General features: G+C 37.6%; 4 protein-coding genes across 5 annotated transcripts; 1 reads left to right on the top strand and 3 right to left on the bottom strand.

Moving 5' to 3' along the window:
• Positions 1 to 9,636: 9,636 nt before the first annotated feature.
• On the bottom strand, positions 9,637 to 14,757 carry LOC134539862 (glucose dehydrogenase [FAD, quinone]-like). Its single transcript, XM_063382198.1, has 2 exons — positions 14,496 to 14,757; positions 9,637 to 12,082 (listed from the first exon to the last, which is right to left on the bottom strand). Exons 1-2 carry the CDS (start codon positions 14,701 to 14,703, stop codon positions 10,134 to 10,136), a joined length of 2,157 nt encoding a protein of 718 aa, XP_063238268.1. The 5' UTR covers positions 14,704 to 14,757; the 3' UTR covers positions 9,637 to 10,133.
• A 32,690-nt stretch (positions 14,758 to 47,447) lies between these two features.
• Positions 47,448 to 55,507, bottom strand: LOC134540102 (glucose dehydrogenase [FAD, quinone]-like). Its single transcript, XM_063382583.1, has 2 exons — positions 55,423 to 55,507; positions 47,448 to 50,365 (listed from the first exon to the last, which is right to left on the bottom strand). Exon 2 carries the CDS (start codon positions 50,352 to 50,354, stop codon positions 48,387 to 48,389), a length of 1,968 nt encoding a protein of 655 aa, XP_063238653.1. The 5' UTR covers positions 50,355 to 50,365; positions 55,423 to 55,507; the 3' UTR covers positions 47,448 to 48,386.
• A 6,558-nt stretch (positions 55,508 to 62,065) lies between these two features.
• On the top strand, positions 62,066 to 65,740 carry LOC134539840 (selenoprotein M-like). Its single transcript, XM_063382141.1, has 4 exons — positions 62,066 to 62,086; positions 62,344 to 62,414; positions 64,454 to 64,523; positions 65,425 to 65,740. The coding sequence occupies exons 1-4, from the start codon at positions 62,081 to 62,083 to the stop codon at positions 65,551 to 65,553; spliced, it is 276 nt and encodes a 91-aa protein (XP_063238211.1). The 5' UTR covers positions 62,066 to 62,080; the 3' UTR covers positions 65,554 to 65,740.
• Positions 65,741 to 77,406: 11,666 nt separating this feature from the next.
• LOC134540307 (SAP30-binding protein) lies at positions 77,407 to 85,436 on the bottom strand. Of its 2 annotated transcripts, XR_010076438.1 has the most exons (3): positions 84,544 to 85,423; positions 83,745 to 83,877; positions 77,407 to 80,447 (listed from the first exon to the last, which is right to left on the bottom strand). XR_010076438.1 is itself a non-coding variant. In XM_063382967.1 (2 exons), the coding sequence occupies exon 1, from the start codon at positions 85,308 to 85,310 to the stop codon at positions 84,570 to 84,572; it is 741 nt and encodes a 246-aa protein (XP_063239037.1). In that variant the 5' UTR covers positions 85,311 to 85,436; the 3' UTR covers positions 77,407 to 83,877; positions 84,544 to 84,569. The 2 variants fall into 2 exon arrangements, 1 of the variants encoding a protein (XP_063239037.1); XM_063382967.1 differs by having other exon boundaries at positions 77,407 to 83,877; positions 84,544 to 85,436.
• Positions 85,437 to 108,051: the final 22,615 nt, after the last annotated feature.

Raw genomic sequence — 108,051 nt, 5'->3', positions numbered from 1 at the left:
ATACGCACCGGGCGTTTCACCGCTGTAAATACCAATTAACATAGGCGAAATCTAGCAAAAAATTGACACACCTTAACATGCAAATAAATATACAAAAAATTTAGCAAATTACAAATTATGGGTTTACAAGCCCTTCTCAGTTAAGTCATTTTCTAACGGTCGACACCTTTTTTCTTCTAGGTCTGGCAGGGATTGGGTGAAACACGCTGAACGTAAAATCCCAGTTTCAGTTTTATTAGTCCGTTAATTTAAATCCCAAAAATCCACAAATTATAGTTTCGCACCAGGGGTCAAAGGGGTCAACGGGGCAGTGGCACGGCTGGCACTTACTTGCTTTTTGACGTCGTGATGTCCGGTCACCAAATACACTCGTTTGCTCACGAGTGTTTTTAATGGCAAACCCTTGCCATTATACGTTACCGTAGCTGCAGGTAATTGTACGGATATGACGAATCCTTCGCCATACCGTCTTGGAATTTATTTCGGCGCACATAATTCATCCTTGGAAAATCCTCGCGATATTCACACACGCTTCACCAACCACTCGCATTCATCGTACCAAAGCGTTCTAAATTATATAAATGAACCCCGTTTATATTCAAAAAGGAACACTCGTATACAGTTACTTCGATGTGGAACCATCACCATGGCCAACCCGCGTTTTACTTCACGTGCGCGCCCGCCTGGGCCTACCAGGCGACTCCGCTCGCCCGTCACACCTGACGTCACACAATCAGCTGTTCTGCTCGCGCGCCGTCTAGCGCAGCGATTACCAACATATTCGGTAGTGTCCTCGAACTTTCCAGACCAATTTAATAACTTAAAATCTTAAACTTAAAAATAATAAGATTAAACAAGAATTAAACATTTCTTTTTTAAAACAACATATAACAAACTTAAATCCAAATTAACTCGTATTACCAGGGCATCCGAAAGATTAATAAAATACGTTAACCATTTCTGCCAACATAAACATTATCAAAGGTAGCATCTGTAGTACACATGCTACAGTACTGATCGTTGTTTGTTTTAGTGCATCGTGAAGTACCGTTACGCAATCACGCTTTACTCGTATGTTTGTTTCGCGAGAGTTTCTGATAGGGAACGAAAGTCATTTTGATTGTGTTTCGATCTTTTAAATACTGTTGAATCTTCTAAAACTAAACATTTAGAACTTTACCCAATCTTTGAACTAGTTTTTGAAAATGAAAAGAGTCAAAGAAAGCGGTGCGGAATTCCGCAAAAAAAAAAAAAAAAAAAAAAAAAAAAAAGATAAGAAAGAAGCAGATGCGAAGAAGTCTCAAGGTGCATTACTGAAATATTTTAGTTCCAGTTCTGGTTCGAAAGCCACGTTAACGTCTTCGGTGGCATCCTGCAGCAGCGGAAGTGATCCCAGTGTAAGTAGGTATATGATTCCTCCATCTAGAATCATGCATGGCCTAGAATTACTCCAGTTATTTATTATTATTATTATTATTATTATTTATTTATTGTTTACAAAAGTTACAATATTTCTTACATTAGTCACACAAAACCTATTCACCTAGGTTTGTCTGCGAGTACGGAGTCACACTCGTTCATTAAATCTTATTTTATAATACACTTAAAATTGCTCTAATAGCTGTTTGAACTTTGATTATTGTTTAAAAAGTATGGAGAATATTAACATAAATTACATTGAGTTAAGGTACATCTTTATAAGTTTACGACTGAATTTTGTGCTGCTACTTGAATTTAAAACTTCAATAGGGGATGTTTTGTAAATCTAGTAGTAGTCTAGGAATATTTTTTTTGTTATTCCTACGAAATCATTTTAGAATATTAATTTATAAAATCCTTGTAATCAATTTTGTATTTGTTTACCAGGAGATAATCCTATTTACGATATTATTTTTCTTCTTATTCTTAAATGCTTGCTTGTCCTTAAACTTATTATTACGAACGTTAGCAAGGCCACGTCACGCGCAGGTGCAGAGCTAGCTGGGCTGGCAACTGCCGTAACATGAGATGTGCCGTGCGCACCTAGGTCGCCACTTTATCTCCCTCCGCTCCTCCCCCCCTCCCCCCCGCCGGATGGCACTGTTAGTTTGACATCCGAAACCTGCCAGCTGCGGAGTTACGTGAGCCGCCGACACGTGTTTTCGAGACATTTCTGCCGTCGGGACGGCTCGGAATGACGTGACTGGCCCCGGCCGCTCTCGTGAGTTCTGGAATTGCGCCAGGGCCTATATATATGCTCGAGGACGTCAGGGCGGGGAGTCAGTGGGATTCAGAGAGTTCAGGTGGCAGCCTTCCCGCGGCGGAGCTTCCGGGGCGATAGTGCCGCGGGTGCGGCAGAGTGGTGAAGTCCTTGGACGAAGGTTCCAGGGCAGGGAGTGAGTGAGTTCAGTGGAGTCGGGAGTTTTTCCGCGGCGAAGTTTCTGGGCGATAGTGCCGCGGGCGCGGCGGAGTCCCGAGCGAATTTGCGAGCGAGGCGTCGAGTGGATCCTCGGCGAAGGCAAGTGCGTCGGCGGCGGCGGAGTGCGGCGACGGAGTCCCGCGGCGGAGATCCACGAGGGGTGCTGCGGCGAGAGTTGCGCCAGAGGTGCGTCCCAGCGAGGTGTGTGGAACGAGTGACTGGGGAATAGACACTTCTTTAAGCGTAATTGATTATTTGCCAATTTAGAAGATTATTTGTGACATAAGCAGTGGCAATAAATAAAACTGTGTAGTGTAATAAAATCTTTAATTGGGCTATACTTTACGAACCCGCGGTAAATCAAAACAATATTAATAGCGAGGTCAATGCAGACGACAAAACAAAACGCCACAGTAGAGCTACAATATGAAAGGAATTAGCCAATACCTGCAGTAAGGAACCATCCTACCAATTTTCTAGAAAATATCGGTGCGAGTCGCTTTTAGTGTAATGGTTTAAAATAAAAACAATAATAAAAATTGACTACAACTAAAAATTTTAATTCAAAACAGACACTAAATGGAAGCTTACTATTAATTTCAATTAATATTCGATGAAAATTCTGTTTAACATTGGCCTGTTATATGATAAATGAGTTACCGAAGGCATAATATCAAAATTAATGTTTTTTGGTGAACGTACAATCTGTATTGCCCACTGTTGTATGTTCTCTATACACAAACACACGAATCCCCGCGCTATCACGACTGAGTCATGAGCTACACTGAACAGAATTTTTTCCGAACTTAAATTACAACTAAGTGTATTTGGGAGGTCTAGGTAAGGAAGACTTAAGTACGTCTCACGGCCGAAGCCTATATAGTTAGGATAATGTTGAAGAAAGATGATATAGACATTTTCGTCTGTTCTGTTACCCATAAGTTTCGCTGTGATTTTTAAGACACTTCACGTCAAAAAGATATGACAATGGCCAGCCGGGATTTGAAACAGTGTTCTCTGGGATACTAATCTAGTGTCTTACGACTCGATCCATAAACTTCGATAATGTATCTTTTTTCATGTTCAGATTGCCTTGTAGTGATGTCTCTTGCTACATGCGTGAGTGTACGATGACTGCATAACATTACAAATACATAGTTTCAGAATATAGTAATCCATGTAGGCTATCATAACATGTCTTGAAAAATTATTGACATCTAGTATTATAAGTACAACTATAATAAATTTCAGTCACGAAAATTTTAATTTACGTCTTTTGAGTATATCGTGTAGTAGTGTGTGTAACTACATGTGATTTTGTTTACACATTTACCATGGGTGTAGACAGTATTTGTGGAAGGGGAGTGCAAGCTAGTCAATCATTCAGAAACTCTTTTAAAAAAATAATGCTTGAAAAAACATTTTTAGGCTATTTGACGATTCCTTAAGTGCTTTTGAAACTCCTGCCATTGTAATTTTCGTAAAATAAAATTTTTCTGTCTAAACAAATCTGGCCACCCTAACCCCCCCCCCCCCCTCTTTTTATTACGTTATTGACACTTACCTATTGTTACAGAAACAGGTTCCCTTTGTAAATGGAACAGAAATATTCATATAAACTTAGATATTTGTTAATTTGTACATTTACATGACAATAACTGTGTCACTACAAAATTGTGTTACCATTTATGTTTTTTGTTGACCCATAACCTACCTCCAATATTTTAAAGTTATTTGTAAACCTTTGTTTGAATAGCTTTCCAGTATTAACTGCGCATATTAAGCACGGTGAAACAAAAGAAAGCGAAATTGTTTAATATTTGTACGACTATCTTTTCCATGGTTAAAAAAAAAAAAAATGCCGAATGTAGGCTTACACATCGATTGAAGTATACAATTATTAGCCAATTTTTGTAAGAAATATTCAGATATACCTCAATAAACCGTATTTCAGATGTGCAAAAATAACCAAAGCTATAATATCTTTCTTTTAGTATTGCAAACTATTCCTTGTCAACTGAAAAATCAATTCTGTGAGCGGTCCAAAGTATTTTTCGTCTTTATTTACTGTTCTTGTTGCTAATGTCTCATCGTTGTTATAAACTTTGTCCATCTGTGCTGAAATAATTTTTGACGTGACAACGTCTAATAAATCGATGAACGCCTGGTGCACGCACGAAAAAGTGTCCCGTAATGCACATTGTTCCACTACGGATGTCCCACTACGGATGTGTCCTGTTATGCTCATTGTACGCATGCGTGGCATCTATCTTCCACTCGATTGGAACAACCATCTATTTGACTTTTCAATAATATTTTCGTCGTTTGAATTATTAATATTATGTAATTTAACGATCGTCCACAGATTTTCAGCACAATCGGTACTGTTATTTAAAAGTAATGTTGAATATTCAAATACGTTTTAAAACTTCCACAACACAAAATAATTTTTTTATATATATGAAATCTGAAACAAGCAGTTCCAATATGGCCTCGTGGCCGTGCGGTTAGCATCGCTGACTATCAATTCAACGGTTGACGGATCGAATCTCGGCTGCTACAGTATTTATTTTGTACTTGTAAAAATAAATACGGTGCGCGCGACACTTCAAAATTAATAAATATATTTGAATTAATGAATGCAAATAAAAGTAAATTTATTAATTAAATTGTAGATTTCATTTCACTCCTTTTTTGTATCCATACAAAATAGTGATAATTCAATAAAAATGATTCAATTTTATTCATAAAAGTATGCAGAGGTAGATTTTATCATACAAACGATAGAAAAATTAAAAATATTCTTCCTCAAAGAATATAATATTATTAATGCCTAAATGGTTTGGTTGCAAAAACCTATTACGGCTCAGTCTCAGGCCGAATATGATATTTCATTTTCTTCTGGATCAACCATTTCAATAATGTTTTGTTATGACGTTGTCACGTTAAACTATCGTCCGTAAACCGACTTTACAGACAACCAATTTTTTACCAATTCTTTCTACGTAATTTTCTGTCTATGACATACATACTAATAAGCTATGGTGTATGTCCTAAATTATATATTTATCCAATCTCCCCAATTGCAAGAAACATTAAAAAAAATAAAGTTTTGATTTGGTATTTGATACCCGTACGTTTGCAAAAAAAAATGTATTTAAAATAAAATTATATATTATTTCGTAATAATCTCAAAATATCAAGTGTATTATGTATAGAGAATTTAATTTCATAACGGAATTATTATATATACTTAAGTAGTTGAACTGAAGGAAAGGTTCGAACATAATAATTTAAAACAACAAAATTATAAGAAAAGTGAAATCTCTTGTAGGATTTTTTTTTCAAATTATTATTTTTGAACGAAAATAAACATACACAGATATGAAATGAACTTTTGATACTGTAACAGTTAAAACATAATACATGTTTTATACTAATACAAGTAGAATTATTACACATCCAAAATAAAAACACTTATTCCAATTTATGTTACAATTAAAATTACAAATAATTAAAACGCGTAGTCACTGCAATGTGCACAAATATTAAATAAAAACTTTCTGTTTTTTTTGTACTCAAAGAAGTTCGTGTTTAATAATCCCGATGATTTAATTAATTTTCCGAGGGTTTCATTGTATAAAATAAAAAAAATATATGCTCCTGCTTAACCCTAAGGTAAGCTATTACCAAGAATTCTGTACTCAGGAGTACTGTTAAGTTCCAATAAAATATAGTTGTATTAAAATAATGAGAAGATTTTGAAAAATAGTAAGCAAATCTCACAAAACTAGTGTCATCTAAATTCTTAGTCTTAAAAACTGATCGATTTAAGGTTAGTACTATCATTATCTAAAATTCTGGCAATGTCATTATGAAATGTATTTTTTAATTTGACATCTCCAACACTGTCATTGATTTAGTACTTAATTTAAGATTTTGAAAATGCCTATTTGCAAACAGTTGTTCGAATAGCTTTCCAGTATTAGCTGCGCATATTAAGCACGGTAAAACAAACAAAAAAAACCAAAAGTAATATAACAAGGTTAACATATCTGTGGTTTTAAAACCAACAAATAAAATGTTACACAATAACTTCATGCTTGTAAGCACACACATATTTTAACGAAACACACTCTTTTAATATTTAACATTTATATTTCAAAATAACTTTACATCAACAGTGAAAGCTATTTACATATTATTTTACTAGTCTATAGATAGTTCTATATAATTATTGTACTGCGGTACTGTAAGTTTGTTTACAAAAAAACAACTTAAAAATTGCCAGTCAAGTTATAAAAATTATATTTCACTGTTATGAAATTACATAATTCATGCTGAACGAACAACGTAAGAACACATAAATTTGTTCGTTACCGAGGTTACTGCACGTACTGCACGTGTTAATGACACACGAAACTACAGTAACCTCGTGGAATAAAATCATGTCAGTGTTAAGAAGACTGCAAGTATCCGCTCTACCACTCTGGTTCTGGGGTAGAGCGCCTGCCTTGTGACTTGTAGGAACCGGGTTCGCGCACCGGCTCCTCCAAGGCGGTTTGCACAGACAAAATGGTGGCATTTTCTCTGGTAGGAATGCAATCCCTTGTAACAAGTCAGGCTACCAAAGAAACTGTGGGTGGAACAGATAAAAACCTTCCAGGTGACTTCCAAATGGGGAGCCCGTTTCTTTTCTTGGGCTCCCCATGCGGTGGCCATTCCGGGGGTTTCTCCGGGGGAACGGAGTTTTAAAAATATATTTTTTTTTTTTTTTTTAGTTTTTAGTAAATGTAGCATTAAAATTCCACCATGTTATAAATAATGCTCAAACAAACATTTAAAACATTTTCTACAAAAATATTTGAATTAAGAGTGTATCAGTCAGTGAGTTGTATACCGATGTTGTGTGTTCAACCATTTATCGGTATATATTTTCTTGAAGTATTATTGAAAGTTAAATTTTAGTCACAAACTATTGACCAACTAATTTGACGGAAAAAAAAATTAAGAGGCACATGAATTTTATTCCTAAAAATATTATTTCTGAAAAACAACGTAGTTTACAATCAGGAAGATCGTCTTTAACAAACACAGTATTATGTGTATGTTTTTATGTATATATGTATAAATCAAGGTTTAATTATCTTACTAATAGACGCTTTGCAGTCAAATTTGCAAATGCAATTTTATGTTATTGGATGTTCCGCAAAGTAGTACTCTTTAATAGTTTATAAATTATAATCCAACTGTTATCAGAATTGATCAAGAAAAGAAGCTGATAAAAAAAAAAAAAGGAAAAATGTTTGTGAACATTTTTCAGCACTTTTATTACCTTCGAGGTAGCCTATAGTGAATGCCAAGTTTTTATTTTTCACCAACATGTAGATAATACTGTTAGTTGCACTTGAAGATCTTAGGTCTAATTAAATTTATAACTTTCTCTGCATCAATATGTTTTAATATATGAGTTTTTTGTGTTCTGAAACCCTAAAAATGAAAACATTACATAAGGAAACCCTTGAATATTTGCGTTGGATTTGCACTCATTAAATAATGATCTACAATTACTTCAAGTATTAAAGTATTCCAGTGTGCAAAAAAGTAAATTCTATATAGCTTTTGAAAATCCTGTATGTAAAAAAAAAGTTTCGAAAAAGTACCTCTCCAAGAAAACGATATTAAAAACAATTAACATCAAAGAAGAAGATAAATTACAATTGATGAGTTACAGAATGTTAAAGCCAGGATATTATAAGATTAAGTTTTTCTGATGGTAACTTCTGGTGGGACATGTATATTGACATTCGACAGTCCGGAAAATTCGCTAGTCCGGCATGGTCACGGCGCCGAACGAGCTGGAGTAAAGAACATTCACTAGTAGGCATGACAGAATCCCCCTGCCTAGCGTACGTTTTGCGGTCCGTATGTAATAGCCTCAAATTTATCTCTGGATGTAATAAACGTTGTACATTGTCATTTTTTTTTTGTAAATGGAACAGAAATATTCATGAAAAATTATAGATATCTATAATTTGGTACATTTGCATGAAAACAACTGCCTCATTACTCACACAATGTTCAGTAGGCTAATACTGGGTTCAGATTCTTACCTGGGAATTTTTGCTTTGTGTTGTCCCAGTACCTCGAGTAGTTAAAAGTTACTTGCAAACTGTTCCCTGAATAGATCTCCAGTATTAACTGCGCTCACAATAGGCACGATGAAACAAAATAAAGTCAAATTATTGAATATTCGAATAACTTTTCCCATGGTTTAAAAAAAGTTATGCTTGAATGAAACATCAATTAATATATAAAATCATGCGCCATTTTTCGCAAGAAATACTCAATATTATCTCGATATATGCAAAAATAACCATAGCCATGTGTTGTGCAAAGTTACAACATATTTCTTGGGGTATTACAAACTATTTCTTGGCAACTGTGTCCGAACGAATCTTTTGTGAAAGTACAGAACTTTTTTTTTTTTTTCTGTGTATGCTGACCAATGAGAACATGACATATTATTTTTCACAATCTTAAATTTGTTTGAATATGAGCGTTTTCCGCTGTTGTTGGAACACTATCAGTTGCAATACCTTACTGAAATAATTTCAAACGTCGGATCCACGAAAATTATTTTAATTTGAAAATGGATGATTTATTATTTTAAAAATTTTCACTCGTTAAAACGTTGTTATTATTGTTATATTATTTATTCTGAATATTCATTTAAATTATTTTAAACCAAGAAATATAATTCTTGTCTTAAGTGCAGTTTTCAGTCCTGCTGCCCCCACCTAAAGCACAGTACGTAAAATACAACTTATGTAAATATTTGAAGAAATTAAATATGCTCATTAAGACTTGTCTCAATACATCTCCAAACAAATATGAAAAGTTTTGCCACTGTAACGTTTAAATTAAATAACATGAGAGATAAAACCTTAATGCTGTATTATTTACTTTGGAATTCTGATGTTTTCTTAATACAACCATGACATTATACTGGAATCATAATATCTAGTAAAAAAACTGTTATTGTTTCTTTCTAAGGGTTTAATTTTTAGTGTTTATTTTTTCAGAAAATTAATTCACTATTTATATATGTACGTATGTTTACAGCTTCCTAGTATAATTTAAAAAAATATGCTTGCAAGCACATATAAACATGTTTTAAATACGAAGTGATAGCAAATCCATTTTAAATAGTTGAAATATATTAATAATAAAACGAATTTTTATAAAACACTTTATAAGTTTATTTCAAGTACATAATTCATACCATTCAATTTAAATAACATTATTTCTAAACTCTAACAGATTTAAATTCTAACTCTGCATAAATATCACTAGCATGTAAACCAACTTTCTGAACAACTATCTTGTTTCAGGATTATTACATAAAATGCATGACGAATTGGTACAATGAGCCTCATGGTAGGCAATAAAGTATAATGTTTCTAAGCTAAGACACTGTCGCGATTAAATACATCTAGACAAAAAATTCTATGACTTAGTAAAAACACATAAGGATAAAATATTTGTTGCATTATGCATTAAATTTTTTCATTGCACATGAAAGAAACTATAATACTACTAGTCACACATTTTTACAGTTTTTTAGCATTGCTAAAATCATAAATATTTTCCATAATTTACAATACTACAAGTAAAATGTGGCACTTCTTTGGCATGGTTGTCATACTGACTCTTGTGACTAGTTGACTGAATTTCAAATCGGGATGCCATGGTCTTCCTTGATCAAATCGGCTCCTTTCTCTCCAATCATCAGCGCTGGAGCAAAAGTGTTGCCTGTTATGACCTGCGGCATGATTGCAGAATCTATGACTCGGAGACCTTTTACGCCGTACACCTTGAGTCTGGAATCAACCACGGCCTTTCTGTCGGTTGGGGGGCCCATCTTGCACGTGCCAGCCGGGTGGTAGGTGGATGATGCCACGTGTCTCACTGCACACTCCCAGTACTTGTCCGAGTTGAAACCATGGACCCTGCACGCCGGTATCGTGAAATTACTCACCCGCGCCTGGAAACCGTGCCTCATGGCGTACGTCTCCGCCATTTTTATGGCAGCCCTGACTCCCTGCAAGAACACTTTGATGTCGTCGTCGTGGGTCAAGTATTTCGGATCGATGATCGGATCTTCGAACGGGTTCGGACTCCTCAGCTTGATGAAGCCCACGCTCTTGGGCCTCTGCAGGAACGGCAGAGGGATGTAGATCTCGGCCTCCGAGTTGGGCAGCCTCAGGATGGCGTCGTACACGTCCTTCGTGTATCCTTGGACGTCTCTCTCGCTCTCCGTGCCGGCTGTGTCGTTGAAGGCGTAGCGCCCGTGCTGCAGCTGTATGTCGGGGTAGTCCAGGTCCGGTATCTGATCGGCGTTCGGGGGGTACTCGCCCTTGTTCGCCAGCGTGCTGCTCAAGAACACCTGGAACTGGAGGATGTCGAGGCTGGAGTAAGGCCCTCGCCCGTGCATGAAGAAGTTGTACGTGTCGTCGAGCACCTGCTTGGGGTCGATGCCCCGCGGGTTCGACGTGTTGAACATGATGGTCGGGCCCAAGAACTCCAGATGATCCTGGAGGTTCTCGCCGACCGCCAAGTCCTTCACCACCGGGATTCCGAACTCCTTAAGGTGCTTAGCGGGCCCCACTCCCGACAACAGGAGGATGTGCGGCGATTTGATCGCCCCGGCCGCCAGGATAACTTCCTTCCTCGCTCTCACTTGACGATATTCTCCGTTTTTCCTGAACTGGACTCCGGTGGCAGTCTTGGTGGCGCCGTCGATCAGGATCTTGGTGACGTAGGCGTTCTTGGTGACGTGCAGGTTCCTCCTGTCCTTGGCCGGGGCGAGGAAGGACTTGGCGGTGTTGCAGCGCCTGCCGTCCCGCACCGTGCCGTGCTGCAGGGCGAACCCGCTCTGTCGCGGCCCGTTGATGTCCCTCTCCAGGTACCCCAGCTCCCTCGCGGCGTCGGCGAGTCCCTTGACGACCGGCGGTACGTCGGAAGACCTCTCCAGCGTCTGCAGTCCCCCCTTCTTGTGGAAGCGCTTGTAGTGGCCCGTCGGGCTCTCGTCCTCCGCGTCTTCCAGCTCCACGTCGCGGATGTCCTCCGACTTGATGAAGTACCTGAGCAGGTCCTTGTAGCCCCAGCCCTTGTTGCCGAGCGCCTCCCAGTGGTCGTAGTCGTAGCGGTTCCCGCGCACGTACATGAAGGAGTTGATGACGCTGGTGCCTCCCAGCACCTTGCCCCGGGGCCACAGGCACTGGCGGTTCTTCATGCCCAGGCAGGCCTTCTCCTGGGGCTCCGTCTTGAACCCCCAGTCGATGGCCGTGTGGTGCGTGCGGTGGTACATGCTGGGGATCTCCGACGTGAAGGTGGGGTCGCCGCCGGCCTCCAGCACCAGCACCGTCCAGTTGCCCACCTCGGTGAGGCGGTTGGCGAGCACGGAGCCCGCGGTCCCGGCGCCCACCACCACGAAGTCGTACTCCTCTTCGGGCCGCGGCACGTCGGGCGGGTAGATGGTGGTGTCGGCGATCTGCCTCGACGACTCGAGCAGAGCGGCGATCAGGTTGGAGAGCAGCGCCTCGCCCGGGCCGTCGACCCCGGGCACGCTAGTGTTGCAGGTCCGCCCCGTCAGCGGCCGGCTGGGGCAGGCTCCGCTGTCTGCGAGACAACAAGCACACTGTCACACGCATCCCGAGACACAAGAGGACAGCTCCTGCAGTTAGGGGCGCAACAACAGGGGGGAGAGGGTATTTTGCCCCCCCCCCCCTCCTGAAACCTTCAAGTGGTAGCAAACGGGGGCAAAGGAAGTGCTGTGTAATCAATTTTTAGATAATAAAACTGCTTAAATAGCACCATTTTCCACCTTGAAATACAAATTTTCCCGGGGGAGGATCCCCGGACCCTTCCGCTTCAATAGGGGGGATCGATGATTCTTTATAAAAAGGTATATTGCCCCCCCCCCCTTTTGGAAATTTTGTTGTTGCGCCCCTGCCTGCAGTCATGCACAGATGATTAACAGAGGTAAACATCGGTATACTGTAAATGTTTTAAACATAAACAATTTTTGACGTGACAACGTTCTAATAAAATCGATGAACGCCGGCTGCACGCACGGAAAAAAGTGTCCCGTTACGCACATTGTTCCGTTACGCTGTGTCCCGTTACGCTCATTGTACGCTTGCGCCGCATCTATCTCTCTTCCACTCGACTGTTTATAAAGTGAAGTGAAAAGTTAATGCGGTTTTCATTGCTTATTACAACAACAATTTCGGCAATAAAGGTTGATCATTCTTGGATTTTAAAAATCTGATTACTAGTATAATTTCAATTATTTATTCTTTTATTATTAAAGTAAAAATGATTAAATTTTATTCAATAAAGTATGCAATCATTTCATCAATGTTTTGTTTGACGTTGTCTCGTTAAACTATCGTCCGTAAACCGACTTTACAGACAACCAATTTTTTTTATGGCTCTAGATTCTAGACATGACATGCCCTAGTTTTTGACACTTCGAGTCATGCCAGGGGTAGGCAGGATCGAACCTTAAGACCTTCGACCCGGCCACATGAGCTTGTGGCATTAGCGGTCGTAACAACTTACGGACAAACCCCTCGTTTTCTCCTCCCTCTCTCTCTCTCTCTCTCTCTGTCTCTCTCTCTCTCTCTCTCTTACCGGCGCTGGAGATTCGCGCTGAAGACAAGTCAGAGAACTTTACGTTTGTGACCTTATGTGAAAATATATAGTTAAAACTGTTAAACTTGAAATCTGTGCATTCCTACATTTCATGCCAGCCAGCGAATGTAAGGCTCTATAATTTATCAAAGAAATTTCCACAGATTCCCATGCGAATTTCACAGTTTTCTCAGTCAGCGAAAGCAGGTCAACGTGCCATGTAACTCGTGGCAATATTTGACCGCAGTGGATCAGTGTGATTGGTGGTCTAACCGTGGACACGTGCCTGAAAGAAACTCAGCCAATGCAGGAATGTTGGGAAAACCCAATTTTTTTTAAAAAAAATTGATTTATGAATGATATAACAAAAAAATTAAGTAATAAATCTCAAAGGCTACTCACAAACGATTAATTAGAAACGGTATACAGCACGATACCATGCTCTTAGTTCATGCATGGGTTGACATAAAATTTGGCCTTTAATAAGTAGATACCGGTAGAATTCGGATTCATTTCGTGATGGGCTAGAATTAAAAAAAATAATATATTTTTTTACATCTGTGCCTGTTTTGACTATTCGTTGTCAGTGAAGTACTCTTGGCCAGTGAGAAGGAAGTATCAAATCAGAGACGTCTCACAAGTCTGCAGCCAATGAACAACTGACATTTCTCCGAGTTATGCAGAGGTGTTTGGAGTCCAAATGCCTCTATGTTCACAAGCAATTAAAGACTTGTTTGTAATGACTAGAGCCACGGAAATTTTCGCGCATACATTTAGTCGCAAGCTAGAATGCAAACCTCCACACTGTCGCACTGTGTTCAATGATTGGACCACAGTTATCTGGACACGCCCCTCTTACGACCGTGAGCCAACGATGTCCAGCCAGAAGTGAAAGTAAGCGAATCAGGTAGTGCCAAATAACGAGGATAAAAAATGTTCTCGCTAAGAAAATCAACCAGTGGGGAAAGTAAACATGGGTCGAGCACACCTGTAACTTTGAATTCTATCCTGGGGCTAGATGAATCCGCGAAATTTCAGGGACTCTAGTAATGACTAGAGACCTGCAAAATTCGCGGATTCATTGACCTCTAGGATAGACTCCACAGCCCTTTAAATACTCGCGGAAATGACACCTGTTCATTGGCTACTGACGCGTGAGACGTCTCAACTAGGCTGTCCGTATTTTCGGCACTTTCTTGGTTTAGTGTTTCCCATTGGCTCACAGTTCCCCCGGATAAAATGTGGGCCAATCGCAGAAGCGGTACGAAGGTATAGTTTTTTTTTTGATGCTAGCCTATCGCGAAATAAATCCGCGAATTTTGCATGTCTCTAGTAATGACGAGCGAATAAAGGAAATATGTGGAAGCGAACAAGTGTGTCGGGGGATGGAACTCACATCGGCCTTGGTTCCTGCACGCCTCCCAGTCGCCGTCGGGCACGTCGCAGACGAAGTAGCTCCTCTGCGGGGCGACGGAGCGGCGCTGGGGGCGGTACCCCCACGGCCTGCGTCTCCCGGGCACCCCGTCCTCCGCCCTCGGGGCCCGGCCGGCCCCCGCCAGCTCCAGCACCAGCGAGGCCAGCAAGACCGCGAGCTGCAGCTTCATGTTGGATGGTCGTCTTCGTCCTGCGGCGACCCGTGGTTGGAGCTGCGACTCCCCGCGCGCCGGGATATATACTCACTCGCTCTCCTCCGGAGCCGCCGGGAGGGGGGGAAGGGGACAGAGCGCGGGGAACCACCTGTGTAGAGGACCGCAGCGACCAGAAGAAGCGCGGGGCAAGACACACAGAGAGAGAGAGAGAGAGAGAGAGAGAGAGAGAGACGGGGAGTAACCAACCAGCTGCTAGATTCTCTCTCTCGGCCTCCCAGGTCTTACGTTTTCCCCCTGCGGGACCGTCTTTTTCCTCGTTCCCCCCCACTTCTTCATCCCGGGGGAAAAAAAATCTCTCTCTCTCTCATCTATTCGCCATTCGCGCTTTTCGCGCGCTCGCCTCTCTAGTCTGCGACGACGCACGAGGATGGGTCACGCGAAGTAGTTTGAAAGATAGAGGAAGGAGGAAGGGGGGGGGGATAGAGAGACGTAAAAAGCAAAACAACTGTTCGCTCGCCCCGCTGGCTCGTAATCACCTACCAGTCTTCCGTGGAATCCCGCGACGTGGCACGAGGAAAAAAGATTTTTTTTTTTTTTTACGTTGGTGTGGGGGGAAGGAAAGGGATTTTTCTGTATTGTGATTCACAGCTATTTCCATATAAAACATATCAAAATACATAAAATTTTAAACAACGTACATTTTTATAATTGTCTTGGTAAAAAAAGATCAATGCTTTATATAGTATTACAAAGTACCTAGTCCACTGCCTCGGGAAAAGTTACTGTTCTTTAATTATTATTAAACGTCGGAGCTGAAATTCCTCCGCCAAGCTCGAAAAGCTGCAAAATTAACTCCATAATTTGCATATGCGTATTGAATTGGTTTTTTATGTTTGAAAACCTTTGTAGAAACTTTAAGAACTCTTGACGAATCATAAAGAGGCAGGGACAAACAACCGCCATTTTGGTTCGTGAAACACCCAAGGAGAGGGGCAGGGGCGGATTCAGTTATGACGTAGGGGAGGGGCTGCAGTGTTAATTGAAAAAAAAAATAACTATGCCATATTTTTTTCAGTTCATATGGATGGAAGCCATAACCACAACCCGAAACTGTTCCGAAGTTTACCGAAGTTAGGTTAGGTTAGGTTCTGTCAGTGTAATAAATAATAATTCTTTTTTTTTTTCCGGGAGGGTTAGTTATGTAAGGTAATCATCACTAAAATAGAAGGTCGAATAGGTTGGGTTAGAAGTAGCTTGGCTTCTGGATTATAGCCGTTTCCTTGGCAAAAAATTCACCGACGTTTCGGTCGACATTGCAGTCACCATCATCAAGGAGCAGTAGTAGGTAACTCTTGCTATGGACGAAGACGAAGAGTCCAGGGAAGACATCGCAGATGTACCTGTGAACACCTCCACTCTGACTGTGGAGGATATTGCTGCTATGGTTGGGGGGGGGGGGGGGGATATTAGGCACTTATTCCTCAAGCTTCCATGCAGCTTTTTAACACGAATACGCAAACATGTCACTGCTTAGAAGATACGTCAATAAAAATATTGTTTGAGAGTGAGGACTCTGAAAATTTTCTGGCCCTGAACGGTGTAGTATTAAGTAATTAAATTAAATCAACTCAATATATATATTTTTTAAATTATTATTACTATAGCCATCGCTTCCACAACGATGATACGATTATTTTGATATATGATAACATATCACAGACTATACATATAAACATCATAAATAATTATGTCTTTAAGAAAAAATGGTGGTCTTGAACAAAATGACTGTGGATTTTTTTTTAAATTGTTGTTCTATAAGGCTCATAACACTGTTGGGAAAAATAAACACACCCCTACATACATTGCATGTCTTTAAGAATAAATGGTGGTCACAACAACAAAATGACTGTGGATTTTGTGATTTATTTTAACAAAATTTGTGGATTTTGTGATCTATTTTAACTAAATTTGTGAATTGTTTGGTCTATAAGGCTCATAACAACACTGATGGGAAATATAAACTCGACCTTACATACACTAACATACTTTAGAAACCTACACCCGATGACGACATCCATCAGATGAAATCAAGAGGGCTGTCTCCACTAAACAAGATGGCTTCCTCCAGCAGACTATAATGCATGGGTAGGAGTGGGAAGCTCGATGGTGATAGCATTGTAACGAAAAGTGCAAGGCACAGGAGTGGGGAGCTCGATGACGAAGTAATCAAGTTTTTTAAATTAAAATTTTATAAATATATTTATAAATATTTTTTTATAATTTTTTCCCGATTTTCTAAGTTAATATTTGATGATTTTCAAGATGGTGGACGTGACATCATAATTCGGTGGAATGTTCTAGAAAACAAAATTGTGGAATTAAAGATGGCCGCCAGGGCCGAAGGTCAAAGTCAAATCCAAGATGGCTGCCGGAAGTGACGTCATACAAGATGGCCGCCGCGGATCCCCCCAGATCCCGACCTCTCACGCCCTGCCCCAGAACGAACTATAATTACCTACTTCCGTGAGATTAGCCGTAAGTTTTTTTTTTTTTCGAATGTCCCTGGGTACGTCCAGCTTTCTTCGTGGACTGAAGGTGACAATTTTTTTTAACAGTGTAGCCAGGCCACCGTGCTAGTTTCGTGTTTGTTTGAAACTGCTCATCCTCGTGTTGGTACTGTGTTGAGTCGCACGTCCTACCTGAACACCGCGGATTATAGCTCGCGCGCGTGCGGGGAACTCTGGGAGAACGGGCATCCCCCAGGTGGAGGAGCGACCACAAACCCACGCGACGTCACACACATTACACGGCGCGGGAGGGGGGAGAGGGGAGTAATAAGGGAGGGGGAAGAGGGGGGAAACACGTCAGACCGAAAGCGGCAGAACGCTGGGCGGTCAAACGGGAATCCCACGACCAAGGTCGCTGCCGCCACGGGGTCAGACTCGCTTCCCCGACGCGACACTCCGACCGGTTCCAACCACTGGACCGACGAGTAGAAGGATTATTTTTTTTTTTCCGGCACCACCAGACTGAATGCTAGAAACAGGAACAATTCGCTGTTTCAATGACCTTTAGACCTCCAGGACAGACCTCGAAGTCCTCTGCACACTCGGGCAACTGTCACCTGTTCATTGGCTGCAGACTCGCGATACCTACGTCTCAACTTGGTAGAATGTGATTTGGATACTACTCCAGTCGAGGGTTGTTTCTCATCGGCTTGGGAGCCTTTACCATAAACTGTGAACGAATACTTAAAAAAAAAAAAAAAAAAAAAGCACAGAATAAACTATTTCGACGTGACAGCGTCTAATAAATCGAAGAACGCCGGCTGCACGCACGAAAAAGTGTCCCGTTACGCACATTGTCGCGTTACGCGGTGTCCCGTTACGCTCATTGTACGCTTGCGCCGATTTCGTCAATGTTTTGTTATGACGTCGTCACGTTAAACTATCGTCCGTAAACCGACTTTACAGACAACCAATTTTTTTTTTCATTAAAACATGTTATCAAATTTAGGCTAGATTTCAGACCCACGTTATTGTGTTTAATGTATTGGAATTAGAATGTACTGCTTTCCGCTCCACATTGATGGGTCATCTGTAATTAAATATTTTAATTTATTTTGTGATGTTAATGGATGTGTGTGATCTAGTATCAGGTCAACGTGAAGTAGTATCATACGGGTTCATAAATTTACAACATTTAAATTCATCATAGTTTATTAAGTAATATTATAAGGAGATAAGACAAAAAAAAATGATAACTTTGATAACTCTAAAGTTTATACAAATTTTCCTAGCACGCGACGACCCATTGATACCTATATCTAATTCCAGTAATGTTCAGGGTTAAATTGAATTTCATGAGCCTCTAGCTAATAAATAAGTTATTCGTAAGAAAATAATCCGGCTTAGTTCAGGGGAGGGCAGTTGAAACTCCGTTCTTCTTGTACCACTGATCTCGTCCTCAGCTTTCCAGGATATACGAGCAGTCTTGCTGTGAAAGAAAGTCTAAACTACGATCCAGTAGCAATACTGATGATGACAGCTACTGTTGACGCCATTCCGGGTGTGCTGAAAAATCTTTAGATTGGGCAGGTCTCACCAGCGCAGACAGGAACTGCAGCATGAAGATGATCGGAAGTCTTGCAAGGACGGATATTCGCCCGACGCGGTAGTAAAATTAATTGCGAAATGCGACTCCCTATAGTCTGCATGACGAAGAATCAGACTTCCTTCGCTTAAGACTTGCAAAAATAACTAATTACGCGGTAGCCACGTATCTTCTTGTCCTCTGCGCGCAATTCCCGAACCCAGGAACTGTCACACGCACAGAGAACGTCCATTCGCTCCGCAGTTCAAAACTTAAGTCCCTCGTTGCTCCCGAAAATGCCGACCAGCGAGCATCTCAGCTAGGAAGAATAATTAAACAACCTCTTTTCTTACCTGGCGAGAATTCAATACTCGAAGACCATAGCTAACAGTATCTACATGATACGATGTCAGTAATAAACGGAACAATACATCTCAAATAAATGTTCAACAAAGAAGAATAACATCCCAAATATCAATGTCAACTGATGAACTATGGAATATCTCTGGGTCGTCGCACCATGTACAATTTAGCATTTACATACATTACATAAAAATGTATAGTTACTCTTACTTAGATCACAAAATACAAAGCTAAAATACAACAATAATTATAAACATGTAAACATGTCCAAATGTTTACAATGTCTATATTATTTCACTAATAAGAAGAGACCGGAAAAAAATATATGCAGATTTATCTCGCGACAGAAACGTAACTCTGAGCTGTTTTCGCTATTGGCTCTCTGTTTATACGAACTCCCGGCCAATGAGAAGGCTAACAGCGTAGCACCGAACTCAGAAGTTGGAGTACGGGGTAGATTTCTCAAATATCTGTACATTGTAAACCATATATCTTTGCCACAGAAAATTCTTAGCTTAAATGCGAGCCGCTGCTAACTTGTGGTACTGCTAGCAAAATATTTTTCTGATGTTTACACTAACACAAGCCTACGCTGTTACGAAATTACTGCAACGACTTACCTTCATGTCGGAGGCTAGATGATGTTGATGTGTCAAAAGCCGAATGATTGTGAGCTAAAACAAATCAATTTTCCTATTATACTTAACATATCAAAGACGCTCTTAAGCAATAACAATAGAATTGATATAATAATAAATTGATTTGATTTCAACAAAACAATTGTTGGACATAAATTTTATTTGCCAAAACGAAATAAGTTTTAGGTGTGTCAGGCATGGAGTTAGGCAAGATGTGACGTACTTAGTAAAAGTCACTTTTTTTTTTACCATATTGTCACGCCCAAAACATTACGGAAATGGTCTGATGATGGCTAATAATTGAGAATTAGAATATCCGTCTTTAAAATTTAGTTCACTTCCACAAATGCAGTCATTTAAATTTGTTTCCACAATGCGAACATTACACTCCCAATGCGTTTAAGTGGGGGGGGGGGGGGGGGGGGGGTGGTTGGACGGCTTCACTCGGTTACCATGCAATCATGCAGAAGTGGCCACCCTCTGGTAACAGGCATCGTCCATTTTGCTGAAGTCCGTCATGTGATCCGCGCGCGAGTCCATAGATGGTCGTTACCACAACGCCGAACGTACAATAACGCCGAATACCATAACACCGAATGCCAAATTGACCGCAATGCCGACAGCTAGAAAACCTGCTGTGTACCACAACGCCGAAAAATTTTGCTGCGCGGTGCGGGAGGGGGGGGGGGGGGGGCGGCACAGGAGCAAAATGAAAAAACAACTGAATGAATTTGTGTGCTTACCTTACCTAACCTAACCTTTGTGGCAGTCCTGCAATGACATTTTTTCGGCGTTAATGTATTTCGGCGTTGTGGTACACAGCATTTATTTTTCTAGCTGTCGGCGTTGCGGTCAATTTGGCATTCGGCGTTGTTGTACGTTCGGCGTTGCGGTATTTCGGCGTTGTGGTGCGTCCCCGTACACAGAGTGTGGCGGGCGCGTGCGTGACTCGTCTGCGCGCCGCCTCGTGGCGTGGGTCAGTGTTCGCCCGCTAGGCTGCTCTGACGTCACGCCAGGCGGTGACACACAAACACACAGCACTCACAGACCTCGAGTCAAACGCCTGACTCCCGGCGGTGGTCAAAGTCCTGGCCACTTTAAACATTTGCCGGGCTCTGATATTGGGAAAATAAACTATTGACGTGACAACGTATTTAATTCAACAAGGACCTCAGACTTCAACGATTTTTATTTTTATTTTTTATTTTTTTTAGCTAAACTATTCGTAGGTAGAATACAAAAAAATAAATAATAAAAATAACGATCAGTTTAGTGTTTACTAAGTTCTAATAAATTACCTCCACGATGTACAACGAATATTAATTCTATAGTTTAATGGCTGGTGCGTTAGTAACATAGGGGCCTGCGCGGGACCAGAGAATAATCAACGTTCGCGCATCATCAACATGTCGCCTGACGAGAGGAACAGATCTCAGCTGCCGAAACGTCTCGCAAATGTTTTGTCTTGGGAGGACCTGCTGTGTTCGTTCATCTGTGCCGTCGTTAGCTGTGTTGTCAGAATGCAGCTGTTTGATTTCATCGATGGGTTCGTCTGTGCGTGGCTTTATTGTCCGAAGTTGTCGTTGGTTTGTGATCTCTGTGTGGTCTTTACACTGCACGTTTCACATAGGCTGATTTAGGCTTTTTTTCTGTGTTTTTTTGACTTGACAACGTCTATTAAATCGATGAACGCCGGCTCGGCTGCACGCACGAAAAATTGTCCCGTTGCGCACATTGTTCCGTTACACTGTGTCCCGTTACACTCATTGTTCCGTTACGCTGTGTTCCGTTACGCTGTCGGCGAGTGCAGTAATAATAGGTTATGTTACAATTGACTAAAAAAATTATGGTGATTCATATAATTGATGATAGATATTTGATTACAGTTTATTTATATGAAAACTTGTTCATAATTATATTTAAACTTTATAGCTAAACGCCAGTTTTTAAAATTAATTGCAAGTCATCTACACGTGTACGTACTGATTCGTCGACTGTTTATAAAGTGAAGTGAAAAGTTAATGTGGTTTTCATTGCTTATTACAACAACAATTTCGGCAATAAAGGTTAATTATTCTTGCATTTTAAAAATCTGATTACTAGTATAATTTCAAGTATTTATTCTTTTATTATTAAAATAAAATTTATTCAATTTCATTCATAAAAGTATGCAATCATTTCATCAATGTTTTGTTATGACGTTGTCACGTTAAACTATCGTCCGTAAACCGACTTCACAGACAACCAATTTTTTTGTGTATTCATCTTTCCTTGTCCGTTCTTTGGTGCAAACTAGCAATGACATTATTTGTCCAAACCGATGGTTTAATTAATATTCTTCATTGGAAGAATCATTAAAAAAAAAACGTATGCTAGGTCTGTTACATTATTAAAATTCCCGCAAAAAATTTGATCTCTCTTTTTTTTTTCTCAGGAGGATAAGTTTTCGCAACCTTAGGTGATATTACTTAAAATGAAAGGTTGGTAAGGATAGGCAAGTCACAACAAAAATTACGTAAAATCGTTTAAAATCATTCTAATATTTGAGAACATTCGTTCTTCATTTTACCCTTTACGCCCGGGCCATAATTTTTTCACGCGTCCAGGTAATGGTTACCAAAATTAAAAGTACATATTTGGATTTGGAAATGACGTTCAAAATAATTTCTAATTCATGACAATGTAAAAATCTTGTAATTATTTTATTATTATTTTTTTTTTAAATTTTGAATGCGAAGTTGCACGAGCGAGTGGCGAACTTCTGATAAGTTAGGGACTGATTGGGGTTCAATGAATCTTAGGGTTTTCCTCAATCAGCGGTGTGCTACAGGCGAAGCGACGCTTGTGTTCATTTTCTAGAACCCGTTTTTCCGCGTCTCGCTGCAACGGAGGCTTGTTTACCTTGAACCGTATATGTGCGTGTATACACATACACACACATACATATATATATACACATATATACATATATCCATTCAAACAGAATGGGCCACAATTCGAACGACAAAAATTCGGATGCATGTTCATTCCGAAAAAAAATAAATTTTAAAGCATATACAGGGGTACGACTTACGATCTTGGTATACGAATTTTTAAGTTAGAGATGATAAACTTTTATTGTTGTAAATATTAGAGAAATTGTTTAAGCTGGAACGCTCAACGTCTGGATAATGTTTAATTGGACAAAGTTCTACAACCACCCCAAATACGGTCGCTGACGTAAAATTATTTCTTCGAAACAGTACGTCGGAAAAATGTATGGAAATAATAGTTTTACCCTTAATCATAAAAAAAATCATTTTACGACAGCGACAAATGTTGCGGTGGTTTTTAGACCTTTATTCATTTGAACTTTATTTAGACCCGGTACACTATCGAATCCATTCTTATTTTTGTTTAACTGTCTAAATAATGACTAAAACTATTGTTAAAATTAATTTTTGTTCACCCTTACCATTTACAGTAAGGGGTGGAAAAAAACATGGTTTGAAAGTTAAACAAATCATTATTATTTTAAAAATATATTTACTACCACATCCGTTATAATTTAATGTATAAATCCTAAAATTCATCTTAAACTTTGGCTGAAACAAGTTTGGATGAAACGAATTATTAACGTAAAAAAATTATTTGAAATTAAAAAAAAAAATCAAAACTTTCATAGTATCAAATTCGTTTGAATTTATTTTAAACCAACTTAATATTATCTTAAACCTTGGTGCAAAGAAAAAATTTATACGATCCCGTTATTAGTGTAATGGATGAAAATAGTGTTTGAAGGTCAACAAAGTTAAATTATTACCCTAATTGGTACATAATATAAAATTTGTTCTAAGCTATCCCATACTGTGTTGATAAAAAATATTCAATGCTGGATGCACTGAGTTAAAAATATTTGTAATATTTTTGCTGCATGGAAAATGAGCAAATATTTAATCGAACATTTTGTAATATTGGAGAACATAAATATGCTATGTACATTGAGTTCTTAAAATGTTCCAGAAGTTTATAGAAATTTCTAAAATATTTCCAGAATAAATAAGAACTTATAAATCTACCTACGCCTGTAGGCTGTGCCGATAGATATATTTTATTTTTCTACCATACGCCTACTCGGTGTATGGGCTAATCTTCTATGCAACCGTTTAAATCTTCAGCAAAACATCTTCTCGAAATATTGCAACGTTTATTCATGGTAAATTTAACTCTTAAATTTCTCAGGCGTCCTTTCCATCGTAAAATTGCCATTGGTAAGATATGATTCGTTTTTTTCCAACACGTAGTTTGTAGCTCCTGGGTTAGTTTCTAGGTCAAATATAATCTTCAACACTTTGTTCAACAATCGCGATTATTTTCTACAATCTTGTTCAGCTGTCACGGCGAATTTTATGAACCAGAGGACTGAAACGATACAGTCCCAGGAAACAACGGAAAACATTAGCTTTTAAGTGTTGATTATTTCCTGGACTTATTTTACCCCAGGCTATACGTAACTTGCCTATACACGATCAATATTTTTTAGGGTGCGCATTGTTCCATAACAAGGTCACATTACTTGTTAGTTTGCACGCGATTGGGTAAGAATTTCTTCTCCTTGTTTATAGCCAGCCCAGGGTCTTTAAGAGACGTGTCAAGATCGCTGCAATCAACCATCAATGTGAAGCAAGTGTGCGAATAGTGCTTCAAGTCTACTTTGCGTGTACAAAATGTATTACAGGATAGTTTCACTATTCCACAAAGTTTCATTTGGCACACCAACACGTTTGTTTCGTCCCCCGATGTTCACAATAATCACTATATATGAGTGGGTCGTTTCCACAACGCCGAAATACCACAATGCCAAACGTACAATAACGCCGAATACGATAACGCCGAATACGATAACGCCGAATGCCAAATTGACCGCAACGCCGACAGCTAGAAAACTGCTGTGTACCACAACGCCGAAATACAGTAACGCCGAAAAATGTTGCTGCGGGGAGGGGGCGGGGCACAGGAGCAAAAATGAAAAACAACTGAATGAATTTGTGTACCTAACCTAACCTAACCTTTGTGGCAGTCCTGCAATGACATTTTTCGGCGTTAATGTATTTCGGCGTTGTGGTACACAGCAGTTTTCTAGCTGTCGGCGTTGTAGTCAATTTGGCATTCGGCGTTATGGTTTTCGGCGTTATTATACGTTCGGCGTTGTGGTATTTCGGCTTTGTGGTGCGTCCCCTATATGTGTTAATGTCACCAGACGCGTGTCCACCATCTGGACGAAATCAACGAAAAAAGTGAGCTTTGCGCATGCGCGGGATTTGGGTAACAGATCGGCAACGGATAGGACACCAAAATCCGTCCTCTAAAAATATCGTGTGGTTAGGGCACAGGCGTAGCATATTCAACACCTAAACCATTATTTTTGTGTCTTGTAATACCGGCCTAACAATACTTGCGTAAAAGGATGATAAATCTTTTCCAGAAAATAAGTGACGACGGAAAACACACCAACTCACACACATACGCCCACAGCCATGACAACCTGAGGAAAATCCGGCATGAAGGGTTCTGTGGGAGAACTTATCGTGCGATAGTCTGTCTCATAGAAGACGGAGGGGACTTATTTTAGGACATGCACGGAGAGATATGCCCCTCTTCCCAAATCAATGCCCTAAATTTATATGAAATCCAATTAAACTTCCATGAGACAAAGCGGCTTTTAAAACTTCAATTTTTTAAAGGTTAATGATAATCCTTCTCAAGAATTCAAAAGGTTAGCATGCAGGTAAAAAAAAATATTTGGATACTAGTTGCCAAAGTAATTTTTTTTATAAATGAGCCCCTTAAATCACAAGTGGTGTAACTCACATTATCTTTGTTTGGAGATATTGAATGTTTTATTATAATTGTTGTACAATGGAGCATTCGCTGCAAAAACTTGTGCTACTACCTGTGCGGTTGATAGGTGAACTACAACTTACACCTTTTGTGCAGTTAACAGAACGATTTTTTTTTCTTAACACGAACCTATCGCTCAATAAAAAAAAAGTGGAGTTATACAATTTGTGTTTTAAGGCCCTCAAATATATAAACGTAACAGTGCAAAACTTACATACAATAGTTCCCAGTGCATTACAGTAAACTAGGTAACTGGTTATCTGAACAAGCATGTATTGTATAGTCTGTATCACGTAACGTGTCTCAAAAGTGACTCATTTCCCAACATTTCGTTTGCAAAGCATTCCCGTGATGCGTGTTCACGAAGACTGACAACATCATGAAGTTGTTTACAAACACTTTTGACCGAACGACAGTGGCAGAGGAATACGCAGACTATCTGTATTAGGACTGTGAAATTCGAGACAACTTCCGTGACACAGGCTTTATCCTCAAAAAAGATTATAGACATGGAGCTATATCATACAATTTGTTTGTCCCACAAGACCTTGCTAGAAAAAAAAAATACAAAATTCTACTCATGGAATTACAAAGGAATATTTTGGTTACTAGTTTACACATAATTTTCTGTTAACACTCACAATTTTTTTTTGCTTATGTGATTAACGCGCAACTTAATTTTAAAACAGACTAAATAAATAAATGATAAAGCACCATATAGCAGGCAATTTTAATTCGAGGAAAACAAAGTGGGCAATGGTTAGTAAGTGATGGTTTGGATATGAGTATAAATCATCAATCCGCAACTACGATATGCGAATTTAAGCATCACTAATGAGTATCGGCTAGTTTGAGAGAATTATGCCAAATTTCGAGTTAATCCGACGTTTTGAAGGGGGTCAAAATCATGTTAAAAGTTTCCATTACATACTAAAATACATACGTATGAAGCTAATAAAAATGTGTTAAAAAAAATTGGTTGTCTGTAAAATCGGTTTACGGACGATAGTTTAACGTGACAACGTCATAACAAAACATTGATGAAATGATTGCATACTTTTATGAATAAAATTGAATAAATTTTATTTTAATAATAAAAGAATAAATACTTGAAATTATACTAGTAATCAGATTTTTAAAATGCAAGAATAATTAACCTTTATTGCCGAAATTGTTGTTGTAATAAGCAATGAAAACCACATTAACTTTTCACTTCACTTTATAAACAGTCGACGAAACAGTACGTACACGTGTAGATAATTTGTAATTAATTTTAAAAACTGGCGTTTAGCTATAAACGTTTAAATATAACTATGAACAAGTTTTCATATAAATAAACTGTAATCAAATATCTATCATCAATTATATGAATCACCATAATTTTTTTAGTCAATTGTAACATAACCTATTATTACTGCACTCGCCGACAGCGTAACGGAACACAGCGTAACGGAACGATGAGCGTAACGGGACACAGCGTAACGGAACAATGAGCGTAACGGGACACCGCGTAACGGAACAATGAGCGTAACGGGAGACAGCGTAACGGAACAATATGCGTAACGGGACACTTTTTCGTGCGTGCAGCCGAGCCGGCGTTCATCGATTTATTAGATGTTGTCACGTCAAAAGAGAAACACTGCTAACCTTGAAGCAGGAGTCGTCTTCCGGATGGCCAGAGAACAAAGCTATTACAGGCGTTTGTCTGCTGGTGACGACAGCCGTGTTCACCGGCGAGCAAGGTCGAGGACAGGAATCAAACCGACGCGTGCGAACGGAAGAGATGTTGACGGAAATATTCCTGTCACTCAGAAATAAAACAGATACTCTAACAACTAGATAAATAACCAACAAGGAAATGAGCGTAAGAAACGTTTGGTGCCACCACTTGGAGAATGAATTATGAATAAGTACTTCACTACAAGACGAGTCTACAATACCTGTTAATGCACGTGACCTTATTATTTTTTTTCTTGTGGTAATGATAAACGCCTTTTATACAAAATTTACGAGAAAAAAAAGTACGGCTTTACTTCGCTTAAAATTCTGTATTTTACATCACGTTAAAAATAGTTATCAGGCATTATAAACATTAACAAATGAATGAGCAAAAATCGTGTAGGACAAGAAATTATAGCACCCTTTCCATTTATCATTATTTATTTAGTATTGAAGCTGCCTTAGAGTCATAGCGATAATTACCACCTAGGCGTATAATTACCTAGGTGGGGATAGGCATAGAATTAAAATTAGTATGCTATTTATAGTCTAACAGGAATTACTCTTACGAAATCGGTAAACAACAATAAAACAAAGAAAGATAAATAAAACCCAAAACAATTAAAAATAAAAATTTTAAGACTTAGTATTAGTCTAGTGGCTCCACTAACTCGTATAGGGTGAAAGGTTGGTGGTAAAACCAATTTAAGTTTAAACACAACACAAGAAAACTGTGCGGCCATAACAAAATCTAGTAGGCAGTTATATCATTTTCATCCTACATCCCTTAGGCAGGAGGCAAAAGTCCAGTGAATCAGGTACTGCATACGTATCAAATTGTAAAGAGTCTCTGGGCGTCTTTCAATAGAAACTCAGGGTCTCAAGCAAAGAAGAAAAAGAGTCCGATATCAGTTTTTATTTTTGTGTCTTATACGGGAACATACTTATATCAGTTACCAAAACGTTCCAACTGTTTCGCCACGTGTTCTTTTGCTGTCGTCGTTGTTTTGTTAAAAATACCTGTTTTGTATCATCGTTGTGTTTGTCTGTTTGCAGTGTTGTCCAAGGTTGTTGCATATCTGCATTTACTGTTTTTTGACGTGACAACGTCTAATAAATTGATGAACGCCGGCTGCACGCACAAAAAGTGCCCCGTAACGCACATTGTCCCGTTACGCTGTGCCCCGTTACGCTCATTGTACGCTTGCGCCGCATCTATCTCTCTTCCACTCGATTGGAACAACCATCGATTTGACTTTTTCGAGGCACATTAAACTTGAAACACTCCCATTCGTTTCCTACTTTTCCTATCATCGTCCTATCCTTAAAAGAATAACACAGATTGGAAGAAGTTAAATAGCAAACATGTATAAAAGTTATAGTTCAAATAATCTGTTCTTTAAAGTAATAAACATATTTGAATTAATGAGTGCAAATAAAAGTAAGTTTATCAATTAAATTGTAGATTTCATTTCACTCCTTCTTTGTATCCATACAAAATAGTGATAATTCAATAAAAATGATTCAATGTTATTCATAAAAGTATGCAATCATTTCATCAATGTTTTTTTATGACGTTGTCGTGTTAAACTATCGTCCGTAAACCGACTTTACAGACAAACAATTTTTTTGTTGAATCTGTCTCGTCGTTGCTAGTCCACTGTGTTAGTCTGTGCTGTAATTATTTCATGACTAAATTCATTTCACGGAATTCTCTGTGCTGTCTGATGTTTATAGTTTGACATCAGTTGATTTAAGCTTGTTCTCCGCGTGTTCAAATTTTCATTGAATTTTTTTCATTCTTGCGTATGTCCAAAGATTTGTTTTAAATCAATGAAGTATCCGTATCCTGAAGTTCCACTGACTAATTGAACCTTTTTGGGTGGACAAGCCAGTTTGTTTTTCCTTGTTCCTTATTTAGAAAAGCGTCAGTTATTTGCTTTTTCCGGGCAAAGGCGCAACTTTGCCTTATCGGCGGTACCAGGCGACGAACTCCCTGGAGTTTTGAGTTTTCCGTTTGCATTTCAAATATAAGTAAATGTTTGAGTGTTCCGGTGATTCCTAGATCTGTGGTGCGGTTGCGAGAGTTTCCTTAGAAGCAACACTAGTGTTGAAAGTGTTTCCTGTTGCCCAGCTTCGAAGCTTTAAAACTCATGGAGTTTTATTTGTCCATGGAGTAGGTGTCTGTTACAAAGTTGAAGTCACTCTTTTGGCAATTACTTACAAAAAAATCTCTGCGTAAAGACTAATGCTACGCTGTTTTTTTTTTTTGTAATTGGAACTGAAATGTTCATGTAAAATTACAGATATTTGTAAATGTGTACATTTACATGAAAACAACAAAACTTTATATGGCGGAGAAATGAAGATAAAGGTGTAATGCAATGCACGCTGAGCAATTTCCACTCTAATGAAAATAAAGTTTAAAAACAGAAACCCGGAAACAGAAGTAACAATGCAACCTCAGCGTATCCTTAAATGCTTTTCTTAAACAGACACCACGCTGATGTCTTGAACAGTTTTCAAACAGTATGGTTTCTTCTAAAGCTCTCCACACCGTAGTCCACATGCCATATTAATTTTTTTCTTCATTTATTTGTCGTTAATATCATTTAAGTGCTATTTCTGAGCTTTTGACAAGATACCTCGTTGGTATTTGTTGTTCTGTCACAAATGTTTTTTTCAACTGAAATTCACTGACTGTAATATAATGGGTTTTGAAATTCTCGCAAGTGGTGATAACTTACGAACAATTTGCGCGACTGTTTAAACCCATTAATATTACAATTTAATGAATAATTGTTGGAAAAAAAAATTTTGTGGCAGATAAACACATGCAAGGGAGGTTTATCGTGACAATCTCACAAATAGCGCTTAAATGATAGATGTTATCCATCCTTATGTTTGCAATATTTAATTCAGCACTTATTTCCTCTTCAAGATAGAAGCCCCCTTGGGGGTATACTTGAAGAATTAATTTCTGTAATTTATTTCTTTATACATATATACAATTCTAAAAAGATTTTCCGGGGTTATTGCTAGGTCTCCTTAATTCCTTTTTTTTTTTTTTTTTTTTTTTTAAATGATAGTGAAGAGAAGAAAATTAAACAAGCAATCAACATGACGTTTGAGCGAGAAAAAAAATCCCAGAGGCGACCACGACCAATGATGCCGCCGGCTCCCCTCCAAGGTCAAGGCAGGCTCGCGGCTCGGCGCAACTACCGGCTAGCCGGTGATTAAGGCGAGGACTCTCTCCGCCGTCATCAGCCAGCGAGGCAGAGACGCTTCCCTCGGTTCGCTCAAGCCTCTCTGGCGTCAGTTCACAGAAACAGTGGCTTGTTTCCTCGTCCAGAACCTCTGTGACTCTGAGAGGCCGCAATACGTGGAGAGGCACTCCATGCGAGACCTGGGAAGGCGCAAGGAAAAGCCACCTAAGGGGGAAAGGACGTTCAAGGGAATCCACCCTGGAAACTTAAAAAATCAAACTATTAGTAACAATATTTTAAAACCGAACTTGAACTTGAATTTTAATCACAGTTAAAAAAAAAAAAAAAAAATTGGCTCAAGAATTTTAAATATTATTTCCTGATAATTTATACTTGGGTTAGTTAAAAAAAAAAAAACGCTAACGAAGACTCCGTTTCAATCGCGTCATTACATGAGGCAATAAAAACTTTGAAAAGTTTTTCTAATATGAAATCATAAAATGCCTGTTGAAATCAAAAAGCAATTAAAATGTTATGCTAGTTACAATTGAATTGTCCCCCCCCCCCCAATTAATTACCATCGTAATAACGTGAATAACGCGCCGCTGTTCTGGATGCTTCGAGCGGCTGGTCGGTCCCGGGATGACGCGACACGTCACAACCACTCCAGTCGGTTCCAGAAGGGCGGCCACGGGTATGAAAGCGGCGACGCCGGCCTTCGAGAGAATTCCAACAGGCGAGTTAAGTGAAGTGCGAGTTCGGCGAGGAGCGACGGGACCGTGAGAGTGTGACCGAGTGGCGCGAGACTGTGTGTGTGTGTGTGTGTGTGTGTGTGGACAAGCTCCAAATGTTCGTAAAAAAAAATACTTAGTAGTTTCTTGATATACGTATTTCATATATGCACAAATAACCATAGCCATGTGTTGTACAATGTTACAATATCTAGTATTACAAACTATTTATTGGCAACTGATTTCCAAAGGAATCTTTTTTATAAGTACTAAAAAATTGTTCTTAATTCCAGCACATTGTGTAAATTGATTGTTAATGTGATAGCCTTTTAGTTAAAAATTTTATTTATACACCTAAGTAGGCTAACCTTATTGCAAGAAATCAAGTGTTGTAATTATTATATGAATTTTAAAGAAAATTATTTAGTGGTGCATCCAACTAACTTAAGGAATTTATTTTCAGTTAGGTTATTACTTTATAAATGTTGTCTAATCTATCAAGTAACTTGCAAGCTTATGTATAAAATAAATAAGTTTTTTTAAGCTTCAGATTTTATCTGTGCCGTTAGATGAAAGACCAGACACACGACCACGGAGGAGATTCTTTCGGCTCCAGGATAGACTCCAATGTTTATACATAAACCAGTCACCGAGGTCAGAGGTTCCAGACCTCGAGAGTGGGTGGCGCGTGATTCGACCAACGATACGTCCACGCGTTCCCTCCGAGCAACTGATGAGCTAATGTTTGAGTTCCAAGTCCAACTCTCTTGCCGGATTCCTCCGCTGTGGGTTCGCGCTCTCTCGCTGTGATTGGTTTGCCACACAACTAGCCGTGTGCCCGATGGGAAAGTGTTCCGTACTCATCTTTGATAAGCTACCGAAAACGCTGATTTTATTTTATTTAATTACATCTCTCTGTTGACCCCGATACATGTATGTAATACAATTGGGGTATAGAGAACGTCAATAATTGCACATATAAATTATAACAGAGATTACAAATTAATAAAAACAAATACGACATATTAACAAATCATAATCACGATACAAACATGATACAAAAAAGACAAAATACCACACCATATTGAATAACAACTACCTATATAAATTATAAATGATTTTTAAAAGAACTACATGAGTTAAAATATTCATTGATATTATAAAAAACAATTCTTGTGTAATAATTTCTTTACATTATCCTTAAATTTATTTTTATCTTGGCAGATTAATACTTTATTTTGGTTAGGTAAAGAGTTACAATTTTTTGCCAGAGGTACAACGCTAACTTAATGTTATCACATAAATATTACAATAACTCAAGTGCCAGCTTAAAAATAGGACTATATTATTAATAGTAGCTGTGTTGTTATAATTCGTGTATGAATTTTAAAGTAAATTATTCAGTGGTGCATCTATATAACTTAGGAGATGTATTTTAGATTTTAAGTTGTTACTTTTGAAAACGATGTCTCATTTATAAAGTAATTTTTAAGCTTACATAAATAGTATGTTGGCGCCAGAAATGTTTGTTATTTTCCAAATTTTTATAACATAAGTTATATTGGCTAGTTAAATTCCCATTTATAAGTTAGTCTTAATTTGTTTGTGAAACATATTGCAACGTCTTCTTAGTGCTAGTAGAAATATAACGCGTTTTTTAATTTACCTCTGTGGCTCAAATTCAAACAAATGCAATTTCTGGGGTTCAGCGAATGAATACTAGAGCAGGCAGGCATGCATGCATGCCTGCGTGTGAGTTTAACTGTAATTCATTATAACAATCGCGTTTTTGTGACCTCCCGGTTAATACACAGCGCGACAAACCAAAATAATCGACTGTATACTAAATGTTTATTTGCCATTACATTCGCACTACATGTACGACAACCATCGATGTATGTATTTCGAATTAAACTGTTTGAGAATAAAACTTGTTTTTTAATCCAAATTTAACTTTCAAGCCGAGAACGCATTAAAAATATTACACAAATGAATTTAATTTTTTTTAATTAACACATAATGTTCTGTCAATGCACCAGTTAAACCACCATTAAAAAATCATGTTAGATTTAAAAAATTTATAATTGCGGAAGTCTGTCACGCGAAATTTTGTCAAGCATCATTGAGTGGGGTAAAAAATATATATATTTTTTATATTCGCATCACGTCCAATCGCGTTGCGTCCTTTGCGCCGTAGTGATTCCGGCGCAATGCTCTGGTTTGTGTTTCCAGGCCAACGTACGACAATAATACAGTCAGTAAGATAGGAGCTCGAAGATTTCTGCTGAGGCACGCTAATATCTTACTTGCAAAAAAAGAAAAGAAGTCAAAATGGGAAAAAAAGGGGGGGGGGGGGGAATGGGGTAGGTCGCGTCGGCAAAACACACTCGGCAAGAAGTAGTTCAAGACGGGATAAGCACCTAAACCGTGCCAACGCAACGCCTGTTTTCCGCTTTGTAAACAACTAAGTAACGAGCTATTCAGCGCGTAGACTGAGAGCGAAGGAGACAAGAAGTCACTACTAGGTTTTCTCTCTTTCCATTTTTTGACGTGACAACGTCTAATAAATCGATGAACGCCGGCTGCACGCACGAAATAGTGTCCCGTTACACACATTGTCCCGTTACGTTGTGTCCCATTACGCTCATTGTACGCTTGCGCCGCATCTATCTCTCTTCCACTCGATTGGAACAACCATCGATTTGACTTTTTCGAGGCACATTAAACTTGAAACACTCCCATTCGTTTCCTACTTTTCCTATCATCGTCCTATCCTTAACAGAATAACACAGATTGGAAGAAGTTAAATAGCAAACATGTATAAAAGTTATAGTTAAAATAATCTCTTCGTTAAAGTAATAAACATATTTGAATTAATGAGTACAAATAAAAGTAAATTTATCAATTAAATTGTAGATTTCATTTCACTCCTTCTTTGTATCCATACAAAATAGTGATAATTCAATAAAAATGATTCAATTTTATTCATAAAAGTATGCAATAATTTCATCAATGTTTTGTTATGACGTTGTCACGTTAAACTATCGTCCGTAAACCGAATTTACAGACAACCAATTTTTTTTTCTTTGTTGAATCTGACGGGAAAAAAATATATTGGGAAAATGAATGAATAAATGAACAAATTGATGAATGGGCCTAGGGTGGACGCCCGGCCGGGCCCATGTGTTCCAAAAGCGCGGGGTCGCTAAGGGCGACAGTAGCCCGCGCAACACACGTCTCTTACGCCTCTACGCGCCAGGCACGGTACTGGCTTGCAGTCTCCTCGTCGGTGACTCGACTCTATGGGACTTTAAGCGGTGATCCTACGATCTATGGTGGAATATCAAAGATAAAGTCTCCCTGCGCGTCCCTACACCGCTTGCAATACTGTGTGTTGAATTTTTCATACATCAAAATGTCCGTGAAAACACCCGTTTTTAGCCGTTTGCACTGTCCAAAAAATACACGTTATACACGAAACCATGTAACGAAACTTGCATAAAAACATGCAATGGCTCTTAAAAGCTATTCATAATCAAGTCACTTGTAATAAAAATGGAAAAGGTTTGCAATCCCGTAGCTCTGCAAGCCATTTGGCGACCTAGCCACGCGGCCATCTTAACCAGGATGTTTTATGCCTACACTGCTATTTACCCCCCGTTAAATTTACGAAGAACGATGGAACAAATTATCCAGGGATCTTTGTAAATTTATGGTTATCTTCGAATATTTGCGGGTAGGTACTAATTTCACTTACTTTGAAAAAGAATTCATAAGAACTATCTAGGTATACAAGCAAAACATTCAAAAACTGGTTAAGACTACTGCAAAAACACAATTTGTTTCTTCGAGATTTGTGTGTTTACTCTATTTGTAACGGTAAAAACAGTTGGTATCGAAATACGGCGTTGTTTCTATAGGTAAGTAAATTTTTAAGTAATATACTGACTTGATTTATATTATAGTCTTTAAGATGTTTCGTACTTACAATATTTATCACTGTAATAGAGTTATGTTCATAGTATACCGCAGTATTTTCAGTGTTATTTTGAATTATTCTCTGAGCTCTGTTAAAAAAGAACGAATTTCGAACCGGACTGGTGTTGAATTTTGTTCGTGTGCAAATGAAAGAGTATCTGATAAAATAAAAACAGGGGAAGTCAAACACGCCTCAACAAATTACATCAAAACAGATAGCTTCACGAATGTTGCAGTAGACTGATTGACGAGAATGTTGGCACTTAATGACGAAACGAAACTCGTAGGTGCTCGCAGTTATGCCAATTTATATTTTTTTTTATCGAGAGAAAGCTGACCTCACCTGCCGCGAGGCTAAATCTCAGACTGTCCGGCTGCAGAGCAGGAAACTTTCTAGCATGGGAAATACAGAGGGAAAAATATGTAGGGCATTGCCTCACAAGATAATCTTAGGAGTTAGTTGTCAATAGAACATAAATATTCATGTAAAATTACAGATATTTGTAAATTTGTGCATTTATATAAAAAAAAAACTATATCACTGCAAAATAGAGTTCGCAGTTGTACTGGGTTCGATTTCGTACTCGGGAATATATTTATGCCTTGTGTTCTCCCAGTACCTCCAATAGTTAAAGCTATTTTTAAACTCTTTCCTGAATAGCTTTCCAGTGTTTACTGCGCATATTTGAATAAGCACGATAAAACGAAAAAAATGTACAATTATTGAATATTGAATTGTATTTTCCGTGGATTAAAGAATTATGCATAAATGAATCAAATAAAATATAAATTTATACGTCATTTTTTTAAAAATAAATATTTTTATTATCTCGAAAAAATGTATTATATATGCAAAACTAACCATAGTCATTTGTTGTACGGAGTTACAAAATTTTTCTTATAGTATTGCAACATATTTCCAAAAAAAAAAATCTTCTGTAAAAGCACATAATTTTTTTTTCTGCGTATGTAGAGTACCGTAATATTGGTTTTAACAATCAAACAATTTTATAACTTTTATGATTTTACAATATTGCCTTCGTAAGACAGAGATAACACATTAAGAGATTTAAAAAAAATCATAACATAGTGTCTGGTAACAGTATCTATTATTACAGTTTTAGTCACACCCAAATACGAATTCAATACTAAACTCCAAAGACTTCACAAAGTAGAATATCTGTATCAGGCAGTCGTTAATAACTTCAGACATTCCACTTAATTTTATAATATGCTTTAACGGAGCCAAATTTTGACAATTAAACCATATAGTAGTGTTATGTCCTAACAGCTGTTGAAACCAAGATCGTGTCTTTGCGTCCATATCCGTCCCACTTAAGTTTCTGCAGAATTTGGAAAATTTCTCTACACTAAAAAAATATGTGTTGTAAGGTATTTTTCTTAACTGATGCAAACATTATGGTCTTATTTAAATTTTTAAAATACGATTATTAATCTTATTACTAGAGACCTGTCAAATTTGCGATTTCAAATCCCTAAAGGATAGACTCCATGATCCTCTATGCACTCGTGCAAATTACATCTGCTGATTGGTTACCGACTCGTAACACCTGTTGACTGGAATTATCGTGATTCGCTAATTCTTCTGTTAAAGATTTTTCATTGGCAGAGAGTCCTTCAGATAAACTGTGGCCCAATCACTGAAGCAAAATAATGTCAAAAGTATTTGGACTCTATGATATCGCGAAATGAAACCGCGAATTTTACAGGTCTCTACTTATTACGTATTAAAAAGTAAACTAATATGGCTGCCACCGCTGCCAAAAACTCGGCTCGTATTGGTCGCACGGAGCAACGTAAACGGATGAGCTCGGCATTGTCGAACTACTCCGTACGGGTCCGTGTCCGCTTGCGTGACATCGTGTAATAGTTGCGAGACGAAGCTGCACTTGATGTTGGTACGTGGCGGGAGTACCCGGAGAAAACCCTTCCTGCTCTTGGCAACGTCAGCCACGTTTGCCATTTGCAGAAAAAAAATTCCTAGCATTATGCATTTGTGTTTTCGTGGGCCTAAATTTTAGCTGGATGGAAAATTCCATGTTTCTTATGCATGTTTTACCTAGGAACAAATTAATATAGTCTTAAGCTATGTTTAAGATAGTGGAGTTATGTAGTTATGTCTTCTTTCGCTGCCCTGGCTGGCCAATCCCCGGACAAAGCACATTATGCATGCTACCCTTTCTGCAAGGCTGAAACCCAGCATGATTAGGCGGAAAAGCTTTATTTAGGTCCCTCCCTAACCCGGACCCCTCCCACAAACACACTTAGTTTTATAGTTAGACTAGAGACATGCAGTCTAAAAACTCTCAGGTATCAATGCCAAAAAAAAAAATCGCAGATGCTTGCTGAGGTGGAATCACTGTTGGCAGGAACGCTTATGAAAAAGGAGTCAAGTTATTACAGCCGGATCGCACGTTCAAGTGAGGAAGACGCGAGCCAAAAAATTTACTAGGTTGTACAAATGGGAGAATTCACGACTGCGAGCGAGCCGATTTGCGAACAGTGATTCGGCCTCACAGGGGTCGTTACCACAACGCCGAACGTACAATAACGCCGAATACAATAACGCCGAATGCCAAATTGACCGCAACGCCGACAGCTAGAAAACTGCTGTGTACCACAACGCCGAAATACAGTAACGCCGAAAAATGTTGCTGCGGGGGAGGGGGTGGGGGAAGGCACAGGAGCAAAATGAAAAAAAAAAAACTGAATGAATTTGTGTGCTAACCTTACCTAACCTAACCTTTGTGGCAGTCCTGCAATGACATTTTTCGGGGTTAATGTATTTCGGCGTTGCGGTGATTCGGCGCTGTGGTACACAGCAGTTTTCTAGCTGTCGGCGTTGTAGTCTCAATGTGGCATTCGGCGTTATGGTTTTCGGCGTTATTGTACGTTCGGCGTTGTGGTGCGTCCCCGCCTCACAGCTCTGAAACTCGGAAAATATCCTCCAGTGCTTAACTGCGAGCCGGGATTGGTGGACCGCTGGCTAGCAGCCACCGGGCGGAACACCTGACATCAGTCGGCGCGTGGGAGGTCACGGCCTCCTTGACCCTGCTGCTGCCCGCGCCGGGCGACGCGGAGGTCGGGAGCAAGTTGGCAAGCCTTCTTTTCACAGACGAGAGAGCCAAACACCCGATCGTGCATCTTCTGTTTTTTTTTTTTGGTTCATTGTAACTCATGATAACTAATGGTCAATAAGGTTAGGTTAGCTACGTTATAAATACTTTAAAACATTTGTGGACGGTTGATTTGGTTAGGATAGCTACATTAAAGATACTGCGTGAAATCATGTAAACGGTTTTCATAGCCCTGGATAGCTACATATTAAAAAAGTTATTTGCTAAGCAACCATAAAATGATTTTACAGTATTTTTTAATGTAGCTATACTTACCTAATATAACCAACCATCCACAATGTTTTTAAAGTATTTATAATGTAGCTAACCTATCCTAATCGACCGCAAAATTTAATGCCACACCGGTTTATGCAATGAGATAGAACGGGGGGAAAAAAAAGCGAGCATTGACTTCGGGGAACTTCGGGTTTGGCTCTCTCGTCTGTGCAAAGAAGGCTTACCTTCCAGCTGACTGCTTGGAGGTCAAGGCCCCTTAAGGGGGTGCCTCCCATTTCACGTCAAGATTTCATATTTACAGTAATTACAGATACACTTGTAGACTTTTGACGTGATAACGTCTTATAAATCGATGAACGCCGGCTGCACGCACGAAAAAGCACGAATCACTGTCACGTTCCGCCTGAGCCGAGCGTGCAAGGAACCGGCCAACCACCGTGCGAGAAAATCTTCCATAATATCAAACAGGTTAAAAGGGATTTTTAAAAGCAGCCATTTAAAAAATTTGAATTTATTTGTCCAATTTCGTCATTTCAAATTAACCATTTATTGACATTGATTTCATTTCAGTTTATTTATATAACTAATTGTTCGTGATTATATTTAAACAAATTATTTAATTTAAATTTGCAAAAACTGTAAATAATATTTGAAAATTAAAAAGTATGCAATTTTTCATCAATGTTTTCTTATGACGTTATCACGTAAAATTATCGTCCGTAAACCGACTTTACAGACAACACCCCTTTTTTAAAATTGTTTAACGTTCACGAAATGAAAAATATATGCAGGGCATAATACTTTTTACATAATTAACTGCCAAAGTTACATTTTTTTTACGTTTTTTGGGTTGTACAAATAAGGGGAATTTAAATCATTGCAGAACTGAAACTTTTTAGGTTTAACTGCAATGCGACTGGCTACTTCAAGAAATGGTTTTAACTTCTTTCAGAATATATTAATTAATTTTACCTGGTATTTCAATATTCTCAAATTTGTAACGATTTTGACAGCCAAGAAACATGAAATGAGTTTTTGTGATAGAAATGCAAACCATATCATCACTGGAATATCTTTGTACGAGAGTAGTTGAACGTCAAAGTCCCGTTGGATTGGTCGTAATGGTCGAGACGACATGGCTCTTTTTTCGCTGGCCTCTACGTTCACCTGACAATAAGTCATGCGATTTTTTTTCCGATTGGGCTTTTATAAAAGATCGTGTATTATACATCCCGCCACTGCCAGAGTTGAGACAGAATTGAAGAGGTTATTGCTTCCATTACTCCGGACTTGTTAACAAAAAGTTAGGAAGGAATTGGACTTTAGGTTGGACATTTGTAAAGAAAAAAAATAGGTTAGTTTACCTTCGATTTGATGTTTTATTTTGTTGTTAATAGTCTAAATTAAACTGTTATACCAGAGCAATTTGAAACTGGTACATTATTTTATGGACAACCGTATTCTTTGCTGTGTATTCAAAGTTTTGCGTGAGCTGATTTAGGGGGTGTTCGTGTGTTCGTGACAAACAGAGCAAATTTGAAAACGGCGCATGTCCGAATATTAACTGCACTGGATTGAGATTCCACCCCAACTGCGAGAAGCTTTTGCACGTCGTTTTCACACGCTTTATATTAGCTTCACCTGTATGTTTGTTTGTTTGTATGTTTGTAACCGACTCCTTTGGGTGCGATTTTGACCCACTTTAAACGGCCAGATTTCGTTCAAACTTCGTAGATTTATCGAGGACCGATGACAAAACACTAATTTGATAAGATTATTCAATTTGCAAAATAAGATTTTTGTCAATTTATTTAATTTCACAATATTTAGTAGGCTTTGTTTATGTCGCGCCAAAGACAAACTGAAAAAAAAAAAAAAAATTGTTCTCTGTAAAGTCGGTTTACGGACGATAGTTTAACGTGACAACGTCATAACAAAACATTGATGAAATGATTGATCCAGAAGAAAAGGAAATATCATATTCGGCCTGAGACTGAGCCGTAATAGGTTTTTGCAACCAAACCATTTAGGCATTAAAAATATTATATTCTTTGAGGAAGAATTTTTTTTTAATTTTTCAATCTTTTGCATGATAAAATCTACCTCTGCATACTTTTATGAATAAAATTGAATCATTTTTATTGAATTATCACTATTTTGTATGGATACAAAGGAGTGAAATGAAATGTGCAATTGAATTAATAAATTTACTTTTATTTGTTTTATTTTTATTTATTTATTTATTTATTTATTTATTTTCATATCCTTTGACCCCATTTCTGGGGTATGATACATGTCAAGTACATATAGGAAAAATAAAATATATATATATATACATATAAAGTTTCACAAAAAAAAAAACAACAAAATATACAATTTCACAAAAAACAAAAGCACAAAATATATAATTTCACAAAAAACAAAAACACAAAAATATACAATTTCACAAAAATAATAATAATAATAATATACAATTACATTTTACTTATAAGTTAACATACATTGCAAGTGGGATTGAATTTACCCTATAAAATCTTTGCTATTATTTTTTATTTTTATAAAGTCTTCTACATCTTTGAAAGAATAAAAAAACTGTTTTTCAGCTATTTTTTTTAACTCTATTGCAAACAATTTTTTATTATTAATATTTTTAACATGCCGAGGTAGACTATTATATAAGCAGATTCCCACATAATTACAGTTTTTGGCATATTGGCTGGTGGAGTGAGATGGTATTCTGAGGTTGAGTGTAGTTCTTGTTTGATACGGGTGTATGTCACTATTTGTTTTGTGTAGATGTATGTTATCTTTCATTAAAATCATTAGCTGGATAAAATATTGACAGTAAAAAGGTATAATTTTGAGATCTTGAAATAGGTGTCTACAGGATGATAATGGTTTCGAAAAGGAAATTAGTCGAATTGCTTTTTTCTGAAGCTTAAATATTCTGTTTCCTTCTGCTGTGTGTCCCCAAAGTTCCATGCCGTAACTCATAATGGAATGAAAATTTGCAAAATATGCAGATCTTACATAGTCTTTAGACAATAACATTCGAATCACCCTAAGACCATAACAAGCACGGGTTAGTCTTTTAACAGTGTTGTGTATATGCGAGTGCCAGTTTAGGTGGGTGTCTATTTCAAAACCTAAAAATTGTGTTAATTCATTAATTCAAATATATTTATTACTTTTGAAATGTTGCGTGCGCCGTATTTATTTTTACAAGTACCAATAAAAATTTTTTCAGCTGCGTGGTTTTGAACCGAAAACCATTTGTTTAGGAGTAAGGTACGCTAACAACACGCCCACGAGGCCATACTAATTTAAATTTGTTTCAGATGTTATATATATTTATAAAGATTTTGTTCACGGTAGGGGTATAATATTAACACGATTTTATAACAAATACGCATCCCAAATACACCAAACTTATTTATAATGCGTTACAATGTTTTTTTAAAACATTGTGCAAAAGATCCCGGGTGTAATTTGAATTATTATGTGTAACTGTAAAACACCATTGTTGGTTCATAACGTATTTGAATTTTCAACATTACCTACTTTTAAATAACCGTACCGATTTTGCTGAAAATCGGTGGACGATCGTTAAATTACATAATATTAATCATTCAAACTACGAAAATATGATTGAAAAGTCAAATCGATGGTTATTCCAATCGAGTGGAAGAGAGATGCCACGCATGCGTACAATGAGCATGAAGAGAGATGCCACGCATGCGTACAATGAGCAAACAGAACACATCCGTAGTGGGACATCCGTAGTGGGACACTTTTCCGTGCGTGCAGCCGGCGTTCATCGATTTATTAGACGTTGGCACGTCATAAGAGATAACACATTGTAAAGAAAACCAATTCGCTCATGTGCGAACTCTTTTCTTTCAGTTTGTCTTTGGGCACGATACAAACAAAGCCTACTAAATAATATTGTGACATATTCAAGGGATGTGCACTCATTAGAGAGATGCTTGAATAACGTTTTGTTTGTGTGCACGGCCGTAAGAGCGCTAGTGAGCTCACTGCTCAATGTTTGTTTACGATTCGTTGCCAAGGCTCATTTGTAATGGCGGCAATTTTTCTTTCGTATTTTTGTTTAGGACTTTAGGTTATTTGCGTGCTACTTGCTTATTGCTTCGTAGGTGGGAACTGGAAAATGTCTGGCGTTTATTTATTCAATTATTTAGTGGCCATATTTTCATTGAGGTACATTGTTAAATTGGGTATAAAATTACGTATTAAGTAAAATACAATGCCGCCACGTGTACGAAAATGTTAGCTTGTGACATAGGTGGTTTTAGCATAAATAGCTACTTACGTCATTCTTCCACCAATGTTTATACGGTTAGTACTGTGCACGGCCACAAAAGCGCTGCAAATAGCGTTCTAGCTGTTATTCAGAGAGTGGCCTTTCTATTCCTCCCTCTCTTTTCTATGGATATATTTAATTAAATGAAAAGTGTGAGAGTGGGTTATGATTTTTTTTTTCCGTCTCGTTCGCGGTGCAGCTATTAAGACCCGCGGCCGACGCTGGAGGAAGAGATGGCGCGCGCGTCGCGTCCTGTTTGCATCGCTGGACGGAAACACGGGCGAACCGCAAGCGGCGAGCGAGGCGCGGTTAACGGCCCTCCCTTGGAGCGACGTCTCGGAGGAAGCCAGCGGAAGGAAGAGGAGACTGGACCTCCGGTATGGCGACCGTCACCGCACGCACCGCAAAAAAACTATCTCCACAAATCTAAAATTAAAAAAAATGGGGTGTGACAACTCGGACACGAAATTGAACGTCGAAATTCTTTAAAATTATGCCGAGCGTGATAAGTACGTATATGCGAAAATTATTGTGTTCTCAACTACATTTCTTGACGCGAGTCCTAGCTAGAATTCGATGCCGGAGCAGCTACGTTGAAAATCTAATCAATAAACTTCCAGAGCGAAATTTTAAACTATGTAATGAAACGGTTCCGATAAAAATTAAAAAAAAAAAAAAAAAATTGAAAAAAAATTGGTTGTCTGTAAAGTCGGTTTACGGACGATAGTTTAACGTGACAACGTCTTAACAAAACGTTGATGAAATGATTGCATACTTTTATGAAAAAAAATTGAATCATTTTTATTTTAATAATAAAAGAATAAATACTTGAAATTATACTAGTAATCAGATTTTTAAAATGCAATAGTAATTAACCTTTATTGCCGAAATTGTTGTTGTAATAAGCAATGAAAACCACATTAACTTTTCACTTCACTTTATAAACAGTCGAGTGTAAGAGAGATAGATGCGATTCAAGCGTACAATGAGCATAACGGGACACAGCGTAACGGAACAATGTGCGTAACGGGACACTTTTTCGTGCGTGCAGCCGGCGTTAATCGATTTATTAGACGTCACGTCAAAAAATACTAAACGCCGGCTTTGGACCCGAGTTTCGACAAGGAATTAAATTAAAATACTGCCCATCTTGTAAAAAAAAATTCATTTAACAGTTAATACTTCAAATTTTTCGTTTGTGTTTGTGAACTTTGGTTCGCACCGTCCGCCACAGATGGCAATTCCGTTCCATTCTCGAAATTAAGGCTGGATTCACAATTATTTAAAACAATGTAAGCGAGTGCATAGCAGGCCAAGCACACGACTGCACACGACATGTGCAAAATCGGTTCACACGCGATGAACCTGCAGCCAAATTTTGTCGATTTAATTCAGACTAACTCTTTAGACGTCACTTCGTAAATCACGGAACAGAGCATATAATAATGGCAAGCATGCGAATACGGACTCGTACGGATTAGCTCAGCAATGCCCGGCTATAACGATTACTTTACTCTGTGCGATCAGTAGAAGCCGAGTATTTTGCCGTGGAGGTATCCACTTTTGTCGTGACAACGTCTAATAAATCGATGAACGCCGGCTGCTCGCTTGGAAAAGTGTCCCGTTACGCTCATTGTACGCTTGCGCCGCATCTATCTCTCTTCCACTCGATTGGAACAACCATCGATTTGACTTTTTCGAGGCACATTAAACATGAAACACTCCCATTCGTTTCCTACTTTACCTATCATCGTCCTATTCTTAACAGAATAACACAGATTGGAAGAAGTTAAATAGCAAACATGTATAAAAGTTATAGTTAAAACAATCTGTTCGTTAAAGTAATAAACATATTTGAATTAATGAGTGCAAATGAAAGTAAATTTATAAATTAAATTGTAGATTTCATTTCACTCCTTTCTATCCATACAAAATAGTGATAATTCAATAAAAATGATTCAATTTTATTCATAAAAGTATGCAATTATTTCATCAATGTTTTGTTATGACGTCACGTTAAACTATCGTCCGTAAACCGACTTTACAGACAAACAACTTTTGTTTACTTTTTTAATACGTTAAAAAATATTTTAAGTACAAGAATATTTAGGATTATAGGCCTATCATTACTTTGTTGTTTATGTTTGTTACATTATACAAATAATGACTGTAATATGCTCTCGTATCTAATTATTTTGTCATTTAAATAATTTGTAACTTATAAATTAAACCACTTTGGTTCCCATTTGTTACGTTTCCGTGCAATGTGGAAGCGCCAGACGGATAGTGAAATCTTGCGGTTCCGTCATCCGTTTCCGCTTTTTGCTTTTTCCCGTCGCTGTGGAATGGGCCTTGAAGGCTCTTTCCCGTTATTGAATTTTCGCTTCCAACACTTTCCTACAAAGTTTGGTCTGATAACGTCAGAGGGTTGGGACGACACCGAAGAAAATCACTAGAGCAGCCATGTTTTATTCCAAGAATTTGGTTAATTTTTGGTTTCCATCGAATATTTTGTTTACAGAACTAGTTATGAAATATGTGTTTGGATGTTTGACGGAATCAGCCAATCGGAATCATGTCCAGAAAAAATCGGAAATGGCGTGCGTTTACGGGGGTGCGTGTCCGGACGTGTTTTGACTGGAGAATTATTTCCAACAATCTGAATTATTGTAAGGTCTATAATTTCAAAGTATTTTTTGCAGTAACTGCAAAACTTTTTGTTTTGTTTTGTTTACAGATACACGTTACAGATTCTAAGACAACAATGATCTCAGTCTGTGACAATTTGTAACTTCCCATCTCACCAAAGTGGACTGTCGATATGACCCGAAACCACCAAAAAAAAAGTCATCCAATCGCGTCACGAGTCTGGTAGGCGGAACACCAACGAGGAAGTACCTACAGTTCCCTTTCCCCCCCCCCCTCCCCCTTTTCCAACACACATCTGGTTGCGCAACGTTTTTTTAAAGTGAAAGAAGTCAGCTGTAGATTCTCAGAACAGTGCCGTCAGCCCCATGCAATAGCCTTAGCGCCTTTCTTCCAAGTTCGCTCTTCAACGTGAGACGGATTGTTCCCTCGAGACCACGGTGACCGCACACGTTCAAGGTTCAAGGTAGCTAGCGCTGCGGGCAGATAATCTCTAGCCGCTCCGCCCCCCTTGATTACCATTTAACCCGCCCCACCCCCACCCCCCACCCACCCACTACCCAAACCCCCCAAAAAAACTTCATACAAGTTTACAACTTCAAGCTAATTTGCCATCAGTTTTCAAAACAGCACGTAACGCAACTATAAATACTAAAGGTTTTCAAACCTCGTGGACCTTTATGTCTTTTTTTTTTTTCTTATTTAAATTTAATAAATTTTTTTCTGCAGGCTCATTACGGCAGTTATAAATTTAAACTGCAGGATATTCGACATGTATTTTTTTTTGAAAATCAAATTATTTCCGTTCGTTAAAAAAAATATCTAAAATTATTCCTCCCCTCTAAACCCGGCGCTCTGAAGAAATGCCACGTCGCCCTGTTTGCAAATCATGGCCAGCGGGTGAGGCGAGGCCACAAGACTTCGCGATACTTACGCCCCGAGAGTCGCCGTCACTAAGCGCGTCCAAAAATATATCAGAATTTATCATTCCCACCGACGAAAGGAAAGAATTTGAAAGCAAACAACGGGCAAAGTGGATGTATTCAACCTCCTCCCCCTCCCGCGCCACTTCCCGCTCGCCAGTCTGGAACGCACCCGAAGCTTAGTAGCAGGATACGTCTACATCTCGACATCTTTATATGGGAACTTCCGCAACCGCCGCGAATGTTTGAAATCATCGAACAATTTATTTTATATTTAAAACAAAAACGGAAAACCAAAACGTCCGGTGGTTCGCCACCGACTACCGCCGATAAGGCAAAGTTTCGCCTTTGTCAAAAAAAAAAAAAAAAAAAAAAAAAGACATTTCCGATGCTTTTCTAAAAATGTAACAAGGAACAAGGAAAACTAAGCCCATAATGGTTTTGTCTACAAAAAATTAATGTTTCAACTGAGATGCAGGAACCAAATATTTTATTAGAGAACTCCAACACTCTGAATTATAATTTAAAAAGAAAAATAAAAACTCTAAAGCAGATCAATTTGACTGCAAATACGGGAGTTTTGTAATTCGTGATCACGACCGCTGACCAATGATGATCCAAAATGTCTTCGTTGAGTATTTTACAGAGGCAGCAAAACTGATAAAAAACAAGGAAATACTGAAATGGGAAATAATAAAAATTAAAAATTGGCAAAAAAAAATTCCTTTATCTACTTGACCTCTTTTTTATATATATATTTTTTCTTTCGTATATAAAACTACAGTACGGTTTAAATTGAAGCAGGATAAATCTCTGAAAACAACATGCATCCAGACAAATCAAAATTTTGTATATTATAAGTAAGAATATGGAAGTTTAATATTATTTTCTTTTTGAGTAAAATATTACTACTTTTCCTAGCATAGAGCAATACTTTTGATTTAAACTAAGTACAAAATAAGGCTTAATGTGAAATAGGGGGGGGGGGGGGGGGGGAGAGAGAGAGAGAAAGCGGACGGAAAAATGTAATAAATTTAAATTTCATTATACTTAATTAAACTTGCAAAGTTCGAGTAGTACTGCATGATACGAAATTTAATCAGAAAATACTTCAACCTTACAAGTAAACATCACATCGTGGCTTTATTGGAAATTATGAAGTCAAGTCTTTGAAATCCGGTGTTTTGTAATAACCAAGGCGAAAATAATGGTTGTGTCCAGAAGTCAGGAAGAGGCAAAGCATATTTCTTATGGATGTTTCAGACACAAAATTTTTTTGGCAAGTACGATTTTGTCTCATCGTTGACAGATTTACAGACTATGTTAGTTAACAACTATTTTCAGTAACCCCACGATTTGTGAATTGAGGAGGTCGCTGCAATAAGGGCCTATGAGACCATGGGCCCTTTTTTTTTTGGGAGAATACAAAAAAAAATTAATTCTACATATCTTAATCTCTATGGTCACCAAATATTAGCCCAATTATTTTAATCTGTTGTGTTGGTATGAAAAGTTTTTATGCGATGATGTTATGACCCCTTTTTAAAAAAAAACCATTTTAAAAGTTGGAAGTTTCCAGATAAAATAGATTACCTAGTATTTTCATGCGTTTGTGTATCAATAGTGAAAGATTGGGAAAACATTTTTATTTAGCAAGTTACAGAATATTATTCAATGACTTGTGTACGCATGTGCTCATTGGAGTAACTGCGGTCCGACTTCAAGTGTGCCACCAAAGAAAACTTTGCACCTTGATATCTCAGGACGTTGTTTTTGGAGCATGGGCCCTTATTGTAGCAACCTCCTCAATTTGTCAAAGAGTAGTTACGTCTCTACTCCCCAGTCCTCCTTTATCATGTCCGCGGCCTTCTCCCCTATCATCATCGCAGGGGCGTTCGTGTTGCCTGTGACGATCCTGGGCATGATGGAGCAGTCCGCCACCCTGAGACCGCGGACGCCGTACACCTTGAGCCGGGGATCCACGACGGCCTCCTGGTCGGTTGGGGGCCCCATCTTGCAGGTGCCCGCCGGGTGGTAGGTGGTGGTTGCCACGTGGCGCACCGCGCACGCCCAGTACTCGTCCGAGCCGTGATCCCCCGGGCAGCCCGGGATCTTGGTCCTGCTCACCTGGGCCTCGAACCCTTCCCTCATGGCGCGGGTCTCCGCCAGCCTGGTGGCGATCCTGATGCCTTCCACCAGGGTCGCCACGTCGTGCGGGTGGGACAGGTACCTCGGGTCTATCAGCGGGTCGTCCAGGGGATCCGGGCTCCTCAGCCTGATGGACCCCCTGCTCCTGGGCCGCTGGAGGAACGGCAGCGCCACGTAGATCTCAGCCTCCGAGTTGGGCGCGCCCAGGACCGCGTCGTGGATCTCCCGCCTGAACCCCGACACGTCGCTCATGGTCCTCGTGCCGTCCGCATCCTCGAACGGGTAGCGGACGTGCTGGAACTGGATGTCGGGGTAGTCCGGATCCGTTCCGTCGGAGGATCCCGGAGTATGTCCGTCCTCGTTGGCGTACTTGGTGCTCACGAATCCTTGGAACTGGAGGATGTCCAGGCTCGACAGAGGCCCTCCGCCGTGGATGAAGAAATGGTAGGTGTCGTCCAGCACTTTGACGGGGTCGAGCCTCTGCGGGTTGGAGCGATTGAACATGACGGTCGGTCCCAAGAACTGCAGGTGATCCTGAAGGTTTTCGCCGACCCGCAGATCTTTCACGAGCGGTATGCCCATTTCCGCGAGGTGCTCCACCGGTCCGATTCCTGAAAGCATCAGGATCTGCGGTGATTTGATAGAGCCGGAACAGAGAATCACTTCTTTCCTGGCCCTCACCGTGAACGGTTCCTCATTCTTGTGGAAATCGACGCCGTACGCTATTCGGCTCTCCTCGTCTATGAGGATTTTGGTCACGTAGGAGTTTTTGGAGACGTGTAAGTTCTTCCGGTTCTTCGCCGGGGCGAGAAACGCCTTGGCGGCATTCCAGCGCCTGCCGCCCCGGGCAGTGTTGTGCTGCAGCGTGAATCCCGTCTGGGACTCGCCGTTCACGTCCCTGATCTTGTAGCCCAGCTCCTTGACCGCCTCCACCAGCCCGTCCACTATCGGGGTCCGGGTGGGAGACCTCTCCAAGGACTGCGGGCCGCCTTTGGCGTGGTACCTCCCGGAGTAGCGCGGCGGCGAGTCGCCCTCCTCTTCGGCCAGCTCCACGTCGCGGATGTCCTCAGACTTCTTGAAGTACCCGAGCAGGTCCTCGTACCCCCATCCGGGGTTGCCCATCGCCTCCCAGCGGTCGTAGTCGCGGCGGTTCCCGCGCACGTACAGCAGGGAGTTGATGACGCTGGAGCCGCCGAGGGCCTTGCCGCGGGGCCACCTGCAGCGGCGGCCCTCCATCCCGAGACAGGCCTTCTCCTGGGGCTCCGTCTGGAACCCCCAGTCCACCTCGGTGCCCTGAGTCCTGTGGAACAGGCTCGGGATCTCCGACGTGAAGGTGGGGTCGCCGCCGGCCTCCAGCAGCAGCACCCGCCAGTTGCCCACCTCGCTGAGGCGCGCTGCCACGACGGAGCCCGCTGTCCCGGCGCCCACCACCACGAAGTCGTACTCCTCGTCGGGCCGCGGCACGTCGCGCGGGTAGATTGTGGTGTCGGCCATCTTCCTCGCCGACTCGAGCAGCGCGGCCACCAGGCTGGCGAGGAGGACCGCTCCAGCGCCGGTGACCCCCGGGAGGGCGCTGGCGTTCCACACGTCCGCGCCCGGCGCCCCGCCGGGGCAGAACGAGTCCGCGTCCAGGTCCCCGAGCATCCGCGCGCCTCCTGGGGGGAGCAAGACCAACAACATCTGCGGCTCGGCGCGTTCTCGGTCGCTGCGGGATTAAAGGCCCGTCTACAATAGCAATGCCCTAAACTGTGTCCGAAGGAAACTCGTCGCTGATTGGTCCACGTGACCCTCTGACGTCATGCGTCAAGTGTGCGAAGGTCCGAACCTACCTGGTCCGAAGACATTCGTCAATTTGAACTTTTTGTCCCAACCTGTGTACTTCGGACACAGAAAAAGAACAGAACACTCACCATATTTGAATTTCCGGTTCCCGTTTCAAAACGTGGTGTTTGTTTTTGTTATTGAAGGAAATGGAAGGTGTAATTCAAGAAGAGCAAGATGACATTTAAATTAGTGCTGTTCGATTGCTGTGATATGAGTTAATTTTTTAGCATTTACATTTGCCACTTTGCCTTACTGAATAAATATATAAAATTGAACTCCCACAACTTTCAAAAGTTAAATCTCAAACTACAAAGCATCAAAACAATAAACAAAAAAAATTGTTTGGCTCATTTACTGCGCTCTGGTAGCAACTTTAGAAATCAATACATTCGGACATCGGACATCGCAATTGTGGACAGGGCAGTTTTCGGTGAGACAATGTGACGTCACTCACATTCGGATAAGGACACGGACCACGCACAGGTTCGGACTATTGTAGACGGGCCTTAAAATGCAACATGGTTACAGTTACGGACAAATTCGGAAAGGAAAATGCGTATCTAAGGGAAGACGTAGCGTAGGCGATTACAAATCAGGTAGTTACGAACGCGTGGATCGCTCTCACGTCCGTCGCACACAGCGCGGTAGCGCAGGCGTGACACTGCACAGTGGAACCCAGCGACGCGACGGGACGCAGTGTGATTTTCCGAACGTAATCGCGATGATAAAAAAATCAAGGAAGACAAGTATAAGCAGCCCCAGAAACAGATGGAGCGACGAGATGATGGTGGAAAAAAAAAAAAGAACTAAACAATGCATTCGACCTCCCAGAGGTGTCAAGATGAAGTCTCAGAGCCACGAATCTAATTTTATCCGCTATTTGTTTTTAAGCAATATTGAAGACATTTCAAGCCTACAACAGTTTTGGGGAATAAAACGGGAAATTGTTCCTCGAAACGGTAATTTTTCCATCCAAATACGAAAAATTTTGTGACTTTTAGGATGATTTGGGAAAAAATTTTGAGGGTCAAAGGCACCAAAACGGCGACCCCAAACTCGCGTTTGTTGTCCCAACCTCGCGCCTCACCCACCCAGTGTGGCATGCGCAAGAGGTAGATCGGGGTGTATGTATGGGAAAGAATTTGGAAACAAACAGCGGGCAAAATGGTTATGTAAACAACCCCCCCCCTCCCCCCGCGATGAAATTCCGCGCAGTTCTGCTCACCGCCATGGCCTAGACTCGGATTTGCCCCACTATGTTTGGCTCGATTTCCGGGTAAGGCATAGGTTTAAATTTGTATCTTCCAGACTGACCACACTTTTCCCGAAGTCAATGACACTAACAAAATGAACTGCCCAACTGCAATTTTTTTTTTAAATATGATAAAACAAATTCGCTATCCGCGTCTGTCTGTTTCTTAGCGTACTTCATCTAAACTACACAATGTATTTTGATGCGGTTTTCATAATTTAGAGATTATATTTCGGAAGGTTTATATGTAATAACACAATCAAATTACATTTAAAGATATTAGAGAAATTTTGATTTTTCTAATGAAGTCGTAAAATTACTCTTTTAGGGCGCTTACATGGCTTAAGGGAACTTACACATGACTGATACATCAACTTTATCTACTACACAATTATAGGTCTAAAATAAGTAGTAGTAGTATTGAGCGTTGAGTGATTTTCACATTGACAGCTTTTGCGTGTGACATTTTTTTTTTGTTTTTCATGAAAAAAAAAAGCTGTCAAATTGTTTACAAATAAATATTTTAGTTATGGGCAGTGCGTGTTAGTAATTAATATAATTAATATAACAAATTAATATATTTTTTAAACACGGACACTTACGAGAAACTGATACTTATAAGTACTTGCTTATTAAATCTAAATTAAGTCATTAGAATTTCCCATCCATGCGAATCCGGGGTGGGTCGATAAAAAAATCAATTCTGTGAGTTGTCCAAAGTATTTTTCGTCTTTATTTACTGTTCTTGTGCTATTGTCTCATCGTTGTTAGCCCACTATGTCCGTATGTGCTGAAATAATTTTTTTTACCAATTCTTTCTACGTAATTTTCTGTCAATGTTATGATGTTCCCTGAGTTTCGCTTGTTTTCTGTATGTTTGCACATTTATCTTTCTTGTCTGTTATTGAGATTTATTATGACATACCTACATTACAATCATCAATGGTGTATGACCTAAATTATAAATATAATCAATCTCCCCAATTGCAAGAACAATTAAAAAATAAGTATTTATTTGGTATTTGAAGCCCGTACGTTTGCAAAAAAAAAAAAGTATTTAAAATAAAATTATACATTATTTCGTAATAATCTCAAAATATCAAGTGTAGTATGTATGGAGAATTTAATTTCATAACGAAATTATTATATCTACTTAAGTTGTTTAACTGAAGGAAAGGTTAGAACATAATAATTTAAAACAACAAAATTATAAGAAAAGTGAAATCTCTTGTTATAGGATATTTTTTGTACAAAATATTTTTTAGGACGAAAATAAACATACACAACCATTAAATTAACTTTTGATACTGTAACAGTTAAAAAATAATACATGTTTTATACTACTACACGTAGAAATATTACACATCCAAAATAAAAACACCAAATTCCAATTTTTGTTACAATTAAAATTACAAATAATTAAATAGCGATGTCACTGCGATGTGCACAAATATTAAATAAAAACTTTCTGCAGTTGTGTACTCAAAGAAGTTCATGTTTAATTATTCCGATTATTTAATTAAGTTTCTGAGGGTTTCATTGTATGATATAAAACATTTATGCTCCTGCTTAACCTTGAGGTAAGCTATTACCAAGAATTCTGTACTCAGGAGTACCTACTGTAAGTTCCAATAAAATATAGTTGTATTCAAATAATGTGAATATTTCTAAATAAGTAAGCAAATCACAAAACTAGTGTCATCTAAATTCTTAGTATTCAGAAACTGATCGTTTTAAGGTCAGTACTATAATTACCTAAAATTTCGGCGATTTCAGTATGAAATGTATCTTTTAATTTGGCATCTCCAACACTGTCATTGATTAGTACTTAATTTAAGATTTTAAAAATGCCTATTTGCAAACAGCTGTTTGAATAGCTTTCCAGTATTAGCTGCGCATATTAAGCACGGTAAAACAAAACAAAACAAAAAAAAAGAAGCCAAAAGTAACAGGGTTAACTTGTCTGTGGCTTTAACCCAAATAAATAAAATGTTATACAGTAACTTCATGCTTGTAAGCATACACATATTTTAACTAAACTCACTCTTTAACATTTATTTCAACATCGACAGTGCAAGCTCTTTACATATTTTTATAACATAATGTTAGTGTTAAGAAGATTGCCGATCGTCGCTCTACCACTATGGTTCTGGGGTAGAGCGCCTGCCTTGTGACTTGTAGGACCCGGGTTCACGCCCCGGCTCCTCCAAGGCGGATTGCCCAGATAAAATGGTGGCATTTTCTCTGATAGGAATACAATCCCTTGCAAGAAGTCAGGCTACCAAAGAAACGGTGGGTGGAACAGAAAAAAAACCTTCCAGGTGGCTTCCAAATGGGGAGTCAGTTTCTTTTCTTGGGCTCCCCATGCGGGGCCATTCCGGGGGTTTCTCCGGGGGAACGGAGTTTTGCAAAAAAATATATATATATATTAGTTTTGTAGCGTTTTAGTTTTTAGTAACTGTAGCATTATCATTCCAAACAAACATTTAAAACATAAAAAATATTGCTTTTGTACTTAAAATATTTGTATTAAGTGTGTATCAGTCAGTGAGTATATATTTTCATTATTGACAGTTAGATTTTAGTTAGTTGATATTTATTGTTTTTGACGAGAAAAAAATTAAGAGCCACATGAATTTTATTCCTAAAAATATTATTTCTGAAAAACAACGTAGTTTTCAATCAGGAAGATCGTCTTTAACACACACAGTATTATGAGCATGTTTATATGTTTTAATTATCTTACAAATAGACGCTTTGCAGTCAATTTTGAGCTCCTGACCCTGGGCCCTGCGCCAGAAAATTCATTTGTATACTACTACTGAGATGTGGTAGAGACATGAAGCCAAGAAGAACAAGACGAAATATTGATCAATTTGCGACCGGCGAATTTATCTATATTTGCTAGGATGATTATCATTTACTTTTGCTTTACCGAATAACTTAACATTATTGAACTCTTGTAACATTCAACAAGTTAAACTAACGTTCAAAAATATCAAAACAAAATCAAGAAACAATTATTTTGACGCTCTATATTAACTGCGCTCTAGTGACTACTTTAAAAATCAGAATATTCGGACATCGGACATTGAAATCGTAGACAGGGAGGTTTTCTGTGCTACAATGTGACGTCATTCACGTTAAGGTAAGCACACAGACCTCACGCAGGTTCGGACTGTTTTGGGCGGGCGTTCATTCGCTTAATTTGATTGGCTCTGCGACATCATCTACACTGTTCGAAATCACAGTAAATTCACGGGTTTTTAAAACGAATAATTCAGCGAATAAGAATAAATGTTTTTCCGTCGTTCCAGATAACAGGATCTGCATAGAAACTATGTCGTATGTCTTTTTTTTTTGTAATACAGACAGGGTGAACATGCGTGTCGAAGGAAGGGGAATGTTTACGTTATACACTTAAGGTTTTTTTTAGTTTATGTTCAAAATAAGACCGTAAGTTTACGAAAACGTAGACCCGCAAATAATTTGTACCAGAGTTCCTCGTAGATTTAAGGTGAAAATTATTTTTTTTTTAAAAATAGTCGGAATATTCGTTCCTTGCCAAGTTGATCAATTGTTGCCAAGTTGCACGTAGGAATAATGGCTGTTTGAGCACAAAGATGTTCATGGTACCTCAGTAAGAAGCTGAAGTCTGTGCTCCTTCCGACGAAGCAGCCAAGCTGATCGTGCTGATACACGGAGCTATCCGAAGCACACTAAAAGCAAGCTGTTATCGCAGGGATCCTAGAAGGGTAAAAGGGGGAAGGATGGGGGGAAGGCAAACATAAGTGTGTACACGGACAATTGCCGGAAGTGACTGGCCCGAGAGGTCGACTTGGCCTGGTCATTGGCTCAACGTGTGGGTGAGGGAGGGCGGTGGCTATGAATGCGTTACTACGTGGATACTGCTGATGGCCTGCGCCATGTTTGCGGGGACAACCAAAACATTGCGTGGAATGAACACAGTATTTTTTTTTTTTTTTGTAAATGAAACAGAAATATTCATGTAAACATACAGATATTTGTAATTTGTACATTTACATTGAAACTTATGTATCACTACAAAATAATGTTCGCAGTAATACTGGGTTCGGGTTCTTACCTGGGAAGTTATGCTTTTTGCTGTCCCAGTACCTCGAGTAGTTAAAGTTATTTGTAAACCGTTCCCTGAATAGCCTTCCAGTATTAGTTGCGCACATCACTTGAATTAAACGGCAATCTCTTTGCTTTTGTAGTCTATAGATAGTCTATCTAGGAAAAAAAAAGTAATATACGTATATTCTTCGCAATTATTCGTAATTATCATAACTTGCGTGCGTTTTTAGACACATGATATTACACTAAGTGAGTGTCTGTTAAAAATATCTGTGGCAGAACAACAAATGCAAGGCGAAGGGACATACAAGATTGTAGTGGGCTGTGAACTTATTAGATATAGACCCCGGTTGCTGTTTGATTCGAGTCATGTCCGGGAGCTGGGATCGAACACACGACCCTTTCCACGCGAGCGCGACGCGTTGGCGACAGTGGCGGATCCAGGATGTTGGTTTGGGAGGGGCTTGACCCAGCTGAGGCTAGGCTTTATCAAGGCAAACACTAAAACAATAGTGGACCCAGATGCTTTTGGAGGGGTCTTGAGCCCCTTAGCCCCCCCCCCCCCCCCCTCAGGATCCGCTACTGGTTGGCGATCAATGGCCACCGGTGACCCACCGTTGCAGTTTTCATAATATTTCAGCAAGAACTGTATGTCTGCACTTAAGTAGTCGTGTCATGACTGTTATGAACACGAACTTCAGCAGAATTAAAAAAGAAACGTGCGCTGACTGTGCCGGTATTCAAGCGATCCGATTGTCATCTTGTAGGTCCCGACACCATTAAAGTTTTAAAATATTCGTGTGCAACAAAGAACTTCTAATCTTTGTATTAAGATGTACCTATATCATATATTGTGATGGTGTACCTATTATTTGTTGATATATATTTGTCATTGTAATGTCTGTTCCTGTCTTTTAGTGCATAGTTACTTTGTGTTTGTCTTGTGTGTTGCAGTCAATGTAGTTGTGGAGTGCCTTCTATAGTGTCAGCTAACGAGCTGTTGGTAGTGTCTACCTGTTAGAGTGCCTGCCTGCACTTAGTGCCTACTTCGTGGGATCGGTATTTGCGTGCCTGTAGGGCCTTGTACCATTCTGCATGTCGTGCCCAACCCAAAAGTTCCATAACTGTTGGTTAGCAAATTACAAATTTAAATAAATACAAAATACTGGCAGGTGCGTACGGACAATTTAATTTCTGAAAAATTGTGATTTAGGGGGGGGGGGGTAGGTTAGAGGAGGAAATAGTATGACTTCCCCTGCTGTTTTCTTTCAAATATTTTCCTTTGGGAAATATAATATCCTACCCCCACAATCACACTCCTTGTGTATGCCATTGAATACAAATAAACGTCGTTAAATTTTCCGTCTGAAAGTTCCTACACTTCTTTCAAGATAAGGTGTCACTTTTTCAGACATACTTCAAGGGAAATTAAAAATTGGTTTGTAGAAAATTAACGTGACAATCAAGATGACAGTGGGCCTGAAACACTTGATTTGTCGTAAAAGTGGGATTGTTATGTTTATTTAGAAGACGTTGAGAAGGCTGTCTATCTTGTACAGAGCTCCGGGCACAATCTTTACTTAAGTGTTTGAATTTGTCAAACAGTTCCCATCTTTATGTAAATAAGCTGTACTGGACTTAGACACAGAAGTGTAAAAATTAATTATCTTTAGAATAGAAATATTTACATTTAATGCTGTTTTTAATTTTGTGAAATGTTCAACATGAATCAAACGTGTCTAATTAGTAGGATATTTACAAAAAAAAATGTCACCGAAAAACATCCCACACACGTGCGTTTTCGACGTGATTACTGCATGCCAGTTCAGTGCCTAGCGCGTAGAAGCGGTGAAGCGTGTGACATATGAGCCATTGTCGCCCTTAAGGCCCTGTCACACAGAAAGAGACTTTAGTTTCCAACACCTTCCAATATGTTGTGTCAAATTAAGTTCGTAGGTTATGATATCAATTTAAACGTCACTAGTGCAGCCATGTATGTAAGCCTTTAATCTGGGTCTCTCTGCTGCATTTGGCTGCAACAAATTCTAACCCTGAAGATTCAAGCCTTCGATACGGCCATACCGACATGCTAAACAACAGCCACTGAAAACACCTGTATGTGATTTCCCTAGTCGCACAAGTAGTTATGCTCCGTGACCAATTGAGAGCTCATTTATACTCACTTGCCCCCATCTCTTCCGGTCCCTGCTTCCTTACCACCCCTGGCAAGTTAAGGTCTCCAGCTACCATCACACAACTCTCCTCTCCTAGCCTGACCAGCCTATTCCTGAGCTCTGGAATTATTTCTTACCCTTTTCCTAGTGGCATATCCACTGCCAGCAACCTTGACGTCGTCCAGACGAAGGCCACCCAAAGCCCGACCTGCACCCGCCAGTATCCGACCCCGCTAACTTCAATATTAATTAAAAACCCCGCCCAAGGAAAGTGCGACGTAAGAGTGCCCGAGTCACTCACGTGTGAACTTGCCATAATGAGTTTGTGAGTGCCTCCTTTGCGGCCTTCAGCCTTAATTAATTATAGTGTTGTGTTAACGTAAATATTACCTCCCCATTTTTTATGTATAACTAGCCATTGGAGGAGTCAGCAAGCGACGAACAGTCTCTAGTGTGACTCTGAACATTTAAACTTAATTTACACAAATTAATTAACCATAATTATTAAAGACCTTCTGCCAATCAGATTAATTAAGAATAATTAATGTATGAATTTAGAGCTGCTCTCAGCTTATTATTATTGAAATAAATTCCGAATAACAGAACTTTAGCAACTTTGGCGCGAGAGAACGCTGAGACCTTCCCTCGCGCCAAGGGCAAACACCAGTACCGAGCGAATCGTGGACCGGGGCGGACGTGTGTTCCACGGGGAGCCATCATCCTTTGTTCCACACTGAGCAGTATTTCTGGTAATTATAGTCATCAACCTAAACCTATTTTCTCGTTTACGCAAACTTCCCACGCGTCCCCGGTTCTTTTACGGCGTAGGGCCTAACCCAGCCGCTTAACTTTGAACTCCCCGCACGAGACATTACGCGGGGTAGTTCACCTTACGGCATGGGCCGACTCCCGCTACCAATGAACTTTTATTCAATGTCGAGTGCACAGGCACCGACGACAGCTACGTGTAAAGAACTTTGCATCTAATTTAACTGCGGGCCGCAGTTCACACAGGTGAATACGGGCGCCACCAAATTAACAATTTTCGGGATTGGCCGTCTCCAATCATCCTCCCACTTAACCTCGGCTGGCGTGAGGGCTTAAACTAGTGACAGTGCGTCAGAGCACTCATTTTTAACCAAGTGTAATTTTGTAGGGTAATTCCTTGTATGCCGTGCAAGTGTAATGTAAGTGTAATTGCGACTGTAGTTGTCCAGCTGATTAAACGACCACTTCGCACACTCTGTGCGCGACGTGTCATCGACAGTACAAATCTCGAGTTCGTGTTTGTTATTGTATTGAGCCTCCCTACCCCAGCTAGGGATCAGTTATTTTGCTGCACAGGGCCTGTGATGTGATACCAGCTAGGGACCCCTCCAACCACGAACTTCGCCGATGGTCCTAGTGGGCCACTCAGGGGCAATGCACCCACTAAACCCAAATTTGGTTAGATGCTGAGCTAACCTGGCGCCCTCCCAGAACACAATTTCAATAAGAGCCAGTTTCCCGCTAGGATACACGCCCAGTCTCGAACACGAGAACCCGGACGGCGGCAACCTTATCTGCAATCCCAATTCTCTAACTCTCATCTCTGCTTTTCCTTGATTACTCGCCCATTAAACCCTATTAGTAAGTCCCTTTCGCAAGCATACCATCACTTCCACCCTTTATATGCCTATCTCTTCTAAATATCTAATTTCTTCATCCCCAACTTCCTCATCCAACCATGCCTAACCCAGAGGTGCCCACCCCCCAAACACTATGACTCACCCCCCCTAACCTAATGATGCCCCCCCCCCCCCCCCCCGAATTTTTTATGCCAGTTTCTCAATGATTTACTCAATTATTTTATAATATTATACTTTTTAGTATTATATTTTATCACATTTTGCATTAATTAAAACTGATTTTCTAATAATAATTTTGGTCATATCAGGTAATATTTCCATCCTGAACCGACAGATGCCAAACTGCTTTTGTTGAGGAAAGTGCGGGGTTGCCAATTTGATTTACAAGATCCCTTTCAGTTATCAAAGCACCAGAAACGTATTTTCACATTAGAAGCTATAATTATGTAAATAATATATAAATTTTTCTCGTCTTTTAACCACCCCCCCCCCCCTGAAATTTTAATGACGCAGTCTGCATCGTTACCCCCCCCTTGTGGGCACCCCTGCCTAACCACCACAACAATATATGCATCACATGTCTCAACTATGCTCCATAACACATGTAAATTTCTATACACACTTCTAAATTATATCACTACCTCCCTCACATTTTTACTGCCTTGACCCACTTATCCTCTTCCATTTTCGCTTCTCCCCTTGCCCCCTTTCACCCTGTCCAGCTCCTTCACATTCTGCCCTTCTTCCTACCATCCACTTATCTGTCCATTTTCCTGTACATCATTCTTCATTTCCCGAATGGTATTCTTCTCCTTATGCTACCCTACGTGCTTTTAAGACCTGCTCCTTTAGAAACCTTGACATATTCTCCTGCCATATCCTCCAACTGACGCCTGACAAGAACATCGCCAGCCAATGGCCTTAGGGGGGGGGGGGGGGGCAAGCTGTGGGAAAAGTACGTATTTTTTTGCATTTGGCTACATATTTTAATCTCTAGGGCTCTAGGGGGAGAAACTGCCCCCCCCCCCCCTTACCATCCCTGGCGATGCCCTTGACGCCTGATATGAACATATCTAACCCCTAGCCTTCCACATCTTACCCGCATCAGCCTGTTTGTTTCTTTCGTATGTGTCGTAGAGACTTCTTTCCTTGGGAGAACTGCATTTATTGTTATGTCAATCCCCTGTCTACATTTATTTCTCACTTCTGTCTCTAGCTTTCCCATTTACTCGTCCATATCTTTTACCCCCTCACTGTATATTAAATCATTACCCCCCCCCCACCCCCCCCAAAAATTGTTACAGCTCTCACTCTTTCCTCCCTCTTCATGCTGCTTATGACATCGTCAAATCGCCCACCTGCCAGCCGCCTTTGTATGTGTGGTATACTTCATCCCCTATTCCCTTAATTTCGACTCCCTTCGTTATTGGCAAAGGTTGCACAAAGGTCTGTATAGAGAGAGGAGGGATCTTGAGTAGAATGTATAGAGGGAGTGGGGCGAACGGAAAGAAGGGAACATTCAAACAATCATTACTGGTAATGATGTTGAAGTAGTAGAATTGCCTCAAAGGGTAGTTATGAGAAGGTATGAGAGCTGCAAAGGTCTTACAGAGAAAATTAAAAGGAAAGAGAGGGAGGAATAGGGGAATAAATCCTTGCCACCGGTCGAAAACCAATTGCAGGTGAAAATTTTAATCTAATCTTTTTGTAAAACAGAGATAGCCCAGATATATAAATGGTCTATATCACGTCATTAGTCTATGGTAGGAACGTTTTTTTATGAAGGTTTTATCCCGTCCAAATACATGTCATCACTGTCAAGAATCTTTGTATTTGTAGTTTGTGAAGTTTGTAAACAATGATTGGAAAAGTTGTGATATTAATTTCTTTAGTTATATTGGAATATAGCGTAGCTAGTGATGAATCAAATGATATTGTGCGCGCACGTATAGAAGTGAGTTGGAAATATCATCAAATCATAATTATTGGGTCATTATTATGTAATTTACCTATAAGAAGGGGATGGGGGCATTTTTTGAGAGTTCAACCTCTTTCATCGGGGAGAAGGTTCCATGGCGCCATACAATAAAAAAACATAACTTACCAAAACATTTTTTTTTTTTTTTTTACGGTAGTTGTGAGCATTAGTTACAAATTTTATGACGCTACAGCATCTTACTCCTAGGAATTAATTGTTCCCAATTCAGAAATGGCCCCTGGATTGACATTGGAGCCCAGCATAAAAGATTATTTAGAATCAAATTTACATTAATATGGATCGAAGTGGTGCAGTGATAAAACAGTGGACTTTCTCTGTAAAGGACCAGGTTATAATCCTAGGTCCGGCCATCTTGATTTTGATTTGCCACGGTACCTTGGAATCACTCCAGGCAAATGCTGGTATGGTAGCTTACTTTAGCCCGTGGTGGAGTCCATGCCAGTTTCCGTGAACTATGTGTGTGAGAGTAGCTGTCTCTAATGACCTCAGGGGCAATTAGAAGCCATTGTAAAGTAGACTCATTGGTACTTTTTCAGATGATCCACCATGGTGTCGTCTCTATTTTTTTATTTTAATTTTAAAATGTAGACTTTTAGAAGCAACCTGAGGTCCAGGACCCGGTTTTGCTTTTACTTATTAAAGTTTGCATTTATTTCAGAGCTGCAGAGGATGTCGCTTGAATCGTTTGGACCAAGTGCGAGCGTTTGTCTTTGACGACGTCCCGCATTAGTATCCTTGCATGCTCACGGTAACAGTTGTGTAAATGAACGAAGGAAGGTTTTGTGAGATGTCGGAGTCGCGTGGTCGCGGAAGCAGCTCGCCTCGAGGCGGGGGTAGCAGGCCGGTCCTGATGTTCGAGGGCGTGGACCGGACGCCCTTGCCTCTCAGCGTCACCTTGTGCAAGCGCGAGCGGAAGGTTGCTGTCGGGCCCGTATCCCCGGACGAGGTATCGGCCTGCGTCGAGCGAGGCGAGTCGGCGAAGGTTCCGCTTCCCGGCTCGGAGTTTGAGAGGCTGCACATGGACCTTGGCGGGAGCAGGGACGAGGGCTCGGAGAAGGAGCTGGCCGGCGGGAGGACGGGGTCCCCGGAGCCGCCCCGCAGGGTGGTGCTGGTGCTGAGGGAGACGGACACTGTCTTCCTGCTGGAGCGGCCCAGCCTGACGGAGGTCCGGGGGACCCCGGAGGGAGACCGGGTGGAGCGGGACAACGAGCACTACGACTACATCACCGCCGGGGCGGGCGGCCTGCGCTACAAGTCCAGCGCCGAAGTGCAGACGGCGTACTCCGTGCTGAAGAGCAAGGCCTGCGCGGCATCGCCGTGCGAGACCCGGGACACCTCGGCGTCCGCTTCCTCCTGGGACCTGTACAAGACTTACCAGGACGTGGAATGGAGCTAGGGATGCGCAGCACCGTTCCGCCCATCGTTTTATTTTTATCCTCTGACCACCATTTGACGTTCGCTCCGGTGGCATGCGACACTAAGCAACATCTACAATAAGTCAAAAATTCACATTTTTTGGGTAGAAAATAGTTGAGTATATAAGTAAGGCACTATTTAAAATTCTTTAAACTGCTCTCTTGAAATAAAAAAGTGTTTTTTGTAACATAGTGTCTTATGCCTCAGAGGTACAATTATATATTTAATTTATAAATACATGAAAGTCACATATTTTATATGTTAAAGTGTAAGCATTAAGCACTTAAATTTAGCAAATCACGCTTTTTCTCAGTATTTTATAGTTTCAACTTGCTTTGCTTGGATGCCTTACTTGCTTTAGTTACGTCAAGTATAATACAAAATGAGCTTTTGACTTTAATTAATGAATTCATAAAATTTAGTTCACTTTAGAATTTATTAAAGCTGCTTCTGTAGTTTCTGTAGTGTTGATTTGAGAGCACCGTATAAAGTTTAAAATACCCACTTATTGCATATTGCATCATTAAAGAACCATAAATATTCAGAAGGTTAAATATTTTGAAGTTACCTCAATAAACAACACATGTTCAGCAACACTTTTAATCTGAATCCAGTTTTGATTTTGGATTTTAATGTGTGTCATGCCTCTATAGGTATATTGTATTAGAAAAATTATAAATACCAATTGGAGGTGTAAATTTTAATCTAATTGGTAGCATTTACAGTTTTAGTGTAATGTTGATGATTCTTTGCTGAGAACTGTTGTGTTGGTTAACTAGAGGTGTTTCAGCTATCTTAAACTTCACATCTATTTACATAAATAAAATTACAATATGTTGATCCTGGAAACTTAGTTCGTGAATAAAACATTTAAAAGGTTAAATGTTTAAACACCATATTTAAATATTTTCCATTTCTTGTATATTATTTTATTTTGGACCATTGAGACCTAGGTTCGGATTCGAGGGTATAGTCAATTTTTTTTTTTTTTTTTTTGGAATTTGGATTCGAGATTCGGATTTGAGAAAATTGAGAATTTACCCATCACTACTTACAAATCAAGCACATTATATGATCAGTTAATAATAAAAAATTTAAAAAAAAAATTAAAATTGAAGTGTGAGATGCCACTATAGTACCAGTATAGAGGTTTCTTTGAAATAATTTACTGGCATGAAATTAAACATGAGATGGAACCGCTCACTGCAGTAAAATTTAAGTTAGGTGTTTTGCTCAGGGTTTTATGAAATTGTGGTATGTGTTTGTACGTGGCAGGTTCTTCGTGTTGCTGTGACAAATATTTTTTTTTTGTATTTTTTAAACACCAGTTTATTGCTTTAACTATGCCTCAGTGACAACGTAGAATTCAAGCCAATTCAGGGAGCACCGCCACAACTGGTTTTGCTCACGGACGAAGATAAGGTGAGGACGCCAAAGTTGTTAATGCTGAACGTCTTGTAAGATCTGATTTCATGCACAGTATCCGTCAATAGTTTTCAGACAGTTACGACGTTTGGACAGATACGTTCCTGCCCCCGTAAATATTGTCGCAATCTTTTGTAAAAAAATTTATTACCATATTAGCCAGGAACATGCTTTTTCATAAATTTCAATTACAAAAATTTGCTTACTTGTATGCAAGTTATGAAATTTTATAGATTTTACAAGAATTTTGGTACATTTTATTGACTGGAACTTCAGTGTTCTGTTTTTTTATTACTTATTGATGTATGTTTTAATGTAAAATCATAACATATATAATAATAATAATTTTGTATACTTCTTTTTTTTTTTAAATAATTTTTAATGAATTAGTTAATAAATATTAGCTTTAAATTTGCCAAAAGTGAAAAATATTTATTTTCCATACCATCAGCAGAGAGATGGGGTTTTGTGCCCTTACTTGTGATAGAAAAGATACCAATGAACACTGGCTTAGTATAAATGGAAGATAACATTTCCAATTTTAGTAAATTTAAAGAAAATATATTTTAAATTAATTTTAATATTATTTTAAAAAGCTGTATGAAGATTTATTTTCTTTGTGAAATTTTTTTTTTTTTTTTTAAAGTAGCCTGAGATAACATCAAAATTATTCCCTTTACATTTTCAGATAATAAAAAATTATTAAAATTTTACTAAAAACTGATAAATCAATCAATTATAATAATTAAAATTTATAAAAAAAGTATTTTAATGGCTATACAAAATATAGTACCAAATGTTTAAGAACAGGAGCGTGTTTGTACAAATTTCTTAACGGTCCTATGCTGTTGACCACTGCGTGGTGGTGGTTGTGACTATGGCTGTATTTCATCACCAGGAGGTCAACCGAATCGACCTGGCACCGCTGAATCGCCAGGAATGCAATGAGTTGCTGCTCAAGTACGGCTTCCGTCGCAGAGACGCTTCAGCGGAAAGTCCGAAAGCCACCGCGCGGGATGACTTTTGATGTCCGCACCGCATCCCTATCTTTTGGTCTCAAACATTCCGTAGCAATTAGCACGCCTTTCGTGTGTGGTGAATTACTGTTTCGAAAATGTCTTGAATGTTTGTGCTTGTAATAAAGAATATTCATTGTACTGAAGACACAAGTGAACGAACAAATTATGAAGATAAACAAATATCAACTAAGAAAATTATTATTTTTTCTTCATAAACAATACACTAAAACTAATAGAATACTAACATTTCATATAAATAACATTAAAAAAAACAAGGCTATATAAAATCCTTTCTTGAAGTGAACGCACAAAATGCACAACTACCTGAAACAGCACAAAAGTTATTTCTTCAAACCAGACTACCTATATGCTTGACTAAGTTAAACCATAAATTCTTTCAACATGAATTAGTTTGAAAATCTACTATCATTTGATGAGTCATAAGTGTAGTTTATTTTCTGTTTTTGTATGAATTTGAGTATTAGGCCTTGTCTCAGAATATCTTGCCAAGGGCTGTTGATTGATGCTTCAAAAAAGTCATACCACATCAGAGGGCTGTTTTATACTGGATGGAAGATGTGGTAGATCATTGGCCTTTTTCTTCTTCTGCTGGTCACCAGTTATTGTTATTTTTATAGTTTACAATTATTTATTCCTCTCTTTGGCCTTCACATAATACTGTTTAGTTTGCTATCAGTAATTATTAAGAAATTGTTAAGCTAAAGAAAAGATTTGGTTTTACGTTATACTTTTTTTAGTTTTTTTTTCTTGTACCATACCACAAGTGCTTTTTGGATTTAAAAATGTATTCACATCAAAACTCCTTAATTAGCAGAACAGTACATTTTCCATCTCTGACTTGGTCTCCCAAGTAAATTCCTAATTGTGCTGCTAAAAGTCGGGTTTAGTGAAATAGTATTTGGGTCAGTTGTAGACAATTTTTAAAGGTGTTAAATGGCTATTTTCAACTTGGGTTATGAATTATCATGTGCATGTTATCCTGTATCTGCTCACAGCATGTTTGCAAAGCTGCATGGCTGAAGTCTGGCATTTGCAGGTAGTTTAAAATTCACAGTTACTGCTATCCTGCTTAACCATTCCAGAAATCTTAAATTTTTAGTTAAATAGCAGATTATAAAATAAAGGCATTTGTTATGAGATTGTAGGTTATGCTACTCAAACGACACTAGTATAAATTTTTTTTATGATATGTCACGCACAAAGTAAAATTTACTTTATAGCAGGGGTCTGCATTCTGCAAACATTTTAGCCTAAGGGCCTAACTGACTCCTGCACTAAGTCCCAAAGGCCAAGACATAGCTAGCTCATGATACCAAAGTACTGTAAAACTAAAACGGGCTGGTATTGGCCGGTAAGCTGTAGTTTTGGAGACAACCTGCTTTACAGAGATGAAAATGGAGTACATAGTGTATTATTTTCCTGGAGTCCAGCTGAATTTCTACTTTCAGGCTACTCAGTTTGTATTTTTTCCACTTGTTGTAAATACAACCCTAGGACAACTCAAATTTTAACGAATTTTACCATAAAATAAATACGTATTAACATTTTTCACACTTTATAAGTGAAACTCTAAATGAACTTTTAAAAAAAATTCCTTTAATTATATGTCCATATACCACCGTTTTGCATTTCCTCATGTAAACCGCATTCATCACTATATACTAGCATATACTCAAGTTGCACTGTAAGAGTTAATTTTTATTTATTTTTTTATATTATTCAGTGGAAAAGCCAACCCAGTTGCTTCTCATAAAAGCTACAAGCTGTGATAAAATCCATAATACACTTAACATTATAAAATATTTTATATACTGCCTCAGTATCATTGTCCTTATAACAATCATGCAAGTCACCATGTAACTAAACTGAACCATCATGATTTTCATTTTTTTTTTTAAAGCTTGCATTATTATTCCACACACTTTACTTTTTTTTTCTTTCTGTAAAACTGTTTTACACTATATTTACCCTTTTAAAATCCAGCACCCATTTAAGACGTACACTATTATTCTGAGGATTCTTTCAATTTAAAGAGGGTCCCAAAAAAATATCACATGTAAAATGGCAATACTTTAAGTGTTTGAAAACATAGATATGGAGTTAATTTTTTTTAGTTTAAATTAAATAAAGCATTTGTTCTGCAAACGTTCATTGACTGTCATTCCAAGTGTAGTGTCATGTGTGGGACATGCTGTATACAGGTTAACTAATGTTGCAGCATTGCCTGCCTTTAGAATTGTTTAAATAATTAATAGATTTGTAGTGTATTATGCTGTGTGGCTTTAAACAGTTGTAGTGAGCATTAGTGTTGTGTAAGCTTTTTTGCAGTTAAGGTAAAGTTATAACAACCTTCATTTGGGACCATTCTGTTAATGGATACAAAACCATCCACCAGCATGATCCTATACAACAAATGAACATTCATGTCAGATTTTTCATGAAAGGAGACAGCTTTTTACAACAATAAACTGTATTAGAAGCAACTGTTGAGGTTGAAACTGACTTTTGACTTAGAATGACACAAAATCCTGTTGTTTCGGAACCCAGAATTGTCACCTTAATTCATGGCGAAATCCTGACTGCAATGTAAGCCACTCCTGCTGTTCAAATCAATGTTGATTTTTGAAAGAAAATAAATGTTCTGGTGTTTGATGGGTGGGTCAGGCCACAATAAAGTGAGACATAGTTGCATATATTACTATTTAATATTATATCAGGAAAAATATTAAAAATTGGTATACCAGGCTTTAAACTAATTGTAGACAAATTGCATTAAGGCCTTAGCAAAAGTATTGGTTTAATACACTTGCTCAAACTAAAAAATCGTAAATTTTTTTGGTCACTGAAGGACAAGAGTTTTTTTTTCTTTTCAATTTATTAATATTAAATTGCAATTTCCTTTTTGCTAAATATTTTATCGTAAGCCTATGTACTTTGTATGAATAAACAAGAGAAAATAACACATAAGCATAAATAAATATAACAAGATTACGTGGTCCCCCAAAAATTAAAATATCCTTCAGAGACAATTTCAAGGCATTCTTTAAAAGAAAATAGCAAAATACCAATAATTATCAAGGTATGAAATTGTACATTTGCATTTTCCTAAGTGCAAATAATATTTATGTAACTAAACAATAACATATTTTGCGACATTTTTATTGAGGAAATAAAATTGCATACTGTCACAGAAGAATATTTTGTCACGGAAATTAAATTCCAACCAAATTTCTCAACATTACTGTTGCCTGTTCACTCATATTTTTTTATCATTTGATATATTCCCTCCATTTTCATTACTGAAAGCTGGAGGTTGAATACTAAGTCTTTAAGTATTTTATGAAGAAAATTTGTTAAATGTGGTTAAGTTTATTTCACATTTTGAAGAATATACCTTTCATATTAAAAAAAACTTTCACCAATATATTTTTAAATGAAGAAAATACGAATGAGAAAGGAAAATGATGCACAGATCATACACTTCTTGCTCTAAGTGACATATGTAAAGCAACTGAGTGCAAAAGGCATTTCCTCATTCACCAATGAAAAGTGCTGAAGTTCTTAGAAAACTTGTTAAGACGTCACCAAACAAATTTTGAGTAAATTTTTGGATATAGCAGGGCTTAGCAATAATAAAAAAGCAGTAGTTCAAATGAAATGAAGAAGCGATGTCTTTACAGATGAAACTGTGAGAACAGTAAAGGATTTTTTTTTAAAGAAATTATGAGTTGAAATGTGCAGGTCAAAAAGACTTGTGACTATCCAAACTGCAAAATGCAAGATGTGGTGTCAGAAACATTTATTGCTCGTGAACTTAGTGAAGCAGTCAGTATTTTCAAGAAATAATCCAGTGACGTTTCATTAGGGTATTCCAAATTCAAATTTTTATTCCCTGAACATACAGTTGTTATGTCTCTTACAGATCAAGATGTGTGTGTATGAAGTTATCATGGAAATGCCGAACTGTTTATAGGCTCATTGAAGAAGTACCTTATGAACTTCCCTAATTCTGTAAGAAAACTGCTTTCACAAACATTACGCAACACAAATAATATTTATTCATTGTGTAGACAGAGAATGCAATCACTGTGGAACTTCAAATTTAGACATTAATTTTGATGACACTGAGTTTAATGGAAGTATTTCCTACTGTAAGTGGGGAACAGAAAATTGCAGAGTTGTAAAGCAAGAAATACATACATTGAATCAGTAAAATGTGAGCTTTACACACAGTTACAATATCTTTTCTGGCACAGTTATAATGCTAAAAGACAACTAATGTAGTGACTGCAAACTTTAAAAGAAACACTCCCAGAAATCCAAATAATTATTTTGGAAGACTTCACAGAAAATTATTTAATTAAGCATCAGTCTGAAATCATGCAGGCTCACTGGAGTTCACCCAGTGTTACACTTTCACTGCAGTTGTATACTACGAATTTGGTCAATTACAACATATTTGCTGTTTGTAATCTAATGGTGTGTGTTGTGAAATTATTAAGAATGTTAACACTACATACAACCAGGAAATTATGAAAACTCTCCAGACACATCGTCACAAGAAAGGAAGTTGAACGCTCTATAAACTAAGTCAAAGTAATTTCTGAGAAAAACTCCATGTTTTGTTACTAATGTATAATTAAATAATTATTGTCTCCAAGTGATTTTCAAGTAATGGACAGACAATAAATAAATTATTTGGAATAGACAACAAAGGAATATGATGAAAGTGATATATTTAGTTTCAAAAAGAGAGATGTTGCTTTTACTACCTGAGCCACTAATAAAATTGCTCAATTTGATATGTAATGTTAACAATTTATCATGCCCTTGATTTTTTTAAACAATAATGGAACAAAATTTCCTTCCGTGACAGTACTTAAAGTGTTTTCATAACTGAATTAGGCATACAGAGCCTTGTTAAATTAGTGTTCTATTTAAAGGTAAAAAATGCAATTCACACTGAAGAGAACAGTATGTCTTTTTCCTGTCATTCCATGATGTTACATATTGTAATTTTTATAAATTAATTCTGCATATGTTAAAAAGCAAACCTGATGTCAAATCATTCCTATCAACTCACATTTTCTTGCAAAACATTTTCCCAACTAATATTTGTAATACTCAGGAAATTATTATGATTGAATTGTTAACATGCCGTCCTTCATGACAAAATAAAATACTGTGGCCTGATCCATGTAAATGTGGTAAAGCTAAGTTGTCTATGTAAGCTACAACATTTATCATGATTCAAACAAATCAAGTTGTATTTAATGTTGTAATGGCAAATCTGTCCAATAATTGTGAATTTCATTGTTTTCCTTACTCATTAAAATTGCTTAATAAATATTTCTGTATTAAATAAAAATAAATATGTATGATTGCAGTTCTAAAAAAAGCTGGTTTAATTTAAATAAAATAAGATTCCACTTTCAGAAACCACAAAAAAAAAGTCAAGAATGTTTGCAATTTTGTGGTTTTCAAACGAGCAGACCTTTTAGGAAATGGCTTTTTGCAATAGCAAAACTTGCTTGGTGAGGACCCTGCTTATCTTTTGTATTCAAGGCGGTATTGATTACATTAAATTAAAAATTCCCTCTATGGAGCAATCATGCAAGCTTGTTTAAGTAAATCATGGCATGGTCTGTTAAAATTATTACTGGTATCACATCAATTGAAAATACTTTTAACTTCATACTAAATAGAACCAGTGGAATATAACTTTATGGCACTGACAGCATTTTGTAGTTGAGCTTTTTTAATAATTATATTTTTTAAGTCATGGATAAAATTTGTTGCTGAATAATTCAACTAAGTTGAATGCTTTCTTGAGCATAGACACCTCCACCAGGGATGTGATTTTTGGTTCCACTGCCTTTAAGTTGAAGTCTGCCTTAATGATCTTGCAAGAGTGCTTAGCTCTGATATGAGCTTGTAATCTATTTAAAAGGCACAAGCTGGCATACATAAGGCGAGTGGGCAAAGGTTCTGCTCCCGGCTCGAGTTTAAGAGAAGCTGCTCATGGACCTTGCTGGGAGTCGGAAACGAGGAAGAGATAATATTAATTAAACAGGAGCTCAGCAGACATTGGCGCCTGTCAAAAAAAAAGCATCTTGCAGGAAGGTGTAAATGTACAAGAGGTAGTAGCTTTAAATTACTAATTTTACGAATTCTAAAACTTGTTTGAAAAAGTGGTCCCTCCTATCCATCTTACCAGGGAATCACGAGCTGAGAAGATGTTTCCCAATTAATGCACCATAGAATTGAAGTCAGTATGTACCGGTAGAAAACACACGTAGGGATGGATACCAGCCGGTTATTCACGGTAAATCGCCCAGGCTTTTAACTCGCCTGAATAGGTTTTCAGCCCTGCAGTCTTCTGTTGTTGGTTTAGAAACGGACAGAATGTGATGGACGTGTTCTTGTCTTTGACGACGAGGTCCTGGGTGCAATGGACAAGGTCAGAGGTACCCCACTGTGTCCAGGGTCTCTCTCTCTCGTACGTGGAGCCTCTATTCCTACCTGGGCATCAAGGTTCCACTTAGACTAACAATGCCTCACACGCGTGCTGCCAGGCGAGCTCCGACTCCGGCGTACGCCGCATTTCATGGTGATGGGGGGGGGGGGGGGAAATAATTTCCATTTGTTGATAGGAAGATTTTTTTAAGGAGGGATAAATTGCATAAATCCCCCCCCCCCCCCCCCCCAAGTCCCTGCACACTTGCTGCCACAAAGTTTTGCATGGTCATTGCTGTTACCTCACGTGGCGGACCATTTAATCGGCCACAACTGATAGGTCCAAATTCTCAAGTCTTAGTGTGTGTAGGGTAGCCATGAGCATGACTCAGTGGGTGGATTATACCGGGTGGGGATGACGAACATGATGCACAATAAGTTAATTATACCTGTCTTACTAGTGTAATTTGGCCTTCTCAGAATAATTATAAAAGATGAATTTAACAATTTATTACTAAAAAGTACGAGATATCCTGTGCAGATTTAATAGTTTTGTTCTTTACACACTAGAAAATTGAGCACAAAAAAAAATAAACAGTCTCCGCACACTTCATTTCGGCATCGTTTTTGTACAGCAATTACTTTTCAAGTTGGAAACATGTAGTAAGAAAGGACTTACTTTATCTCATTTCCTGTTCAACTTTAATCTTTGTACCATTGAGTAAAATTCATGCATTTTGTATAACTTACAATTATTAGTTTACCTTTTTTTTTAAATACAGTACATTCATTAAGAAACAGAGAGTTTGAAAAAAAAAAAAAGTCCAGTATTAGATACCTACCCATGACCTATAGCAAGGAACCATCGTAGCATCATTTGTGCAATTGATCACAGGCAGAGCCACAGGGAAAATAAGTATCCATTGGGGACTTCACAAACATGTTAGATGCAAACATACCACTAGATAATGGAGATAATGACTATGTTCATTCTGTACCTGTACGTAGGTCTAGCTAGACAGTGTTTTAGCTGTGGTAAGACACAAAAAATTCTTAAAATATTAAGTCTTAGTCCAAACTACAACATAAAATACATTCTTTTATAATTACAGGTGCTGGAGATATTTCAACTGCTCTGGTTTTAAGATATGTATACAGGGTGGCCACTCTTCTGGGATAATAAAATTCCTGGTTTTTTCCAGGTTTTTATCAATATTTGCATACAATTTGCATTTTTGTTACACAAAGCACACACAATATGATGTTTTATTGCCGTTAAACAATAGACAACTTAACTATAGGCTTAAAAATTAAATCAATGAACTTGCTTAAAACAAAACCTACCACCAACAAAAAATTTATAATCTCACGTCACAAAAATTACTTGACACCAAACTCACGTGTTTTGCCCCTCTTGCGTGGCTGGCTAATGCTGTTCTTCCCATCCATGCTACCGATATAGATTTTAAGATTACAGAAATTGCAAATAGCGTTCGTCCCGCATTTTGGATCTTTCTCCACCCATTCAAACTCTTCCGTACATTTGTCATTGTATGTGGTGACCGAACTCGTTTACATTATGATAGTCTGCGCCAATTACATGTTAGATTAAAAGATTCAAAACAACGTCCCGCACAACTAAACTTTTAAAAAAAACTCGAGAAAAGTATCCGTGATACCGTGACGCAACAACATGAGCGCAAAGTAAAAACAAATATACATACAAAACTAGTGCTACCAACATGCCGTGCGAGAAATTACTACCATCCTACAACAACATTTTCAGCCAAAATGCTGTTGCTTTTGAATACAGAAACATAATAAGTATGGAAGTCTGAATTGTTAACGGTTTCTTACGTACTACAAAAGTTTTTAAATGCAATATGAACAAATTAACTTTCACAAAATATAGCACACGAGCACGCTGTCGTGCTTCGACGGGTGGTGAACGTGCTCATTTAACAGCCGTATGTTATTGTGATCGTTACTTCATAAAAAAAATTCCCGGTTCTAATAAAAATTCCTGGTTGATTCCAGGTATTCCTGGTTTTTTTAAGAAATCCTGGCTATTTCCCGTATTTCCCGATTGGCTGGCCACCCTGGTATATTTACCCAAAACTGATGAGATGTTGTTTCATGGTGATGAAAGCAGTGGAAAACCAGAAATTTGCACTTCTATTTGATGAAATTACTGATAAAAACAGATGTGATTTCATTTTTGTAATTTGTGTTCTTGCTATTACCGTATTGGTCCAAATATAAGGCGACCATTTTTACATACACGAGAGATGCGAAAATTGGAAGTCGCCTTATTTTCGCACCCAAGACGTCAGAACCACAAACATTAGTTCCAAGCTGAAAGCTACAGTAGAAACATTGTTAAACAAAATGTTTCATTTTTTATATTAACTAAAACTTCGTTACCTCACGGGGAAAACGATAAATCCACCCAATATTGCAGTAATTTACAATTGTTTAAAATTGAAAATTAAAATATTTGTTCTTGAGTAAAAATGTGACTGTTGAAGCATCTCAAAATGGCAACGTGTTATTACACAATTCATATTTGAACTTTGTGTACAATCGTGTGTTAACATTTACGGTAATTTATTTTCAGATTTTGAACGGAAAAAATTTGTACTAAAATATCACAGCTATTTTCAGAACGATTGTTTACATTTACAAACAGAAAATGTTAAGAACATTTTGGTTGTAATGTTTGGAAATTCACGGCTGCCAACTGTCTTTCCACAATATTTCTTTGTAAAACGAACATTACCGAACACGCACGAAGATGCCATATTTACAGGAATTTGGTACGTTGCTTCAAAAGCTATTTTAATAATTTTCACAGTAATCCACTCTTTATTTATGTAAAAACCTTTTAAACAACATAATTATCATTGATTATTCTTTAAAACTCATAGGACAGAGACACTGTCAGAGAGTAATATGGACAAATATTCGCGGTCACGTCACCAAAGTTATTCATGGCCGTATGCTTCACCATGGCAGCTAGCCACTTGTATTGTTCCGGCAAGCTGCATTCCGTTTGCTTTTTTACGTTTAACACTCTACTAAATAATAATACGTAGCTTAAGTGAAACGGAAAGTTAAATGCTGTATTTTAAGTGTGATTAATAGACATTGTAAAAATTTTAAATTCGTAGATACAGTAATGAGTAAACTGTGAAAAATGAACAATCACACATTGGTGGAACGCTGGTGAACGAGCTCTAGACAAATAAACAGCTCTGAATATGACAATGATGCAGCTGCATTAGAGTGAACATACTAAAAAATTTCTAGTGTAATACTGAAAAATGTAAATATTTTCTAATTGTTTTCTTTTGACTTTTAGGGTAGGCCATTCAAAATTTTTTTTTAAATAAGTAATGTAATAAATATAAATTAATTGTTATACATAAATGCCAAAAGGATTTATCAACACAAAATGTATATCTAATGAATTTTCACATTAATTTCTACCAAAATTATTTTTACATTTGTTTGGCCTCCTGAAACTGCAGGTCGCCTTATATTCGGGGTCGCCTTATATTCGGGCCAATACGGTACTAAGGAAAAAGTTGTTAGTGAGTGGTGGAAGTGAACTGGACAGTGCAATTTTTCCAATTGTTGCAAAACTCAACATCATTGCTGTTGTGACTGCACGATATACGACTAAATGTGTACTCCCTTTAAATGTTTTATTTTATGAGAAAATGCTTCCCGTTCAGTGCTAGGCACACAAATGAAATATCATCACAAGTTTATGGAACCTTTCTATAGAGAGCTGAATACATTTGTAGAAGCAAAAACTCACTCTATACACTATTCATACTACAGAGCTGCCAACCTCAAATCACACCCATCAGTAATGGCAATTAGGTATATGAAAAAAGTACGCGTAAATCATGCACGATAAATTTTTCCTGGGGCATTATAACACACTCACAAGATAAAACAAGGACAATAATATGCAAAAGAAAAAGAAAAATATGAATACAATGCAAATTAATGAATAAAAAAAATCTATTTGAACAATACAATCATCTGAATATGTAAGAAATATTAATAATTTTACTGGATATTTTGAATCTTCAATTCAAAGTATTCAAAGTTAAACTTTAAAACAACCGTCTTTTTATTTGCTTCTTTTATCCTGGTTGAATAAGAAATGTCATGTAAACAAACAACAAGACAAACACAAGGACTTGTAAACAATAACTGCGTTCGTTACTTTCGTTTCTTCAGATGTAGTGAAAAAACGAAGCTATAGATTTATTGCTAGTCACGGCTTTAAAATGTTCTGCATGTTTCTTTGATTCAATATGCCGTCTACAGTCATCCCTTCCACCATGTGCAATCGAAAAGTCACACGTGCATACATTACAAAACCGTAGCGTTCCAAACATTTGAAAACGACAAGCATGGCCATTCTTTTGAATATTTCAGTCGAAAGTTCTGAAGACTTGCGTGTTCCCCCCCCCAGATACACATTATTCAACACGAGAATTAATTTACTTATTTCGACAGTACATCGTAAATGCGCACACTTACTAGTTCCGTTATTTGAGCAACCAAGCGATGTATTCAAACTGCGTTCACGAAACACGCACAGCAGAAACGGAATTTTCTCCGTTACCATGCAGCACAAAGCCTCGTTTCCGTAATAAACCAGCGATGTTCCGTAATTCGGGGTTAAAATCCGTAATAATTACGGAAAATACGTAATGGTTGGCAGCTCTGATACTATGATACTATTTATTTGCTCAATACCCAGCATAATTGAGACAAACAAATTAAAATATTAATGTTCAAAAGTTAGTGACTGTAGAGCAGTACAATTATTCTTTGAACATCTTACAAGTTAACTGTAGATGTTGGCAAACATGGACTAGATTCACACCAGGAGAAAAGCCAACTCTCACCGCAAAGGTACGTAGGCAGGTACGTTAAAATGATACGTACACCAAATGCTTGTATGCCTACAAAATAAATTAAAACAAAAACACTATATACCAAAATAATATAATTCCTTCACTAAATGTTTTTTGCTCTTCAAATCCTACAAGTGAAATAATTCAAATAAAAAATAACTCAAAATTTTCCTTTTAAAATTTAGAATGAAAGACTTGTCCCTAAATGCCAGCTAATATCTGATAAATAAATATTTTTTTCACTTTAAATCCATCATTGTTGTCTTCAAACAGGGAAGGGGGGGGGGGAATCCAGTCCTTTAAAATACAGCATTCAAATAACCCAGCAGGTACAAATTCACAGGAATCAATTATTTTATATCCAATACATTACATAATATTTTTAATATGTATTATGGTCCACAAGACAAAAATGGTCTAGGAAAAATTACAAGAAAAATAATATAACAAATTCATTTTCAGTATATTTCATTTTGTAAGAAAACATATTGTACAAAAACTTAATTTTATTTTGTAACAAAAACTGTGGAACAAGTGTATTTAAAAGCAGTTTTAAAACATCACTAGCAAATGGTAAGCACAGAAACTCAATCTCAATCGAATTACAAATGCCCACAGATTATGGTACAAGAACCTTTGCATGCAAAAATATTAATATTCGAGCAAAAACATTTCATTTTGGTATCTTAAGTTATTTTAACTCTGCAATAAAATTAATTGCTGGAAAGAATTGCAAAAAACCAGCTACATGAATAGCATTTTGAAAATATGTTTTCATTAGGTTGACATACAGGCATTGTATCATTTCTCGTATTTATCATTTCCACATCACTGAGATTTTTCTGGTGAAATACACCATCAAAAACCAGTAAAGCTGGTGTGTAACATATTTTTTGTCAAGCAGTGCGTAACAATAAAATGGTGAACATGCGTTAAAAAGAATATTGTTTGCACTAGTGTTGCTCATTTTCCTGTAAGGTTTTTAAGGTAATTTTCTTATTCTGGATTTGAAGTGGCCAAGAACTAATTTTGAAAATGACGTGACAGCAAACAACCTAACTGGCTTCAGACTTAAACAACAACCCAGTTTAAAATTACTGTTATAATGAAACAATTTTTTTTCATGTGAATGAATTACTTTGAAATGGATTTAGAGTGAATACAAATTATCTTCTGATTTTATAGTTACCAAATTTTCACCAAGAAGTTTCAAAAACATATACAAGCATCAAGTAAACAAGAGCTCTCAGTTATTTCATTATTTTCTACACTACTGTGCTAAGATACACACACAAACATTTTTTTTTTTGGGGTTGGAAAATTGTACTACAGTTCTCTTTATAAAAAAGTGAACAACATAAAATAGCTTCCTTTTTTTACATTTGTTTGATCTTCCAAGCAAATATTTTTAAATTATAAAAACCTGTAACAACCCATTCTAAAAAAAACCTTTTGTAAATTTCTTTACCAGTCGCACTTACAACAGTTACGGACAATTTTTCAAAAGGCAGAACACATTAAGTGTCACTATAGTGCATGTGTTGCAGCAAGAGAACCCTTAAAAATGCAAATTGCCTACAAAAAAAAAAAGAATGATTGTTATGCAATTAACACAACACAAATAATGTTTCAACTTTCTAAGGCACATAGAAACAGGTTAACAGCCTTACTACACTACTTTCAGACAGAAGAGGCAGCAAATGACATTGCTAAAACTTTTAAAAAATCTGTACTAAAAACTCTAATGAAGTAAAAAAAAAAAAAACTATGAGATTAGTAACAAGATGTAATGAAACAATGTTAATTTGAAGGTACAATTGTTAAAGCGGAGATGGTAAAAATAAAAAATAAATAAAAGATATTTAATTTGAATTTTCAAAGTAATGCATCCTGAACACTACTCGCTGCAAGACATGCACTGGTAAGATACATCATACATAGAGACCGGAAAAACTCGCGAATTCATTTCGCGATAGGCTAAAATACAAATAGTTGTACCTCAGTGCTGCCTCTGCTATTGGCTCGCAACTCACCTGGATGACTCTGGGCCAATTAGAAACACCAAACCAAAGCTTTATAGAATTACAGGCTACTACGTTGGGACGTCTCGCAAGACAGCAGCCAATCAGTGGGTGCCATTTGACCGAGCGTACGTATAACTATGGAGTTCATCCTACAGGGCAATGAACCCGCGAATTTTTCCGGTCTCTTATCATAAACCATGGTAAACCATCATAATCTGCAGGCAAGAGGGCATCATTACGTACAGAGATCTTAACATCACGTCACAGACGCTGCACCAACCAGCTCGCGCCCACGTCACCACTGCAGACTGCAGGCGGCCGGGCTGAGCGTTACTTTGGCAACCGTGACCGGCTGTTGGGGGCCGAGGGGGGTCGCTACATCTTACACTCTGTGGGCCCCGCGAAGCTTTGGACTTACACAACCTTGAAGTAACACACAAGCATTAATACTTCGTGCCCACGCAACACAAGTGCTTCAAAAATCTTAGTTACGCATACACATGGGCTTCACATCTAAGGAATTAGTTCAACACACCAGACAAATTTTTTTTTTTAAAGAATGAGTTGACTGAGTACCGTACATATCTGATAGTCCCAACAAGTAAGCAACACCAATAAAACTTAGAGACTTTCATGTCTTCGAGGACACGTCAAACAGAACTGTTACCACCTCGGATACATTGTCAACAATCTGAGCATTTTGCATGTTGAACCTCCAAAAAGTTTTTAATATGACAATCTTCTACATTTTTTATCAAACTAAATGAAATTAAAATGGCTGTAAAAATGTGAGACTAGAATCCTACTTCAGACAAAATAATTTGCACAATAAACTGATTGTAAAATTACAAATAATTTTAACATGTGGCTCATAAAATTAAGATTACAGTATCTGTAAAATACACCAGTAGTGTTCAGCATGAAACAGGAAGTCAATTATTTAGCGGAAGAGCAGTTTGGGTGTGCAGACTTCATGCAATAGCAATTTAAGTAGCAGCACATAAGATAACCTGTCATAAAATGAGCAACATAGCTTTTTTTTACTTCTTGAATGGTTTACAATTTTTTTCCAACTATTTAATACATAATGTACTCTTTCAAAATAAGGAAAACATGTGTTTCAGTATTATTACACCTTTAAAACTAGGTGTATAAACAAACATTTTATAAATTGTTTTAATGCAATATTCTTTTAATTTATAATACACGTGACTGCAAAACACTTTGCCAAAAATTTCAAGTGTTTATTTAATAAAATGATACAAGAAAAAACAACCACAATCAATGTAAAAAAAAAAAATTACAGCAAAGCAACAGAAACTGATCAAATAATCAAAACTGGTACATTTTACAAGTATCAGCATACGATGCCTACCTTGGTTTCTTTCATCATGCGTGTTCGTACAGATGAAGGTAGCCAACCTTCAAACAGCACGGGCCAACCAGGCATCGATGGCTGAACTATTCCATGAGGGCAAAACATCAAAAGTAACCATTAACACCACAAAAAAATAGTAACTACTCTGGTAAACAAAATTGAACAATGTTTTACGTGAAGTGACAACAGCCTAGGGCAAAAGTACAACTTGCAAGTATGCAAGATGCTTGTGCAAGCATTAGCACATTTAAACAGGACTTTTTGATTCCATCTGTGAAGTTTTGTTATGCAAACGGAATTATATTTATAAGTGTTTTAAATGTGCCAGAGTTTAACATTCTTTAGAAAGGCACACACTATTAACGCAATCATATTATAAATTTTAAGCCTGTGAACATGATCTTACTGAAACTATTTCAAAAGATGTGCATTCTCCCCCTAAAATTATTTTTGAATAGAAAAATCATAAGCTTTCGTGAGAAAATAAATGTTACATATGTAAAAGGAAAACTGACGAATAGTTATACCAAGATGTATTAATTATGAATGTTCAAGACTTATTAAGTTTTCTTTACCTTGGGTCTAAGGTGAATGACGTATTTGACAAATTTGTCTGAAACAGCCATAACATGCAGACAAACGCATGAACAACAATTTTCCAGGATTGTAGACAAAAATAAATTTAAAGATTCATAAAAAAGCCTGGTTTTATGTTTGACATGTGGCCATGACAAAAACAAAAAAAAGAGCTAAAAAAAAAAAAACACCAACCTGAAATACTAGCATCCGCTATTAAATTTTAATGAAAACATGAGCTTTCGTGATAAAACTGATTTATGACAGGTGCAGGAAAAGATTGGCTACAAAGTATCTTCAAACTGGATCCATTTTGCATTTACACAAGGTCTTATATAAAACAGGGTGGCCACTGCGGAGTTCCAAATTCCTGGTTATTTCCTGGTTTTAAAGGGTCTGAAATTAAAATTTACATTGTTTTGTCTTCCATTATTTAAAAACAAGCCCCATTGAAGAAAAAAAAGTTGGGCAAAATTAATAAATTTAACCAGCCAGTTTCTTTGTTGATGTAATACAGGTATAACATACACAACAACCATACAAATTCCTCTCTTAGGAGCGCTTCTTGTCACTATACATACTCATGTAAGATATTCCAAAAAGGAATTAGGAGGGCTGACATAATGAGCATGGACATTTCACGCTGCTTGGAGCAAGGAATTTGTGATTTTAACTGCTTTTAACGGCTGCATTTATCACTCTGTCATAAACTTGTCTAACAGCAGTATCCGCTAGTCAGGTTTCTTACACATTCAAAATAATTTTTAGGTTTTATTCTGCAATAGTCTCTCCAGTCTTTCACGTGACAATTAAAAGTAACAGTTTTCCGTCATGGCTTTCAATTATTATTACTGCCTGTTGAAATCTTCAGATGTAATTGTAATCGTAAAAATAAAACAGAAAGAAAAGAAGAGAATGAATGAGTAGGGAACACCTCCCCCTTCAGCTAATCACCAGCAACCCATAGTGTTTTCTTAACATATATCACATTCCTCAACTCACGTGTAGTTTTTCAACTGAGCTGTGAACGACACTAAAAAAAGGGCATACAGCCCTCAAAAATGGCAAAAGTGACAGATTGTGGGCATGACGAGCAGTTTTTCAACTAAGCTCTTTTCATCTTGCTGGACAAAACAAATCATTCCTGATGGCTTTAAAAAATTAACTAGTTCCTCAAGGTTTTCCTAGGACCAAAAATATTACAGGCCAATTTCAAGGGTCGGGGGCCACCCTGTACAAAGCAATTGGAATCCTTTTATTTTAACAACGAAAGCAAGCAGAAAAAATTTAATTGTAAGCATTTTCATTACTGCATTATATTTAAAAAAAAAAATTCCAACAGACTAAAACTCCACTGAACCCACCAAGTACATCAGAAATTTAGGTTGTCTGAATAGGTTAAGATTAGGAAAACAAATTACAGCTGTATTCCATCATGCAAAAAAGGTACGAATAACTTTTTTAGAATCCATTAATAAAGCAATGCATATTTTTCTTATGCAATTTTTCTCATTAGGATAGTCCTAAACTTAAGCAATATTATTTTTATTACAGTTGTGGTGTACGGAACTATGAATTTCTTTAAATATAGTGAGGGAAAAAAATATGACAGTAGTTTTGAAATAATACAACAGTTACGTAGAATGATTGTAAATTTATAGAAACTTTACAAGTGTTTGTAGAATGACATCCATACAGTGGACAAAGGTTTAAATTTTTTTTACCCCTATAGCAATTTCCAGGAAGAAATAAACACAATCCAACCTCCACCATCTATAAGTAACTAATATTTTGTTTTTGTAGCTTAATTTGGTAAGACTTTTAAGAAAAAATAACATCAGTAATCACTCTTTAATTGAGAATTTTTCAGTTTGGCATATTCTGCAATTTGACACCAGCCAGATACTGGTGTATATTTTACTGCGTGAATACAAGCTTTTTTTTTCTTTTAAGAAATCCAAATCATGAATGCTTTGCTAAATCAGAGACTCTTTTTTAACAGCTCATTTTTTTGGTACTCCCGTCAAAACTATACTGACTTTTGTTAATCTGACACAAAAAAAAAAGGGTGCAATTTTAATGCCCTTTGCAGCGATCATTAACATTCTGTAGCTGTGTTATATTTGATACCGAATGTTTTCTTAATTTAATGACTCTCAAAATCATTCATTTATTGACATAGTTAAGATATTTAATGAATACTAATAATACTTGTATGCTCCAAGTTCCTATAAAAAATAGAAGTTCTAATCATGGCTTATGAAACCAAGGGGTAACAGTTGAAAAAGATTATTATAACTTAGTACGTTATTTACACATTTTTTTTATTTTAAGAAAAAAAAAATTGCAACCTTGTTATGACTAGCTGTAGTCATAGAGGTTAAAAAATTTACACATCCCAATTTTTTCCAAACAGACAAGGGTGAGTTACGAATGCCAGGGCACAACTATGTACATACACGAGTTTGGACACAGCCTTAACTTATTAGCTTTCAAGTTTATATGCTGAATATTTAACCTCCATACAACTTTTCTGTTGCAATGTTGTTCATACAGTCAGCCAATGACAATGTAGGTGGTACAACATAACATTTTGTATTTAGAAGATTAGGCTTCCACTCAAAGATGTCGAAAAAATTAAGAATGTGAACCAGAAGACATTAACGTAGAAAAAATTAAACATACACTACGACAATTTTTGGAACAAGGCTGCCTTGCCTATTGATTTTATTGAATGTTTAGACATTTCAGGGGAGGACACAAAATAAGCTAAGTGCCACCGTGGCTCTGGTAAGAAAACTCACCTCTTCTTGCCATCGCATACAGCCCGAGGCCGGCTGCGATTGTTTGCGACGCCTGCAAACACGAGGCGAACGGGCAGTGAATGACCGTCGCTTCTGCCCCGCTGACATGGGAAGTAACAGTCGACCACTTAGACTGCAAACATTTAGTTTCAAAAACTTGGCTTAAATCAGGAAGCAGTCACAATAAACTCACACCCTGGAACCGACTTAAATATTCCCAATTTATTTTTCACTGAAATACTTTTTTTTTTTTTTTTTTAACACACAAATCAACACTGGATCTAAAAATAATTAATAGTTACTAGTGCCCTCATGCCACACGTAACAAAGATGGCACATACTAGTGTTTGGACATGCTCATTTCATTCATTGCAGGCAGAATGATGTAAAACTCCCTACAATGATGCAACAAAATAGCAGTAATTAAATTGAAATGGAATGATTTGTACTAACGATTTATCCAGTCACTAAACTGGAATGAAAATCTGCTACAGCAGAACATACACTTCTCAATGAGGAAATCAAACTACAATTATTCAAAAAATATGAATGGTGGTATGTATTTGGCATTCAAAAAAATATCCCACAGTTAAAATATTTACAAATTATAAAATTTGAAATCATAATATCAAATTTCATGTCTTTCAATTAGTATCCACAAATATGAAAATAGGAGAGATATTTCTGAATTTCGATCTGCAAACATTACGAAAACGAATGTCGTAGTAACAGATACATTTTTTTTATCTCTCTCTCTTCATTTATCCCTCCGAACAGGAAGTCTGAAACGTTCACTTACTCTTCATTCTCCTATTGCTGAAACTTTCATAGCCTCTTTCTAGGGAGGGAGCCAAACGCGGAGAGGACAGTCCCTTTCGTCCCGGTCACGTTCGACGTGAGGGAAGTCTGCTGCACGAGGCTGGCAGGTTTCAGCTGCGCGCCCGCAGACGCCGTGCCCACCTGGTCCCACTTCGACTTGCGCTTCTTAGCCTCGTCCTCCGCGCCCGAGCCGCTGCCCGGCCGCTTGGCCGTACCCGAGACAAACTCCACCTTCGTCTTCTCCTTCTTCTCCTTCTCGCGACGGTCCATCTCCGCTTTCTGCACCTTCGCGAGCTCCTCGTAGTACGACTCTTTACCCCACCGCAGGGGGTCGTAAATGTGCGCGGGGTAGTTCGTGCCCAGTTCGTTGATGTTGCAAAACTGAATGAGCTTCTCGTATATGCTCGGGTTCCGAAAGTCTTTGCGCTGCTGTATCACACTGTTCATGTCCAGTCCCTTGGTCTTCATCTGCTCGTAGAAGTTGGTTATTTTCTCCTGGAGCTCGTTGGAGCAGCGGCCGGCCGGCTCCGAGGGCAGCTGCACTTCCTCCGAGGGCTCGACCTCCGTCCCCAGGCTGCTCCTCCTCCGCTCCGGGTCCCCGCCCTCGCCCTCCTCGTCCGAGACCACGGTGTCGTCGTGGTACGACACGAGGGGCGCCACCGAGGGGGGCTTGGGCGGGGGTGGCGACGGCGGACGCCACCGAGCGCACGCTGTCGGCCGGGGACTTGTCGTTGTCCTCCACCTCATCCTCGCCCTCCGAGTCCGTGTAGGTGGCGGTCAGGGAAGCCAAGGCCAAGCTCGGGCCCGACATGGTAACTGCCATGCACGCACACACGCTCCCCAGAAGTTGCACGCCTGCACAGCTCCAGCCGGACACCACAAACGCTCTGAAACAACAACAAGAAAGAGCACCATGTAGTTCAGCTCCTGACAATGCCAACACACACGACTCTTGGGCACAGCAATCAAAACTCTTTAGGTTTAATTTTCATGCCTCTAAAACCTAAAAAGAAGAAGAAAATTAATGGAAGTTCTCACTAATTCTTGCTCTAAAAAACAACACATTTCCCTTCACGACAATGAAAAATTTTATTTTAGTTACATCACACGTCGTAGTAACTTACCCGTCATCCAACACCTGAAAACAAGTCTTAATTCAAACGAGCCACACTCTAAGAAAGTACAAACCATCCGACTTAAGCGCTAACCAATAACGGCATCGTTGCTGCTATCGACAAAATAACTGCACTGGATACAAGAATGAGGCTACAAGGAAAATGAACAACTGCAGCCGAAAGAAGCTAATTTCTTACGGGATGCTCGCAGACCGTATCAGTTGCAGCCATAGAACTTTCCTCTTCATCTGCAGAGATGTTTATTCATCCGACAAAACCAAACAAAAATATAAATAAATAAATAAGGCAGTGAGAATCTTTGTTTGGTGGTCAATTGTCCCGTTCCACTGTGACAGAAAACAATCAGGAACTCAACAACAGAACACTAACCCAGACCAAACATGGATGCAGTGTATCCTAATTCTAGGACTATTACGAGCAGCTTACGTATACATAAATATGTAGAAGTAATTACTCACTATTCTTGTGCTAGCTTAACCAAGGTAATTACTACTACACTTTTGAAGGAGCCTTAAAACTAAAACATCATCTTCTCAGATTCCTCAGACAACTCAATTTTCATTGCAACAGTAAATAAAAATCATACATACTTTAAATCTAAATCTTACAAGCATCAATTACCAGATTATGAGGCAAGTTGTTTGCTTATTTGCTTATGCACAAGCCTAATGTTTTGTGTGTATACTGTTTGTAGAAACTCATAGATAAAAATTATCCATTGTTAGTGCTACTTTCTTGCAATAAATCATCTTTGCAGTAAACATAATCATGGTCTTGAAACTCTTGGTAATACACCTGCTAGCAGCATGGTTGTTTTTCTCAAGATGTTTAGCATGTCAATGATTCACCACATAACATAGTAATTGGCAAATGAGCAAAGTTAAATTACAAGATGATGTAATCTAGATAATTCCAGCTATTATATTCATGAACCTATATAGTTAAGATAATCTTGTAGGACAATATAAAGCTTTAGAGAAATACAACAATAGTATGTAGAAAAGGAAATAAAACGTGACTTGAGTTATGAAAATCATAAAACTTACAGCCTCAAGGTTAGGAAACAACCACTATAAAACAAACAGTAGATAAAAAAGTTTTCTGAAAACATTTTTCACCATATATTCTCATCTATTGCATGAATAGTAATTCTACAATAAAATCTTTACATGAAGACAATTTTCTCATTGAACTAAAAAATACTTAATTTTATTTAGTGTTTCCAATATTTGTACGACCAGCAAAATAACAAACACCTACAATTTAACATCACAGGTTAAACAATACGGCTAAATTATTTAAAATAACACCACCACCTAAAAGTTTAAATGATGCATTGTGTTCGTAACAAGGATTCCCCAAACGTAAAAAAATCACATTTGGGGAAACTGTAAAAAGGAAACCTTTTATATATGGTATATAAAATCCATTCACAATTCAAAACAGCATCTGATAGTGCTCAGTTTAAGAAAAAAATACATTAGAATGAAGGTAATTTCTTGCTTCGTCTGCCAAATGTACTTTAGGAAGAAGGCTTAACTGAGATTTTGCAGTCACTTTTGAATATTTTACTACAATTGGTTGTCCGTAAAACACACAATAGAAAAAATTTACGAAAATTTGGAACTTCGTGACAGTGCAAATAAAATGTGAATCATTTTCCCACATTCCGCACAGAAAACTTGCACACTTTTTGAGTGGGCTAAACTTTCACATGCCGAAAAATTATGTATATTGCATACTTTTCGCATAATTAGCTGGTAAGTTTACCTAGCCTTTTAAAATACCCAGAATTTTTATAATTTTAAAAGGCTAAATAATTTTAAACATATTTTTCTGAAAGATTTTTAAACCATACCACACAGTAGCCAGAAGCATTTCTTTTAAAACCAAAAATTTTCAGTTATTTCATTTGGTTCTCATTATCCATACTGCACAAATATGTTAAAAATTCAACTTCACCAGCTAACTATGCAAAAATTATGCACTATATATTTTTTTCCATTTTGTTGAAGTTTTGCTATTTATAAAATCTCCAATTTTAACCGTGTTAAATATAAATGTAAAATAATGACCTGTAACGGGTATCCGTAACAATGGCAGAATAATACATTGGGCCATACACTTGGAGGAAAAAGTATCAGATTTTATACAATTTAGTGTCTAATAATACCTGGTGAACCAATGCCAGGACCTTTTTTTAGGACATAATAAAAATTTCTTAGAACTTTTTATATCAAAAAGTTATTTTTTATTCATACAAAATCAAAAATAAATATCAAATAGATCTACTATTTACAAAATGTCCACTCTAATCTGCACTAAAAATACCTAATTTTTCATTACTAAAACTTAAAATTTTCCTGACTTACCATTTTTAACTAATTTACTTATAGTTCAAACAGAACCTCCCAAAAAACCATTTTATTATAAGCATGACTAGGCACTAAAATACCATTTGAAAATAAAAATTTGAGCTATGTAAAAACACCTGACCTTGGTAACAAAAATGAAATTATACGTAAAATTCTTTTAAAATTGCAGAACGTAATAAATAAACTGATAAAATAGTCACTTTTCAAATACCAAAATTTCTGGATGAAAATCACACACATACTTTCTGAACCCACAGCTAGAATTTGTTGCCTAAAACGTAAAATTGCTTGCCACCATCAAATACAGATAACAATTAGCAGCACGATACCACCTGAAATTTTAAATATTAGAAACAGCTCCAATAAAACCGGCTTTGGACCTGATTTCTGAAAAGGTATATTATTATAATACTGTTAATGGTATGAAGTTTCTGCACAACTTAAGAAGTTGTACATTATGGCATAAAAAAAAATTGGAACATTTTAAAACACCCATTTTAACATTAAGTATATGTTTGTGTATTTGTTTTTTTGCTTAAACAACTAATAGCAGTCTGTAGTAAATAATTCCTACAAACAACCAACCTTATTTAGCTAATTAAACATTATTATTGTATTAAGTTATTAAAAAAAGTACAACAGAATTTTTGCCAGTGATAAGATTAAACCAGGAGGTTGAGGTTAGCAAGCTGCACTCTATCGCTGTACTACTAAGCCTCTTGGGAATTTAGAAGGAGAATACGTACTATAGTCATTGTAATTCCTATTTTCTTACATATATTAAAACTATTACTTTTTACTATGACTATTTTAGTGTACCAAATATATTCCAGGGTAGTTTCACTACCAAAAAGTTTCACTCGGCACACCAATTCGTTTCGTATGACCCTAAATGTTTACGTAAGTGACTATAAACAGTTTTATGTTTCCACACGTGGATCCACCATCTTTGCAACACATTTCTGTTCCGGTTTCACATAATTACTCCTACCAAATGCTGTATACTGAGAGCTAAGATGTTTACAAATAAAAAATGCTTCACTGTCTGGGTGATGACAACTAGAAACATGACATCTTCCCCTAAAATTGCTATTAATGGGGAATTTTAATCACTTTTCCAGAATTTAAAGTCAATTTCATGACTTTCCACGACCAATTTCAACCTCCCTGACGTTCACAGAATTCGGACCCGATTTAGAAAGTCAAAGACCTTTTCGAGGATAGTTTCCACGTGATTTAAGTGGACAGTCTTGAAGCATTTGTGTTTAACATGCAACTATGAACTGAAGTAAGGTGTCGAAAACAAAATGGAAGTTATAAAAAAGGCCACTGGAAATAAAGTTTAGTGGCTCCCAGCAGTGTTATTCTTTATTCTTAAGCTTCTGCAACCAGAACCCAGTACAAAATTGTACCCTTGTGTATGGAGAACAGAAATAAAAGACGAGAAACTATAAAAGAGACATATGTGCCAAACTTATAAAAAAAAAGTATTACAAAGACGTAAAAGAGTGGCAAGGACTAGGACCGTGTTGGAATGGGTAATTTCGTAACTTGCGATTTGGTAGGTATAAATTTGGACCAATTCATTGTTCAATTGATTTGCACTCACACCGACATGCTGATGCAGTTGGAGGGTTTAAATCTTTTGATATTTTAATTTCATCTCTCAAATGCCCCAATACTAAACTTATATAATTCAACTACTAAGTACATAATCACAATAATAGCATAAAAAAATTATTTCAGCTAAGTAGTCAGAGATAATTTTTGCATGATTTAAGCTGATAAGTATCCAAACTATTTAAGCAGTAACTAATCTGAAGTTCGGAGTAAAAATAAAGGGCTAGTTAGCAAAAGTACATTTATTTCAGGACTTTTTCATGATCAATCCTAAGGGATTGATGAGTTTTCAATATTTTAGTGATGATAATTTTAACAGAATAGCTATTTAAACAAGTTAATTGCAGATAATATTTACAAAACATGGCATTGTCTTACAATTGGGCCAATGAAGTGTAGACTGTTTTCGTAAATGACACATGAACATCTGTAAATCATCAAATTTTAATGCAAAATACCAACATTGTTCAACTACAATCTTGCCTTTCACTTTTTTAATTGAATTTTCTTGTGTTTGTTCTTAATGCCATACAAATTCCTTTATAAGCTAAAACATAAGGCTACGATAAATGCAGACCAAAACCATTAATATATAAAAAAAAATTTTGTGAAACTATTTTTTTTTTGCAAATTTAAATTTTTTTAACACAACTTAGGTAATAAGGCCAACTATTAGCTACAGTATTAATACTACTTTTACTTACCTGTATCCAAAGTAGGGTATGTTTTTCGTTTACCTGTTCATACACCATCATACACACAACCTCCCCTAACAAGTATAAGGCACAAAAAAATAAACTTTAATGAAAACCAGCATGTGGTAACATTACACAACTAAACATAAAAAGTTCCATCAACAAAATCCATGTCACAATTGGCCTTACATGTGACGGATTCGGTAGTGCTGGAGAGAGAGTGCACAAACTGCCATAAATTTTTTTAGAGAATACAGGTTTGGTCAAAAAAGAGTACTCACGCAACTGTCCTCAAAACAACAGTTGCATAATCTCATCATTTTAAGGATACTTTATTAAGGGGCCCGCCTACCTGGTCACACACACGGTGTGCAGAGCTTCAGGAAAAACAACGCGATTTCAAAACTACTCAAGATATCCGAGTGGGTTATGTTTACGAAAAGCATTTAAGAGTTCGCTGAGGCCCGAAAAGTACTTTTAATTTTGAATCATGTTTTTAAACTGTATTTCTAGAAGAGTTAAAATGGCTGAAACACATGTTTTCAGAGTATTTTTTAGGTGTAAAACAAGTGGTACAGATTCTTGAAAGCACTTAAGGGACTTGCATTACACCTTTATCTTCATTTCCCCGTAATATAAAAATACGGTCACCGCACAAATTTCACAGTTATCAACTGACGACGAGAAGACTGCACACCAGTTCAGAGCCTTGAGCTTAGAGGCGATACCGCGCTGGAAATACCATTGAACGTCGCGCTTATCATCCAGCCTCACTAACACACATACACCCCTGACGAGGCGGGCCCCTTAAGGCGCAGCAATGCTGGCCATCATGAACAAATAACCGGTGTACCAAATTCAAAAATTTTTCAGGACCTTTAAACTAAGTTTATTACTACATTAATAGTATTTTTTTAAATATTTAATAAGATACAACTAAACATAACACAACAGGGGTTCTCAAAGTGTGGCAAGTCGCTCTGGGGCGTTGCTTTTTTTGCACAGGCTGACCTGTGCGAATAACTTGATCATAGCACGTCTCATCCCTAGTTTGCAGTGTGCAGTGTATGGACATTCACTCTCTCTTTCCAATGCACAATTTCTGCCACTAGAGCTGTGCTTGTTTCGGCGTGCATTGTCGCCACATGTAAGCCAGAGAGCATAAAATTTTTAGACACAACTTTATAATGTTTCCAGATAAATACTTTTCAGCAAGTTATGAAACTTTTTTTTTAAAATCTGAACTAGGTAATGTATGAGGTAAAGTGAAATTTAAATAAGTATTTGGGATATAATACATCTTCACGCAGTATTTCATCAAAAGCATAATATATATTTTTTTACTTCCAAGGAGACAGAACCTTAACTCGCCATCTTCGTTTCAAATGCTTTTGTCAACTTTTTTTTTAAAATTTAATATTAACATTTTTGCTCTGCTGAAGCATAGCATGATTTAATAGACGGCTGCTGCAAACAGTTTCTCATGCAAAATAATTGGTGTTTATTTAGTAATGAATTAGTGTTTTAGGTGAGATGTTCTAGAAGAACACACAAGCTTACACTGCCTTAACAATATCAACCATCTCATGCTATTTATTTATGAAATAGCTTTAATAGTAACTATTGCAAACATCTCAATAAATTAAAAATATTAATATTCTAAAACAATAAAATTTAAATTTTGAAATCATAATTTGTATTATAAAATTTTTTTGGGGGGTCAAACCTATTAGTCTTATCCACACTGGGGGCACCGCCACTGGCCACAGGTTGGGAACCCTTGTAGTACAAAATAGATCTGCATCCACAGGAACATACTGATTCTTATGTTAACAGCCAAAAATCCTTTCAGATATAATTTCCACATGATTTTAAGTGGGTCTCCAAATATTTATATTTAATGTGCAACTATAAACTGAAATAGGACATTAAAAACCAAAATGCAAGCTTAAGTCTGTTGGAAATATTGAAATTTGGTTAACTTCCAGCACACTCACTTTTATATTACTTTCGTGACCAGACCTTCAGTTCCATTATTTTTTCATGACCTGCCGAGTTCTGGTACCAGATTGTGTCCTCACACTGCATTACCACTATGACATGCTAACATTCAGAGCAGTACGTACCATGGTCAAACACTTTCTCATCGCCGCCAGCAAAATAATTCTCATTCCTAACTTCCAGCACAGAAATAAACCCTAAACAATTTGTGCAGGCATTTTCTAAAACATTCCCTGTTAACAATTTTTTGATCATGATAGTCTACATCAAGTAGTTGGCCTTATATTATGTTCCAATGAGATCAGAAATTCACAAAAAACTTCCTACGTAAAATGTTTGGTCTGCAATCGTCGTTCACAAGGCAAAGTTAAGGTGTTTTCCTAACCAGACTGCTGAACGGTGGTGCACAGCTTAAATACCTTCTTTTCACAACGGCTAACTTTATTGTAAATACTCTAATTAAGAGTGAGGCATTTTAAGTTCCCCGCCTACCTGGGCACACATACCGTGTGCACATTTTCAGAAAAAAAAAAAAAAAAAAAGTGTTTTGAAAACCACTCAAAATATCCTAGTGGCATCTGTTTACAAAAAGCATTTAAAAATACGCTGAGGGCAGATGAGTAGTTCTGTTTCTATATTTTGTTTTTATACTGTATTTTTAGAAGAGTGGAAATGGCTGAAATGTTTTTTTTTCTCCCCAGAATAATTTTCAAACCTTTTTTAACACACCCTACAGATTCTTGAAAACACTCAAGGGACTTGCCATTACACCTTTGGACTTCATTTCTCCACCATCTGACATCATGGTTAACTGTCAAATCCCATAACTGTGTACGTGCGACAAAAAGATGACTCCGCCTTGTACTCAAGGGGCGATACCATGATGAAAGCACCTGTGAACGTTGCATCCCGCAAATACACCCCTGACTCAGAATTTACCACCCACCCACAAAAGCAATTTCACTTTCAAACAAGTCTGGTGTTGTTTTAAAGTATAAAAATTCTGGAATACAGTGCATTATGGTTAATCTGAGCATTTATAAATTACTGACTATAAAAAGTCACTCCATAGCCTATCCAACTAATTCTAAAAAACATATTAGGGCCCAAGTTTTAATATTTTAGTGCCTTTTTGACTCAGGGTATCCACACAAAATTCCCTGACTCTCCCTGACCGAAATTTCAAAGTTTCCCTGACTAATTATTAAAAATAATTTTCTTAGTTTGCAAATTTCTGAAGATAATACTAATAAAAATTAAACCTCCATCATCCCCATAGCTGGTATAGTCCTAGCTCAGTTTTCTTTACTTAAAACTGAAACTTTCATAAGTCATGTTCAGACCTGCCAACATTCAAATTTAAAAAATCATGAGGTCCTCGATAAAAATTTTCAGGCCCATAAATACAGGTTAGATATAAAAAACAACAAATGAGAATCTTTAAATTTAAGTGACATACCTGTACATATGTTACATGGTCTCTTCTTCAAAATTTATTTCAACAAATTATAGGTTGCAGATTTAATTAAGTTGAACATAATTTAGCGCTGTTGTGTAGTGATCATGCAGGGCCGCAACTAAGAAAGATGTAAAATAATATTCTGCTCGTTTAACACTATTATCACTGTTCACGTGTTAGTTGTGTTTTTTTTGTAGCGACATGTTTCACAATGTCTTCTCTTCCACTATGCGAGATAGAAAAATCAGCACGGCACACACTACAAAACGCAAAATTGCTTCCTTTACGTGGCTCGAGTATTGATGGAAACACATTACTGTAAGCTTTCGTAAAACTTGTTTTGTAACTTTTACAAACAAAATCTTGGGGCCCCGAAAAATCGTGAGGAAACACTATTTTAGCGTGAGGGCGTGAGATGGACCTTAAAATCGTGAGCCTCACACCAAAATCGTGAGAGTTGGCAGGTCTGCATGTTATAGTGTGTTAACTATGCACTAAACCAGAATCTGGAAGAAGAAGAAAATTGCTCTCACAGTCTGAGATCGCAGACTGGAGTATGACATTTCCCCTTCAATTGTCACAGAGAAATCTCTGTGACTTCTCGAGGATTTCTAGTAAATTACCTGACCATTGCCAACTTCATGCCTTTCCAAAATGTAGAGACCTTGCAACAAAACAAAAACAGAGTCGATATTCCAAAGCATTTAGCTTGACTATAATACACTACTCTACCATAAAATGTAAGACACCATTGCAGTCAAAAACGATGTGTTGCAGATGAGAAGACTGTGCCAGTCCTACGCACAGCACACAGGGGTGAAGATGTGTTTGACGCATGAACCAGTGTCACCTTAGGCACCACTGGACTCCTAGGGCCTCATAACACCATAAAACATTTCCAGCCAAGTGACCTCATTTAGGCTCTGTCTCACCTACCATTTTGGTTCATTGAAATTCCTTATTACTCTTATTTTAGGGAAATCCCTACAGACATTCCACTATACAAGCAATAAATAATATGTCACATTGCTAATTTTGTTCCTTGATGTTGCCACGTTATCCGCAGTTGATCTGAATTTTTCGTTTGGCTATTACAAGATGTCCACATTCTGGAGTCAGGGTAAGTCAGACCAGGGGTGCAGAATATGTCCGATCGTGCGAACAATGTTCGGGGGAAATCAGGGCACCTTGGGGGAAATATTTGTTGAGAAAAAACACTGGAACATATTTACATTACATGCAAAATTATTGCTGAACACTCAGGTTGTGTTATCACACACTACCCGTCAGTACAGTCCTAGTTTTACCATATAATAAATATATCTAATCATTACACTTTCATGACTACATAAACTTTAGGTCCCTCGATTCCAACCCGGTCTTATAAACAAACGTACATAACCTACCGTTTATTTTATCGCTTGATAGAACAGCGTATTGCGTGTGTTTAGTTTGCTTCTTATTAGTTTGTCTGGTAATCTTTGTTACCACTGACTTGTTTAATAATTAATATATCCGAGGTTGTATTTTTATTTATTTTTATTACGTGTACATCGCTCGGTTTTGTCTGGTTGATTGTCACACACGTAGATAAAAAAAAGTTACTACGCACAATCGTTGCCTGTGTGAAATGCAACGGTAGAATACATTTCACCCGGGATTTATTCTGAGATTAAAATTTCGTAAAATCTTAAATACTTTTCTCTGTGACCGATATATAAACAGTTTTAGCTACCTAGTAATGAATGGTCAAAAAAAACTAGCAGCTTGCGTCTTTAGTACATGTGCGAGAAAAGAGAGCGGTGACGCTACGATGCAAGCAAGAGATTTCGATTCAATATTCTCGACATTCGCTTTAGAGATCGATAATAGTTCCGTAACAAGTAACAACTGTCTAACGATTTTTCGAGATAAAGACGTATCTGGCGTATCATTACGGTAAAATCAGTTGTTTTGTTGTTTTTTCGAAGTAATTTGAAAAATCTGGAGATATTTTGCAGTATATTACTCGCTCTGTGATTAGGCCTACACTGTGTGTTGTTTGCCGCGACCCAATTCTTAATGTAGGCCTATGTTGTGAATTTCTTCAAGGAAAACAATGCATACTTTCAAAAGTAAACAAGACGTAAATTGTGCATTTTGTGACTGGCGAGGGAGACGCGATAAGCTCACAAAGCACGTTTATAGTAAACATCCCAATGAAAAACCTAGAACTAAAGACCAAAGTAGTATTTCCACATTTGTAACAAACAAAACCGGCGATGCTGTAGAACTTTGTACCATTAATGTGACTGAAAATGATTTCCCCTGTAATAGTAGCTGTGAACCTTCAAACAAAGTAAGAAAATTAGAAGACTCGTCTGTCATTCAAATTGAGGAAACACTGAGTCGGGAATCACCAGTTTCGTCTCGCACACAAGATGACAATGATGCTGTTGACGAAAAAAACTCTGCCGAGATCAACAAGCAGTTAGCGACTATTTTCCAAACATTGTCTAGCCTTACTAACAAAGTTGATGTATTATTGAAACCAAATAAATCTGTGACGAAGGCCCGAGTCATTCCAACGTTAACACTCGATAATGAAGCATTTGAAACAAAAATTAAGTTACTTAGAGTTTGCAAAACAGTTCCAGAAATTTGTCAAATTATGCCTTGTTTAGTCGGCGGTACAACAACAATTCAATGTTCTCCATGTGTAGAACATTATAAATGTATTCCTAAGGAAGTAGCTATTCTAAAAACCAGCAGTTTTGGTATTTTTACTCTTCCAAGTGAAAAACAGTTGATGCAACCAACTCAGAGTACTGAGTTTCGAAATATGAAGACCCACATCATTGATCATTTAGAATCAAATGCACATAAGTGGTGTGTAAAGTTTTCTGAAACAACAGAAAAAATGAATGTGAAGGTGAACAAAGAACACGAAAAGGTGGGACTTAGGGTTGCCAGGAGTGCTTACAGTGCAATCAAAGAAGGAAAGGGTGGCAAGTTTTTTGAACGTTTATTGAGTTTAAATGTTCTAAATGATGCTGATGTTGGTGAACTTAATTATTCCACCGAATTTTTCAGGGAATACAGGAAAAATATATTCTTTACTATGAATGCAAAAATATGTGACTTTTTAAGTACAAAAAATCCAGTGACAAATCATCTTCCCCTTGTGTCAGTTACAGCGGACAAAATCACCAAACTACACCGAACATACCAGATAACATGTTTGGTTACACTTGTAGAGGGTGTTCAGACATGCATCGTGATTGATATCTCACCATGTGGTACCTCACACAAAGGTGTTGTTCTAGTTGAAAAACTGCAGTGTGCCCTTGAAAACTTTAAAATTAAGTTGAGTGAACAACTTAATGGAATGGCATTTGATGGCCAATATTTCGATCTTGGTGTGGACAAAAAATTAGTAAGCCTTTGTAAAGATGCCCATCATGACTTCTTTCTTCCTATGTGGGACTTAGCCCATAGGCTAGAGTGTGTTTTAAATGATGTTCGTAAAGTTCAGTCATTATCAAGGCTCAACAATCAAGCTCAAACTGTAGGTCATTTAATGAAACACTACAATTGGGGTATTGGCTATGAAGAAATAATTGCTTTAGCAGATAAATTACAAGTGGCTGTTTTGAATCCAAAATCATTCCAGGAAACTCATTTTGTTCAGAGTGAATTAAGAGTTTATCAAACATTCCAAAAAGACTTCAAGTTGTTGTTTATAGACTTACAAAAGAAGCGCACTGAATGCATCAAGAAAGGCAACAATACTCAAGCCAAGGATTACTCATTGGAACTGAATAATTTTTCCAGTCCTAGTTTTATATATCAACTGCTTGGGACTATTGATATATTGGAGCTTGTAACAGAATTCAGCTGTACCTCTCAGAATGTAAACACTTGCATTTGGACAATCTTTGAATTTTACAATTGCATGATAAACACACTTAATGACATGGTAATGGAACTGAAACAAGGGTGCATAACTGAAAAAAACTTTCCATCTCTTGTAAAGGAAATTGACTCTTTAAAATGCCATGTATATCAAGACTGCCTGTTGGTTAATCCAGACTGTCTTAGATCAAGCCGTTCCCAGACTTCGCATCAGGAGGACGAAGCATCAGATGAAGAAAGTTTCAAACTTTCCAGAACAAAATTAGCAACTTTTTGTGTAACACTTCTTGAAAAACTTGCACTTAGAATTACTGAACCACCAATAGTAGAAAATATGAGGAAATGTTTTAGCAGCAAATACTTGACATGCCCTCCAGATACATCAGCTGTGCCTACAATTAAGGAATCTCTAGAAACTCTTGTTGCATGGGTCAATGAAAACAGAGGATGCAAGCTAGACAGTGAGGTTCTTTTTTCTCAACTTAATAGTTTGAGAAACAACCTTTTAAACACACCATTTTTCAAAAACGTCGATTCTTTAGAAGAAAATCATAAACCAAAATTAATCGTTCAGGACAACACAGTAATAAAAGAAGCATTTACTAACCCTGATGTGTTTGCTCACATTCCTGAAATAATTTATCTGCTTGAGAACTGTATGAAAATATGTAGTGAAGCAGTTTGTGAATCAGTAGGATCAGTTATTGGGAACCACCTCCATAATCGGAATATTCATTTTGACACTCTGTTCCATTAAGTCTTTATTTCTTGGAATGGACCTCCAGTTCACAAGGCTTCACAGCTGTTAAAAGAATCTTTGGACAGGCATTTCCATGGTGGAAAGTACCATTTTACACGATTTTCTTCAGCATCTCGTCTCAAGGTGTACAACACTTCGAAGTTGATTGACAAACTTCACAAAGAGAGAGGAAGGCTGCCATTTCTCGGAGATGATTGACTTAAGAAAACAGTGCATGTTTTAATGTATTTTTCATAATGAAATTAAGTGTAAAATATGTAACAAAACTCAAATTTTAATGACGGTACATAATTTTAAACATAATTTAATTGTCCATTACCGTACACGAAAATTTACGCAGTTTTAGGGGAAATTTTGAATCAAATTATGGTGTTCTGGGGAAATATTGGTCCCTGTACATTTTCTGCACCCCTGAGTCAGACAAGTTGGAATTAGTCAGGGAATTTACTTGAATCCTGGAAAAGTCATGGGAATTCCTTTATGATAATAATTTGAAGGAAATATGTAATGCTCCTGTCTGCCTTCAAACAGACTGAAAGCATTTTTTTTTCCAGATAATATTTTAGTTCATAGCGAAACTCACTATAATGACGTACCTATGCAAGTTTCTGTTTTTAAATAAAGCAGACACAGAACTGCTAATGAGGAAAGCGGAAGATGAATTTTGTTATTTCTTTCAGAAAATTGCAAAATAGGTAAGAGATAATTTTAAAAAATAGTCAAGGAAATTCGAAATTTTGTCCATGGAAAGTCAGGAAAATTTTGTTGTAGATGTATGTTAACACTGTGCTATAGCATCATAGTCACTCATTAAATATTCATTTTATATATCAACATCTGCATAATACAATAAATCTAATTTCTTTAGTTCAATTTATTTCAAATAAAATCAGAAATTAGAAAAAAAAATTATAATGGCAAGCAAGGACAAGCCTTGAGACCTGGTACAACACAGTCTACATAAAATCTCACAAAGCACCTATCCCACACAATTTCTTAATCTGTCACATGTGTACAAATCACACTAGAGAAAATAATTTTTAGGCTAGTTCTAACTATAAATATGGACAATATTGTTTTATTTACTTGTTATTGAATATATTTTAAAAGTAAAAATTTGATTAGCTCATTTTATATCCATTAACATTTCTTCATTAAAGACATGTCCTGCATAAATCATCAAACTTTTGACAAGTGCATTATAAACATCCTGTGAGGCAGATGTTTTAGTGCCTTAACAAAATACGGAATACTAAACTTTGAAACATTTGTGATCTTTTTGACAATTCATGACAGTTTAAGGGATTCAGAGACTTTTGTGATGGAATAGGCACACTGCATTTCCAACAAGTCTTACCATCCACTTCTATTTTTATAAAAAATATAAAAAAGGCTATACTTTGAAGCACCCACTCTGATCAAAATAAAAATAAAATGATTTCAACTAAATATTAACTTCCAATTTTGACTGAAAACACAAGTTACATGCAGTGTAACCACTGTAATTTCTTCTAAATGGTCTTTAACTGTACAAGAGCTATTCTAAAAGCATTATCCCTAATTCATAACACACACAAGCTTATTAAGCTAAAAGTTTTATTTTAATAGCTAATACAAGCCAGTCTAAATATCAAGTAATCTATCAAACCTTCATACTTGCAAAATAAAATTTGCTAACGACCTCGCTAGAAATTTTTAACTGCTCCCTTACCCTGACAAAACCTCAACATTTTCACCTCAAAAAACAATTTCTAGTGTTATAGATAAAAAAAACTTTATGCTACAGATGAATATAACTTTTTTTTGTCAAATGCATCACGTGACATTACTGATATACTTACTATCAATATATCATAACTCATTTAATCAGGACTTCAGTAATAAAAAAGATTTGTAGAGATAGAACATGTATGGATTTTTGAATGTTCACACACACAGTAATCTACAATAAAATGGCATAATTTTAGCAAAAAATGTTTGTTTCTTAAAACTGGCAGAAAATGTTACTCAGCCCACTATCCTCAAGTTGTTAATGAGAAAAGGAAAAAAAATTTTTTTGAAGACCCTCTGAAAGAGTTTCGTAGAGCGAGATTTCTCGCAAACCCACGTCTGCAAAGGTCGTAATGTGACAATGGGAGCCTTTTGCAGACCCTCCCAACACATTACCTTAGCCAACACACATCTAGCTTAGTACGCCGATTTGTTTACTGGCTGAAACATATTTCCAGGAGGCCTCTTTCTTCACGGTTACTTGTCGGAAGAAATCAGCCACACTGGGGCTTTCTTGCACGTTGACAGAATGGTCAACGCACACACTGCGGTTTTCCCTAATATGTTTTTTTTTTTACTTACACTTGCAGTCCAAGCCGCAGACCCCGTGAAGCGAGGGGTCGCGACCCATGGTTTTGGGCAAACCCTGCAATATATGAATAACACATGAAATAAAAAAATCTAGGAACCAAAAACTATTAACACTGCACAAAGGTTCTATCACCATTGCTACCTACTGTATAACGTAGCCTATTAGACTAACTAAACTAACAACAGCGAAATTCCAACATTAGGCACACTACGTACACAACACTTTTATTTTATTTAACATGTGCAGCCACAAAGACATGAACACCAATTATCAATTCATCACGGTCAGGAGATTTCAGAACACACTTAAAAATACAAACTCAAATTAAAGATAGTTAAAACATATGTTATTGAAGACTTCCGAAACCACATATATATATTTACAACAGAGGTATGCTGCTTTGTTTATTATTTCAATCCTATATTTTCTACCATGCATTCTTTCTCAAATCATATGCTGAAAAAAATTATAGGTAATAAACTGTACAACATATCTCTGTATTCTAGAATTAGGATACACTGCAGTGACGGTGCAACAAGAATTATACTATAATATACTAGAATAACTATTAAGAAACGTTAACAGTAGCTACCTGTGCAAACAAAACTATACAAAATTTATTTCTTCATCCCACTTTCATAATGTAGAAATTAGCCACAAGCCTAAACCATTAGACTAATTCGGCTATAGCTGAAAAATAAGCATCATTATTCGAAGCAGACAACAAACAAAATGTAGATGTGTTTTTTTTTGTTTTCATACAGCAGGCGAATTCTATAATACCTGCAATACTCTAGTATTCCATTAGGTTTGTTTCCCAACCACTTAAGTGTGTTGGCTACCATTTCAATAGACACCGATCCCGAAAGCTTCTAGTCTTTCCCACCAGAACTGCTGCTGACTTGCAGGCCATCACAATACAAGCACTGGCTGAACACACTCCGGCATCAAAAGTGTTTCTGTGTAGTATAAATCATTATAGAATTTTAATTGGAATCAAGTAAAACGGAAATGAAGAAAGCGAATAGCCACTAAAAGGGTCATCATTCTTTGCATTTTTCCGTTGGCGTTGCACACGCACGAAAATTAAAACTGTGTATATATATAAAAAAAAAGAGTGCTACTTCGAATACTGTATGACAGCACTGCTTCAAACCATGCCCTATTTCATTTCCATTGTTACTTCGAAACTGCACAAACTAAATGGTGTTACGTTGAGTGTTAAATGTACTCAAATTTAACTATGCATTTTACATAGATATTCAGTCATGTTGGTGTAGGATAAAAATATAAACAACTGATGTTAAAATGCATTTAAATTTTTTGGCAAATTTTAATAACTTGTTTCTACTCTATTTTAAACAAGATAATTTGAATTCATTAAAAATCTGTCAAGACTGAAAACCATCACAGGACTTTATTCAGAAATTATAAAAGACAGTCAGTGATAAAAACACACATCATAAATATATTTGAAAAATGTATCTTTTGAAGCAATTATATCAGACGTTTCAAAATGCTAGAACTAAATTAAAAATGATAAGATGTCTCTGTGAATATACGTGGGAATACTCTGCACCACAACATGTTGCAACCAGGCACAAAATGCCATAACACTATTCCTCTACATAAACTGATCACTGTGTAAGTTAACACAAACCGAAGCAAAAAAATTTGTTTCAAAACAGTGCTTAGGCTAAACATTAAACGGTTTGTAGCTAGAACAAAAATTTACATGTTCTCCAAACAACCACACACACCTGAGCCGCAAAATCAAAACTTTACCCTGAACCTTCTAATCCGAGATTATGTAAACTTTGTTTATTGTGTTGCTAACACTGCTCAGTTTATGAAGCAACATAAATATATCAACAAAACCTGCAAGGATATAGGGTTATTTAACTCACAACATATTAATATATTTACTTTTGAAAATGCCACAGCAAAAAAAAAAAACCATGAACAAAAGCAGCATGCAAATAAAGTTTTTTAACCTAAAACTTTTATGAACATGTTAAGAATTTAATTATGTCAAAATTGTATAGAATATGAAGCAAATTATACTTCTGTAGTACCATTATTCCAAGATTAATGCACAAAAATTGATTTCTTTTTACACTTCTGTTCCACAGTTATTGGACATGTACAGCTTAATAAAATATAAAAAAATTACCATCTCTATTTTATTTTGTCCAGCTTCAAAAGAAAAAAATCCACATAAAATATAAAAGTATGTGCTAAATCGTTGTGGAAGATATTGTATGGAGGTCTTCAGGACATAAAAAATAATTTGCTGCACTACACAGCATAAATATATTCTGGAAATACTAAAATATAAAAATCTATTACTGACATGGTTTGCACCCTTTCGTGAAATAAAAAATTACTGATTTTTTAAGGACCCCTATACCACTATAAAGAGGTAGAGAACCATTTGTAATATCACAAAATAATTCAAGAAAATTATGTTAAATGGATAGTTAATGCACAAAAATAATTTTCCCTGTTAGTTAAATTCTTACCGATAAGCCCATATTGGCCAGTATTATCTCTGAACACACATTTAATCCAAGCATAGTATCTATCTAAGATGTATAGCTGTAACATTCAATTTGATCACTAATTACATTTACAAGTTTTAAGGAAGACAATGAAACAATCTTTTTTATTTTAAATATGGGATACTAATTATTGTGGCCTGAAATCCGTACAGAAACAATTTGTTTAAATAACATTTCTCATGTCTTTCCTTGGTACAAAACAAAACACTTTAATTCCAATTTTGAGATATTCATCCAACTGCATGGCTACATTGCATAAATATATCCCCCAAGCTTTTAAGTTTCGTTACAGCCTGATGTTCATTAACAGATTAGTCTGGAATACCCGGAAGAAAATATCAGATAATTCCACGTAGGTGACTATAACTTGCATTATATTTACACCAGTCCATGAATGTTGACATCAGCAAGTGTCTAAAGGAAGATCCCATGCCAAGCCATAAAATGTGATAAGGTGTACTGCAAGCTGTGACTCGTTACTTAACAAAAAAAACCCAGATGAAGTCAAATGACCCTTAACGAAACACTTAAAGTCCACAATAAAATTCACGTTAGCCCCTGAAGCAATAGTTTGAGAAGTCTTCCCCAGAGCTCAAACTCACACTAATTGATTTTGTGCCATTCTAAAACTAATTTTGTATGGAGTGAGCTTCACACGCCAATATCAGCAGTATGTGTATTACAATTCAGTGAACTTAAAATGTTATTTACATTATGAAGTAAAGGACAGAAGCAGCTCTTGTGAAAGAAGGTAAATTAGGCAGCGATTCAATTTATTCTGCATTTAAATGTAATACCATAGTATAGTATAGTCACATTACAAGTAGTAATTTGACTGTAACAGATTTTACTTTGATCACTTTAAGTAATTACCATTTTCACTATATGACTTACACGTGTAAATTCTAATTTTGCTGATTCTCCGCAGGAATAGAACACAAAGAATTTTCAAATCATTTTAGGTAAATTTCTACAGTAGCGGCTTTTCCGTGAATACATGTCCAATTTTTTTTCTCTCGCAATAGCTTCAAAACAAGAAAGTTACTTCGCATAAATGAGGATATGCACCGAGATGATAATTTTGTAAGTGAATGCATAATATTTTCTATTTACGAATTAGTATTAGTTTCACAAATTAGTAATTGTGAATTGTTTTCATATTTCACTAAATTCATTTAACATCACCCCCCCCCCCCCCAAATGAATGCTAATGTGTATGAAAAATAAATGAAATATGGATAGTAAGTTTGAAAACGGTGAATTATTTAAGTTTTACATTGCATGTAGTTGTTAGTATTCTGGGAGAGTAAGTACTTTAGAAAAGTCCAAGTGTTTTCAGGTTAAGTGATCTTAACTGAAATAAAACAATACGCCATTTTAGGTGTAAAAATCATTTTAAAAACAGCCAGTCTCATAAGCATGATGCCTGCTCACATGCTCTACGGTGTGAGGGAAAGAACTGATGGGATTGGGCTCCCTGCTCAAAAAGTGCACCTCAAAAAGTGCACAAGAAGTGCACAGAGTTCCAGACAAATAACAAGAGGTTAAAAAAAAATACATAAAGAACTTTGGTGTTAACTTATCAGTTATAGCTAGATTTAAAAAAAGATACTATTTCTCAGTAAATTTTTCGTATTCGTGCTGTGGCTACGTCTATGTAGTATAGGTGTTCATATGTAAAATTAAAGATTTATCAAGTTAGGTCTGCAAAATTTAAAATACTAGAAAACTGTAAAAAAAAAAACGCATTCTAGCCAAATTCAGAGTTTTTTATTCCCACTAATTTCTGGAAAACTCATGGTGGTAAAGTTCTTTAGAAGTGGAAGAAAACTGTATTTATAAGAAAGTTACATAACGAAACTGAGATAAAGCACTTAGTATATTTCAAAACTACGCAATCAAAAACCTTGACCCAAATACCGTCAGCATCGAGTAAATCACATATCAAGTGAATTTATTAAGATTAAACGCAAGTTACAAAGTATCGATCAAGAAATATAAGCATCCAGAACAATTCAGCGAAGTAATTGATACTAACAGATATACTGGGAATAAAACCAGCCACGGCTTCAATTCATCGACATTACCACTCAGAAAATACATTGATTATGATACTTACATTTTACATTTATTCGCCCGAAGCAAATCAATGTCATATTGGTTACAACAAGGTATCATTTAACAAAAAATAATTTCAGCAAAACTTTCACGCAACGTCGGCCATTTTATTGACTCCTTGTTCACCAGCCTTCATAGAGATATGTACCAAAGAGAAATACAGTCACAACAATAATTACAGGTAAGATAATAATAAAAAATTAATTTTGGTTAAAAATGTTTATTGCAACCCCAAATTTTAAATTTAAATTTGAACATTCGTATTCATTAAAAAAATTACAAATAGTAAGATTTTTTAAAAACGAAAGCATTACTCACTTTTTTATTACGCTTAAATTTTATTATTTGGACGTACGCAATTTTGCACTATATTATGTCATCAACAAAATAGGACTAAAGAAGAAAGAAAAAATCTAATTCACAAAAGCAGAAAAAAGGGCCAGAATCAGCCGATTTTAAAAAAAATTAATGTATAGACATCGCAGAGAATTTTTGTGGAAGTAATTATGCGGAACAATACCACAACACATAGGAACACATTTGCAACAGGCCAGTTGCACTGATGTGGACCAGTCTCCTATAGCGTCCATAGATGTGGCTGATGACTCTCGATACCAACATGGTTGGATATTGTGGCCCCACGCCAGCTCTCGCAAAAAAAAAAAAATTATAGCTTTCCATAGGAGGTGAGCAGGGGCGCAACAACTAAATTTCCAAAGGGGGGGCAATATACTGAAGACAGTCGTCGTACCCTCCCAGGTGCAGAGGCCGTACCTGGCCACCGACGTGGGCCTGAGGTAGTGTGTTTCCCCAGTGAAGTGTGACAGCCAGGGACGCACCCGCGTGCGCCCTAGCGGGCCAATGTGCCTTTTTGTGTTTGTATATTTTTCCCAAATAGTCATGGGACTCAACAAGTATGTAAATAATGTAATCGTAATTTATTAATTCTGTAAATTTGCTGTTGATTATTGTTTCGTTTAGCTGTGTAAATATTCTGTGTTTTCTCAAGTGTGCTAGTAGGTAATTGCAGCCTGGCGCGCCGCGGGGCGGGACCTCTCCCACGCCAGCCGATTTCTCCTCCCCTCCCCCGCAGCCCGCGAGCTCCGGCCCGCTGGCGGGCGGGGAAAGGCAGTCGTGTTCAGGGCTCGAACCGAGACAGTCGTGTACGCCGCTCCGCGCTGCTCGCGAAGTGCGTACCTTGAGCTCATGGCCAGACTTACGTTTCTAGTTCACGGATTGTCGCGGCAGCCGAGCTGCCTCCGCGAGTCATTCGCCGTCTTACTGAATTTACGAGTTTTCGAGTGACGTTACCAGCCGAGAGTTCCAGAACGCGGACGTGCAATTACGGTTCTCAGAACCTTCGTCGTCTTACGAAACGTTATGTAACGGGCCGCGCACGTATTGCGCTTCTTCGCGGAGTAACCTTAAACGGGGTCAGTATTATGTTGGAAAATTCCCAATCCGTGTCAGGACGTCCTAACGGACAGTATGGTTTTACGGGAGTCCGGGTCGCCGCGGGAAGGGCGCTTGTTCCGCGACGGTTCCGCCAGGCTGCGGCAGGCTCCAAAACGTCAATAAAAGAGGCTCGTGAAATCGTCAACGCCGAGTTATCCTTGGAACAGTCTACCACTATACCTCTTCACCTAACTCTCCCTCCAGGTCCCGCAGTTCCCGGTCCCGGCCACGTTGGCCTGGACCCGTACCTCACCGACGAGAGCAGTACGGGCATAACTGGACAGTCATGTAAACAGGGAATCGGGGACCGCAAGCCGAGGGACGTCAATACTTTTTTTTTATAAAGAATCATCAATCCCTCCTATTCAAGCGGGGGGTCCGGGGGTCCTCCCCCGGGAAAATTTGTATTTCAAGATGGAAAATGGTGCTATTTAAGCAGTTTTATTATCTAAAAATTGATTACACAGCACTTTCTTTGCCCCCGTTTGCCCCCACTTCAAAGTTTCAGAGGGGGTCAAAATACCCTTGCCCCCCCTGTTGTTGCGCCCCTGGAGGTGAGTCGTAGACCATTCGGCCTGTGTGGCTTACCAAGGGGTGTAACCCGTGCTTGAGAAACGAAGCTACTAAAAATTGCTTGAAACCTCTCTTACCTTTTCCACAGTCACCTTGCTAAAACGTTAATTTGTACATTTATGATTATACCTACTTCTGGTCCGAAACATTCAGGTGGAATAAGTCCATTCAGGTGAATTACTTAAATGAAAACAATCGGTTTCATAAGCATGCAGACTGCCCACATGCCCTATGGTAAGAAGCAAAGTGCTTAGGAGAGGTGGTTAGGCTCCATACTTAAAAGCCCACTACAAGATACACATATAGTTCCAAAAATAAAACAAGATGTTAAAAACCGATACTTAAAGAAATATCGTGTTTACTTATCACTAAAGCTAGTCAAAGATGAGAGCTCCGTGAGACTAAATCTGGCACTGCAAGTGGATCGCACAAAACTGGAGAAACGATAACAAGGCACTGTAGGAGTGGAAGTCAAATTA

The sequence above is a fragment of the Bacillus rossius genome, chromosome 16 (genome assembly GCF_032445375.1).
Source record: "Bacillus rossius redtenbacheri isolate Brsri chromosome 16, Brsri_v3, whole genome shotgun sequence".
In the NCBI taxonomy this organism is placed as follows: Eukaryota; Metazoa; Arthropoda; class Insecta; order Phasmatodea; family Bacillidae; genus Bacillus; species Bacillus rossius.
The sequence above is the reverse complement of the archived record's forward strand: the minus strand, read 5'-3'. Positions and strand labels throughout refer to the sequence as shown.

Coding starts and splice junctions, on each gene's coding strand:
- LOC134539862 (XM_063382198.1), bottom strand. CDS start 14,703: ATGAAGCTGCAGCTCGCGGTCTTGCTGGCCTCGCTGGTGCTGGAGCTG. Junction 12,083..14,495: donor GTGCAGGAACCAAGGCCGAT/GTGAGTTCCATC, acceptor GTTGTCTCGCAG/ACAGCGGAGCCTGCCCCAGC.
- LOC134540102 (XM_063382583.1), bottom strand. CDS start 50,354: ATGCTCGGGGACCTGGACGCGGACTCGTTCTGCCCCGGCGGGGCGCCG.
- LOC134539840 (XM_063382141.1), top strand. Junction 62,415..64,453: donor TTTGACGACGTCCCGCATTA/GTATCCTTGCAT, acceptor ACTATGCCTCAG/TGACAACGTAGAATTCAAGC. Junction 64,524..65,424: donor TGCTCACGGACGAAGATAAG/GTGAGGACGCCA, acceptor TTTCATCACCAG/GAGGTCAACCGAATCGACCT.
- LOC134540307 (XM_063382967.1), bottom strand. CDS start 85,310: ATGAGGTGGAGGACAACGACAAGTCCCCGGCCGACAGCGTGCGCTCGG.